Source organism: Nicotiana tabacum, chromosome 19, assembly GCF_000715075.1.
Source record: "Nicotiana tabacum cultivar K326 chromosome 19, ASM71507v2, whole genome shotgun sequence".
Lineage (NCBI taxonomy): Eukaryota > Viridiplantae > Streptophyta > Magnoliopsida > Solanales > Solanaceae > Nicotiana > Nicotiana tabacum.
Window position 1 is genome coordinate 76039673 of NC_134098.1, and position 144179 is coordinate 76183851.

General features: G+C 37.7%; 4 protein-coding genes across 5 annotated transcripts in view; all 4 read left to right on the forward strand.

Moving 5' to 3' along the window:
* Positions 1 to 51189: 51189 nt before the first annotated feature.
* On the forward strand, positions 51190 to 51690 carry LOC107832444 (uncharacterized). Its single transcript, XM_016660294.2, has one exon. It carries the CDS (start codon positions 51190 to 51192, stop codon positions 51688 to 51690), a length of 501 nt encoding a protein of 166 aa, XP_016515780.2.
* A 52-nt stretch (positions 51691 to 51742) lies between these two features.
* Positions 51743 to 119363, forward strand: LOC107797344 (uncharacterized). Its single transcript, XM_075239164.1, has 4 exons — positions 51743 to 51913; positions 52004 to 52082; positions 118572 to 119033; positions 119118 to 119363. Exons 1-4 carry the CDS (start codon positions 51743 to 51745, stop codon positions 119201 to 119203), a joined length of 798 nt encoding a protein of 265 aa, XP_075095265.1. The 3' UTR covers positions 119204 to 119363.
* Positions 119364 to 126508: 7145 nt separating this feature from the next.
* LOC107797348 (cold-regulated protein 27) lies at positions 126509 to 134769 on the forward strand. Its single transcript, XM_016620230.2, has 5 exons — positions 126509 to 126797; positions 130694 to 130855; positions 132169 to 132439; positions 133864 to 133961; positions 134052 to 134769. The coding sequence occupies exons 1-5, from the start codon at positions 126648 to 126650 to the stop codon at positions 134118 to 134120; spliced, it is 750 nt and encodes a 249-aa protein (XP_016475716.1). The 5' UTR covers positions 126509 to 126647; the 3' UTR covers positions 134121 to 134769.
* A 625-nt stretch (positions 134770 to 135394) lies between these two features.
* LOC107797347 (putative fucosyltransferase-like protein) overlaps positions 135395 to 144179 on the forward strand; it is a 9517-nt gene continuing 732 nt past the window's right edge. Inside the window, exons 1-7 of one of the 2 annotated variants that reach the window (XM_016620229.2) lie at positions 135395 to 135917; positions 136714 to 136874; positions 138610 to 138851; positions 139434 to 139538; positions 140047 to 140203; positions 140638 to 140865; positions 144070 to 144179. The exon at positions 144070 to 144179 is cut by the window's right edge and continues 732 nt beyond it. In XM_016620229.2, coding sequence (XP_016475715.1) covers positions 135564 to 135917; positions 136714 to 136874; positions 138610 to 138851; positions 139434 to 139538; positions 140047 to 140203; positions 140638 to 140865; positions 144070 to 144179 — 1357 coding nt within the window. In that variant the 5' untranslated portion in view covers positions 135395 to 135563. Of the gene's footprint in view, positions 135918 to 136713; positions 136875 to 138609; positions 138852 to 139433; positions 139539 to 140046; positions 140204 to 140637; positions 140866 to 143581; positions 143814 to 144069 lie in introns of those variants that run through there. The other variant, XM_075238021.1, reaches the window with a different exon arrangement.

Here is a 144179-nt window from a genome sequence, read left to right on the forward strand (position 1 = left end):
ATAAATCAGGTAACTCATTTATAATAATTGAAGCCAACTCAGCGGTCATAATCTATTAATTTTTTACCCAATTCTGTTTCAGCGTGCAACCCGCTCTCACAATATATTCACATTCAATTCTGTTGCAGCGTGCAACCCGCTCTCCCAATATATTCCTTTTAATCAAGTTTGTCATATATTTATTTCAATCAAGTATATATATAGACTTTTAAATAAGTCTGTTGCGGCGTGCAATCCGATCCCCCAATATTGACTTTTAAATAAGTCTATTGCGGCGTGCAATCCGATCCCCCAATATTAACTTTTAAATAAGTCTATTGCGGCGTGCAATCCGATCCCCCAATATTGACTTTTAAATAAGTCTATTGTGGCGTGCAATCCGATCCCCCAATATTGACTTTTAAATAAGTCTATTGCGGCGTGCAATCCAATCCCCCAATATAGATATATTTACTTTCATTTCCGTTGCGGCGTGCAACCCGTTCCCCCAATATATATAACTTTAAACAACTCATAATATAAATAAAAATTACTCCAATAAATACCACGTCCAATGAGAAACTATTAAGCATCAAGGCAAACAATAATTATAATTTATTTATGAACAAACAATGGCAATAACAATTTATTTTGGAAATCAGGGAGAAAATAGACAGTTTATTATTTAATATGCTAAATGTCAAGTAGCAATTAGTTCACATAATTCAAATAAGCATGTAGCAATTATTACAGGAATTTAAGAATTAATATTTGGCAAAGAATAAGAGAGAAACAATTATTATAATAATTACTTCATGATATAAAATAATTTATGATTTTTCAAGTAAGCAGACAAACAATTAATTTGATGACGTATAGACACTCGTCACCTCGCCTATACATCGTTCACATGCAATTCACATAACAATTAATTTAAGGGTTCTATTCCCTCAAGTCAAGGTTAACCACGACACTTACCTCGCTTTGCAAATTCCAATCAATTACTCGACCACAGCTTTTCCTTTTAAATTTGTCTCCAAAAGCTTCAAATCTATTCATAAATAATTCAATATACTCAATACGAATCATAGGAATTAATTCCATATGAATTTACTAATTTTTCGGATAAAATCCAAAATTCATTAAAATATTCGGCAGTGGGACCCACATCTCAAATCTCGGAAAAACTTACGAAATCCGAACACCCATTCCGAGACGAGTCCAACCATACAAAAATTATCCAACTCCGATGTCAAATGACCTTCAAATCTTAAATTTTTGTTTTTGGAAGAATTTATAAATATCTGATTTTTCTTCCATAAATTCACGGATTCATGATATAAATGAGTATGAAATCATGAAATATAATCAATATAGGATAAGGAACACTAACCCCAATGTTTTCCAGTAAAAATCGCCCAAAAATCGCCTTACCCGAGCTCAAAAATGGAAAAGAGTTCGACCCATTTTCAGAACTTAAGTTCTGTTTCTCGGATTTTTACTCATCGCGATCGCAGAAATTCGTTCGCGATCGCTTAGAACAACTTTTGCCCAGGTTCATTTTACTCTTCGCGATCGCGAAGCACATTTTGGCTGCCCACACTTTTAACTCTACGCAATCGCGTAAATGCTCATGCGATCGCGGAGTACATTTTTCCAGTCTTACGCGATCGCGTACTTACTTGTGTGATCGCGTAGCATAATTGGCGTGCCTAGCTTCTGCTTTTCCTTCCTTCTATGCGATTGCGGGTGGTCCCTTGCGTTCGCAGTGCACTGGGAGTTTACCTTCCGCGATCGCGAGCCTATCTTTGTGAATGCGAAGGGTAAAACTCACTACTTACAATTTCCTCTTCGCGATTGTAGGAATGGCTTCGCGATCGCGAAGCACAATGCACCAGATGACAGCAGAAGCTCAAAAATCAGATTTTCTAAGTTCAAAATCATCTCGTAGCCTATCCGAAACTCACCCGAGCCCTCAGGGCTCCAAACCAAACATGCACACAAGTCCTAAAACATCATACGAACTTGCTCGCGCGATCAAATGGCCAAAATAACACCTAGAACTACGAATCGGACACCAAATCAAAGGAAACTTTTCAAGAAAACTTTAAAACTTATATTTTTACAACCGGACGTTCGAATCACGTCAAATCAACTCCGATTCTCACAAAATTCAGCAGACAAGTCATAAATATTATAGTGGACCTATACCGGGCTCCAGAACCAAAATATGGACCCGAGGTCAATAAATCCAACATCAGTAATTTCTTAAAAATTATTAAGCTTTCAAACTTTTAATTTTTCATCAAAATTCCATATCTCGGGCTAGGACCTCAGAATTTGATTCCGGGCATACGCCCAAGTCCCAAATCATGATACTGACCTACCGGAATTGTCAAAATACTGATCCGGGTCTGTCTACTTAAAATGTTGACCAAAGTCAACCTAGTTGAGTTTTAAAGCTCTATTTCACATTTTAATCCAGTTTTCACATAAAAACTTTCTGAAAAATTGTACGGACTGTGCACGCAAGTCGAGGAATGATAAATGGTGCTTTTCGAGGTCTTAGAACACAGAATTAATTATTAAATTTAAAGATGACATTTTGGGTCATCACATTCTCCACCTCTAAAACAAACGTTCGTCCTCGAACGGAGTTAGAAAAAGTACCTGAGCTGGTGAATAAGTGTGAATCATCAAAATGCTCGGTCTCCCACGTCGCCTCCTCGACCGGATGACCCCTCCACTGAACCTTCACGGAAGGATAACTCTTAGACCTCAACTGTCGTACCAGCCGGGCTAGAATAGCCACCGGCTCCTCCTCGTAAGTCAAATCTTTGTCCAATTGGATTGAGCTGAAATCTAACACATGGGACGGATCACCATGATATTTCCGGAGCATAGACACATGGAACACCGGATGAACCGCTGATAAACTAGGTGGCAATGCAAGCCTGTAGGCTACTTCAACCACCCTTTCAAGAATTTCAAAGGGTCTGATATACCTAGGGCTTAACTTGACCTTCTTTCCAAACCTCATTACACCTTTCATAGGTGAAACTCGGAGCAATATTCTTTCTCCAACCATGAATGCAATATCACGAACTTTATGGCCGGCATAACTCTTTTGCCTAGACTGAGCTGTGCGAAGTCGATCCTGAATAATCTTGTCACGACCCAAAATTCATAAAGGTCGTGATGGCGCCGGACACTACTGTCAGACAAGCCAATTAAATACTAAATAAATTCTCATTTTAATATTTTTGAAGTCATAGTTGTTCCCCTCAATTAAATAGCAGAAGATAAAGTTTATAAAATATGTAATAATATATTTAAAAATTTCCAATACAGTGCAACCCATAATCATCCCAAAACCCGGTGTCACAAGTGCATGAGCATTTACTAGGGAATTAAAAATAAAATACAGCATCTGTCCAGAATACAAATTAGACAGGAAAATATAATATTTCTGAAGAAGACTCTGTTGGCTGTGGATCGTAATACAGGATGCAGCTCACTTATGTCCCCACAATTATTAACCATACCTTTGCGCCCACAAGGCCGCTAGACAAATATATACCTGCACAATAAAATGCGCAGCAAGTGCAGCATGAGTACGAAAACAACGTGTACCCAGTAAGTATCAAGCCTAATCTCAAAGAGGTAGAGACGAGATGGCCGACTTTGACACTCACTATGGGTTAATAATATTAAATAATCATGAAAATAGAAATATTTATATCAATGTGATTCATAAAGTTAACAATAATTGTAGTGAACCAGCAAAAGTAATTAAATTCCTTCAATTCCAATAAATTTCCAGTTTATTAATTAGCCTCATTTATAGGAATAACAATAATTCCTTAACAAGCAGAGATAATTAAATTCTTTAAATTCCAATAATTTCCAAATTTCAATTAGCTTCACAAGCTGAAATAAAGTATCAAAGTATCGTGTAATTATTATTATTAAGTACGATTTCTGCCGAGGTAGTTCGGCCCGATCCAGAGTGTCGTGTACACTGCCGATGGACGTGCGGCACGATCCATAAATGCATCTATCCTGCCGAGGCATTCGGACCGCTCCACAAGAAAGGAGGACATTTTCTTATATACCTCCGGAATAAGAGTATGTTTATTATAAGATAAATTCGTGAGGATGAATAATTTCTTTAAACAATTAATTAATTTAAACAGAAATAAGCATATGAGATTTCCATCTTTTACTATCTCTCACTAAAAATTTATGATATATATCAAATAATGTAATTAAATAACGGATATAATTTACACAAGTAATTCATGCTTTGAGTTCTAAACTACCCGAAATTTAGCATTAATAGTTGCTACGCACGGACTCTCATCACCTCCTGCGTACGTAGCCCCCACAATTAACAATAATTATTAATTTAATTACCTATGTGGTAATTTGCCCCTCACAAGATTAGACAAGAGACTTACCTTGTCTTAATGCCCACTTCCGATCACGATGTCGTGTAAAAATCCCAATTCGGTGCCGAAAATCCGAAACTATCCAAAAGTTATATGAAATAATTAATACATGTTAAATAATTCGAAATTTATCTATTAAATAAATTACCCTATCCAAAATGGTAAAATTTCTAGAATTCACCTCGGGCCTACGTGCCCGGATTTCAGAAATTTTCGGAGGAAATCATTACTCATAATCTCAAGAACTCAAATATACCATTTCCATCCAATCTCATAGTAATTTTCGTGGTTAAAATATAAAAATACAAATTTCTAGGTTTTTCTTTAAAACCCCAAATTTCTACTAATTTCCATGAATTTTCACACCTAAATTCATATATAAACCAAGTATTTAACTTGCAATAGGTAGGAATCACTTACCTTGCCATAAATAATGAAAATGGAGCTCCAAAATCGCTCCTAGGTCGGCTACCATGGAGGAAATGAGATGAAATGATCCAAACCCATTTTTTCAAACTTATACAACCTTCATCGCTTTCGCGAGACCCCCATCGCGTTCGCGATGAAAAATATTCTCAGAAGCCATTTTCAAACTCTTCTCAAACAGTCTCTAGTATAATGGTCATAACTCTTTGTAAAAAACTACAAATCATAAATGGTTTGACTTTCTGGAAACTAGACATCAAGTACTATAACTTTCATATGTTGATTATCTCCCAATTCCTTAAAGATTTTGAGATATAAGCCGTCAAAGTCATCCCTTTGAAATATAAATTTCTTTATCTTCCCGGAAAACCTGTGGTGTACCAGCCATAACCTTTTGTACACAACTCCAAATGATAAATTGTTTACCTTTCTGAAAACTAGACACAAATAACTACAACTTTCATTTTTAAATCATCTTCAAATTCCTTATAGATTGTGAGATATGAGCCTCCGAAGTCAGACCTGCGGAACAGAGATTTTCTTCTTCGCGAACGTGAGAATCTCTTCGCGAACGCGAAGAACAAAATCCCAGAAGCCAAATCTTTCTTCGCGAACGCGAGAGGATCCTCGCGAACGTGAAGAACAACACCAGACACCAGCATCAGCTATCGCAAAATAGCCCGAAATGATCCGGAACCACCCCGAAACACATCCGAGGCCCCCGGGACCCCGTCCAATCATACCAACCAGTCCCATAACATAACACAAAATTGCTCGAGGCCTCAAATCACATCAAACAATATCGAAATCACGAATCACACCCCAATTCAAGCTTAATGAACTTTAGAACTTCAAACTTCTATATTCGATTTTGGAACCTACAAAATCACGTCCGATTGACCTCAAATTTTGCACACAAGTCACATTCGACATTACGGACCTACTCCAACTTCCGGAATCGGAATCCGACCTCGATATCAAAAAGTTCACTCCCGGTCAAACTTCTCAAAAACTTTCAAATTTCTAGCTTTAGCCAAATGACTCCAAAATGACCTACAGACCTCCGAATCCACTTTCGGATGCGCTCCCAATTCCAGAATCACCATACGGAGCTATTCCCATTCTCGAAATCCCAAACGGACATCGATAACCTTGAAAGGCACTTCAACCCAAATTTATGGAACATCCGAAATTCTCTGCTAGGCATGATCCCATCATACGAACATCGTTTCAATCACTACACGACGCACCGATACATGATTGCATACCTTTGCTGACTATGCACTGCATAACTCACATGACCATAATAACATCATCTGATAACAACTGCTGAAATTCCATGAATCTGATGCTCACAATGCACCTCGTGACATATATAAGTCTTGTTCCAACTCTTGTAATACCGCCACGATGGAAGAGATATGTAGAAATTCATAACCACCTGAAGAATCAATCAAATCATGGGGTCGCCCCTCCTGACAAGGACCATTACCTCCTTCTGAACTGAATAACGATATTTGTTCCTTATTATACCTTATATAAATTTGATTGTACTTATTTCTGGTCCAATAGTCTCGTCTCACCCGGTATAAGCTGTTCGGGCAATAAGCCACCGCAAACGCTGCCAAAAGTCTCATATGGTGCCACAATGTGCCAATAAGCTACAAAACCGAACATGATACCTAAGGAAAAATGAACTCTGGAAAGGATTACTCAACCCACGTAGCTAATTAGACAACCAAAAAGGTGTCATGAACCTTTCTCAGAAAATGGGACACAAAACACACAAAATAAAATATAGGGGAATGTACTCAACATCACACTATTGCGGCGTGCAAACCGATCCACACATGATACCGTTGCGGCGTGCAACCCGATCCAAATAACATACCTGTGGAGGCGTGCCACCCGATCCGCACAAAAAGAATCTATAAGAAAATACTTACCGAGCTAGAATGCTCATTACTACAAAATATTCCGAATATCAGACACAAGCACGCTCAGTGCATAATATCATCCCTAGAAGGACCGATAGCGCCATACACTACAAAATTCAAGCACGACTAAGGTGCGATATATGATCTTAATCCCGAGAGACATCCGGCTCACATGGCACCATCGCTATGCGAAACCTTAACACATAAGAAATTTATCAAGCCGTTTCGCAACTCACACGGCACAATATTGTATTACATGAAATAACCGATGACGAAACGACATCCAACGTCCGAATACTCCTGCATAGGGAGCGTTTATGCTGAAATGAACACATCCGGCATGATATAGAGCCCACATTCATATTCATATCCATCCATAGGCCTCAAGCCAATTCTGATCGCATCATACTAGGCTAATAACCTTTCAAGGATCCATAATAACCCTTTTTCCCATAACACACAAGAACAGTCATCATAACCGGAACTTCCACAGTCTACAACAAATGAACCGAGCGCCCTCCAGTCATAAATTATCGAATCAACGATATTACCACAATCTTCATACTTGGTTTCAATCTTCACTCAATCAAGTGACTACATGTCACTCTTACACAATCTTTCCGTGAGACACGCTCCCACGAAATTCCGCACCAGGTAACAAGTCTGCACATACATGCTACCGGTTACACTAATACTGCAAAGCTTATCAAGAATCCACAAATCAATACACAAGGTCTCTTACACCCGACATCGATCTTAGGTGATGCCGAAAACAATAGCATCTTGCTTTAAACATCTAAATCCGTTTTCCTGCTCATCTGAGCTCATGACATCCTTGTCAACACTGAACCGAAATCTTGAATCCTCAACTTTCGAATCCCATGCTACTTAATGCACTTAATTACGCCAATGCACAGGAGTACAAGAATTCCATCATAAATCCCGAACCACTAATAAGGTAAATACTTCATCATATAGAAACTTTCTACTTAACTTATTTCAGGACCATTGCAATATGCGACTGGATCCTCATATCCGCAGAAAAATACCGGCCTCAAGTAGTGGTCTAAACCACCATAACTCTTCTGGGATCCCTCTACACATAACATGCCCTAATACTTGAATTCCTCCAAATAAAATCAATTACGGCAGCCGTCAAGCCTCGCACGTACCGCCACAAATCACATGCATAATTCAATGCGCTAAAGGAACTAATCATAGTCACCATCATGCCAATTCAACCATTGTTAGCCGACCCGTCTTTTCTCGATTTATTCTCAACTTGCCTTAGAAATAATAATAGCTCCATTCATTACATCACGAACTCAAATCTGCACTCATCCCAAGTGACTTTATTTCACGAGACCTCATTGTTTCAATATCCACAAATCATCGCATACCCCTCCTTGTGCGCACTTTTTCATCTTCAATTGGTACACCCATTCTAATACTTCTTTTATGAATTTGAAGTTATTTTCTTCCGTTTCTCAAATGCTACACCACAACCTGAAGATAACGCAGAGTACTCCAAGCCTCATTTTATAATCTGCTGCAAAAGCTCGATACTCAACCATACTACGGACTCGAGATCCTTAGACACCACACTTTAAATTTTTGAACCCGCTAAGACCGTTATTGAGAGTCACTTGTTCTGACTTGTTCCCAAACATGATCAACTCCAAGGCCCTGCTAGCACATGGACACTTTCTCAAGGAAACACCCGACTGTCTCACTTTCCATGTGCATTACATCTACACGAAGCATAAACTTTGAGTCTTCCAAAAACCTGAATATGAATCGATAAGGCCAAATATGGCACACATTCACCAAATCCTTTGCTCAGATTACCACTGATGTTTTCCTTCCTTAGTTGCAATGACCCATCAATACACCGATAACCAGGAACCTCACAAATAGACAACCATGCAATCCAATTGTAGATGGTGCGGCTCTCCCACTTAGCTTGAAGCTATAATTAGATAACTCTGGAACCCACTGAGATTCTTTCTTCATCGTCGACATGATCCTGCACACGCAACTTGCCAAATTTCTCGAAATCCTTCTATTAACCTTTAATAAACACTCCGAACCACTAGCCATATTTACATATTAAATCTCTTACCGGGTAGCCAGTAGAATTCTTCGCAGAAGCTTCGTCAATACCATGCAACCGCTAACCTGCTCACAGGAGATAACCCACCCGTGGAAATTACATGCCGACATATTCCAATGCCGCTGCACTGGGTGCAAATACTATGAAATCAGTAGATCATCCTGAGTCTGAGCTCATTCATCAGATGCACTAGTCCGTTCACTCCTCATGAACGTCAACTAAAGGTGCGACAATACATTCCAATCCAAAGTCATGTTGTATCCTTCTTCATATCAAGCAACTCCCTCCTGTTGTATCCAATCTTCCTCAATATAGCAGCTAATATTACAACGTAAGTCCGTAGACCTAGTCACTGTCCATCCTAAATCCCAAATCACTCCAAACTTTCCTCAAGTCGTGTAGTTATCCTACCACGTAACTCATATGCTACCTTTCCACTCTTCTTTAAGCAACTACTCGACTTCTGTTTCTCACACTTGGCCTCCTAGGAACTTAACCACCACAAGACACCTTTCACATGTCCTTCTTCATCCTTCACTGCCCAGTTGTTGCCTCAACTAAAAATCCATCTCTGTAGCACTTGTACCAATAGCTCGTTACCAGCTTTAAACCTTTCTGACGATCATCCTTCTCGAGACATCAATACTAGGAACACTGCTTCGATCCTGAATCACTGCACACCGCGATCTCTAACGACTGCTTCCCCTATACCAATTCCTAACACCCCGTCGTGAAGGCAAGTTGAATAAAACCATAACACCGGTGAACCTTAACGTATTTTACAAGGCAATGATACCACATCAAAATTGAGAACTCTACCACACTCGAAATTATCAAGCTTCATTACTCAATCAACCCCAAACCTGAACATTCATAGTCCGATTGACTTTTCTCCGCTAGAATTAAAACATGGAACCTCTGAATCATGTACTGAGAAAACCTCCTTTCAAGTCGTTTACTGCCATGACACATAGACGGGCACATTACCATTTCATAAACACTGTGCGATAACACACACGAATCGTCATAACAATCAATTCCAAATCTCAAAACCTAAGGTAGTACTCATACTTAATTTGAAATGACAGAGCGGCCTTTCGCAAGGCGACGACAATAGCCCAATTAATTACACATGGAGAAGCATCATGTACTACATCTATAGTACCATTAAAGATTTCCTCGATCCCCAATTTATAACAAGTGTTTCACGTCGCATAAGATTGAGTAGGAAGAAAATGAAGGCATAAGCCTCAAAGGAATCAAATCACACGATGAGGAAACAAAAGGGAAATATTTCCTAACAGTTCCATAGCCTATCGAAGATAAGTACAGACGTCTCCATACCGATCCGCAAGACTCTACTAGACTTGCTCATGACTCATGAGACCTAAGTGAACCTAGTGCTCTGATACCATGTTGTCACGACCCAAACTCCATAAAGGTCGTGATGGCGCCGGACACCACTATCAGACAAGCCAACAATAAATACTAAATAAATTCTCATTTTAATATTTTTGAAGTCATAGTTGTTCCCCTCAATTAAATAGCAGAAGATGAAGTTTATAAAATATGTAATAATATATTTAAAAATTTCCAATAAAGTGTAACTCATAATCATCCCAAAACCCGGTGTAACAAGTGCATGAGCATTTACTAGGGAATTAAAAATAAAATACAGAATCTGTCTAGAATACAAATTAGACAGGAAAATATAATATTTCTAAAGGAGACTCTGTTGGCTGCAAATCGTAATACAGAATGCAACTCACATATGTCCCCACAATTATTAACCACACCTCTGCGCACACAAGGCCGCTAGACAAATATGTACATGCACAATAATATTACGAAAATAACGTGTACCCAGTAAGTATCAAGCCTAATCTCGAAGAGGAAGGGACGAGATGGCCGACTTTGACACTCACTATGGGTCAATAATATTAAATAATCATGAAAATAGAAATATTTATATCAACGTCATTCATAGAGTTAACAATAATTTTAGTGAACCAGCAGAAGTAATTAAATTCCTTCAATTCTAATAAATTTCCAGTTTATCAATTAGCCTCATTTACAGGAATAACAATAATTCCTTAACAAGCAGAGATAATTAAATTCTTTAAATTCCAATAATTTCCAAATTTTAATTAGTTTCACAAGCTGAAATAAACTATCAAAGTATCGTGTAATTATTATTATTAAGCACGATTTCTGTCGAGGTCGTTCGGCCCGATCCAGAGTGTCGTGTACACTGTCGAGGGACGTGCGGCACGATCCATAGATGCATCTATCCTGCCGAGGCGTTCGGCGAGCTCCACAAGAAATGAGGACATTTTCTTATATACCTCCGGAATGAGAGTATGTTTATTATAAGATAAATTCGAGAGGATGAACAATTCTTTTAACAACCAATTAATTTAAACAGAAATAAGCATATAAGATTTCCATCTTTTACTATCCCTCACTAAAATTTACGAAATATATCAAATAATGTAATTAAATAACGGATATAATTTACACAAGTAATTCATGCTTTGAGATTTTCCCCTCACAAGATTAGACAAGAGACTTACCCTGTCTCAATGCCCACTTCCAATCACGATGTCGTGTAAAAATCCCAATTCGGTGCCGAAAATCCGAAACTATCCAAAAGTTATATGAAATAATTAATGCATGTTAAATAATTCGAAATTTATCTATTAAATAAATTACTGTCACGCCCCGAACCTAGGAGCGAGACAAGCACCCAGTGCCTCACCTAACCTGGCGTACCAAATTGCGACTAAGGGACTCTGAACATATAATGTCATACTTTGGCCATGGGGCCACCTTGCAAGACAATTTGCAAAGCAAAATATAAAACTGAATGGAAACTAGCGCTAACTAAACATCAATATAAAGCTAGGCCGACAAGGCCGTCATAGCTACTACAGCTGACAAACCATCAAATATACATACCAGGCCTACAAACCCAACATACTGCACTAACCAACAGGATATGTCTACAAGCCTCTACTGATAGATGTACTATGATCGGAACAGGGCCCCGACCTACCCATAACATATATACAGATATACATAAGATGTACACAACACTCTAGACCTGGTAACTCCGAAAGACATGGAGCTTACCGATCAGGCTGAACTCGGGAAACACCTACTGAGGAGATCTACTCGTCCGTCTATCTGAACCTGCATGCATGAAATGCAGCGTCCCCGGAAAAGGGACGTCAGTACGAAATAATGTACCGAGTATGTAAGGCAATAACATAACTGAAAATCGAAACTGAACTGATAATATAATAACTGGAAGTAACTGGGAGTCAAAGATGATCTGGAGATATACTTACCTGCCGATACTGACTCAACTCCTTCAATATAGTAAGTAAAATAATTGTACGGCCTTATAAGGCTCGGTATATATATAACTGCTCTGCCATAGTAGGCTCACTCATAGGCGCTCGGCCATACTAGGCTATGTATCTCGGCCATGCTGGGCTCGCTCATAGGCGCTCGGCCACAGTAGGCTCGGTATATAACTTTCCATCTGATCAGAGGTTGCCCAATAGGGGCCTGCCCATCGATTATAGCTCGATGGTAATGAAAATACTGTAATACTGTATATATAGGCTTGCTGCTCTCTTGACTGGAAGAAGACAATACTAAAATTGAATATAGAGTCTCGATAAGGAATAATATTGTAACTTATGAGACTAGAATAGTGTGAATAAATTCATGAATATGAACTTCTCTTTTTGTCTCATTACTAACACATGTAGCTACGAGATCATGCCAAAATGAAGGAAGGCTTAGCCTTAACATACCTTATCACAATCTTTCCAATCACCAAGTTGAACTCACCTCTTCGCACCTTAATCTACAAGAATGATAATAATACTATCGTTAAGTTACGAAAGGTACAACTATCGCACAACGAACGACAAACTTATTTTGTATTAAAATGGGCAGCATCTCCCCTATAATCCTTACTTCCTCCAAATTCAAGATAACACCAACAATACAAGAACAGAACAATAACAACATATATACATCATTTTCCATCCCTATATACACCATCAAATACTACAAAACAGCCCAACACACCCCAATCTCTTCGTACACAAAACGACCACCGTAGTAGTGTCAAACGACCCGAAAATGTTATGACGAACGACCAGCCAACCACCCTACATTTATATGGTGTTTATAAACCCCCTTCCTCGTCCAAAACTCCACAAAATAGTAGTAAAACACGCAGCCCAACAGCAACACAAAACAGTCCACAAAACAGTCCGCTACAAGTGAATAACTCGAACTCACGGCTTCCGATCACCGTCCCGTGAGTTCTTACAAGTATAGAAAGACTTACCATGAATTTACAGAATAAAAACTGGATGAAAGAGAGCAGTAAACTCACCTTATTTGTTGGATAACTCAGCTCCTATCTTGGTTCTTCAAACTCTAGGTTTTACCTCCAATTAGAACTTGAAAGGGAGAGAAAATCAATTAGGGTTTGTAGGAAATTTTTGGGAGGATTCTTTGCAGAGCTTATGTCTGGTTATTATGCTCTATTTTAAGTCTAATATATGAAGAAAATAGGCCCTTAAAAGGCCTCTTTGGACGACCCGAAATGGCCCATTTTTGGGCTTTCATTTAAGCAAGTAGGTGACACACCTACTTGTCACCTAGCAGCTTGCGCAGTATCGCAAAAATGCCCATATCTCATTACTCCGATGTCATATTGACAAACGGTTTAATGCATTGGAAAAATAGACTCATAGATATTTAATTTGATGGGTGGAACACCCCATAACTCTAAGTATATTGGGAGAAAATCGCAGTTACATTTGACCCAAAGTTTCAGTAAAACTTATGAATGTAACTTGTGATGACTTTCATCGACTTTTGTTCCACAACTCTCTTGACTTCAAAACATAACACACGGATGTCATACGACTAATATAAATCATAACATAATCTCCTTATCATGTTAAGCACCCTAGTCTCACCCCAAAGGTATATGTTATAACATTCCCAACTTGTCGACTTTCGACGAAACATTATTTTCTTCAATTGCTTTAGCTTCTAAACTGTCCAACCCTCTTTGTACTTGTTGTTCATGATCTTCAATATTTGTAACCTCAGAGGTAACATGATTAACTTACTTTATATACTTTTAAATATTATCTCTTTTTTGGTCCTACATTAGTTTGCTTACGACGCATTTTTACGTACGAAAATATAGGGTGTAACATCACTCCCCCCTTGGGAACATTCGTCCTCGAATGTTTACTCTTAGAGACTTTGGAAAATTTTGCCAAAGTATCCTTCGTACACTAGGTTAAAACCAACCTGCACGTAGCCAGAAATATACTATGCATGCCACATATGGCCAATCTTTATAAATAGCAGCAATTTGCCTCACCGACCGTAAATCATAAATATTGAAAGTGAAAAATAAAAGCTTACCTGATGACCTGCTAGCCTACATAGAGCTATGTTGTAGCGTCCCATCTTGAACCATATCTTCAGTTTGAAATAGGTGGGGGTATTTAGACTTCATTTCTTCCTCCGATTCCCACGTCATCTCTTCTACATTCTTGCTCGTCCATAAAACCTTTACGGAAGCTACCTCCTTATTTCGTAGATTGCGGATTTGTCGGTCTAGGATGGCAACTGGAATTTCCTCGTATGACAAGTCCTCTGTAATCTGTACATCATCCGTGGGCACCACTCGGGTAGGATCGCCAATGCACTTCCGTAGCATAGATACGTGAAAAACTGGATGGACAGACTCCAATTCTGAGGGCAACTCTAACTCATAAGCTACTTGGCCCACTCTCCGAATGATCCTATAAGGCCCAATATACCGTGGGCTAAGCTTGCCTTTCTTGCCAAACCTCATCACGCCCTTCATAGGTGATACCTTTAAGAATACCCAGTCATTAATCCTGAACTCTAAGTCTCGTCGCCGCACGTCAGAATATGACTTCTGATGACTCTGAGCTGTCAACAGTCGCTCCCGGATGAGCTTTACTTTCTCTATGGCCTGTTGAACCAGGTCTGGCCCATATAACCCAGATTCCCCAACATCAAACCACCCTATAGGAGATCTGCACTTACGCCCATACAAAGCCTCGTACGGAGCCATCTGAATACTGGAGTGGTAACTGTTATTATATGCAAACTCGACAAGAGGTAGATGTTCATCCCAACTTCTTTTAAAATCCAACACACATACTCGTAACATATCCTCAAGCGTCTGAATTGTGCGCTCGGCTTGTCCATCAGTCTGTGGATGAAAAGCTGTGCTGAGATTCACCTGAGTCCCTAGACCTCTCTGAAATGACCTCCAAAAATGTGCTGTAAACTGAGCCCCACGGTCAGATATAAAAGAAACTGGTACTCCGTGTAGCCGCACTATCTCCTTAATATATAACTTGGCATAATCTTCTGCTGTATATGTAGATCTAACCGGTAGGAAGTGAGCTGATTTCGTGAGCCTATCGACTATCACCCATATGGAATCGAACTTACGATTAGAACGAGGTAAACCCGTGATAAAGTCCATGTTTATCGCCTCCCATTTCCATGTCGGGATCTCTATAGTCTGCATTAGCCCTCCAGGCTTCTGGTGCTCTATCTTCACTTGCTGGCAACTAGTACATTGGGCGACAAACTCAGCAATGTTCTTCTTTATATCATTCCACCAATACACATCCTTAATGTCATGATACATCTTCGTCGACCCAGGATGGATGGAATACCATGAATAATGTGCCTCTGACATAATCCTGTCTCGTAGCCCTGCTACATCTGGAACACACAAGCGACCCCTATATCTGAGAACCCCATCTCCCTTTAGCTCTAACAGTGGCTTCTTCTGCTGCGGAACTCGCTCTCTCAGCTCGACCAACTCTGGGTCCTCGTACTGCCTTTCCTTGACTTCCGCTATGAGGGATGATTTTGTAGTGTTTTGGAGTACAACTCCACCATCCTCAGAATCTACTAACCGAACCCCCAACGAAGACAATTGATGAATCTCTCTAGCTAATTGTCTTTTCTTGGGCTCTACATGTGCTAAGCTACCCATAGATCGGCGACTTAAGGCATCTGCTACAACATTAGCTTTCCCTGGATGGTAGAGAATGTTAACATCGTAATCTTTCAATAACTCAAGCCATCGCCTCTGTCGCAAATTCAACTCTTTCTGCTTGAAGATATATTGTAGGCTTTTATGATCAGTAAATACATCAACATGAACACCATATAAATAATGCCGCCATATCTTAGGTGCATGGACAACCGCAGCTAACTCGAGGTCGTGGGTCGGATAATTCCTCTCGTGCTTCCTCAACTGCCTTGAAGCATACGCAATTACCTTCCCATGTTGCATCAGGACACATCCTAACCCGACACCTGATGCATCACAATACACGGCATAACCCTCTAGACCCTCTGGAAGTGTTAGAACTGGAGCTGAGGTCAACATGTTCTTAAGCTCTTGGAAACTCCGCTCACAAGCCTCTGTCCATTGAAACTTAGTTTCTTTCTGTGTCAACTTCGTCAATGGTGCCGAAAGGGAAGAAAAACCCTCTACGAACCTCCGATAGTATCCTGCTAAGCCTAGAAAGCTACGAACCTCTGTCGGAGTGGTAGGTCTAGGCCAAGATTTCACAGCCTTAATCTTCTGAGTGTCCACCTTTATCCCTTCATCTGATACAATATGCCCCAAGAATGCTACAGACTTCAACCAGAACTCACATTTAGAAAACTTAGCATACAACTTACAATCACGGAGGGTTTGGAGTACCGCTCGCAGGTGGTCCGCATGCTCATCCTCTGAATGGAGAATAAACCAGAATATCATCAATAAATACTATCACGAACAGATCTAAAAATGGTCGGAATAGGCTATTCATCAAGTCCATAAATACAGCGGGTGCATTAGTCAACCCGAAGGACATGACAAGGAACTCGAAGTGGCCATATCGGGTCCTGAAGGCTGTCTTCGGAATATCTTTTTCCCGAACTCTGACTTGGTGGTACCCCGACCTCAAATCTATCTTTGAAAAGCATCTAGCCCCCTGCAACTGATCAAACAAGTCATCGATCCTTGGAAGTGGATACTTATTCTTAATAGTTACCTTGTTCAGCTGCCTATAATCGATACACATCCTCAACGAGCCGTCTTTCTTCCGCACAAATAGTACTGGTGCACCCCAAGGTGAGGTACTGGGCCTGATGTAACCTTTCTCCAACAAATCTTTTAACTGCTCCTTCAACTCCTTCAATTCACCAGGTGCCATTCTATATGGAGGGACGGATATTGGTTGAGTTCCTGGAAGCAAATCGATGCTAAAATCAATCTCTCGCTCTGGAGGAATACCTGGAAGCTCATCTGGAAACACATATGCATACTCTTTGACTACGGGAATAGACTGAAGTGTAGGTATCTCAGCATCTGCATCTCTAACTCGCACAATATGATAAATGCATCCTTTTGCGATCATTTTCCTCGCCTTCAGATAGGAAATAAACCTACCTCTGGGTGTTGGTGTATTACCTACCCATTCAAGGACTGGCTCACCCGGAAAATGAAATCTAGCTGCCTTTGCTCGGCAATCAACTGTGGCATAGCAAGTTGCCAACCAGTCCATGCCCATGATAGCATCAAAATCCATCATCTCTAGCTCAACTAGGTCAGCTGAGGTCTGACGACTACAAATTGTCACCGTACAACCTCGGTAAACCCGTCTAGCAATAATCGATTCTCCGACCGGTGTAGATACCGCAAAAGGATCACTTAGTATTTCAGGCACTATACCAAACTTCCTCGCGACAAATGGGGTAATATAAGATAAAGTAGATCCTGGGTCTATCAAAGCATAAGCATCGTGAGAGCAAATGGTTAATATACCTGTCACAACGTCTGGTGAAGACTCCTGGTCCTGCCGACCCGCTAAAGCATAGATACGGTTCTGATTACCACTTGAACTGGAACCTCTACCTCTGCCCCGACCTCTACCAGCCGAAGACTGAGACTCGCACCCTGAAGGATGCACGGACATAGATGATCCTGTTGCTGAACTTGCTGGTTGTGCCATTCCCCCCGAATCTCTATTTGGGCAATCCCGCATCATATGCCCTGGACGCCCACATGTATAACAAGCATCAGAACCTGCTCGGCATTGGCCCAAGTGTCCTCTACCACAGATGTCACACCGTGGAGGAAATGACCATGTCTGCGCAGATCCTCGCTGTCGCTGCAAACCCGATGCCCGTGAGCTCTCACCTGGTCCTGACTGAGTATAGCGGTCATACCTGTAACCCTGTAACCGAGGTGGCGGAGGCCTAGGTGGCCGTCCGAAGTACTGGGTCCTATAACTACCCTGAGATTGCTCCTGAGACCTAGGAAATCTCATCCTCTTACGTTGCCCTTGCTCAGCCCTCTCTGTACCCTGCTGCCGACGCCTACCCCTTTCTATATTCTGGGCGAATGCCTGAATCCGAGAGATATCCATACTATCCTGCAATGCAGCGGTGGCACATGCCTCGGTTAACTCTAGGGCTAACCCTGCTATAAACCTGTGAATCCTGTCCCGCATAGTAGCAACTATGGATGGTGCATATCTGGCCAATGAGTCAAAACGGAGACTATACTCTCGAACACTCATATTACCCTGCTTGAGGGCTAGAAACTGATCGACTAGAGCCTGTCGGATCTCCCGTGGTAAGTACTGGTCAAGGAAGGCATCTGAAAAATTCTCCCAAATAGCTGGAGGTGCATCACGTCCCCTGGACCTCTCACATCCCTCGTACCAAAGGATGGCTATATCTCGGAGTCGAAAAGCTGCTAGCTCAACTGCCTCTTTCTCCGTGGCATGCATAACATGAAAGATCCTGTGAAGTTGATCTATGAAATCTTGTGGGTCCTCCCTCTGATCTGTCCCCGTGAACTCTAGGGGACTCAAAGCAATAAACTCTCGGACCCTTGAACTCCCAGACCCCTCAGAAGTTCCTGCACTAGCTGATGCCCTAGCCTGTTGCTGGGTAGCTACCAACTGTGTCAACAAATGCACCGCACTCCTCAAGTCCTGATCTGATGGAAGTGGAGGGGGAACTGGATGTGCGGTTTCCCTAGGAATCTCCGTAGTTGGTGGAGGAGCCGGTAATGGCTGAGTAGGGGTCTCGCCTTGAGCCTCAGACTGGGCCCCATCTACTGGGGGTACCCTGCTGGTCCCCTCACCTGCTGCTGTATCTCTCCTCTGGCTAGCCGTAGTCTTCCTAGTCACCGTCATCTGTGCATGCAAACACCAACACATAAGTTTAATTCAAATTTCCTATAACTCAGTTCTATAGCACGATTTAGATTTCAAAGAAGGGTAACTAACTCCTAAATGCCCTGTAGTGCCCTGCTTATATAATGTGGTGCACAACACATCTATAAACAAGACTCTACTAGACACAGCTTGTAGACTCCCTAGGATAGAACTGCTCTGATACCAAGTTTGTCACGCCCCGAACCTAGGAGCGAGACAAGCACCCGGTGCCTCACCTAACCTGGCGTACCAAATTGCGACTAAGGGACTCTGAACATATAATGTCATACTTTGGCCATGGGGCCACCTTGCAAGACAATTTGCAAAGCAAAATATAAAACTGAATGGAAACTAGCGCTAACTAAACATCAATATAAAGCTAGGCTGAAAAGGCCGTCATAGCTACTACAGCTGACAAACCACCAAATTATACATACCAGGCCTACAAACCCAACATACTGCACTAACCAACAGGATATGTCTACAAGCCTCTACTGATAGATGTACTATGATCGGAACAGGGCCCCAACCTACCCATAACATATATACAGATATACATAAGATGTACACAACACTCTAGACCTGGTAACTCCGAAAGACATGGAGCTTACCGATCAGGCTGAACTCGGGAAACACCTACTGAGGAGATCTACTCGTCCGTCTATCTGAACCTGCATGCATGAAATGCAGCGTCCCCGGAAAAGGGACATCAGTACGAAATAATGTACCGAGTATGTAAGGCAATAACATAACTGAAAATCGAAACTGAACTGATAATATAATAACTGGAAGTAACTGGGAGTCAAAGATGATCTGGAGATATACTTACCTGCCGATACTGACTCAACTCCTTCAATATAGTAAGTAAAATAATTGTACGGCCTTATAAGGCTCGGTATATATATAACTGCTCTGCCATAGTAGGCTCACTCATAGGCGCTCGGCCATACTAGGCTATGTATCTCGGCCATGCTGGGCTCGCTCATAGGCGCTCGGCCACAGTAGGCTCGGTATATAACTTTCTATCTGATCAGAGGTTGCCCAATAGGGGCCTGCCCATCGATTATAGCTCGATGGTAATGAAAATACTGTAATACTGTATATATAGGCTTGCTGCTCTCTTGACTGGAAGAAGACAGTACTAAAATTGAATATAGAGTCTCGATAAGGAATAATATTGTAACTTATGAGACTAGAATAGTGTGAATAAATTCATGAATATGAACTTCTCTTTTTGTCTCATTACTAACACATGTAGCTACGAGATCATGCCAAAATGAAGGAAGGCTTAGCCTTAACATACCTTATCACAATCTTTCCAATCACCAAGTTGAACTCACCTCTTCGCACCTTAATCTACAAGAATGATAATAATACTATCGTTAAGTTACGAAATGTACAACTATCGCACAACGAACGACAAACCTATTTTGTATTAAAACGGGCAGCATCTCCCCTATAATCCTTACTTCCTCCAAATTCAAGATAACACCAACAATACAAGAACAGAACAATAACAACATATATACATCATTTTCCAGCCCTATATACACCATCAAATACTACAAAATAGCCCAACACACCCCAATCTCTTCGTACACAAAACGACCACCGTAGTAGTGTCAAACGACCCAAAAATGTTATGACGAATGACCAGCCAACCACCCTACATTTATATGGTGTTTATAAACCCCCTTCCTCGTCCAAAACTCCACAAAATAGTAGTAAAACACGCAGCCCAACAGCAACACAAAACAGTCCACAAAACAGTCCGCTACAAGTGAATAACTCGAACTCACGGCTTCCGATCACCGTCCCGTGAGTTCTTACAAGTATAGAACGACTTACCATGAATTTACAGAAGAAAAACTGGATGAAAGAGAGCAGTAAACTCACCTTATTTGTTGGATAACTCAGCTCCTATCTTGGTTCTTCAAACTCTAGGTTTTACCTCCAATTAGAACTTGAAAGGGAGAGAAAATCAATTAGGGTTTGTGGGAAATATTTGGGAGGATTCTTTGCAGAGCTTATGTCTGGTTATTATGCTCTATTTTAAGTCTAATATATGAAGAAAATAGGCCCTTAAAAGGCCTCTTTGGACGATCCGAAATGGCCCATTTTTGGGCTTTCATTTAAGCAAGTAGGTGACACACCTACTTGTCACCTAGCAGCTTGCGCAGTATCGCAAAAATGCCCATATCTCATTACTCCGATGTCATATTGACAAACGGTTTAATGCATTGGAAAATAGACTCATAGATCTTTAATTTGATGGGTGGAACACCCCATAACTCTAAGTATATTGGGAGAAAATCGCAGTTACATTTGACCCAAAGTTTCAGTAAAACTTATGAATGTAACTTGTGATGACTTTCATCGACTTTTGTTCCACAACTCTCTTGACTTCAAAACATAACACACGGATGTCATACGACTAATATAAATCATAACATAATCTCCTTATCATGTTAAGCACCCTAGTCTCACCCCAAAGGTATATGTTATAACATTCCCAACTTGTCGACTTTCGACGAAACATTATTTTCTTCAATTGCTTTAGCTTCTGAACTGTCCAACCCTCTTTGTACTTGTTGTTCATGATCTTCAATATTTGTAACCTCAGAGGTAACATGATTAACTTACTTTATATACTTTTAAATATTATCTCTTTTTTGGTCCTACATTAGTTTGCTTACGACGCATTTTTACGTACGAAAATATAGGGTGTAACAATTACCCTATCCAAAATGGTAAAATTCCTAAAATTCACCCCGGGCCCACGTGCTCGGATTTCGGAAATTTTCGAAAGGAATCATTTTTCATAATCTCAAGAACTCAAATATACCATTTCCATCCAATCTCATAGTAATTTTCATGGTTAAAATCCAAAAATACAAATTTCTAGGTTTTTCTTCAAGACCCCAAATTTCTACTAATTTCCATGAATTTTCACGCCTAAATTCGTATATAAACCAAGTATTTAACTTGCAATAGGTAGGAATCACTTACCTTGATATAAATGATGAAAATGGAGTTCCAAAATCGCTCCTAGGTCGGCTCCCATGGAGGAAATGAGATGAAATGATCCAAACCCATTTTTTCAAACTTATACACTGCCCAGGCGACCCTTCATCGCATTCGCGAGACACCAATCGCGTTCGCGATGAAAAATATTCTCAGAAGCCATTTTCAAACTCTTCTCAAACAGCCTCTAGTATAATGGTCATAACTCTTTGTACAAAACTCCAAATCATAAATGGTTTGACTTTCTGGAAACTAGACATCAAGTACTATAACTTTTATATGTTGATCATCTCCCAAATTCTTAAAGATTTTGAGATATAAGCTGTCAAAGTCAGCCCTGTGAAATATAAATTTCTTCATCTTCCCGGATAGCCTGTAGTTTACCGGCCATAATTTTTTGTACAAAACTCCAAATGCTAAACAATTTATCTTTCTAAAAGCTAGACACAAAGAGCTACAATTTTCATTTTTGGATCATCTCCAAATTCCTTATAGATTGTGAGATATGAGCCTCCGAAATCAGACCTGCAGAACCGAGATTTTCTTCTTCGCGAATGCGAGAATCTCTTCGCGAACGCGAAGAACAAAATCCCAGAATGCAAATCCTTCTTCGCGAACGCGAGAGGATCCTCGCGAACGCAAAGAACAACACCAGACACGAGCATCAGCTATTGCAAAATAGCCCGAAATGATCTGGAACCACCTCGAAAAACATCCGAGGCCCCCGGGACCCTGTCCAATTATACCAACCAGTCCCATAACATAACACAAACTTGCTCGAGGCCTCAAATCACATCAAACAACATCAAAATCATGAATCGCACCCTAATTCAAGCTTAATGAACTTTAGAACTTCAAACTTCTATATTCGATTCCGGAACCTATCAAATCACGTCCGATTGACCTCAAATTTTGCACACAAGTCACATTCGAGATTACGGACCTACTCCAACTTCTGGAATCGGAATCCGACCCCGATATCAAAAAGTTCAATTCCGGTCAAACTTCTCAAAAACCTTCAAATTTCTAACTTTATCCAAATGACTCCAAAATGACCTATGGATCTCCGAATCCACTTCCAGATGCGCTCCCAATTCCAGAATCACCATACGGAGCTATTCCCATACTGAGAATCCCAAACGGACATCGATAACCTTGAAATGCATTTCAACCCAAATTTATGGAATTCTTCCAAAATGCTAACTTCCACAATAGGTGCCAAAACACTCACGGGTTATCCAAAACCCGATACGGACATACGCCCAAGTTCAAAATCATCATACAAACCTGTTAGAACCTTCAAGTCCCGATTTCGATATCGTTTACTCAAAAATCCAAATTTAGTCATTTCTTCCAACTTAAAGCTTCTGAAATGAGAATTTGCTTTCCAAATCAACTCTGAACTTTCAAAATTTCAATTCCGACCACGTGTGCAAGTCATAATACCTGAAGTGAAGCTACTTGTGGCCTCAAACTGCTGAACGATGCGCTAGGGATCAAAACAACCGGTCGGGTCGTTACAAATCTTGACCTTATCAAAGGCATCTTGTACCAATTCGGTACCCAATAATCGAGCCTCTCCCGGTTCAAACCAGCCAACTGGCGAACGACATCACCTTCCATGTAATGCCTCATATGGAGCCATCTGAATGCTCGACTGGTAGCTATTATTATAAGCAAACTCCGCAAGTGGCAAGAAATGATCCCAAGACCTCCAAAATCTATAACACAAGCGCGGAGCATATCTTCCAATATCTGTATAGCGCGCTTTAACTGTCCGTCTGTCTGTGGATGAAATGTTGTACTCAACTCCACCCACGTGCCTAACTCACACTGTACAACCCTCCAGAAATGTGAGGTAAACTACGTACCTCGATCTGAAATAATAGACACGGGCACACCGTGAAGGCGGACAATCTCACAAATGTAAATTTCAGCTAACCTCTCTGAAGAATAGGTAACTGCCACTGGAATGAAATGTGGTGACTTGGTCAACCTGTCCACAATGTCCCAAACTGCGTCAAATTTTCTCTGAGTCCGTGGGAGCCCAACAACAAAATCCATAGTGATACGCTCCCACTTTCACTCAGAAATTTCTAACTTTTGAAGCAAACCACCAGATCTCTAATGCTCGTACTTAACTTGTTGACAATTCAAACACCGAGCTACATATGCAACTATATCCTTTTTCATTCTCCTCCACCAATAATGTTGCAGCAAATCTTGATACATTTTGGCAGTACTTGGATGAATAGAATACCTGGAACTGTGTGCTTCTTCAAGAATTAATTCACGAAGCCCATCCACATTAGGCACACAAATACGACCCTGCCGTACTGTGTCCTTAAGGACAAGTAAATGAGGATCATTATACTGCCTTTCTCTGATGCGCTCATATAAAGAAGACGGAGCGACAGTGCAAGCTTGAACCCTACTGGGTTCTAAAATATCTAACCTCACGAACTGATTAGCCAAAGTATGAACATCTGCAGCTAATGGCCTCTCACCAACCGGAATATACGCAAGACTGCCCATACTCACAACCTTTCTACTCAAAGCATCAGCCACCACATTGGCCTTTCCGGGGTGATACAAAATGGTGATATCATAGTCTTTCAACAACTCCAACCATCTTCTCTGCCTCAAATTAAGATCCTTTTATTTGAACAGATACTGAAGGCTACGATGATAAGTAAATACCTCACACGAGACACCGTAGAGGTAATGCCTCCAAATATTCAGCGCATGAACAATGGCTGCCAATTCTAAGTCATGAACAGGATAATTCTTCTCGTGAAATTTCAAGTGCCGCGACGCATATGCAATTACCTTACCATCTTGCATTAATACTGCACCGAGCCCAATGTGAGATGTGTTACAATATACCGTATACGATCCTAAACTTGTGGGTAATACCAACACTGGCACCATAGTCAAAACAGTCTTGAGCTTCTGAAAGCTCAACTCAAACTCGTCTGACCATCTGAATGGGACACCTTTCTGGGTCAATCTGGTCAATGGGCTTGCTATAAATGAAAACCCTTCCACAAACCGACGATAATAACCTGCTAAACCCAGGAAACTCCGGATTTCTGTAACTAAAGTAGGTCTAGGCTAATTTTGAACAGCCTCAATCTTCTTAGGATCCACCTTTATGCCTTATGTCGATACAACATGCCCCAAAAAGGCAACTGAGTCTAACCAAAACTCATATTTTGAAAACTTGGCATATAACTGATTATTCTTCAAGGTGTGAAGCAAACTTCGAAGATGTTGCTCATGTTCCTCTTGACTACTGGAGTAAATCAAGATATCATCAATGAATACAACCACAAAAGAATCCAAATAAGGCTTGAACACCCGATTCATCAAATCTATAAATGTTGTTGGGGCATTTGTCAACCCAAATGCCATCACTAGGAATTCGCAATGCCCATACCGAGTTCGAAAAGGATTTTTAGGGACATCAGATGCCCTAATCTTAAACTGATGATAACCAGACCTCAAATCAATCTTCGAAAATACCTTGGCACCCTGAAGCTGATCAAATAAGTCATCAATTCTTGGCAGCGGATATTTATTTTTTATAGTGGCCTTGTTCAACTGCCGATAGTCTATACACATCCGCATAGAGCCATCTTTATTCTTTACAAATAATACTGGTGCACCCAGGGCAAGACACTGGGTCTAATGAATCCCTGATCAAGCAAGTCTTGTAACTACTCTTTTAATTCTTTCAACTCTGGTGGGGCCATACGGTATGGTGGAATAGAAATGGGCTGAGTGCCCGGAGCCAAATCAATACAGAAGTAAATATCTTTGTCGGGTGGCATCCCCAGCAAATCTACAAGAAATACTTCTGGAAATTCACGAACAACTGGTACTGAGTCCATAGAAGGAACATTCGCACTGGGATCGCGAATATAAGCCAAATAGGCTAGACACCCTTTCTCTACCATACGCCGAGCTTTCATACAAGAAATAACCCTGCTGGAAGAATGACCAGGAGTTCCTTTCCACTCTAACCGAGGTAACCCCGGCATAGCTAGGGTCATTGTCTTGGCATGACAATCCAATATAGCATGATAAGGGGACAACCAATCCATACCCAAGATGATATCAAAATCTACCATATCAAGAAGTAGAAGATCCACTCTAGTCTCAAGATTACCAATAGTAACCACACACGAACGATAGACATGATCTACTACAATAGAGTCTCCCACCGATGTAGATACACACACAGAAGCACTCAGAGAATCACAAAGCATAACCAAATATGAAGCAAAGTAAGAGGACATATAGGAATAAGTACATCCTGGATCAAATAGAACTGAAGCATCTCTATGGCAAACTAGAATAATACATGTGATCACAGCATTAGATGACTCGGCCTCAGGCCTAGCTGGAAAAGCATAAAATCGGGGCTGGGCCTCACCACTCTGAACTGCGTCCCTAGGACGGACTCTAACTGGCTGGCCTCCATATCTAATGACCTGGCCTCCACCTCTAATAGCCTGACCTCTACCTCTAGCTGCCTGACCCCTACCTCTAGCTGGCTGAGCAGGAGGTGAAGCTACCGGTGCCGGTATGATGGCACGAGAATCTTGCCGAAATCTGTTACTCACCAATCTAGGGCAATACCTCCTGATGTGACCAATGTTTCCACACTCATAACACCCATCCTGATGCCGTGGCTGCTGAAGCTGACCCAAATGGGCCGGATAACCACTGTAGTAACTCTGGAGTGGTGGTGCACTGATAGGAGCTGAATGTGCACTAAATGCTGGCTGCCCAGAGTAATGCATAATAGGACCGTGACTCCCTAAAGCACCCGGAGATGCATGAAGTGCTGAATAAAACGGTCTGGGAGGATGACCCCTACCAAAATTACCTCTGCCTCCAGACGAGCCACCACTGAAACCACCGAACTGACGAGGCCTCTTAACGGACCTCTACCCTCTCTCATGTGCAAGAACCATCTCGATTCTCCTTGCGACATTAGCAACCGCCTGAAAAGAAATATCACTTCCGGTCTCCTTGGCCATCTAAAGTCTGATAGGGTGAGTGAGTCCCTCAATAAACCTCCTCACTCTCTCTCCCTCCGTAGGTAGTAAAAGGAGAGTATGACGGGCCAAATCCACAAAACGGGACTCATACTGAGTAACAGTCATACTGCCCTGCTGTAGACGCTCAAATTGCTTGCGAAATTCCTCTCTCAGTATAATAGGGAGGAACTTCTCCAGAAATAGCTGAGAGAACTGCTCCTAAGTAATTGCAGGCGATCTGACTGGTCGGGTCAATGTATAATCTCTCCACCACCTCTTGGCGGAACCCGTCATCTGAAATACAGCAAAATCAACCCCATTGGTCTCAACTATAACCATGTTCCGCAGCACCTCATGGTAGCGTTCAAGATAATCTTGTGAGTCCTCAGAAGGTGTACCACTGAAGTAAACTGGAAAGAGCTTGGTAAAATTATCCATTCACAATAAGGCCTCAAAAGACATGGCGGGCCTATCACCGATCTGTGCCGCAACAACTGGCTGAACTACCCCAACTGGCAGGGCTGCTAGAGCCTGATTCTGGGGAGCCATCTGCTCCGGAGCGGGAGTAGTGGGAGTTTGTGCTCCTCCCCCAGCCTGTGAGACGGCTGGTGCCACTGAAAATGTACCATTCTGGGCCACGCCCTCCATAGAACTTACCAAACGGAATAGAGCGTCCTGAAGTACTGGAGTGGCTATGAATCCTTCCGGGACCTGAACTGGTCCAACTGGTACATTCTGAACTGGAACCTCCTCCTGAAGGTCCACCTGAGGTTCTACAACAGTTGCAGTTGCTCGAGCTCTGGACTGAGCTCTACCTCGGCCTCTAGCACAACCTCGGCCTCGACCTTTACCCCTGGCCATAGTTGCCACTGGGGGTTCTGGTCCCTGACCATCGGTAGAGGTATTATGTGTTCTCACCATCTGCGAGAGAATAAGAGTAGAATGGTTCAATCATCGATGATAGAATAAAAACACACGACAGAATAAGAAAGAAGTGATATTGTTCCTAAACTTCATAGCCTCTGAGAGATAAGTACAGACGTCTCCGTACCGATCCTTCAGACTCTACTAAGCTTGCTCGTGACTCGTGAGACCTATGTAACCTAGTGCTCTAATACCAACTGTCACAACCCGAAATTCCATCCTTTGGACTGTGATGGCGCCTAACATTTCATTTGCTAGTCAAGCTAACGTTAGAATAATATTAACCAATTTTTAAATAATTTTTGAATTATAAATAATCAAGGAAATAAAAGCGGAAGCAAAGTTTAAAATATAGTGAAATAATCAATAAAAATAATGGTGTCTAAATACCATCCCAGAATTGGTGTCACAACTGCACGAGCTTCTAGAATAAATACAAATAAAGGTCTGAATAAAATAGAACTATCTGGAAATAAACACACAGCTAAAGTAAAATAGACGGGGACTTCAGAACTGCGGACGCTATGCAGTTAGACCTCAAGTCTCCTCTGGTAGCTGAAATCCGAGCAAGTCTATGGAACGCCGCTGGGACCAACTCCGAAATCAGCACAAGAATTGTAGAGTGTAGTATCAGTACAACCGACCCTATGTACTGGTAAGTGCTGAGCCTAACCCCGACGAAGTAGTGACGAGGCTAAGGCGGTTCACTTAAATTAACCTGTACGCAATATCAATAACAACAACAAATAATACAAATAAATCAGGTAATTCATTTATAATAATTGAAACCAACTTAGCGGTCATAATCCATTATTATTTCACCCAATTCTGCTGCAGCGTGCAACCCGCTCTCACAATATATTCACATTCAATTCGGTTGGAACGTGCAACCCGCTCTCCCAATATATTTCTTTTAATCAAGTCTGTCATATATTTATTTCAATCAAGTATATATATAGATTTTAAATAAGTCTGTTGCGGCGTGCAATCCGATCCCCCAATATTGACTTTTAAATAAGTCTATTGTGGCGTGCAATCTGATCCCCCAATATTGACTTTTAAATAAGTCTATTTCAGCGTGCAATCCGATCCCCCAATATTGACTGGTAAATAAGTCTATTGCGGCGTGCAATCCGATCCCCCAATACTGACTTTTAAATATGTCTATTACGGCATGCAATCCGATACCTCAATATTGACTTTTAAATAAGTCTATTGCAGCGTGCAATTCGATCCCCCAATATAGATATATTTATGTTCATTTCCGTTGCGGCGTGCAACCCGTTCCCCCAATATATATAACTTTAAACAACTCATAATGTAAATAATAATTACTCCAATAAATACCACGTCTAATGAGAAACTATTAAGCATCAAGACACACAATAATTATAATTTATTTATGAACAAACAGTGGCAATAACAATTTATTTTGGAAATCAGGGAGAAAATAGACAGTTTATTATTTAATATGCTAAATGTCAAGTAGCAATTAGTGCACATAATTCAAATAAGCATGTAACAATTATTACAGGAATTTAAGAATTAATATTTGGCAAAGAATAGGAGAGAAACAATTATTATAATAATTAATTCATGATTTAAAATAATTTATGATTTTTCAAGTAAGCAGGCAAATAATTAATTTGATGACGTATTGACACTCGTCACCTCGTCTATACGTCGTTCACATGCAATTCACATAACAATTAATTTAAGGGTTCTATTCCCTCAAGTCAAGGGTAACCACGACACTTTCCTCGCTTTGCAAATTCCAATCAATTACTCGACCATAACCTTTTCTTTTAAATTTGTCTCCAAAAGCTTCAAATCTATTTATAAACAATTCAATATACTCAATACGAATCATAGGAATTAATTCCATATGAATTTACTAATTTTTCGGATAAAATCCAAAATTCATTAAAATATTCGGCAATGGGACCCACGTCTCAAATCTCGGAAAAGCTTACGAAATCCGAACATTCATTCCGAGACGAGTCCAACCATATAAAAATTATCCAATTCCGATGTCAAATGGACCTTCAAATCTTAAATTTTTGTTTTTGGAAGAATTTATAAAAATCTGATTTTTCTTCAATATATTAACGGATTCATGATATAAATGAGTATGAAATCATGAAATATAATCAATATAGGATAAGGAACACTTACCCCAATGTTTTTCAATGAAAATCGCCCAAAAATCGCCTTACCCGAGCTCAAAAATAAAAAAGAGTTGAAAATGGGTCGAAACCCCATTTCCAGAACTTAATTTCTGTTTATGGGATTTTTACTCATCTCAATCGCGAAAATTCGTTCGCGATCGCGTAGAACAACTTTTGCCCAGGTTTATTTTACTCTTCGCGATCACAGGAATGGCTTCGCGATCGCGAAGCACATTTTGGCTCCCCACACTTTTAACTCTACGCGATCGCATAAATGCTCATGCGATCGCGGAGTATATTTTTCCAGCCTTACGCGATCGCGTACTTACATTTGCGATCGCGTAGCACAATTGACGTGCCTAGCTTCTGCCTTCCTTCCTTCTACGTGATTGCAGCTGGTCCCTTGCATTCGCAGTGCATTGGGAGTTTACCTTCCGCGATCTCATGCCTATCTTCGTGAACGCGAAGGGTAAAACTCACTACTTACAATTTTCTCTTCGCGATCGCGAAGTACAATACACCAGATGACAACAGAAGCTCAAAAACCAGATTTTCTAATTTCAAAATCATCCCGTAGCCTATCCGAAACTCACTCGAGCCCTCGGGGCTCCAAACTAAACATGCACACAAATTATAAAACATCATACAAACTTGCTCGCGCGATCAAATCACCAAAATAACACCTAGAACAACGAATCGGACACCAAATAAAGAAAATTTTCAAGAAAACTTTAAAACTTATATTTTTACAACCGGACGTCCGAATCACGTTAAATCAACTCCGATTCTTACCAAATTCGGCAGACAAGTCATAAATATTATACTGGACCTATACCGGACTTCGGAACCAAAATACGGACCCGAGGTCAATAAATCCAACATCAGTAATTTCTTAAAAATCATTAAGCTTTCAAACTTTTAATTTTTCATCAAAATTCCATATCTCGGGCTAGGGACCTCGGAATTCGATTCCGGACATACGCCCAAGTCCCAAATCACGATACGGACCTGTCGGAATTGTCAAAATACTGATCTGAGTCCGTCTGCTCAAAATGTTGACCAAAGTCAACCCAGTTGAGTTTTAAAGCTCTATTTCACATTTTAATCCATTTTTCACATTAAAACTTTTTAAAAATTGTACGGACGCGCACGCAAGTCGAGGAATGATAAATGATACTTTTTGAGGTCTTAGAACACAGAATTACTTATTAAATTTAAAGACGACATTTTGGGTCATCACAATTAATATGGTGAAAAAACTAGAGCATCTTTATGAGTTATGTTTTAAAATTCAAGTTTATGTTACATTCAATTAGATAATATGTATGATTGTTTTTATTTGGTTGAATATTTAAATGATTGGTTCATAGGTAAAATATTAGCACTTCGGTCCAAACTAGAATATATTGAACTTTCTTATAAGTCTATTCATTCATTTACTAACATATATTTTACAAATTGAAACTGGATAAAAAAGGAAAATCAGATTTATATAATGATACACCCAAACAAAAAGCACGATTAAGTTGGATTTAAAATAAAACACAACAAAAATTATATAGTGTTGGATTTAGTCTCAAATTCTTTTGAATCGCAATACTTTGAAAGTTACGGATACCAATCTCAAGCTACTCTAAGAAATAAAAAAAAACTAATGCAAACACACACATCTTGTTCGGAAATTTATTTAATATTTCAACTAAATCTTGCACATTAGATCCTTTCCTTATTTTAATTATGTGATATAATAATTTCATAAAAGAAAAGTAACACCAAAAATGAAAATTTTCACAGAGAATAAGTAAAAACATAACTATTACTTGCTATATGTTTGAATTATTTGTTGTATAAAATCATAATCAATAAGTTTTATATAATTTAATTATCTTTAAATAAAAAATGAAAGTGAAAAAAACTAATTAGTAGGAAGCCATAACTAAATTAGATAGTGTCGATCTTCTCTCCTTCGATTTTCTTATTCTTAATTACATAAATATAATCGGTCATAAAATTAAAACCAATTGGTTTATATAATTTAATTATCTTAGTAAAAATGAAAAATAGAGAAAAGAATTTGTAAAAATTTATGTTTAGTTGTCCGGGTATAAAATAGTATGTCATTAACCTTTAATCAAAGATTCATACTATAAAATTTATGTACCAGAATATAAAATATTATAATAAATTCTATAATTAGATATAAACTATTTTAATATTTACAATTATTATACTCTTTAGTCAATATCCAATTCTAAAAATACTTTTTAAATAATGACACTTAACAATTGCACGTTAGATATACAAAATTTAATAATATTTATATAATATTTTTAAAGCTCTAAACTTCTTAATATGTGGTACACGCGCAATGAGCGTAGGAATGAATTCTTTTAGTCTTTTAGATTGTTTTTAATGTGCCATGTATTTCAAAGTTATTGTAAATTTTTTATTGGCATGATGACATAATCCTATTAATTTATGATCCACGCTTTAATTATTGATTTAAACTCCATGTTGCTTAGTATTTTTTATGTTCACCTATAACTTTATTCATATATTTGATATTTTTTTATATTGTTCTCATGCCAATTTTGGTTGTATAAACTTTTTTGAGATGTGAATAAGCAGACGAATCAAATAAGGGAATAAAATAGGATTGAAATGGTGAGAATAACCCTAAATCTTTTTAGATGACTTGATTCATTTTTGTTATTCCAAAACTTTAATTTTCCATATTCTTTTCTAAATATTTTGTCACGACCTGAAATTCTCACCTTCGGACCGTGATGGCGCCTAACATTTCACTTGCTAGGCAAGCGAATGTTAGAATAATATTATTTATTTTAAAATAATTTTTAAATTTATTAATAATAAAGAAACAAATGCGGAAGTAAAATCTGAAATATAGTGAATAATTCATAAAAATAACGGTGTCTAAATACCATTCCGGAATTGGTGTCACAAGTGCACGGGCTTCTAGAATAATACAAATAAAGGTCTGAATAAAATAAAGCTGTCTGGAAACAAACACACAGCTAAAGTAAAGTAGACGGGGACTTCAGAACTGCGGACGTCGTGCAATTATACCTCAAGTCTCCTCTGGTAGCTGAAATCCGAGCAAGTCTATGGTACGCCGCTGGGACCAACTCTGAAATCTGCACAAGAAGTGCAGAGTGTAGTATCAGTACAACCGACCCTATGTACTGGTAAGTGCTGAACCTAACCTCGACGAAGTAGTGACGAGGCTAAGGCGGTTCACTTACTTTAACTTGTACGCAATATTAATAACAACAACAAATAATAGAACTAAATCAGGTAACTCATTTATAATAATTGGAGCTAACTCAGCAGTCATAATCTATTATTATTTCAATCAATTTCCGTTGCAGCGTGCAAACCGCTCCCACAATATATTCATATTTAATCCTCCAATATATTTATTTTAGTCAAGTATATATATACATTTTTAAATAAGTCTGTTGCAGCGTGTAATCTGATCCCCCAATATAGACTTTTATAGACTTTTAACAAGTCTATTGCGGCGTGCAACCCGATTCTCCAACGTGGACTTTTTAATAAGCATGTTGCGGCGTGCAACTCGATCCCCAAATATATTCATTTCAATCAATTTTGTTGCGGCGTGCAACCCGCTCCTCCAATATATTCATTTATCAATTCTTATAGAAGAAATTTTCCCAATAAATGCAACAATTAATAAAATAATTTAAGGCAACAAGCATAGAATAATTATGATTAAATTATGAAACAAACAATGACAAATAGCAATTTATTATAAAAATCAGGGAGAAAATAGGTAGTTTAATCTTTAATATGCTAAATGTCAAGTAGCAATTAATACACATAATTCAAATAAGCATGTAGTAATTATTACAGGAATTCAAGAATTAATATTTGACAAACAATGGGAGAGAAACAATTATTATAACAATTCATTCATGATTTAAAATGATTTATGATTTTCAAATAATTATGCAAATAATTAATTTGACGACGTATAGATACTCCTCACCTCGCCTAAACGTTGTTCACATGCATTTCACATAACAAATAGTTTAAGGGTTCTATTCCCTCAAGTCAAACTTAACCACGACACTTACCTCGCTTTGTAAATTTTAATGAATTACTCGACCAAAGCTTTTCCTTTTAAATTTTTCTCCAAAAGCTTCAAATCTATTCACAAATAATTCGATATACTCAATACGAATCATAGGAATTAATTCCATATGAATTTAATAATTTTTCGGATAAAATCTAAAATTTATTTAAATATTCGACAGTGGGACCCACATCTCAAATCTCAGAATTACTCGCGAAATATGAACACCCGTTCCGCTACGAGTTCAACCATACAAAAATTATCCAATTCCGATGTCAAATGGACCTTCAAATCTTAAATTTTCGTTTTTGGAAGATTTTAAAAAAAATTGATTTTTCTCCCATAAATTCACGGATTCATGATGTAAATGAGTATGGAATAATGAATATAATCAATATAGGATAAGGAACACTTACCCCAATATTTTTCTGTGAAAACCGTCCAAGAATCGCCTTACCCGAGCTCAAAAATGGAAAATGGGACGAATCCTATTTTCCAGAACTTAAGTTCTGTTTGCCCAAATTTTACCTTACGCGATCGCGTATAATGCTTCGCGATCGCGAAGCACATTTTTGGCTGCCTAGTTTTTCTTAATTGCGATCGCATGAATAGCCTCGCAATCGCGAAGCTCTACTTTGCTGCCCCAGAAATTTACTCTACGCGAACGCGTAAAATGCCACGTGAACGCGATGCTTTGACTCACAGACTTATTACGCGATCGCGAACGACCTCACGCGATTGTGATGAGTAAGGACGATAGAAGAGGTAAAATCTTTGGTTAAGTCGAATAAAGGTCAAATAGACAGTAAGAGTGAATCCTGAAGCAATTATCTCTAATCAAAGCATGTAGAGGTGAAACAAGCAAATATGAATTCAAACGTATCAAAAACAACATCATACACGGTGAATATAAGGACATAAGAACCTTAAAAGGTCAACTTTCCACAAATAAGTCCGAGCACGCACTCGTCACCTCGCGTACACAGACTACAATCAACATAGATGACTCAAATCCTAAGGGGTAGTTCCCCCATACAAGGTTAGGCAAGATACTTACCTCGAGTCAAGCTCAATCAATCCATAAGAATTCCCTTTCTATGAATATCCGACTCTGAATGGCCCAAATCTAGCCAAAAGCAATTACATATCATAATTACAATCATAATAGACTCATCTAATTAATTAAATCAATATTTTAACAAATATTCCAAAATTCTCCCTAAAAAGTCAACATAGGCCCACGTCTCGGAATCGAGTAAAAGTCACAAAATCGGAAAGCCTATTCACTCACGAGTCTAACCATATCAAATTTACTAAAATCCGACACCAAATGGTCCACCAAATTCACAATCCAACTCCCCAAATCCCTATCCTCGAACTTTCAATTTTCACCTTAAATACACACTAACTAGGTGGAAAAATACATGGGGAAGCATTATTATTGATAAAAAATAAGCACAAGGGACTTACTTCAAGAAATCTCTCAAAATTGCTATCAAAATCTCCCTAAACCGAGTTGCAAAGTCCAAAAAATGACAAAACTCGCGAAGCCCTTCGGTTTTAACCACTGCCCAGGTATTTCCGCACCTGCGGAGCCTGGGTTCGCACCTGCGGGTGCGCTTGTGCGGCCAAAAAGTGCGCATCTGCGCAAATCACTTACCTCATCTTCCTTCACATTTGCGATAAAAGGGCCGCACCTGCGCGTGCGCGCCTGCGGAAATCCCTTCCGCTTCTGCGAACCTTGCGCACATGCGATAACCCTAACGCATCTACGGGCATCGTAGATGCGGAATTCACCTCGCACCTGCGACCCCTGGAATTCCTCCATGTTTCTGCTTCTGCGCTTGCCTCCCCGCATGTGCGATCATACACCTGCGGTCTCTCCACCGCAGGTGCGAAAATGACAGTTGCCTGAAGACTTCAGCAGCAACTCAAATCCAACTTTTGATCTGTTAAGCACTCGAAACTCACCCGAGACCCCCGGGACCTCAACCAAACATACCAACCAATCCTAAAATACCATACGAACTTAGTCGAGCCCTCAAATCACATCAACTAGCTCTAAAATCATGAATCACCCTCCAATTCAAACTTAAAGAACTTGAAACTTCAAATTTCTACAACCGATGTCGAAACCTATCAAACCACGTTCGAATGATCTCAAATATTTCACACAAGTCATATTCAATATTTCGGACCTACTCCAACTTCCGAAATCTCATTCCCGATATCAAAAAGGTCTACTACCGGTCAAAATCTCCAAAAATTCGACTTCCACCATTTCAAGCCTAAATGAGCTATAGACCTCCAAAACACAATCCGGACATGCCCCTAAGTCCAAAATTACCCAACGGAGCTAACAGAACCGACGAAATTCTATTCCGGAGTCGTCTTCATATAGTTCCGACTACAGTCAAAATCCTAAGACTTAAGCTTCCGTTTTAGGGACTAAGTATCCCAAATCACTTCGAATCGCCCGATAATTGAATTCAACTATGCACGCAAGTCAAGGCACATAATATGAAGCTTCTCAAGGCCTTATATCGCCGGACAAAATTTAAATTCTCAAAATGACCGGCCGGGTCGTTACATCCACTTAGCCCGTTTAGCCCGTGGGCCGAGACTGTTTAGCCCGGGACCAAACGGACCCGGTCTCGGGCCAGTCCCTACAAAAAGACCACTTAGCTCGGGACCGTTTTGCCCGTTTAATTTGAGACCGGCCCGGGACTGGGACCGTTTGGACCGGCCCACTTAGCCTGTTTAGGCCCCGGATCGGCCCACTTGCCACCCTTAGCTCGGAATCAAATTTCGAGTTTCCTAGCTCGAGATATGGAATTTTGATAAAAAATTAAAAGTTTGAAAGCTTAATAATTTTTAAGAATTTACTGATGTTGGATTTATTGACATCGGGTCCGTATTTTGGATTCGGAGCCCGCTATAGGTCCAATATAATATTTATGACTTGTCTGTCGAATTTGGTGAGAATCGAAGTTGATTTGACGTGATCCGGACGTCCGGTTGTGAAAATATAAGTTTTAAAGTTTTCTTGAAAATTTCATTCGATTTGGGGTTCAATTCGTAGTTCTAGATGTTATTTTGGTGATTTGATTGCGCGAGCAAGTTCGTATGATATTTTAGGACTTGTGGGCATGTTTGGTTTGGAGCTCCGAGGGCTCGGGTGAGTTTCAGATGCTCAACTGGCCATTTTGGACTTAAGGAAGATGGTTGATTTCTGGTGTTTTGTTGCAGAATTTTTACTCATCGCAATCGCGTGAAGTCATTCACGATTGCGTAAGGAAAACTGAGAGGCCAGCCAAATTGCTCTTCGCATTCAAAAATTTGAGGATGTGATCGCGTAGGGGTGTGAAGTGGTTCTTCGCAAACGTGTGGACAAGGTCGCGTTCACGTAGAGTTAGATTGAGTGCTCTGAGAGTGTGAGTACATGAGTACAATCTCTGAGATACATTGCCTTGACATACACACAGGACATATATGCATAGAGATGTGTTTTCCTCATGCTGTACGGTATCATATTATTCATGATTTCTCACACATGTTGATAGATGGGCATAGTGATGCATTTGTTTTACAATGGTTATCTGAAAAGAAAAGGAGATATTTTATTTATTATTGAAAGGATTTTGGAAAACTTTCTGTTTTCAAACTTATTCACATTTTTGGTAACTTTGGTAAAAGATTTCGGTTTTCACTTATGTACTTGAAAGGAAGAACAACGACACCAACTCTTTTAATGGGTAAAATACAATACCCGAGCGGAGCAATATAACCACTATAATATTACAACTTAGTAGTGTCAAGAGACTACTACAATTTTGAAAGAAATAACACTCTTTATTTAAAATACCTCACTACAATATTACTCACACTTACTATTTATCTCACAAACTACAATCTGGATTACTCTCTCTAACTTGTATTGCTTCTCTCTTATTTTGGTGTAATTGAAATGAAGAATGGAGGCCTCTATTTATAGTAAGAGATGTCATCCAACTACTACAAAGAAGATGGCTTGTTGTTGATTTAGTCCTATAATTTTTCAACAAAGTTAGGCACCTATCCCATTTTTTCTTCAATAAAGTTGTCAACAAAGTTAGGCACCTCCCATCCCATTTTTCTTCTTCTTTTTTTTTTCAATATGATCCCCACAAATCTCTCCCTTAATTTTGATTTTTCTTTTTCATTCTAACACTTGATCTCAATCTCTTAAAATCCTCAAACTTAAGAGGCTTTGTAAAGATATCTGCAGCCTGATCATGAGACTTCACATATTTGAACTTGACTTCCTTCTTGGCAATGCACTCTCTGATGAAGTGATATCTTGTATCTATATGCTTGCTTCGAGCATGATACAACAAATTCTTAGCGAGTGCCTGTGCAGATTTGTTATCAATACAAATCTCTGTAGCTTCAATTTATGGCAAATTGAGCTCCTTCAATAATCTCCTCAGCCAAATAGCATGACAGGTGCAAGATGTTGCTGCTATATATTCAGCTTCACAAATCGAGAGAGTAACAATTGATTGTTTCTTTGAACTCCAAGAAATAACATAATCATCCAAGAAAAATACAAAACCAGTTGTACTTTTTCTATCATCAATATCTCCCGCATAATCACTATCGCAAAATCCCTTAAGATTGAAATCATTAGAAGAAGAATAAAATAACCCAAAGTCAATCGTACCTTTTAGGTAACGAAGAATTCTTCTAGAGATCTTCAAGTGAATGGAGCTAGGAGATTCCATGAATCGGCTTACTACTCCAACCGCAAAGAGTATATCAAGCCTGGTACAAGTCAAGTACCTCAAACTTCCCACAAGACTTTTGAAAAATATGGGATCCACTTTTTCTCCTTCATCAAACTTGGATAATTTTGTCCCACTCTCCATCGGTGTGTTCAAGGGGTTGCAATCGAACATGTTGAACTTCTTCAATATATCTTTTGTTTAGATTTCTTGAGAGATAAAAATTCCATCCTCCATCTGCTTCACTTCTAAGCCCAAGTAGTATGACATGAGCCATACATTTGTCATCTCGAACTCACGAGATATATCTTTCTTAAAAGCTTCAAACAAACTTGGGTTATTACCTGTGAAAATAAGATCATCAACATAAAGAAAAACAAGTAAGATATCTCCATTAGTATAAACTTTAAGGTAAAAAGCATATTCATGGAGACAACGAGTAAACCCATTATCTTGAAAATACTTGTCGATGCAACTATTCCATACTCGTGGGGATTGCTTTAATCCATATAAAGCTTTATTCAACCGCAATACTTTATTTTCATGGTTTTTGACCACAAAGCCCAATGGTTGTTAAATATAGACTTCTTCTTCAAGATAGTCATTCCAAAAAGCTAACTTGACATCTAGTTGATGGATCTTCCACTTCATTTATGCCGCCAAAGAGATGAGCAAACGAATCATCTCCATGCGGGCAACAAGTGCATAGACTTCTTCATAGTCAATGCCTTGTCTTTTCTTGTAGCCTTTAGCCACAAGTCGTGCCTTGTATCTCTCCACATCTACATCAACATTCTTCTTTTTCTTGTATATCCATTTAACTCCAATTGCTCGATGACCATTGGGAAGTGTTGTTCTTCTCTATTGACTTGATAAATCCTCCTCCATGGCTTGTCTCCACCTTTTGTCTGTAACAGCTTCATCAAAGTTCATTGGTTCACTGTTAATAAAGAGACAATATAAAGAATCAAAATTAGTAACTTCTTCTGTATCTTCATAGAGCTCTTGAATACTCCTTGTCCTTTGCGGCTGTTCATTTGAAATTTCTTGAGAAGAGGGAGATGCAACATTGGTTGGAGAAGGAGGTAGAGTTGTATCCTGCACAGGTTCCACGGTCTCTGGTTCTTCTTCATCACCAAAGTATGGAAGAAAATAATATGAAGTTTCTTCCTGAGCTTCCCAGTTCCATGCCAATTCTTCATCAAATTCAACATTGCGACTTTCCACCATCTTGCCTCTACTTGGGTTGTATAGCTTGTAGCCTTTTGAACTCATATCATAGCCAACAAACACATGCTTGACACTTCGATCGTCAAGATTCGATCTCCCTTGATGTCGCACATAAGCATAGGCTATGCTCCCAAAGATTCTCAGGTGCTTGACACTTGGCTTTCTTCCACTCCATGCTTCTTGAGGGGTTTGATCTCTAATATTCTTTGTTGGAGACTTGTTGTTCAAATAAACTGCACAAGATACAGCTTCTGCCTAAAATTCCTTGGGAATATTTTTAGCCTTTAACATACATCTAGCCATATCAAGAATCGTTCGATTCTTTCTCTCTGCAACTCCATTTTGTTGGGGTGAATAAGGTATCGTTAGAGGGCGACAAATTTTATGAGATTGATAAAAGTCATTAAATTCTTTTGAAGTGAATTCGCCTCCTCTATCGGACCTTAAAATATTTATTTCATAGCCACTTTCTTTTTCTACAAGTACTTTAAAATTTTTAAAAGCAACAAAAGCTTCAGATTTTTAGTTCAAGAAATAAACTCAAGTCTTTCTACTAAAGTCATCAATGAAGAGTAGAAAGTATTTACTTTTACCAAAGGAAGGTGGATTGATTGACCCACACACATCAGTATGAACAAGCTGGAGCGGTTTGGTTGCTCTTGACATGGCCTCCTTTGGAAAACCCCTCTTTACATGTTTTCCAAGAAGACAAGCTTCACCATGTTCTTTTCTCCCATTGATTTGAGCGCTTTAAAATTTAAGTGCCAAAATCGCATGTGCCAACACCATGATTCATCTTGCACATTAGCCTTCAAACACTTTGTATCAATTATCTTAAGATTCAGAGAGAATAATCTATTCTTAGCCATATTCACTTTAGCAATTAGAATTCCACTTGAATCTCTAAGCCAAAGATGCATATTTTTCTTGTGGATGTCATATTCCTTTTCAAAAAGTTGGCCCAAACTCAAAATATTACTTTTTAATTTTGGGACATAATAAACATTTTGAATTAACTTATGGTCACCATTTTTACAGGAGATCAAAATTGTACATATCCCTTTGATTTGAATCTTTGAGCTATCTCTAAAGGACACATTACTTCTTACCGTTTAATTGATCTCCACAAATTTCTTTTTACATCCACATATATGATTGCTTGCTCCATTGTCCAAATACCACGAGTTGCAATCATCCTTGTCTTCTTCCTTGAGTGCCATCAACAACGTTGACTCAACTTCTTCTTTCTTGTCGTCAACAAGGTTAGCTTTTTCTTCAACATTGTTACGACATTCCCAAGAGTAATGATCAAATTTATGACAATTATAACACTCAATTTTTGATTTGTCATACCTTTGTCCATTATTTTCTTGGTAGTAGCTACGTCCTCTTCCTCCACTTTATTCACGGCCACGACTTCTGAATGTTTGGTGGATTTTAACTTCATTGTTGAAGTTGTTACTGTTACTTCTTCCTCTTCCATGCCTGCCACGGCCTCGTCCCCATCCATTCCCTCGATAGCTCTTTTCACCTCCATAATCTTTGAAGGATGCCTGAGTTTTAAGAAGTTGCTCCAATGGCACTTCTTGTCTCCTCAATAGCACACATCACAAAATCAAATTTTGGTGTTAACATGTGAAGGATCTTTTCTACCACACGGACATCCTCTATGTCCTCACCGTATCTTCTTAGTTGATTTACAACAGCCTTCACTTTTGAAACAATAATCCGAAATAGATTCGGATTCTTTCATTTTTAAAACTTCAAAATCAGCCCTTAGAGTTTGAAGTTTTACCTTCCTCACCTTGTCTATTCCTCGAAAAGAATTTTGTAAAATCCCCCAAGCTTCCTTTGAGGTGGTAGCATCTGCCAACTTTCTCAAACATGGCATCATCCAAATATTGGTGGATGAGCGTGAGGGCTTGTTGATCCTTCTTCCTTGTCTTTGCCAAGACATCTTTTTCATTTTGAGGCAGAACTTCCTCATTATCGGATTTTGTATACCCTCTATCTACGATTTTTCACACATCCTGAGAGCCAATAATGGCTTTCATACGTAGACACCATTTCTTATAATTATCTTTTGTGAGATGGGGTACTGAAAAGGCAGCGTACCTTTATTTGCCATGGCTCTGATACCACGTTATTGAAAAAAATAATAATCCCGCTCAGGAATAATATCCACGGCAAATAATAATAACACAAGAGAGTAACAATGACACCAACTCTTTTAATGGGTAAAATACAATACCCGAGTAGAGCAATATAACCACTATAATATTACAAGTTAGTAGTGTCAAGAGACTACTACAATTTTGAAAGAAATAACACTCTTTATTTAAAACACCTCACTACAATATTAATCACACTCACTATTTATCTCACAGACTACAATCTGTGGATTACTCTCTCTAACTTCTATTGCTTCTCTCTTATTTTGGTGTAATTGGAATGAAGAATGGAGGCCTCTATTTATAGTAAGAGATGCCATCCAACTGCTACAAAGAAGATGGTTTGTTGTTGATTTAGTCCTATAATTTTTTAACAAAGTTAGACACCTCCCATTTTTTTTCTTCAACAAAGTTAGGCACGTATCCCATTTTTTCTTCAACAAAGTTTAGGCACCTCCCATCCCATTTTTCTCCATTTCTTTTTTGATTTTCTTCGATATGAGCCCCACAGAATAGATAATGAGTCACTCATGTAACCTGTTTAGTCCAAATTGTTTGTTTTAATTTGAGCCATTCATAGATACTCTTGTTTATCCTCAGCCAGAAGGGCTAACTAAACAACTCAAATTGTCCAAATCTTTACTTTGGGACAAAGAACGAAAAAATCAAAGCTCTAAAAATTTTCAGGCTACACATTAAATATTGTAGTCTTATTTTCATTTTATTTAAGTTCAGTTAAAGTCAAAATTATAAATCTTCAAACAATATCACCATAGAAAAAGATCCAACACGATAGATCAGTAAACTAACTTTTTGAACTATGCAATTACCTTGAAAGAGCAAAATCAGAGCAGCGAAGAACATCATCAATGCCCAGGAAGATGAACAAACTATTCTGATCTTCCTGCTCTATACTTTAGAAGTTTCCTATATGGTTATTTGAATCAAGAGCAATAGCAGAAAAGGACTACACCAGTAATTCCAAATGCCCGTTACAAGTTAAAAAAGCTCAAAGAATGATTAAAAAATAAAAGTGAGACATTTTTGTAGTGACCAAACATTAGAATTTAGTTATAAGATATTCTGTGAACAGTTTCAGATCTTTATATGAGCTTTTATAGTCAAGGTCTTTAATTAACGCTTAGGATCTATACTTACATCTCATCATAATCAGTTAATATCGAAGACAAAAAATGAATAATATTGCACATTAAACTCTTTGAAACGTAATCATCGAAAAAAGGAAAAATATGTAGTGACCTATAGTGATATGCAGAAATTTTCTTATCTAAAATAGCTTTGACTACAAGTCAATAAGACAGCTGATCTCAACTATAAGGGTTTCATCACACAGTGATACATCCCCATCTGTAACATTAACAAAAACCACTTCTAGGCAACTCTTTTGTGGATTTCTAGCACAAAAGAGTTAATTCCATTCGCTTTATTGTTAATTGTTGGGAAAAAGGATCACAGATTATACACAGGAAAACACTAAAAACAAAGCGAAACGAAGTAAGAGGGAATAACGTGCAGGAACTGAGGTTACCAAGCTGCAATCCAGAAGCGCAAAGTGACCCAAACGAAGCAGTCGTAGCAATTTCTGCTACAAAATAGAGAATTCTTCCGCTTGCTCTCCAGTAAGACTATGGTGATGGAATCCAAGAGAGCATGTTGTGAGGTGTAGAGCTTGGGCAGTTGGTAAAACTTTTCTAGTTTTCTGATAGCAAATGTACATTAATCAACATGTGTTTGGAGCTAAGGCCATAGCTTTATCAAATGTGTCAGCAAATAAGCATATTTCCAAATGAGAAGTAAAATAACGAATCGAGCAGCAAAAGAGAAGCTGCAAGTGCTTTAGCTGTATAGCAGAAAAGTTTAAACAAAGTTCATATGAAAAACAACCAAAGTATTTATGTAAATGTGTTATATACAAATGCACAGAGAGAGAGAGATCTACAAGTATTGCTAGTTCATTAAGTTCGCTGTCAAGGATATAAAAAAGTGTTGGGAATAAACCCTACAAAAATAATATTCACGAAAATAAAAACGGAATAATAACATAGCACCGAAATACGATAATTAACAAGAATAAAAGAGTGACAACGACACCAATATTTTTATGTGGAAAACCCTTTTGAATAAGGGAAAAAGCCACGGCCCGAGAGATAAACAATTGATATCACTATAGCAAGGAATTTTATACTTTGTTGGTCCGAGTAAAATACTCCAAAAACCATTACAACACTCAAAAGAAATAATCCTCTTTTGATATTCTCACCTCACTACAATATCGCTCACTCTCTATTTTCCTCACAAACTATTTTCTTATACCCTGTCTGTGAAACCTCACTCTTTCTTTCTAGCTCTCGGATATACTTTTCCTCTCCCTTATTAATAAGAAGAAAGTAAAGTAAAGTAATATACGATAGATTTTCCGGATGAAACATCTTTCATATAAAAATAATTTAAGTCGATAAAATAATTATAATCTATAGCTTGTTTGGCCAAGTTTCTTGAATGTTAACAGTTACTTCTAAAAAAAATAGAATTATTTTTTTGGTAATATGCTATGAACTATGAAGTGCATGAGGAAATTTAGAGCCTCTCCAGAAGAGAGTCAAGTATTATAGGCCTGTGAACTTGGGCAATTCGTTCCTTGTTTGATACAGTAACACAAGGTTTATAATAGGAGTAATATTTATGCAAGGATTAGGTTAGCAGTATCTGGAAAATAAGGAGCATCATGTCACACAATTAGTTTTGCAAGACCTAGATTATTATCATCAGGATCATCACATTATCCATCATCCATTATCTAAATTTAAGTTCACTTTTACAAGTTTCACTGGTCATATCATTTTGTATCGTTAAAACATGTCAAACACTAGTCAAGACTGGGGTAACATTTGAATGTAGTACAACATTTTAAAGCCATACGTCAAGGACTAACAAACTATAAGATTCTAAACAAAAATATACTTTGATTCCAATACGGCCTGACACTTGTTGCAAAGTTCACTTAAATTAGTCACTCATTATTCTTGATGAATTCTCAACTACAGTATACCTGTTCAACCAAAGGGAAAACAGAAACCAAACTAGAGCTGTCCTAGCCAACTAAAATCTGGCAGATGAATTGAAATTTCAGGCAAATAACGGTCTTATTATGACCTTAATTTCAAATGAAAAGATTCAACAGCATTGTTAAACCTCGATAATGACTGCTAAAAGTTATTCGAGGTAAACTAACAATGCAGACCTCTTTCTTCCAAGAAAGAAGCCAAAAAGGAATAAAGCAAGGTAGGAAAACACTACAGTTCATAAGGCTAATTATCAAAATAATAGCCCGTTTGGATTGCTTAAAATAGTGATTTTTTAAGTAGAAATAACTTTTAAGCCAAAAAAATAATAAGTTGGGGTTGCTTAGCTTATTGCTTTTGGCTTGTTTTAATCAGTATTTAACTTATTTTAAGTACTTTTTAACTTTATCAAACACTGAAAAAAATTAAAAAGAACTTAAAAGCTGATTTGACCAGCTTAAAAGTCATTCCAAACACCTTCTAAATCTGGCTTGTAGATCAGATCACCTAAATAGGTCCAGGAAAATAAGAGGTGCAAAGAAATCACAATGCACATGTACAACATCTAAAATGCACAAAGAAAAAGCACCACGAGAAACAAATTAAAGCTACCACGACATGTCATATTTTATATTTGTATGCGAGAAGGGTAAGTTCAAAGGAAATACTAATTAGTTACATAGAGAATTTCAGTATAATTGATGGCATGAGTAGTTTATCAAAAACTTAAGATACAACGACATTTCTCGTATCCAGTCTGGAAACTACTTGCAGTCTAGTCATAGAAACTTCACACCTTGATGTTAATCGGACAATTGGTGAAGGATGCCGGGCAATCTAACAATCTCTTAACTAATCGAAGTGAAAATTGGGAAGCACAACTCGTTGAACATCTCTCACATTCTCTTCTCTTTGATATGATATCAAACTTCTCCAAAACTATTGCGCTCTTCAGAAGAAATTCTGAAAGTTTGAGAAGATTCTCAAACTCAAAGCCCCATTCGGAATGATTCTTTAAACACCTATCAGAGGAAATGACAATCTTAACATTCTTGAGGTTGAGAAACAAAAACTTGAAAACCGACCCTGCAATGACATATTATCTCCTGCGTCCGAATATTCAAACTCAAAGTTGTAGAGGAAATCTTCAAGCTGGAGACAGAATATAATCAGGACCAAATGCAGGTTAGCCTAATGGAGATTGCACAAAGGTGACAAATATGATTCCACAGTAGAAGTGTTTGATACAGAAAAAATTCAAAGCCGACGACTCTTAATGGTATTTGAAAAATGATTATGATGGCTGTTGCTATCATAAAGATTTATGGCGTAAGTAACCCAAGCAAATAGTGTTGCGGAAAGATCCTTTTCGTTTCAGAGCTCATTTGCCACAATGAAAGCAACAACAATACCACTTTAAAATGAAGCTTTACAGTGACATAAGCAAAACTTCTTACTGATAATAGTTACTAATTAATATATAAATGTTCTCCTTCAGAAACAACTTAACAAGACAAGGTGTATAAAATGACTATGTTAATATATTAGTATTCTCCTTCAGAAACAACTTAACAAGACAGGGTGTATAAAATGACTATGTAAAAAGAAAAGAAAAAGTTCTAGATAGGTTACTTTTGTGGTCGCCATGTCTATGTTGAGTGTCTGCAAGTGAGGCGAGGCTTGCAAAAGTCCATCTACTCCATACAAATCAAACTTTTCCATATGCAATTGCAGCGTTAGATATTTGCATCTCAATTCTGGAATCAGCACCCCTTCGAGCTGTAACATACACAGGACCTAGTCAAGTGCAGTAATCCCAATGAAACCAGCTAAGAATGGAGAAAGCAATAACAACAAAAAGAAAGTATTACGCAGCAGAGAGATAGTGTTGTGAGAACTCTAACCATCTAAACACTTTAAGCAACATCGATGTACAAAAATCCCCGTTTCTGGATATATCTTTTGCGGCACGAAAAAAGAAATTTCGGACTTCGAAAAGTTGGCAAAAGGATAGCAAAAGGTGTTGGAGAATATTAGAGATGGAAACACTTAGAAGAGCATTTAACTAACAAATAAGACAGAAATAGTTAACTATAAAAGAAGAAATAGAGTTTTGGATATGGAAAAAACGGTTCGAGGCACGCTATGGAATCTTGTAATTTGCACTCAAATAGAAGTTCCGGAGAACTCTTAAATCTCTCAACTGCTTTTGTACCAACTTAGAGTGAATAAGGAAAGGATACTTTTGAAGAGAGTGAAAAGATGAAGATTTTCAAATCTTGATTATCTACAAAAGCGATCAGCATTTATAAAGATTCAACTGGTAACCAACATACCTTTTCAAGAATAGATGTAGATTGAATAACACCTTTCACAAAGAATAGGTGTATCCTTTAAAGAATGGGTAACACCTTTTCACAAAACAATATGTCTTGTCCAAAGGTACATTTTAATCATGAATCACCTTTAGATAAATACCAACAATAGGCACAAAAGGTGTTCCTCAAGTCTCTGTAGTTAATCCAGTCGTACTTGTGAAATTTGTGCAAGGTTCTCGATTGTATAATGCTTACATTATGGAACTGTATGCTAAACATCAATCAGTGAAAATAAGGACTTTTAAGCTAAAAACAAACCTCGGCAAACCAAGTTCCGATTGTTAGCTCGGTTGTATAACTCAACTTTTGAAGATTATGTGCGACGAGGGTCTTAAAAACTTGATGATAATCATGACAACTGTTTTCCTCATCATCAACAATGCCCTCCTCCATAGCCTAGATGTAGGGATGGCAAGCGATGCCGGCGGGGCGGTTTCTCTCTTAACCCGCAAAATTTCAATCCGCCCCGCACCACCCCGCCCCGCAACTTGAAAAAGTATAATTTTATAAAGAAAATAATCTATACAATAGCAATAGATAAAGCATGTAGTAAAGCAAAAAAGCCAATATTTACAGATCATTGAGTACATTCAAAATTTTAAGCTAAAAGTTCGCCACTGGGATGCGATACATCCCAATCTGAAATTCAAGAACCGACACTTAAATACCAATTCTATGAACTTTCAAAACCGGTGCACAAGGAATATATTAACAACAAATTACAAAAACTATTTACTAAAAGGTCAACTTGTCAGAAAAAAATAAAGCATTTTGTTCATAGCAGTAAAGTTCTTATTAATTCATCCATAACAGATGAAGAAAAAGTGAGAACAAATACCATAACAACCACCACAAGAACTTGAAAAGTTGTTATTTCGTAAAAAATTTAAACTCACACTCGCACTCGCACCGCACCCCAAAAAAATATTTTTATTTTATTTTAACCTGCCCCGCCCTGCACTCGCATATATATAAACCCGCACCGCCCCGCATATATCTAAACCCGCACTCGCACCGCCCATTGCCATCCCTACCTGGATGTCCTTGTAACATGTAATGTAGAAAGTAAGCTTAACATTAACCAAGGAAGACACATCTACAAGCCTACACTTCAAATCATAATGATTTCCTGAAATCTCCAAATGCTGAAGATAAGGGGATAATTTCCAAGGGACCATTTTGACCACAAGAAACCCAATTCAACTTCAGTTTTTTTTTAATTTTAAAGAATTAATTTCCAGGCGCTCGAAACCGTCAAACAAATACAATTCCATAGCTTCCAATTCCGGACACCCTTTGAGTAAGTTGACAATATTGTCATCCTCGAACGTCACATCCACCAATTTTATGCTCTTTAGAGACTTCCATGTAAGATTTTCTTAGGTATGGGTGGCCCAATAGATTTAAAGCTTATTAATGAGCAAATCTCATCCGTCCAATTGGTTACTTGATGGACTTCTATTTAAATCTTCATATATTGGTCATCTCTTCACTATTAGGGTTACCACTTTTTATTATATACAATTCCATCACTGATGGTTGTGGTAACGTAAGGCTACGGCTAGGAGGTAGAAACTAATTTACCAATTAATGTACAATTATTTATAAAATTATCATGTTCAAGATCATGATATGCGTTAAAGTTTATGTTTACATATGATATTAGAGCCTGGGATTTGAATTGATAATCTTCGATAAAGAATGTAATGTTAAATATATGATTATGCGCCTTACGGATTACACAGTTATGAAAAGAACCTTAAGTGCAGGGCCTCTATTCTGTGTATAGTTCGGACTTCACGTTCTTTGCTTTATGCAATTAATTATTCAACCCATTAGTTGTAGCTATTTAGTATTTATTTTAAAGAATAAAATTAATGGCTTCGGTTTGGTGCTCAAACTGTTCAGATATGTATTCTAATTTTCATCTTTTAACTTTCTCAAACATGATGTAGTCTTGAATATTATTAGATTATTTTGTTTGGAAAAAGCTTATAATTATAACTGTTTTTAGCAATTAGAGGTCATGATATCTATCCTTAAACAAATATATAAGCTAAAAGGAGTTTTGGTGTTGAGCAATGAAGACAACGACTTGAACAATGTAATATTGACGGTACGGTCTCCTTTAGGGTTGTCTTTTGTTTTTTTAAAAAGAATGATAGCTAAAGTGTGTCAGAATATGATGAATAATATTCGGATTGCCTTAACGTAGTAAATTGGTCTAAGCCCATACAATTTTTCATTGATTTTGCTGACAGTTGTTTGATGTGAGGTTTGACTCATTATTAGTTACTGTTTATTTATTGAGCCATAACGTTAATTTTGATATATTTAAGTTATTTGGCACATTAAGTAATTAAGTTATTGATAAATTCATTACTGTTAGTTTTATGTATGTACTTAAAGTTATACAGTTTGTTAGTTACCAAAGTGATCAGACTAGAATGCTTAAAATATACACATACATAATATTTAAATTTTATGCATGTACTAATATTTATATAGTTTGTTCCTCCCCAAAGTGATCGAACTAGACTGTTTAAGGTATTCACATGCATAAAATCTTATGATATTTATTTTATGTGTGCATTTATGTTTATAGTTTGTTAGTCACCAAAGTGGTCAAACTAGTATGTTCATGAAAAATATGCATACATAAAATTATAGTTTATCCATAAAATTAATGAAATGCCTATCATTTACCCAAAGGTGGATTAATTATTCTATGAATAGTAAATATGGTGAGGCAAATTAATATTTTTTAGTCAAAATATATATTGTCTGTCCAAAGATGTCATATATGTTTGGTTAAAAATATTTAATTACCTATTAAAGACTAAATGACATTTAAATTATGATAGTGTGTCGTAATATTTACCCAAAGGAGAATTGTGATATACTTTAATTGTTTTAATGAATCCATATTGATTTGTGAGCATGTATTATCTATTTTGCAGCTATTCCTCTTCATTTGCATGCTTCGTCTGTTACTGTGTTCAATAGATTGAACTTCTCTGGATGGCATGAACAAGTCCAGTTCCACTTAGGTGTAATGGATCTTGACTTAGCTTTGCTGAATGATAAGCCCACTGCCATTACTGATACGAGCAGTACGGATGAGAAGTCTTTCCATAAAGCATGGGAACGTTCTAACAGGCTGAACCTTATGTTTATGCGAATGACTATTGCCAACAACATTAAGAGTACTATACCACAAACAGAAAGTACCAGGGAATACCTGAAGTTTGTGGAAGAACGTTTTCGTCCTGCAGATAAGTCTCTCGCTGGTACACTAATGGCTGAACTCACGACCATGAAGTTTGATGAGTCGCGTAGTATGCAAAATCATAGCATCGAGATGACTAACATTGCAGGAAAACTTCAGACCTTGGGGATGAAAGTGGATGACTCCTTCTTGGTTCAGTTTATTCTGAACTCGTTACCTCCTGAATATGGACCTTTTCAAATTAACTATAACACTATTAAGGATAAGTGGAATGTTAGTGAACCGTCCAGTATGCTTACTCAAGATGAGTCAAGACTTAAGAAATAAGGGAGTTATTCAATTAACCTCATGGGTCAAGGAGCTGGGTAAAGGACTTAAAATGAAGGCCAACAAGTTCAAGAAGAAGAAAGCACATGCTAAAGCTTCACAGGATGCTAAGAAGGAACATAAGGCAGATACGTGTCGTTTCTGTAACAAGGAAGGACACTATCAGAAAGATTGCCTGAAACATAAAGCTTGTTTCGAAAAGAAAGGTACACTTAGTGCTTTTGTATGTTTCGAATCAAATTTAGTAGAAGTTCCTAATAATACTTGGTGGCTTGATTCTGGTACAACTGCTCATGTATCTACTACATTGCAGGGATTCCTTACGATCCAAACTACAAATCCAAATAAGCATTTCTTGTTCATGGGAAATCGTATGAAGGATCCAGTTGAAGGCATAGGGACTTATCGTTTGATCATGGAGACTGGACGTCACCTTGATCTATTACAGACTCTTTATGTACCTTCAGTTTCTAGGAATTTGATTTCTCTTTCAAGACTTGATGTTTCTGGATTTGATTTAAAGTTTGGAAATGGATGTTTCATTTTATATAAGAATATTATTTTTTATGGTTCTGGTATTCTAAGTGATGATTTATATAAATTGAAACTCGATATTGGTTTTTCTAAATCCCTTCTTAGTGTTCAACATAATGTTAAAATTAAACGTAATTCACTAAATGAAAGTTCTACTTACTTGTGGCACAGACTTTTGGGTCATATATCCAAAGAAAGGTTAGAAAGATTAGTAAAGAATGAGATTCCTTCGAGTCTAAAGTTTACTGATCTTAATATATGTTTGGATTGCATTAAGGGAAAGCAAACCAAGCATAGTAAGAAAGGTGCCACAAGAAGCACTCATCTTCTTGATATTATACACACCGATATTTGTGGACCCTTTGATATTCCATCTTTTGGTGGAGAAAAATATTTTATCACTTTATGATTTTTCACGTTATGGATACATCTATTTGCTGAAAGAAAAATCTCAAACAGCAAATGCTCTCAAAGTGTTTGTTAATGAGGTTGAAAGGCAATTAAATAAAAATGTGAAAATTATTTGGTCAGATAGCGGTGGTGAATATTATGAAAAATATAATGAATCAGGACAATGTTGTAACGACCCGGCCTGTTGTTTTGAGTATTATAACCCCATTCCCCCATTTACTGCTCAATTTATGCCTTACAATTGATTTATGACTTATCGGGTTAGTTGGTTCGAGTCCGGAAGGATTTCAGAGTGAAATGAGACACTTAGTCTCATAATTGAAAACTTAAGTTAAAATAGTGACCGGATGTCGATTTATGTGTAAACAACCCTGTAATGGAGTTTTGATGATTCCAATAGCTCCGTATAGTAATTTTGGACTTAGGAGCGTGTCCGGAAAATTATTTGGAGATCCGTAGTGGAATTAGGCTTGAAATACCGAAAGTTGAATTTTTGGAAAGTTTGACCGGGGGGTTGAATAGCTTCATTAGGTCATTTATGACTTGTGTGCAAAATTTGAGGTCAATCGGACTTGATTCGATAGGTTTCGGCATCAAATGTAGAAGTTGGAAATTTCATAAGACTTAAGTTTCAAGTGAGTTCGCACAAGACCTAACTTCAAATGAGTATAACTCTGATGATATGAAGTGTTATATGGTGTTTTAGCTACCAAATGAAATATCTTTGAGTCTAGTTTCTAACGCTTCAAACCGTTTGTCATTTGGACATTCCTATAAAAGGTTATGACCAAATTACCAAAGGCTGGAAAAATGCAATTCTGCGACCAATTATGCGATCGCAAAATAGTTATACGATCTCAAAACTGCTTCTACGACCGCAAAACTGGTTGCAGAATGGACCAGAAGACCCCAGTTTTGGGCACCGATTTTGCGATCAGTTTTGAGGCCCGCATACCCATTCTGCGGTCCATTATGCGACCGCAGACCTACTTTCGGAGGGTTAATTTTTATATTTTCATAACCCGATCCCATTTTGATAAATAGGCTTTGAGGCTTATTTTGGGACAATTATCTGATAATTTTAGAGAGAAGTGAGAGTGTTATAGAGAGAGGAAGTAGATGAAGTGTCTTGTTCATCAAATTCTTGTCCAAGCTCTGAAATCCAACATGAAATCCCTCAAGTTCTTCATCAAAGAGGTAAGGTTCTAACCCCTAATCTTCAATTTTAAGTTTGGGTAATGATGGGTGATTAAGAGTATGATTCTTGGGTGTAATAGTATTATTTATACGTATCAATAAGGTTTATGGAAAGAGTGTTAAGTTCAAATGGGTAAGATTGGGTTGAAAATGGTATAAATCTTCAAAGACTTCAATTAAAGATTTGAGGGTCGAGTTGATATCGGAATTTGGTAAAATTTATATGGTTAGACTCGTGGTTGGATGGGCGTTAATATTTTTTAACTTTTGTCGGGTTCCGAGACGTAGGTCCCACGGGCGATTTTGAGTGTAATTTCGGATTTCTTTGGAGAAAATTAGTATTTCCTTATGGAATTAATTACAATAATTGGTATTGACTGAATTGAACTAATTGTGGCTAGATTCAAGGTGTTTGGAGGCCAATTCATGAGGTAAAGGCATAGCGGAGTAAAGAATTACACGGTTTGAGGTAAGTAACTCTTCTAATCTTGGAGTTGAGGGTATGAACCCTGAATATATGTCTTTCGTCAATTGTTGGGAGGTGACGCACATGCTAGGTGACGGGCGTGTGGGCGGGAACTATAGAAATTGTGACATAATTGTTTCTATAGAATTTTGTAGCTAAATAATCTTGGCATTTTCCATGCGGTTTTATGAGTTAAAGAAATTGAGCTGAAAAGCATATTAAAAATCATGTTGAGGCTATGTGCCAGTATTATTGGGACCCACAGAGGTCATATTGCTGTGAATTATCTCATGACATTGTGTGCCCATGAGAGAGAGACTGGAGAGATTGATGACTGAGGAAGGCCGAGGGCCTGATTGTGAGGATATTTTTGGGATCGGGTTGCACGCCGCAGCAGGCCATGTTGACTTTATATATATTATTACTATTATATGGATCGGGGCTGCCCGCCTGCAGGAGGCCTTATTGGCTTATTATGGCACGTTAGTTGTCCGTGCAGCATGTGAGTTATCCGTGCTTATAGCGCTTGGGCTGTAGTAGCCCCTCATGAGTCTGTACACACCCCCAGTGAGCGCAGTCGACTATAAACAGGGATCGGGCTACACGCCGCAGCAGGTATTGTTTAGCGCTAAGTGATTGAGTGTGCTGAGCACAGTGAAAGAGAATACGAGACAGTGAGATTGAGTACTCTGAGAGTGTGAGTACATGAGTACAATCTCTGAGATACATTGCCTTGACATGCACACATGACATATATGCATAGAGATGTATTTTCCTCGTGCTGTACGGTATCACATTATTCATGATTTCTTACACATGTTGACAGATGGGCATAGTGATGCATTTGTTTTACAATGGTTATCTGAAAAGAAAAGGAGATATTTTATTTATTATTGAAAGGATTTTGGAAAAATTTCTGTTTTCAAACTTATTCACATTTTTGGTAACTTTGGCAAAAGATTTGGTTTTTCACTGATGTACTTGAAAGGAAGAACTATTATTGCTGAAATCATGAGGTGACTGAGCATTTTATCTCTGAGTTACTTCTGGCATTACTTGTCTAATATTGTTATTAACTGTAGTGGATTAGTGGATTTGGACCTTACCTTGGTAGAAACTCGTCACTACTTTCAACCTAAGGCTAGGTTTGTTACTTACTCAGTACATGGGGTCGGTTGTACTGATACTACACTTCTGCACATTGCGTGCAGATGTTGACTGCTGATGTTGATGTGCTCGATGGTTGCGAGATTTGAAGATGTACCTGCGTTCCTGTTGTGGCTGCCTCTTGTTCATGGTAGCCTTAAATTTATAAAAGCTCTGTTTATGTACTATTCAAATAGACTATGTATTTATTTCATTTCCGCTTTCTTAGAAGCTCGTGATTTGTACTACCAGTTCTTGGGGGATGTTTAAGATTAAGATCTTTATTCACTTAAATTGGTTTAATAATTGTTATTGGAATTGGATTATTGAAAGTTGGCTTACCTAGCGGGTTGGGTTAGGTTAGGTGTCATCACGACTAGTTGGATTTTGGATCGTGACAAATGTCCAGGTCCATTTACAAAGTTCCTCGAGGAACATGGCATATGTGCACAATATACTATGCCAGGAACACCTCACTAAAATGCTGTTGCAGAAAGGCGTAATCGAACACTTATGGATATGGTTAGGAGCATGATGAGTAATTCCTCATTACCCAAATCTTTGTGGATGTATGCTCTTACAACTGTTGTATATTTATTAAACAGGGTTCCTAGTAAGGCAGTTCCAAAGACTCATTTTGAACTGTGGACAGGAAGGAAACCTATTTTAAGGCACCTGCATATTTGGGGTTGCCCAAGGGAAGCTAGAGTTTATAATCCACAAAAAAAGAAATTAAATTCTCGAACAGTAAGTCGTTACTTTATTTGTAACGACCAGACCGGTCATTTTGCTTTCTAGATCCATGTTACCCTAAATAAAACCTCATGTATGTTATTTTATTGTTTCATGACTTGTGGGAATGGTTAGTTCGGGTTTGGAAGGGTTCGGGTTGAAATCGGAATACTTAGTTCCTTGCTATTGGCTTAAAAGGGGTTAAGTTTGACATGGATCAATATTTGTATTAAATGACCCCGAAATCGAGATTTGACAGTCCCAATAGGTTCGTATAATGATTTTGAACTTGGGCGTGTGTTCGGATCGGGTTTTGGATGACCCGGGAGCATTTCGGCGCCTGAAGTTGAAAGTTGGCTTATTGAAGGTTTTAAAGCTCTTTAAATTTGGTTTGAAGTAGGTTTTAGTGTTATCGAGGTCCGTTTGAAATTTGAGCCTAAGAATATCTCCGTAGGGTGATTTAATATATGCTCGCAAAATTTGGTATCATTCCGAATAGTTTAAGTATGATTCGGCACGTTCGGAGCAAGTTGAAAGAACTTAAAGTTCATAAGTTGATTCGATTTGGTTTGGAATGTGATTCTTAATTTTGATGTTGTTTTACATGTACCAAGGGTTCGAGCGAGTCCGTCTTATGTTTACGAACTTGTTGGTATATTTGGTCAAGGCCCCGAGTGGCTCGGGCGAGTTTCGTCGAAGAAGCGGTCACACAGAAGCGAGGTGAATCTCGCAGAAGCGGCTAGGGCAACCTGAGCGGGAAGTCACAGAAGCGAAGAAACGAGCGCACCTACAAAAGTGCATGTGCGAGTCAGACGACCGCAGAAGCGGTCAAGGTCGCAGGAGCGGCACGGACGCCGTAGAAGAGGACTCACAAAAGCGAGCCTTTTGTCCGCGGAAGCTGAAGTAGGCCAGCTAGGGGAGGGCCGCATCTGCGATGCCTTTTCTGCAGATGCGGAGCCGTAGAAGTGGTCAATTCCTCGCAGAAGCGGAAACCGCTGGGAGGTAGGGAGGTCAATTTATTACGAGACTTAGGCCATTTTGGTTCATTCATTACATTTCTTGGGTGATTTTTGGAGCTTCTTAGAGAGGGATTTCCACCTAGCTACTAAAGCTTCGGATTGTTCGGCACCAAGTTGGGTCTTTAGAGTGAATTTGTTGCCGGAAAGTGAGCGTTGAGATGAGGTAAGTCTCTTGCATAACCGTGTAAGAGAGAATTTACTCCATAGGTGATTTAAATTGCTATTTGATTCTAATTGTGGGGGCTACGTACGCATGAGGTGACAAGAGTCCTTGCGTAGCTACTACTTATGCTTAAGTCCAGGTAGTTTAGCACCCAAATCATGAAATACTTATGATGTTTGCACCATACTTGTTAATTAAAGTGCCTAAATTATATTGAAACTTGTTAAGGAATTGTAAAGACCGAATTTCACTTATTTGAGTTTTGGCAGGTTACTTGACCATTAATAGAGATTGTGCTTCTTTGTGTATTAGCCTTATAATATCTTTTAAAGCGGATGTTTATAAAAAAAATCTCTCTTCTTGTGGAGCGGGTCGAACGCCTCAGCAGTATAATAGATGCATTTATGGTTCGTGTTGCTCGACCCTCGGCAGTATACACATTATTCTGGATCGGGCCGTACGACCTCGGCATAAATCGTGCGTGTTAATGTTTGAAGCCTAAACATACTTGATATTATTTTCCTGAAGTGGGAAATTATAGTTTATTTATTTATTTGGAACTTACTTGTAATTAGTATGTGCCAATAGAAGACTCTTGAAATTTACTATTTGTTGAGGAATCATTTAATCACTGTTGTTATATCAATATTATTGTTCACATACTATATGTCTATTTCGCATTCCTGTACTTTATTGTTAGCCCATAGTAAGTGCCGATGTCGACCCCTCGTCACTACTTCTTCGATGTTAGACTGGATACTTATTGGGTACATGTTGTTTATGTACTCACGCTATACTTTTGCACTAATCGTGCAGGATCTGAGGCAGATGCATCTGGCAGTCATACCGGCGCGCACCCCCGATACCCCGAGGCTTAGTAGTGAGCTGCTCTTCTGAGTCCGTTCAGCAACACCCGGAGTCTCTCTTTTGCATTACTTTCTGTCTACTCTATCTCAGACAGTAGTTTAGTATTTTTTTGTATATTTTACTAGTAGCTCATACACTAGTGACACTAGGTCTTGGAATTTTACTAATAGACATTTGAAGGTTTTTGAGTATTTATTTCACCACTCTTGTTCTCATATTTGTTTACACTTTATTATATTAATTTTTTTATCTTTTGCTTACTTAATAAATAAAAATAAACTATTTAAAAATTATTAAAAGAATAAATACATGGCTAGTTCACCGTTAGCTTGCCTAGCGGCGAAGTTGGGCACCATCACGGCCTATATGTGAAATTGGGTCGTGACATTATTGGTTACCTAGAGAAATCTAAACGGTATGTGTTTTACTGTCCAACCCATAGTTGGAGAATTGTTGAAACCGGTAATGCAAGATTCATTGAGAATGGTGAAGTTGGTGGGAATGTAGCTGTTGAAGAATGCTTTGGTAAGATTGAGCAACACTTCATGAAGAAACTAACTTGCAAATATCTGACACAAATGAACCACAACAAATGACATTAAGAAAATCTCAAAAAGTAAGAAAATCGGCTATTTCAGATGATTACGTGGTTTATTTGCAAGAGTCAAATTTTGACATTGATCTTAATAAGGATCAGGTTTCATATTCTCAAGCCATAGAAAGTAATAAGTCTGACAAATATGATTGATACCATGAAGGAAGAGTTAAAATCCATGGAATACAATAAAGTATGGGATCTCGTTGTGTTGCTAGAAAGTTCTAAGAGAATCGGGTGTAGATGGGCCTTTAAAACCAAACGCGATTCAAATGGAAATGTTGAACGATATAAAGCCAGACTTGTTGTTAAGGGTTATACTCAGAAAGGAGGCCATGATTATAAAGAGACCTTTTCACCGGTCTTAAAGAAAGACTCATTATGAATTATTATGGTTTTAGTGGCTCATTATGATTTAGAATTACATCAAATGGACGTGAAAACTTCCCTTCTTAATGGAGACCTCAAGGAGGAAGTTTATATGGACCAACCAGAGGGTTTTGAAACTAAAGAAAAAAGTCAAATGGTGTGTAAACTGAAGAAGTCAATATATGGACTCAAACAAGCCTCACGACAATGGTATATAAAGTTTAATGATACTTTAACGTCCTTTGGATTTGTAGAAAATACCGTTGATCGGGGTATATATCAAAAGATCAGTGGGAGCAAGTTTATATTTTTAGTCATATATGTTGACGACATTCTACTTGCTACTAATAATTTAGGCATATTGCGTGAGACTAAAGATTTTCTCTCTAAGAATTTTGAAATGAAAGATATGGGTGAGGCATTCTATGTGATAGGAATAGAAATATTTTGTGATAAATCACAAGGATTATTTAGATTGTCTCAGAAATGCTATATGGAAGAGTTCTAGAGAGAATTAACATGGACAATTGTTCGACAGGAATTGTTCCAATTCAAAAAGGGGACAAATTTAGTCTCATGCAATGCCCTAAGAATGATGTAGAACGAAAAGAAATGGAATCAATTCCTTACTCTTGTATTGTTGGTAGTCTGATGTATGCTCAAACTTGCACAAGACCGGATATTAATTTTGTGGTCGGAATGCTGGGAAGATATCAGAGTAACCCCCAGGAATTGATCACTAGAAAGCTGCAAACAAAGTTTTGAGGTACCTGAAAGGAACGAAGAATTAAATGCTCATGTATAGGAGATCCAAGCATTTGGAAGTTATGTTGGATACTCGGATTCAGATTTCGCTGTATGTATTTGTTGATACCCAATTTTGCCCTCATATTTTTTCAAATAGTATATATATTTTCAACATGTCATTTTGCATCATTATTTAGTTTATAAGAATTATACATGTATTTTTCATAATTATTTAGCAATTTTTAGAGCTTTAAAGCTAATTCTCTTACACCTAAATTACTTGAATATTTACTAATTATTCCTCTAAATTATTTTGTGATGACCTAATCATCTAAAATTATTATTTGCCACCATATACATGTTTCAAATATTTTTTACTTCAGTTCATATAATTATTATCACGGCTCAAAATCCATAAAGGTCGTGATGGCGCCGGATACCACTGTCAGGCAAGCCAACAATAATTACTTAATTGGGTTCTCATTTTATTATTTTTGAAATCATATTTTTCCTTCAATTTAAATAGTAAAGAATAGGGATTTACAGAGTAAATAATAATAATTTTAACAAATTCAATACAGAACAACCCATAATCATCCCAAAACTCGGTGTCACAAGTGCATGACCATCAACTAGGAATGTAAAATAAAATACAGCATATGTCCGGAATACAAATTTGGACAGGAGAAATATAAATACTCTGAAGGAGACTCTGTCGGCAGCGGTCATAATGTGGAATACAGCTCACGTAAGTCCCCGTATGCATACATGCCTCTGCTCTTTCAAGGCCACTAGTCACATATGTACCTGCACAAAAATGTGCAGCAAGTATAGCATGAGTACGTAAGCAACGTGTACCCAGTAAGTATCTAGCCTTAACCCCAGAGAAGTAGTGATGGGGGGTCGACATCGATGCTTACTACTGGTCCAATAAGGCCAATACACTAAGAAGAAAAACAGATATGGGGCAGAATAAATACGCGAATTAAACAAATATAAATATATGGTACAATCTCCCTCTCAACAATAAACTCAACTCTCGATTAGCAGTCACCTCCTCCCCCGGATGGGTCGCCATAATTCAAATCAGGAAAACTACCAGATACACTGGCCCTTTGTACAATTAATACGCACGATTCCCTAGAAGGATATTTACAAAAATGTCGAGGCGTACGGCCCGATCCAATCATAATCTGGTATATAACCATAGATATATCTATTATATATATTTCTGAGGCGAACGGCCCACTCCCATGAGAGTGTGGTACATAATCATGTCGAGGCGAACGGCCCGATCCCATAAAGTGTGCGCACTGCCAAGGGTCGAACGACACGAACCATAGATGTATCTATCTTGCCGAGGCGAACGGCCCGCTCCCATTATAATAATAAATCTTTGACGTGTCCTTGACCCCACTCACGAAGGGACAGGTGAGTTTTAGGAAAGCTTTAGGGAAAGCCCTTCGATGAGAACGCGTAATGCGGGGAAAATTCGTAAGAGGAGTACAATTATTCCGTGTCAAGTCATAAAGTTCATCCGATCTCTACATTAACGAGTCTACTGCTCTACACAAGTCTAGTCTCAAATTTTAACATGTAATAAAGAACCTAATAGGCAAGATATATCTCAAATAGTACAGTTGTAGCATGGCATGAACCTGAATCTACCGGGACAATAACATGAATATAGCTACGTACAGACTCTCGTCACCTCGTGCGTACGTAGCCCCCGCAACAAGTAGCAAATATCAATTACAATGCCTAGGGGGGTAGTTCCCCCTCACAGAGTTAGACAGAAGACTTACCTCGCTCTGAAGTTCCATAACTGGCTCCAACGCCGCTCTAACACCTCAAACCGATGACCGCCGATCCAAAACTAGTCAAATAAGATGCAACCCAATCAAAATATACTCTAATACTCATAATTAATCAATTTATAATAAATTTTCAACTCCGTTCGAAAAATCGATAAAGCAGTCCTCGGGCCCATGTGCCCCGATTCCAAATATTTTCGAAGATAAACACTACCCATAGCAATACGAACTCTAATATATAATTTATTCTCAATTTCATGACGAAATTCGTGATCAAATTCCAAGAATACCAATTTCTAGATTTTTCTTCAAAATCCCAAATTTCTACAAATTTTCATGCTTGAATCCATGTAAAAACCATGTATTTAACTCACAATGTGAAAAGATCACTTACCCCATTATAGTTGATGAAGACGGCACTCCAAAAGCGCTCCAAAATCGGCTCTCATGGACAAAATGAAGTGAAAATAAGCCAAAACCTCGTTTTATAAAACTTCACTACCCAGCGATCCTCGCACCTACGGTGCAATAGCCGCTTCTGCGGCTCCGCACCTGCGGAAATTCCATCGCAGGTGCGGTTCAAGCTCAGCCCAACGCTCCCGCATCTGCGCTCCATGTAGCGCATCTGCGCATCTGTCACGACCCAAAATCCCACCACAAGGGTCGTAATGGCACCTAGTCTCTAAGACTAGGTAAGCTGATTTCAATTACATTTAAAAGCCTTTTATTTTAATTAAATAAATAATCAAAACTAACAACGGAACAAATATGAACATACAATCTCCCAAGACTGGTAGTACTGAGTCACGAACTCTAACTGAATACATGGAATGGTCACGAGGACCGAATATACAATACTGTTGGATTACAAATTAATAGTACAATGAAATGAAAAAGACTCCAAGGGACTGCGACGACCAAGCAGCTCTACCTTGAATCCTTACGATTCCGCTTTAACTTTGTTCAAGTCCGATATCTCCAATACTTGGCTCTGCACAAAAATGTACAGAAGTATAGTATGATTACACCACAGTTGGTACCCACTAAGTATCAAGACTAACCTCAGTGGAATAAAGACGAGGTACAGTCAAGACACTCACTAGTCTAATAACTTGTGCAATATAATTTACAAAATAATAGGAAACAGATAACAATAAGGGCAGGATAAAACAACCAGTGATATGCACAGCAAGACAACAAGAATACCATAAATATTACTCAACAATTAATAAATACATGTACGCCCAATTAATTCAAGTTTTTTAAATAAATATCCTTCACATATAATTCTTCCAAATAACTCTCTTTCAAATATAGTTTTTCTCAAATAATTATCTTTCAAATATAATTCTTTCATATAATACTTTATAAATAAAAATCCCTCCTAATAAATATTTTGAATATACTTCTTTCAAATTAAAAAATCACCATGTGACACCTCATTTCAAAATCATAAATTATACGGGTCTCATCCCAATTTTATATTTTTCGTAAACACGGGTCTCAACCCATTTTTTATATTTCCACGGCACTTTGTGCCCATCATTAAATCATATTATTTCCTGGCACCTCGTGTCCTCATTTCATATCACAACTGCACGGACAATTCACGTGCCAATATCCTTATTATTTACTCACAGCACCTCGTGCCCACATTTCATTTTATAATCCGTCTGGCAATAGCCACAGGCTCCCAATTTCAACATAAATCAGATTATTATCAATTTACCAACGACAAGACAATTTGCACAAGGTATAAAAATAAACACAAGAAAATCACAAAATCACATGAAAATCACCAACACCACAACTCACATCATCACATATTGTCCCTCACAATAGCCACCTTTATCACTCCTATTGCCAGCCTTATCGCTGCTATAGCTGCCCTTATCGCTCCGCCCAGACAATATTCCAACAAATACAGCAACAGTAAAATTTCACCCTTATCTCCTCAAAATAATAGCTCATACAATACAATAATTTACACGGTAAATTATCACACAACATAACAAAATCAATTCACATTACAGTTTGTCCAATGGCTACAACAAATTCCAAGGATATAACAAAATCAATTAATTTCACAACCAATAGCCCAAGGCCCACACAATGTATATATAAAACCTCAAAAACAATCAACACAGATAGAAAAACAATCAACATAGGTCACGCCTTCATTAATTTAGATTTAGATAATTATATTAACACCTCTTCTTAAGTTCATTTAATTAATCATTTGCATAGGGAAAATTCATATTGAAATTAATTTCCAAGAAATATTAAACCAACAATTCTCACTAAATTTCATAAATATTTTAAGTAACAATCACATCAAATTGCCATATAAAAACAAATTCAACAACAAGGATTTAGGCATGGCAAACAAAATATTTAATAATTATCCACAGTTACCCAATTTACTCCACAATAATGCCTAAGAATTTAATCCAATAAAATTTGCACATATAAGCCCGAGTACGTACTCGTCACCTCGCATACACGGCTTTTCACATTTTACAAATGGCACATAAGACTCGATGCCTAAGGCGTAATTCCCCCACTCGAGGTTAAGCAAGACACTTACCTTTTTGAAGTTATGCCGATATTCTAAAATCGCCTTCTTGCTTTAATTGACATCCGGACAGCTCAAATCTATCTAAATTAATTCCATAACTTCATTAAAATTTAGCGAAAACAATTCCGGATAATAATACTGCGACTTAACAATTTATTCCAAAAGGTCAACAAAAGTCAATACGGGACTCGCCCCTCGAAACCTGACATAATTTTCATGAAATCCGAACACCCATTCCGATACGAATTCAACCATACCAATTTTATCGAATTCCAATAACAACTAGATCTCCAAATCTTAAATTTTCATTTTTGGAAAATTTTACAAAAATCTTGATTTTTCTCCATAAAAATCCGAATTAAATGATGGATTCAAAGGCACAATCATGGAAATTAATCAAAACTGGATAAGAATCACTTACCCCAAACACCCACGTAAGAATCTCTCCATAAATCGCCTTCTACCGAGCTCCCAATTTGATTTTGTGTTATGAACTCAAACCCCCATTTTTTGACTTTTAATTCTGCCCACATAGGCCTTCTTCGCGTTCGTGACATCTGTCTCGCGTTCGCGAAGGCCAAAAACCCAGCTGCCTCAAATTCTTCTTCGCATTCGCAAAGGCCTAACATGCATAGCATCGCGTTTGCGTTCAAGCTCTCGCGTTCGCGATGCCCTCAAGTCCTACTGCTTCGCGTTCGCGATTGAAGCTTCGCGTTCGCGAAGGCTAATGACTCCAGGCCCAGTCCCCTCCTTCCTTCTACGCATTCGCGACTGGCCCCTCGCGTTCGCTTAAGTTCTTCAGACATACCTTTACGTTCGCGAAGGCCAAATCCCAGCAGCCTCAAAACTCCTCTTTGCGTTCGCGTGGCTCTCTTCGCGTTCGCGAAGAAGGAAGTAAAATACTAGATACATCAGTTCTGAAATAGCCTGAAATGATCCGAAACCACCCCGAAACACACCCGAGGCCCCCGGGACCCCGTCCAATCATACCAACCAGTCCCATAACATGGCACAAACTTGCTCGAGACCTCAAATCCCATTGAACAACATCAAAATCATGAATCGCACCCCAATTTAAAACCTTTGAACTTTGAACTTTCAAATTCTCTGTCTTGTGCCGAAACACATCAAATCAATCTGGAATAACTTCAATTTTTGCACACAAGTCCTAATTAACATAACGAAGCTATTAAAATTTGCAGAATCGGATTCCGACCTTGTTATCAAAAATTCATTCTTCGGTAGGATTTTCCAATTTTTTTTATTTTTTAACTTTCGCCAAAATGCGTTGAATTGTCCTACAGATTTCCAAATCCGAATCCGGACATACGTCAAAGTCCGAAATCACCATACAAAGCTATTGTCATCATCAAAATTCTATTCCGAGGTCGTTTGCTCAAAAGTCAACTCTCCGGTCAACTCTTTTCATTTTAAGCTTCTAAATAAGAATTGTTCTTTTAATTAAATTTTGAATCTTCTAAAAATCAAACTCGACCACCCCCGCGGGTCATAATACATATTGCGAAGATGCTCGAGGCCTTAAGCCACTGAACGTGGCGCTAATTCTCAAAATGATAAGTCAGGTCGTTACATTCTCCACCTCTTAAACAAACGTTCGTCCTCGATCGTTCTAAGAATTATTCTGAGGTTACCAATTTGATGATTTTACTTTTACACATATACTCACGGTTGATCCCATGTTATCGCATTTGAGATAAACCCGACAACACTGTCTCATTTGAGATTATTTCTTTTATCCATATTTGCAATCTTTAAGACTAATTTATTACACTCTATCCCTTTTCAAAAGGACTGATTTTTACAACAACGTACGATATTAGTCTCAACTGGCTATAGCAACTCGTGCCTATTCACACATCAACTTTCTCCCTCAAACACATAACATAATTTGTCTCTTCCTTTGCAAATCTCAATCCTCTAAATTTTACTAACTCCCAAATTTTTCAGAAATTTCGGCAGAGTCTCCCCTGTAATTGGGCCTATCCACCTGCTAGAGTAACACCAAAACAAATCCTAACAACACATCCACAACCCAACAAAATACCACAAGGTATATATCAATAACACTAATCTCAGCATTACAAGCACTGCATTATAATAATGACATTAGGACATGAAACACAACATATGTATGCTCATCATCACATCTCTGGTCTTAAAAGTTGTTCATAATTAATTCCAGCATCGTCAATTAATCTCATATTAACCACCACCTCATTTCAAATTTTCACAACACTGACAATAGAATGTGAGGCATGAATACCTCATGATTACTTACTCGGATTAATGAGTCACATCTAATGCCACCTGGGCACTCATCTTATAGGTTAAAACTCAATGTTTACAGCACGAAAATGGTTGAATATGCACAGAAAATATACAAGAATTATCAGATAAGCCTAACAGGCATGACTCCCTATTAATAATATTGTACAAATTAAATTTCACAAAGGGAGAATTTTAAACTCATAAATATTTTACCACAAAGACCTCGTCGTTATATAACTTCCACCGTGGCTTGTAGCCCGGTTTAAATATTTCATCTTACATAAAAATGCGAGGATCACGTCCTCAACTCCGAATCACAAGTATTTTGTATATTGTGCCAACTGATATTTCAATTTCCTTTCTTTCTCCTTTTCAATATATTTCATAAACAGTTTTCATAACACATAATAAACCCTCATACCGGTAGGGCATATAATTCATAAAAATTGGAATCAATTATTCCAAAATACATTAAACCCACTGTAATGAATAATAAAAATTACTTTTGGACTTATAGCCCTCAATGGTGTACAAAAATAAATGACAGACACGAGCTCACATCTTCAAATCTCCCGACAGGGATAAACATATAAGTGGGTCACAAAAATTACGAAGCTCACCCATAAGCGGAGCATAATAGGAGGACTCACCTCAATATTCAAAATCAAATCAAATTAAAGAAAAAATATCCTTTTATAACAAAATCAGGATCGTACCTGTAACGTGACCATCTGGTGTATTGGCCTCAGCCAAATCATAGCGATTATATCAATGGGTCGGGTCTCCACCTCTTAGGCGCCCAGTACCCGTCTTTCCTCCACCTCTAAGTGACTGTGCAAGTGGAGTATCAACTGGAATAAAGCTTGTAGTTGGAGTGTTCTGATGAAATCCACCCCTCCTAAGTCTGGGACAATCTCTCATGATGTGCCTAGTATCGCCACACTCATAACAACCCCTCTGAGGTCGCGCCTGCTCGTATTGAGTCTATGCCGGATAACTGGAATAATCATTGTAAGAATCTCGTGTCAAGGGTGCACTATAAACTGGAGCACCCCGAGTAATCTGATGTGCGGACTGAGCTGACCGACTGCTCGAGCCACCGCTATAATGGGTCCTAGATGAAGAGTAAAATCCACTGAACCCTCCAGATCTTCGAGACCTTTTGGCCTCCTTACACTCCATTTCCTTATCTAAAACACCCTCAATCTTCCTTGCAATCTCCACTACTTGTTGAAATGGAGTATCAATTTGCAACTCTCGAGCCATGCATATTTTAATATCATAATCGAGCCCCTCAATGAATCTACGGACCTGTTCTCTGATTGTAGGAACTAAGATAGGTGCATGACGGGCTAACTCACTGAACCTGATAGCATATTTTGACACTGTCGTAGTGCCCTGACGCAACCGTTCAAACTCTGTGCGCCACGCATCTCTGAGAGACTGGGGAACAAACTCTTTCAAGAACATTTCCGAAAATTGAGCCCAAGTTGGTGGTGTGGCATCGGCTGGTCTACCTTCTTCATAGATTTTCCACCACTGATACGTTGCGCCTGACAGTTGAAATGTAGTTTAAGGCAACTCCTCTCAGCTCCACAATACCCATGGTACGGAGAATACGGTGACAAATTTCTAGAAATCCTTGGGCTTCATCTGTAGTTGTGCCACTAAAAGTAGGTAGACTATACCTCTTAAACCTTTCAAGTCTCTTTTGTTCTTCTTCTGATGCCTCGGGCCTTACCTCAGGCGGAACCGGAATAATAGGTTGTACCGGTACTACACCCGGAACTTGACCAAATTGAACCTGCTGCTCTGGAGTTGTGATAAGAGTCTGACATACTCCCCCAATCTGCGGAATGTTTGGTGCAACATAGATCAATCCTGCCTGAGTTAATGTACAAAACATACTCAGGAACTGTGCTAAAGTCTCCTGAAGTTCGGGGGTAACAACAGGTGCTTTTAGTACCTGTACCCCAACTGGAGCTACTGGCGGCTCCTAAATTGTTGCTCTGATAAGTACTCCAGTCGCGGCACTTGCCCTTCCTCGACCTCTACCACGGCCTCTACCTCGGCCCCGGCCTCTTACAACCCTAGCAGTATGTGCGGATGCCTGCTCAGCTAACCCGGTAGCACATATCCTCACCATCTAGGAGAGTATGGAGATACAAAGGCTCAAATCCCAAATTCAACAAATTCCGCATGACAAGAATGAAAGAAGTGGAAATTTCCTAACAGTTTTGTAGCCTCTCGAAGATAAGTACAGACGTCTCCGTACCAATCCGCAAGACTCTACTAGACTCGTTCGTGACTCGTAGAATCAATGAACCTAAAGCTCTGATACTAACTTGTCAGGACCCAAAATCTCACCACAGGCGTCGTGATGGCACCTAGTCTCTAAGACTAGGTAAGCCGATTTTAATTACATTTAAAAGCCTTTTTTTAATTAAATAAGTAATCAAAACTAACAACAGAACAAATATGAACATACAATCTCCCAAGACTGGTAGTACTGAGTCACGAACTCTAACTGAATACATGGAATGGTCACGAGGACCGAATATACAATACTGTTGGATTACAAATTAGCAATACAATAAAATGAAAAAGACTCCAAGGGACTGCAACGACCAAGCAGCTCTACCTTGAATCCTTACGACCCCGCTTTAACTCTATTCAAGTCCGATATCTCCAATATCGGGCTCTGCACAAAAATGTGCAGAAGTGTAGTATGATTACACCACAGTTGGTACCCAGTAAGTATCAAGACTAACCTCAGTGGAGTAGAGACGAGGTACAGTCAAGACACTCACTAGTCTAATAACATGTGCAATATAATATACAAAATAATAGGAAACAGATAACAATAAGGGCAGGATAAAACAACCAGTGATATGCACAGCAAGACAACAAGAATACCATAAATATTACTCAACAATTAATAAATACATGTACGCTCAATTAATTCAAGTTTTTCAAATAAATATCCTTCACATATAATTCTTCCAAATAACTCTCTTTCAAATATAGTTTTTCTCAAATAATTATCTTTCAAATATAATTCTTTCATATAATACTTTATAAATAAAAATCACTCCAAATAAATATTTTGAATATAATTCTTTCAAATTAAAAATTCACAATGTCACACCTCATTTCAAAATCATAAATTATACGGGTCTCAGCCCAATTTCATATTTTTCGTAAACACAGGTCTCAGCCCATTTTCATATTTTCACGGCACTTCGTGCCCATCATTAAATCATATTATTTCCCCGGCACCTCGTGCCCTCATTTCGTATCACAACTGCATGGATAATTCATGTGCCAATATCTTTATTATTTACTCACAGCACCCCGTGCCCATATTTCATTTTATAATCCACCTGACAATAGCCACATGCTCCCAATTTTAACATAAATCAAATTATTATCAATTTACCAACAACAAGACAATTTGCGCAAGGTATAAAAATAAACACAAGAAAATCACAATATCACATGAAAATCACCAACACCACAACTCCACATCATCACATATCGTCCCTGACAATAGTCACCCTTATCACTCCTATTGCCACCCTTATCGCTCCTATAGCCACCCTTATCGCTCCTATAGCCCAGACAATATCAATAGCCACCCTTATCGCTCCTATTGACACCCTTATCACTCTTATAGCCACCCTTATCGCTCCGCCCAGAAAATATTCCAATAAACACAACAACAGTGAAATGCCACCCTTATCTCCCCAAAATAATAAATCACACAACACAAAAATTTACACGGCAAATTATCACGGCAACATAACAAAATCAATTCACATTACAGTTTGTCCAATGGCCACAACAAATTCCAAGGATATAACAAAATCAATTAATTTCACAACCAATAGCCCAAGACCCACACAATGTATATATAAAACCTCACAAACAATCAACAGAGATAGAAAAATAATCAACATAGATCACGCTTTCATTAATTCAGATTTAGATAATTATATTAACACCTCTTATTAAGTTAATTTAATTAATCATTTGCATAGAGAAAATTTATATTGAAATTAATTTCCAAAAAATATTAAACCAACAATTCTCATGAAATTTCATAAATATTTAAAGTAACAATCACATCAAATTGTCATATAAAAACAAATTCAACAACAAGGATTTAGGCATGGCAAACAGATGATTTAATAATTATCCACAATTACCTAATTTACTATACAATAATGCCTTAATCCAATAAAATTTGCACATATAAGCCCGAGTACGTACTCGTCACCTCGCGTACACGGTTTTTCACATTTCATAAATGGCACATAAGACACGATACCTAAGGGGTAATTCCCCCACTCGAGGTTAAGCAACACACTTACCTTTTTGAAGTTATGTCGATATTTCAAAATCGCCTTCTTGCTTGAATTGACCTCCGGATAGCTCAAATCTATCCAAATAAATTCCATAACTTCATTAAAATTCAGCGGAAACAATTCCGGATAATAATATATCGACTTAACAATTTATTCCAAAAAGTCAACAAAAGTCTATGCGGGGCTCGCCCCTTAGAACCCGACATAATATTCATGAAATCCGAATACCCATTCCGATACGAGTTCAACCATACCAATTTTATCGAATTCCAATAGAAACTCGACCTCCAAATCTTAAATTTTCATTTTTGGAAGATTTTACAAAAATCTTGATTTTCCTCCATAAAAATCCGAATTAAATGATGGATTCAAAAGCATAATCATGGAAATTAATCAAAACTGGATACGAATCACTTACCCCAAACACCCACGCAAGAATCTCTCCAAAAATCGCCTTCTTCCGAGCTCCCAATTTGATTTTATGTTATGAACTCAAACCCCCGTTTTTGGGACTTTTAATTCTGCCCAGATAGACCTTCTTTGCATTCGCGACATCTGTCTCGCGTTCGCGAAGGCCAACAACCTAGCTGCCTCAAATTCTTCTTCGCGTTCACGTGACCAGCGTCGCATTCGCGAAGGCCTGACATGCATAGCATCGCATTCTCGTTCAAGCTCTCGTGTTCGCGATGCCCTCAAGTCCTACTGCTTCGCGTTCGCGAAGGCTAATGACTCCAGGCCCAGTCCCCTCCTTCCTTCTACGTGTTCGTGACTGGCCCCTCGCGTTCGTGTAAGTTCTTCAGACATACCTTCACGTTTGCGACCCCTCCTTCGCATTCGCGAAGGCCAAATCCCAGCAGCCTCAAAACGCTTCTTCGCGTTCGCGAAGAAGGAAGTCAGATACCAGATACAGCAGTTCCGAAACAACACGAAATGATCCCAAAACCACCCCAAAACACACCTGAGGCCCCCGGTACCCTGTCCAATCATGCCAACCAATCCCATAACATAACACAAACTTGCTCGAGACCTCAAATCCCATCGAACAACATCAAAATCATGAATTGCACCCCAATTCAAAATCTATGAACTTTGAACTTTCAAATTCTATGTCTTGTGCCGAAACACATCAAATCAATCCGGAATAACTTCGAATTTTGCACACAAGTCCTAATTGACGTAACGAAGCTATTCAAATTTCCAGAATCGTATTCGACCTCGTTATCAAAAATTCATCCTTCGGTAGGATTTTCCAAAATCTTATATTTTTCAACTTTCGCCAAAATGCGTCGAATTGACCTACAGGCTTCCAAATCCAAATCCGGACATACGTCGAAGTCCGAAATCACCATACGAAACTATTGTCATCATCAAAATTCTATTTCGAGGTCATTTGTTCAAAAGTCAACTCTTCGGTCAACTCTCCGATCAACTTAAATAAGAATTGTTATTTAAATTAAATTCTGAATCTTCCAAAAATCAAACTCAACCACACTCGCGGGTCATAATACATATTGCGAAGCTGCCCGAGACCTTAAGCCACGGAACGGGGTGCTAATTCTTAAAACGACAAGTCGGGTAGTGACAGCGTCTGCTTCTACGGTCCATGTGTCGTACCTGCGCCCATCGCCCGCTCCTGCGTTGCCCACTTCACACCTGCGCCTTCGCAGGTGCGCCCAAATGATCTGCACCTGCGGGTGTTGACCAGCCTCCTCTCTTTCGCATCTGCGACTCGTGGCTCACATCTGTGAGCTCGCACCTGCGACCTTTTTCACGCAGGTGCGATTGCACCAGGTACCAGCTGCATCAGCATTTCATCCAAGTCCAAACTCGATCTGTTAAGCAACCGGAATCCACCTGATGCCCTCGGGACCTCAACCAAATAAACCAACATGTCCCAAAACACATCACGAACCTAATCGAGCCTTTAAATCACATCAAACAACGCTAAAAACATGAATCACCCTCCAATTCAAACATAGTGAATTTTGAAACTTTAACTTCTACAATCGATGCCGAAACCTATCAAATCACATCCGATTGACCTCAAATTTTGTACACAAGTCACATTTGACATTACGGACCTACTCCAATTTCCAGAATCGGAATCCGACCTGATATCAAAAAGACCACTCCCGGTCAAACTTCTTAAAATTATCTAAATTTCTAGCTTTCGCCCAAATGGCCCAAAAATGACCTACGGACCTCCAAATCCACTTCCGGACGCGCTCCTAAGACCAGAATCAGTATACGGAGCTATTCCCAGACTTAGAATCCCAAACGGACATCGATATCATTGAAATGCACTTCAACTCAAATCATCATACGAACCTGTTGGAACCTTAAAATCCCAATTCCGAGGTCGTTTACTCAAAAATCACGCTTTAGTCAATTCCTCCAACTTAAGGTTTCGAAATTAGAATTTTCTTTCCAAATCAACTCCGAACTTCCCGAAATTAAATTCCGACCACGCGTACAAGTCATAATACTTGAAGTGAAGCTGCTCAGGGCCTTAGCCCGTTGAACGACACACTAGAGCTCAAAACGATCAGTCGGGTCATTACATTCTCTCTCATTTAAACAAACATTCGTCCTCGAACGTCCTAAGAACTGTTCTGAAGTTGTCTGAAATCACTGTTTAACACTTCGTGCACCTACTCGTGCTACCACAACTCAGTTGAGCACATTAGCTTGAGTAAATCTGAAGATTTTCCCCTTTATTTAGGCAAATAAGTCTTAGAGCCAAATTCCAACATCCGGAATCCTCTACGAGGCCTGCTTCCAACATACGAACATTGTTCCAATCACTACACGATGTACCAATATATGATTGTATACTCTCACTGAATTCACGACATACACCGCATAATTCACATGACCATAATAACATCCTCAGATAACAATAGTCGAAATTCCACGAATCTGATGCTCACAGCACACCTCATGACACATATAAGTCTTGTTCCAATTCTCAAAATTCCATGATAGAGAAGATGTGTAGAACTTATAGCCACATGCCGAATTACAATTTATGGAGTCTTTCCTCCCGACAAGAGCAATTACCTTATTCTGGACTGAATAACAATATCTACTCTTTAATATGCTTCATATAAATCTGATCGCACTGATCCCAGATCCAATAATCTTGTCTCACCTAGTACAAGTTGATTAGGCAATAAACTACCTCAGACACTGCCAAAACAAATCTCGTATGATGCCACAACGTTCCAACAAGCTACAGACTCGAAGGGGATACATAAGGAAAAATAAACTCTCGAAAGAACTACTCAACCCACGTAACTAATTAAACAACCAAAAGGATGTTATGAACCTTCCTCGGGAAATGAGAAGAAAAACATGCAATAATAGATATGGGAAACTGTACTCAATAACACACTGTTGCGGCGTGTAACCCGATCCAACCATGATACCCGTGGCGGCGTGCCACCCCATCCAATCAACATATCCATGGCAGTGTGCCACCCGATCCAACCATATACTTGTGGCGGCATGCCACACAATCCACACATAATAATCTAAAGAAAACACACATTGAGCTGTAACGCTCATACACACAAAATGCCCGAATATCAACCATAAGGACGCCAAGTGCATAATACAAATCCTGAAGAGACGGGTAGCGTCACGCGCTACAAAACTCAAGCACCACTAAGGTGCGATATATGACTTGCGTCTCGAGAGCCATCCTACTCACATAATGCCACAAACCATATGGGATCTCAATACGAGTGCGAATAATCAAACCACCTCACAACCCACTTGGTATAATATAGATTATACGGAATAGCTGACGACAGAGATAACATCCAAGGCCCGAAGACCCTTCCGAAAATAACGCTATGCTGAGATGAGCACATCCGGCCTGATATAGAGCCCACATTCACATTTAGATCCATCCACGGACCTCAACTGATTTCGATCGTACCATGCTTGGCTAAATAGCCTCTCAAGGACCCACAATGACATATTCATGACACATAATAACAGCCGTCAAATTAGGAACAAACTTCCACATTCCACAACCAAATAAACCGAGCGCCCTTCAGGCATAAATTCTCACATTAGCGATAGTACCACAATCTCCATACTTGGTTTTAAATCTTTAATCAATCAAGTGACTACATGTCACACTTATACAATCTTTCCATGGGATACACTCCCACGACCCTCCGCATCAGGTAACAAGCCTACACATCCATACTACCGGTCACACTAATATTGTAAAGCAAATCAAGAAGCCGCAAATCAGTACACAAAGCCTCTTACATAGGACACCAATCTCAGATGACGCTAAAGACAATACCAGCTTACTCTAAACATTCGAATTATTCCCTGATCATCCGAGCTCGTGACATTCTTGTCAATACCGAACCGCAACCTTGATCCTCAGCTTCCAATTTCCCATGCCGCTCACTGCACCTAACATGCCAATATGTGAGAGTACCAGAATTCCATTATAACCCCTGATCCACTAATAGGATAAATACTTCATCATATAGAAACCTTTTACTTAGATCATTTCGGAAGAACCAATGCAACACGCAACCTAATTCCCAAATCGCAGAAAATACAACCTCTTGTCGTAATCTAAACTGCCATAACTCTTCCGGAAATCCCTTTACATAACAAAGCCATACGAATCGAATACCTCCCAAATCAACCAAGTTGTGGTGGCACTCAAGCCTAAGTGTACAACCACAAACTATATGTATAACTTCACGTTGGAGAAACTGGCCACTGTCATAACCGTGCTGATTCAACCATTACCAACCGAGCCACTTCTTCTAATTTACTCGGGACTTGCCCTAGAAATAATGATAGCTCCATTCAAAATATCATGAACCCAAATCTGCACTCATCCTGAGAGACCTTATTTCACGAGACCACATTGTCTCCAAAACCCACGAACCATCTTATACCCTCCTTATGCACATATTTGCATCTTCAATTGATACATCCATTCTAAAAAACCCTCTATGAATCTGAAGTTATTTTCTCCCATTCCTCAAATGCCACACCGCACACCGACGATAATGTAGAACACTCCAAGCCACCTTTCATAATCCACTGCAAAAGCTCAAATACTTAACCATACTACTGGCTCAAAATCCTTAAGCACCGCACTTTTAATAAAGGTGCGAGTCACCCACTCTGGCTTGTTCCCAATTATGATCAAACTCCAAGGCCCTGCTAGCACATGAACACTTTCTTAAGAAGCAACTAATTGAATTCCTTTCCTTATACATCGCATCCACATGAAGCATAGACTCTAAGTCTACCCAAGACCTGAACATGAACCGATAAGGCCAAAAATAGCACACATTCCTCAAATCCTTTGTTCAAGTTATTATTGATGTCTTCTTTCCTTAGTCGCAATAACCCATCAATACACCGATAACCAGAAACTGCACAAGTTGACAACTACGCAATCCAATCGTAGGAGGTGGAGCTCTCCCACTTAGCTTGAAACTACAATTACATAACCCTGGGACCCGCCAAGGTTCCTCCTTCCCCATTGACATCAGCTAAAAGTCCAACAATGCATTCCAAACTCGAAGCCATGTTGCATCCAAATAAAATCCATGGTCCTGGTCACTGCCCATCACGATTCCCAAATTTCTCTAAGCTTCCCTCAAGGCTTGTGGCTATCCTACCACGGAACCCATATGCTACTCTGCCACTCTCCCTCTTTGGTCAAACTCTTCTTCTTTAAGCAATACTCGACTTCTGTACACTTGGCCTCCTAGAGGTCTAACCACCGCAAGATACCTCCTACGTGTCCTTCCTCATCCTTCGCTGCCCAGTTGTTGCCTTAAATAAAAATCTACCTCAGTAACGCTTGAGCTAATAAATTTCCACCGACCCCAAGCCTCCTAGAAGATCATCCTTCTCGAGCCATCAACATTAGAAATACCCCTTCGATTCTGAAACCTATATACTCCGTTATCTCTGACAACCACATCCCATGCGCCATTTCACAACACTCTACCCCGAAGGCAATTTGAAGAAGACCATAACGCCGGCGAGCTTAACATGTTCAACACGGACAACGATACCACATCACATATGAAAATTCCACCACGCTAGAAAATACCAAGTCTCGTCACTCCACCAACCCAAACCTGAACATTCTCAGTCTGATTGCCTTTCCCCTGCTGGAAATAAAATATTGAATCTCTGAATCACGCATTGAGAAAAACCTCCTTTCAATTCATTCATTGACTCGACGCATAGACATGCATCCTACCATTACACAAACACGGTACGATAACAATACACGAATCGTCATGACAATTAGTGCCAAGTCTATAAACCATAGGAAGTACTGATGTTGAGCTGAAACGACAGGACGGCCTTCCGCAAGGCGATGGTAATAGCCCAATCAAACACGCAGGCAGAGACATCCTGCACCACCTCCATAGTACCATGACAATTTCTCGATTCCCAATCTATAACAAGCGCTTCACGTAGCATAAGATTGAATAGGAAAGAAATAAAGGTACAAGCCTCAAAAGAATCAATTCGCATGATGAGGAATCAAGAAGGAAAGTGCTCCTAACAGCCTTGTAGCCTCTCGAAGATAAGTACAGACGTCTTCGTACCGATCCGTAAGACTCTACTAGACTCGCTCATGACTCGTGAGACCTAAGTAAACCTAGCGCTCTGATACCAAGCTGTCATGACCCAAAATCCATAAAGGTCATGATGGCGCCGGACACCACTGTCAGACAAGCCAACAATAATTACTTAATCGGTTTCTCATTTTATTATTTTTGAAATCATATTTTTCATTCAATTCAAATAGTAAAGAATGGAGATTTACAGAGTAAATAATAATACTTCTAACTAATTCAATACAGAACAACCCAAAATCATCCTAAAACCCGGTGTCACAAGTGCATAAGCATCAACTAGGAATGTCAGCATATGTCCGGAATACAAATTTGGATAGGAGAAATATAAATACTCTGAAGGAGACTCTGCCGGTTGTGGTCGTAATGTGGAATGCAGCTCACATAAGTCCCTGTATGCATACACGCCTCTGCTCTCTCAAGGCCACTAGTCACATATGTACCTGCACAAAAATGTGCAGCAAGTGTAGCATGAGTACGTAAGCAACGTGTACCCAGTAAGTATCAATCCTAACCCCAGATAAGTAGTGACGAGGGGTTGACATCGACTCTTACTAGTGGTCTAATAAGGCCAATACAGTAAGAAGTAAAACAGATATGGGAAAGAATAAATACGCGAATTAAACAAATATAAATATGTGGTACAATCTTCCTCTCAACAATAAACTCAACTCTCGATTAGCAGTCACCTCCTCCCCCGGAGTACATATATATATATAATGGACCTCACCAGATGGGTCGCCATAATTCAAATCAGGAAAACTCCCAGATACACTGGCCCTTTGTACAATTAATACGCATGATTCCCTAGCACGATTCCGTAGGAGGATTTTTATAGAAATGGCGAGGCGTACGGCCCGATCCCATCATAATCTGGTATATAACCATAGATACATCTATTATATATATTGCCGAGGCAAACGACCCGCTCCCGTGAAAATGTGGTACATAATCCTGCCGAGGCGAACAACTCGATCCCATAAAGTGTGTGCACTGCCGAGGGTCGAACAGCACAAACCATAGATGTATATATCCTGCCGAGGCGAACGGCACGCTACCATTAGAATAAGAAAGCTTTTATGGGTCCTTGACCCCACTCAAGAAGGGACAGGTGAGTTTTAGGAAAGCTTTGGGGAAAGCCCTTCGATGAGAACGCGTAATGCAGGGGAAATTCATAAGAGGAGTACAATTATTCCATGGCAAGTCATAAAGTTCATCCGATCTCTACAATAACGAGTCTACCGCTCTACACAAGTCTAGTCTCATGGACGAAATGAAGTGAAAATGAGCCAAAACCCCATTTTATAAAACCTCACTACCCAGCGATCCTCGCACCTGCGGTGCAATAGCCGCTTCTGCGGCTCCGCACCTGCAGAAATTCCATCGCAGGTGCGGTTCAAGCTCATCCCAATGTTCCCACATCTGTGCTCCATGTAGCGCATCTGCGCATCCTCTTCTGTGGTCCATGCGCCGCACCTGCGCCCATCGCCCGCTCCTGCGTTGCCCACTTCGCACCTGCACCTTCGTAGGTGCGCCCAAATATTCTGCACCTGCTGCCATGACCCAAAATTCCAACATGTCGTGATGACGCCTATATGGATACTAGGCAAGCCGATAATCTCAATAAAACACAATTTCTCTTAAGTTTGAAAATATAATATTAAAATACGATACAAAATCCCACAAATACTAATACGAACACTCCCCAAAACTTGGTGTCACAGAGTACATGAGCATCTAATATGGATACAAGTAAACAAAAATGGTCTATAATAGTCTAAGACCAAATATAGTAAACAAGGAGATAGGGAAGGAGAGACAACGTCTACGAAACAAGGCAGCTACCTCTGAATCTCCGGAAAATCAACTGTGCGAGAAATTCAATACCCGCTATGTCCAGAAGCACCTGGATCTGCACATGAAGTGCAGGATGTAGTATGAGTATAACCAACTCACCAAGTAACAATAATAAATAAGGAATTGAAGATAGTGACGAGCTACACAGTTATAATTCATTTCTAGTAATTCCAACAGAGAATAGATATGCTTTCAAATCCAGCAATTTAAGTCAAATCAATTTATATAGTTCAAGTTCATGTAATCCAGATATAAAACCTTTCAGAGAATTCCACAACAATGACAAATATCAACTAATTGCAACAACAAATGAAAAGCAAGAATAGCCTCTCAGGGCAACAGTCACTCCACTCGTCACAACAACTCAACCACTCGGCTCTCAGCCCTCAGCACTCACACTCAATGAGTACCCGCACTCACTGGGGGTGTACAGACTCCAGAGGGGCTCCTACAACCCAAGCGCCATAATCCGCACGAAAAACTCATATGCTATAAAATCCTGCACGAACAACTCACGTGCCATAATATCCTTACCTAATCGATAATCCCTCGGCCTTACTCAGTCCTCAACCTCTCTAGTCTCTCGGGCTCTCGGAAATCACAGAGATTAGCCCAAACAAAGATAACATAGTGTATCAACAAATATCAAGAAAGACTGAGGTATGATACTCAAGAAAAATCATGACTGAGTACAAGACATCAATTAGCAAATAATTCAATAAGTATGCGACCTCTGTGGGTCCCAACAGTACTATCACATAGCCTAAGTATGATTTCTAACATGAATTATAGTCAAATTTCTTCAACACATAGAGAGCATATAGCTAACAATAAATAAATCAACTATACAGTTTCCACGGGACAGACCAAGTCACAATCCCCTAGGGTGAAAGCCCACACGCCCGTCACCTGGCATGTGCGTCACCTCCAAAATAATCACATGACACAAAATTTCTAGGGTTTCATACCCTCAGGACCAGATTTAAAACTATTACTTACCTCAAGCCGTAAAATTCTTATTCTGCAATGTCCTTTCCTAGTGAATTGGCCTCCAAACGCCTCGAATCTAGCCATAAATAATTCGTTTCAGTCAATAAAGTTCATTGGAATTAATTCTATAAGAAAATGCTAATTTTCCATAAAAATCCGAAATTTAGCTCAAACATTACCCGTGGGGCCCACGTCTCGGAACTTGATAAAAGTTACAAAATCTGGAAGCCCATTCAACCATGAGTCTAACCATACCAACTTTACCAAAATCCGACCCCAACTCGACCCACAAATCTTCAATTTAAACCAAGAGGGTTTTTAAACTTTTTCCATCTTAATTCACCAATTAAATGATAAAAACAACCATGGATTCGGGTAATTTAACCAACATTTAGTTAAGAACACTTACCTCGTTGTTTTCCTTGAAAAACTCCCGAAAATTTCCTCTTCCCGAGCTCCAATCCGTCAAAAACTGAAAATGGGACAAAGTCCCATTTTCAGAACTTAAACTCTCTTCCCAGACGTTTGCTCTACGTGATCGCAAGCATTCCCACGCGATCGCGAAGAACAATTTTCCATCGCCCAGATTTAACTCTACGCGATCGCGGACTTTCCCACACGATTGCGATGCACAACATCACAGACCTACACGATCGCGGATCTAACCGCACGATCGCGAAGCACAAATGCGTGATTTCCATTTCTTCCCCATTTCCTCTACGCGAACGCGACCTTCTTCACGCGTTCGCGAATAACAAACTCACATAGCTACGCGATCGCGTCCCGCTTCACGCGATCATAAAGCACAAAATATCACTGCCTCAAATTAACCCTACGCGATCGCAGATATCCCCATGCGATCGCGTAAAACAAAAACCTCCACTGACCAACTAAGCCTACACGATCGCAGACACATACACGCCATCGCGTAGAAGGAAAACAACATCAGATATCAGAACATTCCAGTAGTTGTTCAAGTCCAATTTTTTGATCCGTTAACTATCCAAAACTCACCCGAGCCCCTCGGGACCTAAACCAAATATACCAACAAGTCCTAAAACATCATATGAACTTAGTCGAACCCTCAAATCACCTCAAACAATGCTAAAACCATGAATTACACCGCCAATTCAAGCCTAATGAACTTTGAAATTTCTAATTTCTACAAATGACTCTGAAACCTATCAAATGACGTTCGATTGACCTCAAATTTTTCACACAAGTCATAAATGACATAACGGAGGTATTCCAATTTGCAGAATTGGATTCCGACCTCGATATCAAAAGTCAACCCCCCGGTCAAACTTCCCAAAAATTTAACTTTCGGCATTTCAAGCCTAATTCCACTATGGACCTCCAAATAATTTTTGGGACACGCTCCTAAGTTCAAAATTACCATACGGAGCTGTGAGAATTATCAGAATTTAAATCTGAGGTTTTTACATATAGGTCCACATCCAGTCAACTTTTCTAACTTAAATTTTTAATTATGAGACTACGTGTCTCATTTTATTCTGAATTCCTTCCTGATCCGAACCAACTAACCCAGTAAGTCATAAAACAACTATAAAGCATAAATTGAGTGGTAAATGGGGAACTGGGGTTATAATATTCAATGTAACGATCGGCCGGATCGTTACATTCTCCCCCTCTTAAACAAACTTTCGTCCTCGAACGGGTTTAGAATCATACCTGGAGTCTAACTCGAAGGAGAAAAAAAAAGTCATGTAAAAAAATAGTCTCACTACAACATTGTATGCATGCTATAAAACAAGTGGCACCTATCGTGGCTAACAAACGGGAAGTAAAGTCAAAAGTAATATTCGCGATCATATGAGTTGCACAAAAATTCTGGCATGCGCGGGAACTAAGATAAGGCAAAAGGAGAATATCCAAAGCACTCTACCCATACTCAGAAGAGCACGCTTCGAAGATTAGACAACCATTTCTTTCAAAGCGGAGGAATTCTGTATAGAAGAACTCCTGACTTTGGATTATTACGGTGTGTCGATGCCAAGGAAGCTTCCAGATTGCTCGAGGAAATACATGTCGGAACCTGCGGACCATACATGAATGGTTTTACCTTAGCCAAAAAGATACTAAGAGCGGGGTATTTCTAGATGACTGTGGAAACAGACTGCATCAAGTATGTTCAGAAGTGCCACCAATGCCAGATACATTCTGACATGATACGGGTACCACCCAATGAACTCAATGCAACAAGTTCACCTTGGCCTTTCTCAGCTTAGGGTATGGATGTCATAGACCCGATCGAGCCCGCCGCTTCGAATGGGCATAGATTCACAAAATGGGTTGAAGGGGGATCTTACAAAGCCGTAACTAAGAAGGTTATAGTAGATTTTGTTCGGGGCCGCATTGTTTGTCGGTTCGGAGCACCAGAGTCAATCATCACCGATAACACATCCAATCTTAACAGCGATCTGATGAAGGCCATGTGTGAAACCTTCAAGATCAAGTTTAAGAACTCCACAACATACAGGCCGCAAATGAACGGAGTCGTAGAAGCCGCCAACAAGAACATCATGAAGATATTAAGGAAAATTATAGATAATTACAAACAATGGCACGAGAAGTTGCCATTTTCTATGCTCGGGTATCGTACCACTGTTCGCACATCAACTGGGGCAACTCCTTACTTATTGGTTTATGGTACTGAAGTGGTCATTCCTGCCAAAGTAGAGATCCCTTCTTTAAGAATTATACAAGAAGCTGAGCTCAGCGATGCAGAATAGGTACAGAGCCGATACAAGCAACTAGATCTCATTGATGGAAAGAGAATGAATGCGGCATGTCACAGTCAACACTACCAGAACAGAATGGCAAGAGCTTTCAACAAAAAGTTCAGACCAAGGCAATTCGCACCGGGGCAATTGGTGCTAAAGCGAATCTTCCCACATTAGGATAAAGTCAAGGGGAAGTTCTCACCCAACTGGAAAGGTCCTTACATGGTTCATCGAGTACTAACAAGAGGAGCACTTATACTTGCAGAAATGGACGGAGAGATTTGGCCAAAACCTATCAACTCAAACGCAGTCAAGAGACACTATGTTTAGGATTATTTACATCTCTGTATTTGATGTAAATGAACTATGCTTGACCTGATTCTCGTTTAAGAGGGGATACGTAGGCAGCCCTGTGGGTTCGGTCACATCTTAATAAAATCTTCATTTTTCCATGATCAGAAACTGGGGAAAGATCGCAAGTTCAGCTAACTTCGTCATATGTGGAACAACCAAAAAGCATTGTCAGAAGTATGCATTTAAACTGGTGCATAATTTTGAGGAGGACCCTCAAAATTCTAAAAACAAGGAGGTTGCAATATCTCTAAATGTGTCACAGTCACCGTTTCATCTAAATTATTTGATCTCACATTCTACAATACATTTCAAGCAACTATATTTTTGCAAATAATTTGTCAAATGCATACATATTTTTCGAAAACTTTGTTTCCATTACAGCCAGATACTACCCAGGGTAACTCAAACAGGACTGCAAGACAAGAGTGAAGGCAAAGCAAGGAGTCAAGAGCACGAACTGACCTCCCCCCCGCAAAGCTCACGATATTTCTTTGAATGCATGCACGATAAAACAACAATATTCACAAATACATACGCACATCAAATCACTACCTTCATGACGACAAATTACCAAATGTAAACACATCTAGCTAAGAGATACTTCACTCTCTCACTGTCACGCATTGCTTTTCTTGCATAAGGCTAAGCATTGCCTTTCCTTTGCATGAGACTAAGAATTGTCTCCCTTTCTTGCATAAGGCTAAGCATTGCTTCTGTAATTGCATAAGGCTAAGCATTGCCTTTCCCTACATGAGACTAAGCATAGTCTCCATTTCTTGCATGAGGCTAAGCTTGCCTCTGTAATTCATAAGGCTAAGCGCTGCCTTTCCTTTGCATAAGACTAAGCCTTGTCTCCCTTCCTTTGCATGAGACTAAGCATTGTCCCCCTTCCTTTGCATGAGACTAAGCACTGTCTCCACTTCTTGTGTGAGGCTAAGCATTGCCTCCGTAATTTCATAAGGCTAAGCATTGCCTTTCCTTGCATGAGACTAAGCATTGTCTCCATTCCCTGCATGAGTCTAAGCATTGCCTCTGTAATTGCATAAGTCTAAGCATTGGCTGCATAAGACTAAGAATTGTCTCCTCTTCTCGCATGAGGCTAAGCGTTGCCTCCATAATTGCATAAGGCTAAGCAATGCCTGCATGAGACTAAGCATTATCTCCTTTCCTTGTATGAGGCTAAGCATTGCCTCCGAAATTGCATAAGGCTAAGCGTTGTCTTTTCCTGCATGAGACTAAGCATTGTCTCCATCTCTGGCATGAGGCTAAGCATTGCCTCCGTAATTGCATAAGGCTAAGCACTGCCGTTTCTTTGCATAAGACTAAAATACTATCTCCACTACACTACCTAAGACCAAGCACTATCCCCTTTATTCATCTAGGGCTAAGCACTGCCCTCATCTCACACAAGATTAAGCCTTGTCTTGTCTCGTCCTCGCACATGACTAAGCATCCTATCTTTGCATTTCATAGGCTGAAATATCGGCATTTTGTCCGAAGGCGTCATAGTCCGAAGGCATCATCCTCATAGCCGAGAGACATCATTACATGGCCTGAGGATCTCTCAAAACTGCACATTATTATTCAAATGCGTCATAGTCCAGAGGCACCGTCCTCATGGCCCGAGGACATCATTTTATGGCCTGTGAATCCCTTGTCATGCACTTCATGGCCCAGGACATCATGGTCTAAGGGCATCATCCTCACCGTCCAAAGACAACCTTCATGGTCCAAAGGGAATTTGCATCACGTTTAAATTGTCGCAATAACCAATATATATTCGCATGCGCCATGTTTTAAGTTTGCAGGTAATCCAGGAGGTAACCGTTCTACAAACGGGAGCAATCTTCGCTCCGGTTTTCATTCACATCCTTCGATTGCTTCAAACATAACCGACTACCATTAATTGCCAATCGTTTACTCTATGACCGTTCAGATATTTACCTTGTGGCACATCCGTAATATTTCAAATTCACATTCATGACTCCACATAAATTCATCCGATACTATCCTACCCAAAAGAACCCTTTCCGAAACCATTCCTATAACAAACTCCATCGGTTTCGTTCACCGATGGATCCAGAACTACACACGGTCTGATTCTTGTAATACCAGGGATATGTAGGAAACTCAGGAACCAGGGTTCGGCCTCCATATTTTTAAATTACATCATTCCCTACTCAATTCGGTCAAAATTGGTCATCATTTTCTTTACCCGACAACTCTTTCATCATTCTCGGGTAAAGAGGGGCAGCTGTTGATACCTAATTTTGCCCTCATATTTTTCCAAATAGTATATATATTTTCAACTTGTCATTTTTCATCATTATTTAGTTTATAAGAATTATACATGTATTTTTCATAATTTTTTAGAAATATTTAGAGCTTTAAAGCTAATTCTCTTACACCTAAATTACTTGAATATTTACTAATTATTCCTCTAAATTATTTTTTGATGACCTAATCATCTAAAATTATTATTTGCCTCCATATACATGTTTCAAATATTTTTTACTTCATTTCATATAATTATATTAGTATTTTTAGGCTATTTGCACAATCTTGCAATAATGGCCTACATTTCGCAATTTGTTGCATTTGTCAGTTTATTCAAAGTCAAAATAAGTTTCTACATTTTTATAATCTTCTACTATCATTTTAAAGTATTAAGTTGCATAGATAGCATTTTTTAAACTATTTTTTTAAAATTATTTCCCCATAATCTCTTATTTAAAAACTGGCCCAATTTTAGGCTAATTTTCGGACCAATTTTGGACCAAACACTTAACCCACTCACTCTCCTCTTCAGCAGCCCAATCCAAACGACCTCTTAGCCTCAACCCAGGCGGAACCCATTTCGAAAAACCCGCCTCGTCTCCCTTGCGATCCTGGCCATTGATCTCAAATGATCAACGGCCCATAACACACCTACCCGTTACTTTATATTCCCCCTTACCCAAAACCCTAGCCCATTTATTACCAACCCGCCGCCCTGAAATCCCTAGAATCCCCCCTCTTCTCTGAAGAACACTAAACGCCGCCTTTTCCAAACCCTATCCTAATCCCATTAATAATGGGATTCACCCATTATTTGCTTACCATATTGGTGTTCCTTCGCTACTGGTTGTTTCTTTATGGTATTACATAGTATTTGCACTATTTTGGCAAGTATAAATCTTCGAATCAAAGGAAATCCGTCTTCAATCTGCAGGATCTAGACGGTATTCTGTCTGTATACGTTCATGACAAGGTGATATGAAGCTGATTCACCAAACTCTTTGGTCGATTCTCCGATTTCTGTCGAATTAGGGATCGAAATTTTATACTTTTCCTTTTACCTGTTCCATTACTAATTGTATGTGATATTTTCTTTCCATATTTATGTTTGATTGATTATTTTCCTTGTTCATTTGTTCGATTCCTACCATTATATAAACCCCTCCCCAATTCCCCTCTAGGGAAAAAAGTTATCACTGCTATTACACTCAATACCTCTCTCACCCGTTCATCTTCTCTGAAATACTTGACTTTTTGGCCGGCCGAAAGCCAAGGCCATAATATTATCTACCTCCTCCAGTGCAAGCACTGCTCGGGGCCCTTACGAGGCTCTTGTAAACTCTGAAGCATCGGAGACTTGGGGTTCTTACTATCAGTATTCTAAGCTCCTTATTATTCAGTTGCCTATCTAATTTTGCTACTGGTTAATGCTTTTAACCTTTGCAATGTTAAATATTTTTCTTCTTCATACCTATATGTGTTTGAATCCTGTGAGCATGATTTAGTTGCGAATCCCTGATATTGCACTGCTATGATATCATTCAATACTCCCATATTATTCTATATTTTGATAGTTGAATGCATTTTAGTACCTATAATAGTTTCTTGTTTGTTCTTAGTTTGTGTTAGGCTAATATGTGTTCTTCACTACGGCCTGCACTTTTATGTTGGTTTTCCTTGTTCTCTTCTGGAATCAGTTCTGTACCTCTGTATTTTTTGTAGCATCTGAACATGTTTTAGTTTTGAGTTTCAATGTATGCCTATCTTATGTGTTCTTTTAAATCTGACTGTCATGACTATCTGTTGTTAGTTATAGAATCCCCTTCATACCTTGCTTTGGATACTACTAAAACTCTATGAAAACCTCCCTCTACTTTGAATGAATCATTTAGTGCTGAGTCTTGTGTTTAATCGACTGTTCTTTGTATACTAGCCACAACTATATGGGTTTCATGTTGTAATAATGCTTCCTTACTATTTGTAATACTGATCTTCAGCACCACCTAAGATTTTAGATAAACATCATATTTTCCCTCTTATGTATGTTAATGAGTAGCTAATCTACCCCTTTTTATGCCATAAGTTTCTGTACTATGATCTATTCCCCATCATGTTAAGTTTTTCATGATATTGGCCAAGATGTACCATGAGTATGTTGATATGCTATCTGGGACTTTATTAGAACTGTCATGCCAGAACTTTCATTGTACTAGACTGACATTTGAAATCCTTTAGGTTAATGCTCTATTCTGAATTTGTGTGGCATTATGCACCCTTATATGTTGATCTTATAATCTCAGAAAACCTGATTCCCCTAGCTCTCAATATGTTTTCCTGCCAATGTGTTATCTCTTGCTAAGTGTTTGAACCTATAATACCAACATGTCCTCTAAGTCTTGTTGATTCTCTTAACTGGCATGTTCTGTGTTTAATCAACTCTGCTATGTCTGCTTCTAAAGCACAAGAGCACCTCTTCAATTTCTATCACTTAATCATTGTTCTCTCACTCTCATCTATTATCTATATTATTCTGAATCTATCGCTCTTGGTCGGCTGAAAGCTAAGGCTACCAACACTATTTCTATTGACCTCCCTAGTGTGAGCACTGCTCGGGGTCCATTTGAGACTCCTGTGAAGTGTAAACTCTAACACACTAGGATTTGGGGTCCTTTGGCCACCCTCTTTGCTGGTGGAACTTAAGTTGTCTCTGACACTTAGCTTGCCTCTTTTATTGTGTTTGTTGAATCTGTAAACGGGGTTGCTTAATTGATTTTTGTGTGATTCGATAATTTATTTGGGTCATGTGGTCAATTTATGACCGTTTGGCCTAGCATGAGTTCCTTTGTGACTTTGGGTTGTGCCGATGGACATAATCTCCTTTTTGAGAGATGTTTGGACCTGGGCATGCTATTTGTGGAAATTGAGCTTGTTGAAGGCCCAGGCAACGCTGGGTTATCTTTATTTTTAGGCCTGCTCTTGGGCATGTAGCCTTATTCACGTGTAATATTTATATTTATATTCTTTGGGCTTGTAATAATTTGTAATAATAAACAATTGGGGTGTTAGTGAAATTGGGGAAACGGGTATATTCTAATGTTTGCATAAAAGGGTAGAAAAATATGCCTATAGAATTTACATGACTTACTTGTTATTTTATTCAACCTGCCATAAACGCTATGTAGTTTCCATGTACACTAGTAGAAATCATGCCTATAGGGAATCACATACTCAACCTGTTTTACTACGCCTACTACTTTGCATTATTAGACAGCATGTCTATAGGAAATCAGAGTCAACAATTATTCGCTAAATTTGCATAACTGCAGCATATTCATTAGATACCACATCTATAGGATTATTATTAACTTATGTCCTACTGATCCTCATCTAGATATCATGTCTATAGGATCTTAATTGATTAATTAGCTATTGTTATTGCCATTTCTATCATATTGATCGCCTAGAAAACATGCATATTGGGACAAAGTATTATAGAATCAGTTTCAATTGCCAACTCTTAGAAATCCTGCCTATAGGATGTTGTTATTCTCCTAGAAAGTATGCTAATAAAATCAAACGCGGGTAATTATTTCAAGCTTTCAAACGACTTTATTGCCTCATTTAGAGATTATGCCTATAGGATGTTCTGCTGGTCTGCCAAGAACATATGACTGCCACCATCTACGGGCTCTGCCCTCTAGCTGAAAAGTAGCAAAGTCTACCCCGTGAGTCTCCAATATCCTCATGTTGTACAGTCTATCCTTGCACCGATCAATGAAATCCTGGGGATCCTCATGTCGTTCACCCCCAAAAATAGGAGGATGTAGTCTAGTCCATCTGTCCAATAGTTTCTGCGGATCACCGGCTACAGCTGGCCTGGGCTCAGGTGTAGCTGCTGCCACTGGCTGGGCTCCACCCATGGGTAGTGCACCCTGGGTCTGATATACAGCAGCTGCCTGTCCATGAGCCTGTGCGGTAGGGGTCTGTGCTCCCCCGCCCGCCTGAGATGTGGTTGGGTCTGCCAGAAATAAATCGGCCTGAGTCATATTGTCCATGAACCGCAGCATACGACCCATGACATCCTGAAATCCAGAACGCTTTAGGTAAACAACTTTAACATAGTAATCGGGTAGTAGGAGATGATAATCTGTGCCCGCTAAATAATATGAGCAATTCTTATCTAAAAGGAGTTGTGAAGTATTATTTATGTTGCACGGGGTGATCCTTTAGGCTAAAAAAATATAGGACCCCCCTTTCCTTTATTCACTTAGTCATCTAATATAGACTGTTATAGTTGTATCCTTGTAGTCCTTAAGATTTGTACCAATTCTCAATGTGTTATAATGAAACTCTTTTACCTTTTATTCTCTTTGTTTATCTGATCGTATCGCCTAATTATAATACACATAGTCTTAAGTTCGGTCGGGACCCACAGTTGTGGACCTCAAAGAGCGCCTAACACCTTCTCTTAGAGGTAATTTGAGCTCTTACTCGATCTTTGGTGGCGTTGACTAGTCAAATAGAGTAATCTGCATAATAGGTGCCCTAACGCACCTTAAAATCGTTAGGTGGCGACTCTTCTTCTTTTAACACTCTATCTCTCATCCAAAAGAGTTGTCACACGTCGAAACCCGCTTTCGCGAGAAAAAGGGGCGCGACGGTATTGACACTAGAAAGTCCATGTTTGCTATTTGTTCCAAGTAGCTGAAGGAGCAATATCATGGAAGAGTGCCAAACAGTTTGTCATTGCAACATCCACGATGAAAGCATAATTTATGGCATATTTTGAAGCCACAATTCATGCATTATGGCTGCGAAACTTTATTTCAAGACTTGGCGTTGTCGACACCATTACTAAGCCACTAAAAATTTACGGTGATAATTTTGCAACAGTATTCTTCTCCAAGAACGATAAGTACTCCAAAGGTGACAAACATATGGAATTAAAGTACTTTACCGTCAAGAAGGAAGTTCAGAAATAAAGAGTGTCACTTTAGCATATTAGAACTAATCTCATGATTGCAGATCCATTAACGAAAGGTTTACAGCCAAAGATATTTAAAGAACATGTACATAGAATGGGTCTTGGCTGTATTTATGATTGATGTATTTATGATATTTACTCTGAGCTCATTTATGTGTTTCTGGTATTAATAATTTCCTATTTCTCATAATGGTGTACACATTATTGTTTTGAGATATTATAGGATAAGTCTCAATGAGACATTATTATGGACCATAATATTTTATAGCTTATGGACCTGGTACGATGAGTAGCTAATGTTGTAGTATATGGAAGTGAGTATGTAGACAAAATTATATGTATACCCACCATAACTCACATTTAACAGTTTGTCGTATTATGGTATGTATGATGGACATTATAGAAGAAATTTGTTTATGCACAACTAATGTTTATAATATTAAATATTAATATTATGTGATTATTGGGCCAAGTGGGAGAATGTAAGATTTTTCTACGTATGGGTGACCCAATAGATTTAAGGCCCGTAATTAATATTTAATTAATGAGAAAATTTCATCCATCCGATTGGTTACTTGATGGACTGATGGTAGGCTATAATTTCATGTTTTAGTCGATTATTACATTCCAATTTACTGCACTTTAGTTGAGTTTGAGCTTTAATCGCTAGTGTTTTGCACTAATTGTATGTTTTATGCCTTGTAGGAGTGATTCCGAGCTATGTAGATGTTATGGAATGAATTCAAGTGATTTGGAGCTTTTAAGTCTGAGTAAAAGTCCAAGAAATTAAGTCGGGATCGTGTTCGGGGATCAACAGATGATAGTTAAGAACGAACGAAGAATCGAGCAGGCATATTGTGCAGTGTCTAGTAAAATGCACATAACTTTTTTCACGGAACTCCGTTTAGGCTTCAAAATATATTGTTGGAAATATAATTCAAAGGGCTACAACTTTTATGTTTTGCATTTTTTCAAATTCCTAACAGAACAGGGTGAGAAGTGAGCGGAAAAAGTGCGTCCGCGCACTGACCGCGCATATCTGGCAGAACAGTATAAAAAGTGTGCGGCCAAGTGTGCGGGCACGCTTCCAGGTGCGCGGCCGCGCACGTCCAACTCCGTAAAAGTGTCCTTTTTCGCGTAGGAGAAGGTGTATTTATTTGGGCCCGACCCTAGTTGGTATATATACATAGAAAAACGGTATTTTGAGGACTTTTGACATAATTTAGACCTAAGGAAGCTAAGGAGAAGAGGGAGAAGCAAGAGCACAAGGATTTCACCATTCATCCTCACTCAAGACAAGGGTTTGGATGTTTTATGTTTTCCTTTGACTTAAACTTAATTGTGATGAATTTTTCCATATCCATGGAGTAATTCTTCCTCAGGGATTGATGGATTTGGTGTTTTGAGAATTGTTTGTGGATATTAACTCTAGTTTTATGTATTGAATCGTTTTGGGTGTTTTTATTGTTGCATATATATTCACTTGTTTATATAATCGAAAGAGGCTAGTTGAATTAATGTTTAGACCTAGTTAGGAGGATAATCGAAAGAGGTTCTCTTAAGGATCAATCCACTACGAATTCTTGCATATATTCACCAAGCTTAACTTAGTTCATATCGTGAGGTTGAGACTTAATCGAGAGAGGAGTTTCTACTGAATGTTTGAACATAATAGAGTGAATTCGAGAGACTCACTTGAACCATAGAAGTGAAGTAACTAGAGTTAATTCTCAAACAAGTATCTTACACCTATCCAATCAACCCATATTTTTTTCCTTTGATATCTTCTTGCTTACTCTTGTTGCGATTGTCATTAGCCAATAGTTTAGACTTTTAGTTAATTTTAGTTTTAATTCACACAAATCTAAATTGTTGATCATCTTGGATAGCAATTAAACTAGAAGCTATGAAAATACTGTTTAAATCCAATCCTTGTGGATACGATAATTTTCTATACTATATTCGACTAGTGAGCATAATTTTGTGTTGTATTTTTAGCTCGTCATGGACGTACCGGATTATATCTAAATCTCTATAAATTGGTCATCCCTCCATCCATTAGGGTTACCACTTTTTCCTATATACAATTTCATAACTGACGGTTGTGGTAGCGTAAGGCTAGGGCTGGGAGGTAGAAACCAATTTACCTATTAACGCTTCCGCTTCACGATAATAGCTTTGCTTCAGGTATGTTTTCTGTAATGATTATTTATAAGATTATCATGTTCAAGATCCTAGTATACGTTAAAGTTTATGTTTACATTCCACCCTATGACAATGCTAGAATCCAATGGGTCAATATGTTTAATATGTAATGTTATCAACGACAAACTGGTCCAGAAGATTCAGGCAATTCTGTTTCGTATATATTTAGCTAGCGTTTGGCCATACATTCTCAAATTTGTTCTGAAAAATCTGATTTGGGTGAAGTTTGGTTTGAAGATGAAAATGTGTTTGGACATCAGTTTTCAAAACATATTTTTCAATTTTATTTTGGAAAAATATGAAACATGACTTATACCCACAAGTTTTAAAAATTATCACAAATACCCAACAGTGTCATTATCAATAACATTCATTATATTATCGCAAACCATAGTCCTGAACATAAATAAATTTGATACAAAATTATCATTTTTATAATGAACTACATGATACACTATCAGGTGATCGAGAAGACGAAGCAACATTGTTACAAAATAATAAATTGTGTGCTCTTTTATAAAATACAAAAGTTTGGGGCAATTTTTTTAAAATGTAATAGTGATATTTTGGCCTTGAGCTGATTTTGGGATTTGGGATTTTGCCAAAATTTAGGCAAAATCTATGATCAAACATGTGTTTGCCAAATAAAACTCAAATTTATTTTAGCAAAATCTATGGTCAAACGGGTCCTTATATTGAATACAATATCTTCCACTTTTTTTTCCAGCAAGAATACTAAACCACCGGCTCATTTGTGACGTGTATCCAGAACAACACGAGTCTCTAAACACGCAAGCAAAGTTGGTTTTGAACTTTTTTATTTTGGCACAAACAGAATGAGTTAATACATAGTCATTAGTCAATAAAAGATACCGTGTTTGATGTTTCTGTTCTCCAGATCTTTGTACCAGTGAAGTTGAAGTTATCAACTTTAGTCCAGAGATACTGCCACCTCTTTGATAGAATAGAGGTTCTGAAAGCATCCTTTGTCCGCAGAAGGGAGAGAATTCGAACAAGTACCTCCTCCGGCAATGGACTGATAAGGTCTAGGGTTTCTTCAACTTCGGTGACTGTCATTCTGACCGCGGGTTCCTTTAATTTCAACATCCCCAAATTGATATAGGCGTATAGCCTAATTCGAGATTGAACTAAAAATGAAAATCTTCGGACTACCGGGATTCCAGAGAGAATTGAGTTCCCCGATCAAGGCTGTGTTAAATCAAAGAATTGAACTCTGTTTCTGGCTGTAAACCAATAGAGTCGAACCAAATCTAAAAAGCAAAAGTGCTTTCGCACTGATAAGAAAAGAAATGAGAAATTGCAGTCTTTTGAGAGGGGTAAGAAAGGAGAAGGAGTAGGCGTTTTTTTATTTTTTTTGTGGGGGGAAAGAAAAGCACACTTTCACGATCCAAAATTCTGTCACAGGCGTTGTGATGTCAATTAATCTATAAGACTAGGTAAACCGATTATAATAACAATTTAAGTTATTTTTTTATATATATATATAAATCAACATCGGAAATAATTACAAATATAACAACCTCCCAATACTGGTAATAATGAGTCACGAACTCTAACTGAATACATGAAATTATCTTGAGGATCGAATACTCAATATTGTTTGATTAATAATTAATAGTACAATAAAATGAAAAGACTTCAAGGAACTGCGACGACCAAGCAGTTCTACCTTGAATCCTTGCGATCACACTTTAACTATGTCCAAGTCCGATAGCTCCAATATGTGGCTCTGCACAAAAATATGCAGAAGTGTAGTATAAGTACACCACGGTCGGTACCCAGTAAGTATCAAGACTAACCTCAGTGGAGTAGTGACGAGGTACAGTCGAGACACTACTAGTCTAATAACATGTGCAATATAGTATACAAAAATAATAGGAAATAAATAATAATGATGGCAACAATAATCAACCAGTGATATACACAGCAGGGCGATAAGAACACCATAAATATTGCGCAACAAATAATAAATACAAGTACAACCAATTAATGAACTCCTTTCAACATAAATCTTTCGCATATATCTTTTTCAAATAGAAATCTTGAGGATATAATACTTTCAAATAAATCTCTTTCAAATAAATCTCTTTCAAATCTCTTTTCTTCAAATAAATATCTTTCAAATAAATCTCTTTCGAATAAAAGTCACCCTATGACACAGCATTTCAAAATCATAAAATACGGGTCTCAACCCACTTTCATATTTTCACGGCACCTCGTACCAATTTCTCTATCGCAACCGCACGGACAACTCACGTGCCAAATATCATCATCATTTAACCACGGCACCTCGTGCCCACATTTCATATCACAACTGCACGGACAATTCACGTGCAAATATCATCATTATTTACTCACGATACTTCATGCCCACATTTCATATCACAACTGCACGGACAGTTCACGTGCCAATATCATCATTATTTACTCATGGCACCTCGCGCCCATATTTCATTTCATAATCCGCCTGGCAATAACTACAAGCTCCCAATTTCAACATAGATCAGACTATTATCAATTTACCAATAACAAGATAAATTGCACAAGGTATAAAAATAAACACAAGAAAAATCACAACATCACATAAAAATTACCAACGCAATAACCCCACATCATCACATATCATCTCTGACAATAACCACTCATATCACTCCTATAATAGCCTTCATTATCCCTCCACCCTGACAATATCAATGGCCACCTTTATCGCTCCTATAGCTACCCTTATCTCTTCTATAACCACCCTTATCGCTCTGCCCAGACAATATCCCAACACACATAACAACGGTGAAATGCCACCCTTATACCCACAAAATATCAATAGTGAAATGCCACCCTTATATCATCAAAATAATAACTCAAATAACACAACAATTTACATAGAATATTATCACGGCAACATAACAAAATTAATTCATATCACAATTTGCCCAATGGCCACAACCAATTCCAAAGATATAACAAAATCAATTAATTTTACAATAAATAGCCCAAGGCTCCACACAATGTGTATAAAATCTCAAAACAATAACAGAGATGAAAAATTCGAAGTATACGGTAACTCCTTCATTAATCCAAATTCTTGATAATTATATAACTCCTCGGTTTAAACTTATTTCATTAATTATTTGCAGATGAAAAATCCATAATATAATTATTTTCAGGAAATATTAAATCACCAAACTCACGGAATTCACATAAATATACAAGCAATAACCATATCAAATTGTCATATAAAAACAAATTCAACAAACGCGAATTGAGGCATGGCAAATAAATAATTTAATAAATGCCAATAATCATTCAATTTAATACACAATATGCCTAAGACTTTAACCCAATCAATTTTGCATATATAAGCTCGAGTACGTACTCGTCACCTCGCGTACACGACTTTTTACATTTTACAAATGGCACATAAGACTCGATGCTTAAGGGGTAATTCCCCCACTCAAGGTTAGGCAAGATACTTACCTTTTTGAAGGGGTAATTCTCCCACTCAATTTATGAAATATAATCAGTTTTGGATATAGGACACTTACCCAAGTCGAAGTCGTGAAGAAATCCTCAAAATCGCCCAAGAACCGTGCTCCAAAAATCCAAAATGAAATGAAGGAAATGACCATTTTTTGGTCCTTAAGTTTCTGCCTATCCGTCACTAAATACTCATTTTCCGTCACTAAAAATTCATTTTTCGTCACTAAAAGTCCACACCAGAACTTGCTTGCACCAGCAGTTATTTTCTTCACTAAAAAGGCTCTAACTCCATCATACGAACTCGAAATTCTACGATTCTTGTTCCTATGAGTCACAAATAATAATACGAACCTAGTTGTTCAATCGAAACTCAATTCGAAGCTCATTTTCTCAATGTGATACCAATTTTTCTCGTTAAATAATTAACTCATGTTTTGCGCTAAAAAACCAATCGCGACTTGATGAAATTAGACCAAACTTTTCAAATCACTCCTATAATTCATTATAAAAATCCCGGAAGTCTCGAAATTGAATTTTGATCTCTAGAACTAAAAATAGACCTTTAGATCATTACATGCTTATGCTGAAAATATCGAACTCTTCCAAAACTCTTCCCCGACAGCCTATAGTGTATCAACCATAACTTCTTGTACTCAACTTCAACTGCCAAACAGTTTAAAATTTTGCAAACTAGATATAAAGGGCTACAACTTTTATATGTTTTTCATCACCCAACCCCTTATAGATTGTGAGATATAAGTTCCCAAAGTCAGCCATGTGCAGTAGAAATTTCTAGCGATGCACACTGCTGTAGCCAAAATCTGCAGTACCAGTTTCAGTCAATCAATTATAACCTTTTGTACAAATGTCCGAATGAAGAATGGTTTATTATTCTGGAAATTAGAATCAAAGGGCTACAACTTTCATGTTTTGATAATTTCCAGATTCCTTATAGATTTCGAGATATAAGGTTCCAAAGTCAGCTCTACGCATCAGAAATTTCGCACATTGCTATAAATAAAACAGCAGTTAAAAATGATCCAAAACTACTCCGAAACGCACCCGAGGCCCTCAGAACCTCAACCCAATACACCAACAAGTCCTAAAATATCATACGAACTTAGTTGAAACCTCAAATTACATAAAATAATGCTAAAACTATGAATCATACCCAAATTCAAGCTTAAGGAACTTAAGAATTTCCAACTTCTACATTCGATGCCGAAACCTACCAAATCAATTCCAATTGACCTCAAATTTTGCACACAAGTCATAAATGATATAACGGATCTATAAAAATTTTCAGAATTGGATTCCGACTCCGATATCAAAAAGTCAACTCCCCGGTCAAACTTTCCAAAAATTCAACTTCGCCATTTCAAGCAAAATTTCACTACGGACTTCCAAATAATGTTTCGGATACGCTTCTAAGTCCAAAATCACCATACGGAGCTATTGGAATTATCAAAACTCCATTTCGGGGTCGTTTACAGATAATTCACTATCCGATCAATTATTTCAACTTAAACTTCCAAAACAAGAATTGTTCTTTCAATTAAATCCCAAATCATTCAAAAACCAAACTTGACCACCCTCGCAAGTCATAATACACATTTCAAAGCTGCTCGAGACCTTAAGCCACCGAACGGAATGTAAATTCTTAAAACGACAAGTCCGGTCGTTACACATATAGAGACCGAGAGGGGGAGGAAAGCAATGGCTATTTATTATTTTACTATAATTTTTTATAAGAAAATATCATTTAAATACAATACACACAAAAAAGTATGTAAATTATATTATTTTATAAATATATAATGCATTGAATATTCATACATTCAATTATATCCAATTTTTATTATTTTTTATTAAATTATAATTTTATTATTTAAGTACTTGAAGAAATTGAAAAAAATAGGATAAAGTTTGTAAATATTTAAAAATATTTATTATCTTTTTGTTTTCTTCATGAAATAATAGATAATATTATTAGATAAACACATCAATTGATAATGTTGGTGCAACAATATGAAAACATATCAGTAACAATATAATTAATAGGTTGAAAAGCTGCCTGTTTTGGTATATATGTATCTATTGGAGTTTGGCCGACCAAGAAACCTTGCTATAGTGCACAATTCTATGTGTATATTGTTCGTATCGACTGTCACCGTTTGTGAGAATGCTGAAATTTGCTGGCATAGTTCGAATTATATAGAAATTATGAGAACAATAGGGTTTTAATTAATAAGATGTTGGTGATGGAGTCACGGGCATTAGTGTTTTTTAAGACATGGGTTTTGGGGTTAGGTGTTTTCTAGGGATAATGTTAATTACTTATCTTTTGAAATTAGACATTAAAATAATTTTTTAGGCATTTTGCTGCTTGGAATATTTTGTAGATTTTTGTGTTGATATTTACAAATTTACATCCAACTTCTACATAACTTAGCACCAAAAATCTTTTTTAAAAAAAAAAAAAAAAAAACACATCTAATGTAATTAAAATTGCCGCACTTCACAACCATAGCAAAATTAAACATACTAATTTTAAACTAACTAATTTTATTATACTTTTTATTTATCTTATCCTAATATTTTACATTGCCTTGAGGAATGCCAAGTGATTTATTATTAGGCTGTCACTTGGCTTAATATGGATACTAGAAAGAAGAAATCGCATAAATAATTATCTGCTCAGACGAACGTGAATAAAAATTAATTATGGAGGTAGGTAAGAATTATTGTTCCAAGCCCACATTTGGAAATACATTAGTTGTAGGGTTGAATCTTCGAGTGGTTTGTTTTTTTTCTCCCTTTTCTTGTTTCTGTTTTAAAAAAAAAGTAAGTATATAAATAAATTATAAACTACAATACAAAAAAATATAATTAAGTATATAAATAAATTACAAATTGCATCATAAACAAATGGGATAAATATTAATTTCTTTTTGCATTGGAAGATCTAATAAATAAATCAAAAACAATTTCAAACAAATGTGGGAGGAAATATATTTTTTTTCTTAAACGTGGGAGGAAGTATTAATTTTTTAAAATTGACAGATTTAATTTTTTTATATTAATTTTCTATCTTCTGTTTTAAAATAATTTTGAAACTTTGTTGGAGCTTTGTCCTAAAAATTTAAACTACATGTTATAGTGATGACACTTAGACAAGAGCGGGTTGCTCTAGTGGTAAGCACCCTCCACTTCCAACCAAGAGTTTGTGAGTTCGAGTCACCCCAAGAGTAAGGTGGAGAGTTCTTGGAGGGATGGAGCCGAGGGTCTATCGGAAACAGCCTCTCTACCCCAGAGTAGGGGTAAGGTCTGCGTACACACTATCCTCCCTAGACCCCACTAGTGGAATTATACTGGGTTGTTGTTGTTGTTGTTATAGTGATGACACTTGGCACATAATTCATTGAAATAGGATCAAATCTTAGTTTACTATTTAAAACTCTTCAATTGTTTAAATATATTAATAAATATTTTAATTGATATTTATTTAAATTATTTTTCAATTAATTTAAATTATAAATATCCTAACATTATATTTATTTTTTCTTTTCGTATATGTTTTCTACTACTATATTTGATTTGTTTTCCCATTTAGTATTTTACTTAAAAATGAAATACCCTTAATTTTTATTAAATTATAATTTTAAATTTATTAAAAATATAAAGAGAGAAGTATTTTATTAATTTTCAAAAGTCTAACGAGAGAAGGCTTCTATTATTCACATTCTTATCTCTAAATTTATAAATAATACTTCTGCATATTATTTTCTAACTTTATAATTTTATCTTGATTTTTTTATTTAATTTTTTTATGAATATTATAAAATTTATCTAGTGGATTTTGACACTTGGCTTACTCTTATGAATAAAATCATAAGGGTTACTAAGAATAAATAAAATAAACTGAAAATAAGAGAAAAAACCTTAAGGGATAGGTTTAAGATAAAGTTGAAAAACTATAACCGCTTTGAATTCAAAAGTATAATTAAAATTTATTTTTAAATTTTTAAAAATTAATGTCAACAATCTACAACTTTTTGGCTATAAAGAAGGAGTGGTTCAGATATGATAGTTTAATTAAATATATATATATAGAGAGACACACACTTGGTTTAAATAGTTAATATAAAAAATTTGACAACTTCTAAAAAACACTGCTTTTGGATTTGAATTTATAAATAACTCCCAATAACTAAAAAGTATAGCATGTCTTAATCTAACTGGGGTTCGCCTTGGTGGAGGAACTGGATCGGAATAGAAAGATTCCAACCTCCCAAGTAAAGAACTGTTACAAATAATTATTAACTAACCTAACTAATGTACAAAAGAATACTCCCTTTTAAACCGAAATTTTTCCCAAATCAACACACTGCCCTAACCAATCAGTTATACCGAACGACACGGTATATCACACTCTTTATTACTCCTTCTGATCCACTTTAATTGATTTTTTGATTTTTTTGTGGTCCATAATATTTGATTTTTTCAAATATCAAGAAAGAATTAACTTCTTTTTTTCCAAAATTGCCATTGGAGTAAAGAGCATAGGAATATTTGTTGTATTTTTAATGAACAAATTAAGATTAATATGATCAATTACATTGTTAATAAATACTAAAAGATGAATTCTTTAATATGTCTGAAAACAACCGAACAAATTACTTAAATTACTTAAAGTGGAGCGGATGAAGTAACGAACATTCACTCAATAGAACGATGCAGTATGAGCGTTCATTTTTTCACCAACTGACCCCTCAATTTCCTTTTAACTTAATAAATCTTCAGCTTTCAACCCTCTTGGATGCTCTATTTAGTTTTCTTTTTTCAGTCGAAAAGAAAAGAGATGACAAGTGCTTAATAAACCAATTAATTGATTAACAAGCATGAATGTGTTACAATGATTCTATAACACTATTATTGAATTATATGTAAAATAGACCAAATAATGTAATATTCGAGTTGGACACAATCCGAGTTAAAAGTGATATTGTTATCAGAATAATTCAAAGAAGACAGGTTAGATATAGTACTACCATAATACTACTAATTTACCCTAAATAATTTGTATTGTACGTAGAATCATTTACCTGTATATCCCATATATTGCAAACCCTAATACTTAAACTTCTTGTATTATAAAATGTTACATCAATAATAATACCATTAATATTCTATTTGTTTATCTTATCACAAGTAAAAATTTAGTTAATAATAATATTAAGAAAAAATATTTTCGCTGATGATTTACCTCTTTCTTTTACCTTTTGTATTATATACTTTTATAAGTTTCCTAGTTAAGTTTTCTAGTTGTTGAGTGCTAATTGAGAAAATTAATATCGGCGAATAAATAATTTAAAAATCATTCTATTGGTTAAAAGAACACACATGTGAGAAGCTATTACCTTGTCCAAAAATATCATACAATAAGGAATACGCAAGACTATAATTAAAACAACGATGCAGTGACATGAGAACGATGGTTCATTCCTTATATTTCAAAAATAATGACTCCAATGTATATATTTTGAGCAACCAGCTACTGTACAATATATTTGGAATGAAGAAAGTCATGATCTAAAGCCAAGTAAACAACTTTCCAATAATATGATGTTAACTTGTTATATTATCATTAGAAATTAACCCAACTACTTTATTCTTAATCATGTATAAATGTTATACGGTTCTTTAATCATGCGCTTATAATTATACACATGTCATACCATGTTTAATAAGCTTTTGATAATGGCAAAAGTTTTTATTTTCTTATTTTCTTATATTTTATGTTCAGTCAAACATCATAAAAAGACGGATGAAATAATACTATTACTTTTATCTCATTCTATCAACGAAAACGCAAAGCATATGTACAACAACAATAACAATAATAACAAAAACAACAACAAATTCAGTATAATTTTATATGTGAGGTTTGGGGATGGTAGTGTGTACGCAGACCTTACCCCTACCTGAAAAGGTAGAGAGGTTGTTTCCGATAGACCCTCGGCTCAAAAAAAGGTGTCAAGGAATATAAAGGAAGAAGAAGAAGAAAGAGGGGGAAAGAGGGAGACAAAAGACAATAAGAAAAAAGGGGAGAAAAAGTAGCATCAAATAATAACAATCAGGAAGCAACAATTTTTATTTTAATAGGAGAAAATGTAGCGTCAAATAGTAACAGTTAGGGAGCAACAATTTCCAGTAGCAGTTTAAAAAAACAACAACAACAATGGACGTGCAATTATGGTAGCTAAGTACCCGATACACTAACAATCTAAAAGAAAGTATCTCTCAACCATCAACAAGGATACTACTGGTAAACCTAGGAGGAAGTCACAACTACATGTCAACCCACTACCTTAATCCTCGACCTCCATACCTTTCTATCGTTAGACATGTCCTCGGTTAGGTGAAGCACCGACATGTCTTGCCTAATCACCCCTTCCCAATATTTCTGTAACGACCCGACTTATCATTTTAAGAATTAACGCCCCGTTCTGTGACTTAATTTCTCGGGCAACTTCGTAATATGTATTATGACCCGCGGGTGTGGTCGAGTTTGATTTTCGGAAGATTTGGAAATAAATTAAAAGAACAATTCTTATCTAGAAGCTTAAATGGAAAGAGTTGACCAGAGAGTTGACTTTTGAACAAACGACCCCGTAATGGAATTTTGATGATATCAATAACTTTGTATGGTAATTTCGGACTTAGGCGTATGTCAGGATTTGGATTTGAAAGTCCGTAGGACAATTTGACGCATTTTGGCGAAAGTTGGAAAATAGACGATTTTCGGAAAATTCGATCGAAGGTTGAATTTTTGATAACGAGGTCGGAATCCGATTCTGAAAATTAAAATAGGTCTGTTATGTCATTTATGACTTGTGTGCAAAATTTGAGGTTAATCGGATTTGATTCGTTAGGTTTCGGCATCGAATGTAGAAGTTAGAAATTTCATAATAGACTAAAGTTTCAAGTGAGTTCGCACAAGACCTAACTTCAAATGAGTATAACTCTCATGATACGAAGTGTTATATGGTTTATTACCTATCAAATGAAAGATCTTTGAGTTTAATTTCTAACTCTTCAAACCGTTCGTCATTTGGACATTCCTACAAGAAGTTATGACCACATTACCAAAGGCTGGAAAAATACGATTATGCGACCAATTCTGCAATCGCAGAATAGTTATGTGATCGCGAAACTGCTTCTACGACCGCAAACTGGTCGCAGAATGGACCAGAAGTCCAGAACAGCCCAGTTCTGGGCACCGAATTTTGCGACCATTGTGCGGCCCGCATACCCATTATGCAGTCCATTATGCGACCGCATACCTGCTTTCGGAGGATTAATTTTTATATTTTCATAGCCTGACCCTATTTTAATAAATAGCCTTTGGGGTATTTTCCTGAGGGTTTTAGAGAGAGGTAAGAGCATTTTAAAGAGAGAAGGAGGGAACCTAACATTCTAATCATCCAATCTTCAAGAATCAAGGAAGCTAATCACAAGATCTTCATCTAAGAGGTAAGCTTCAACCTCTAGTCTTAAAATTTCGAGTTTGGGGTAAAAGATTGGTGATTGGAAGTATGATTCTTGGGTGTAAGAGTATTATGTATATATTCTTGTACCAATAAGTTTTGTGGGAAGATTGTTGAGATCAAATAAGTAAAGATTGAGTTGTGGAATGAAGGAAATCTTGTAGAAGAACCTTGTAACCAAATTTACAAACCTAGTGTTTGATAAAATGCTCAAATGAGCTGAAACCATGAAAATCTTCCTAATTATGGTTCACTTTTGTTATGTTTCTAAATATATTGAAGTTTCTAGGATTTTCGGAACCTCGTAGTAATGTAAGGAAGGCTCATGAAAGATTGGAGCCGTCCGGAGGTCAATTCACGTGAGAAAGCTATTTTGGAATATCGGCCTAAATTCAAAAAGCTAACTATCTTACCTAACCTTGAGTGGGGGAATTACCCCTTAGGCATCGAGTCTTATGTGCCATTTGTAAAGGTGAAAAGCCGTGTACGCGAGGTGACGAGTATGCACTCGGGCTTATATGTGAAATATTTACTAAGTTAAAGTCTTGGGCATATTGTGTAGTAAATTGAATAATTGATGGCATTTATTTAATCATCTATTTGCCATACCTCAATTCGCATTTATTGAATTTATTTTTATATGACGATTTGATGTGAATGTTAGTTTTATATTTATGTGAATTTTGTGAGTTTGATGGTTTGATATTTCTTGAAATTTAATTTCATTATGGATTTTTTCTATGCAAATAATAAATTAAATGAGCTTAAGAAGAGGTGTTTATATAATTATTGAGAATTTAAATTAATGAAGATGTTGCCCTATGCTGAGTAATTTCTATCTCTGCTGATTATTTTTGAGGTCTTATACACATTGTGTGGAGTCTTCGGCTATTTGTTGTGAAATTAATTAATTTGTTATATCTTTGGAATTAGTTGTGTCCATTGGGCAAATTGTGTTATGAATTAATTTTTGTTATGCTGTCGTGATAATATTCTGTGTAAATTGTTGAGTTATTATTTTGAGGATATAAGGGTGTCATTTCACTGTTGATATTATGTGGGTATAAGGGTGGCATTTCACTATTATTATGTGTGTTAGGATATTGTCTACGCAGAGCGATAAGGATGGCTATAGGAGAGATAAGGGTGGCTATAGGAGAGCTAAGGGTGATTATAGGAGAGATAAGGGTGGTTATATGTAATGACCCAACCGCTCATTTTAATTTTTAGAACCCCGTTCCCTAAAATAAAACTTTTTGTAGGTGCTTTTAATGATTTATGACTTGCGGGGATGGTTGGTTCGGGATTTGGAAGTGTTTGAGGTGAAACCGGAACACTTGGTTCCTTAAGTTGGCCTTAAAGTGCTAAGTTTGACTTCGGTCAACATTTTGGAGAAAACGACCCCGGAATAAAATTTTGTTGATTTCAACATCTCCGTATGGTGATTTTGGACTTAGGATCGTGATCGAAATTTTATTTGAAAGTCCGTAGTGAAATTAGGCTTGAAATGGCTAAAATAGGAATTTAAAGTTTGAAAGTTTGACCGGGGAGTTGACTTTTTGATACCGGAGTCGGAATCTAATTCCGAAAATTTTTATAGCTCCATTATGTAATTTATGACTTGTGTGTAAAATTTGAGGTCAATCGGAGTTGATTTGATAGGTTCCGACATCGAATGTAGAAGTTGAAAATTCTAAGTTTCATTAAGCTTGAATTGGAGCATGATTCGTGATTTTAGCATTGTTTGATGTGATTTGAGGTTTCAAATAAGTTTGTATGATATTTTAGGACTTGTTGGTGTTTTGGGTTGAGGTCCCGAGGGCTTCGGGTGAGTTTCGGATGGTTAATGGATCAAAAGTAGGACTTAGCTGCTGCAAAAGCTGCTACAATTTTTCTGCTGAAAATGCTGTCAAAATCGGGCTGCTTGTCAAAATCGAGCTGCCTGACAAAAATCGAACCCCTGACAAAAATCGAGGTCCCTGACAAAATCGAGGACCCTGACAACTCGAACCCCCTGACAAAATCGAGGTCCCTGACAAAAATCGAGCTCCCGAGATCGAGCTCCCAAGAACGAGCTCCTGAGATCGAGCTCCCAAGATCGAACTGGACAGATCGAGCTCCCAAGATCGAAATGGACAGATCGAGCTCCCAAGATCGAATTGGGCAGATCTGTAAATTATAAAAACAGAGGCATTCAACCCATTTGCCATTTTTGACAAACTTGAGCTTGAACAGAGGCGACTTTTGACAGATTTTCAAGGAAATACATTTGGGGTAAGTGATTCTAACTCAGATTTGATCAATATACACGAATATATCATTGTTTTCACAATTTAATTAGTGTTTTGAGATTGAAATTTGGAAAAAGTTTAGAAATCTCATAGAAACGAAATTTTGAGATTTTGGTGTCGATTCGGAGTCGGATTTCAGTGAAACTGGTATGGTTGGACTCGTAATTGAATGGATTATCGGATTTCATAACTTTCGCCGGATTTCGAGGTGTGAGTCCCGCGGGCAAATTTTTAATTAATTTCGGATCTTTTCTTTAAAATGTAGTATTTTCTTATAGAATTGATTCCTATAATATTTAGTGATCGTATCGAATTATTTTGGCTAGATTCGAGCCAGACGAAGTTGGATAATCGTGGAAAAGGCCTTATATTGGATTAAATTGGAGCAAGACGAGGTAAGTCTCTTGTCTAATCTTGTGAGGGGGAAATTACCTCATAGGTAATTAAGATTAAATAATTATTGCTAATTGTGGGGGCTACGTACGCATGAGGTGACGAGAGTCCGTGCGTAGCTACTATTAATGCTAAAGTCCGGGTAGTTTAGGACTCAAAGCATGTATTACTTGTGTAAATTATATTCTTTGATTAATTAATATTAATTGATATATATATGAATATATTGTGAATTATTTGATATGATATATATGAATATATATTGTGAATTGTTTGATAAAGATATTAAAGGATGGAAATCTCATAGGCTTGATTTTCTATTTAAATCAATTAATTGTTAAAAGAAATTGTTCTCCTCCCAAATTTATCTTATAATAAACATACTGTCCTTCCGGAGGCACATAAGAAAATGTCCTCCTTTCTTGTGGAGCGGGCCGAACGCCTCGGCAGGATAGATGCATCTATGGATCGCGCCGCACGTCCCTCGGTAGTGTACACGACACTCTGGATCGGGCCGTACGTCCTCGGCACAAATCGTGCTTAATAATAATAATTACACGATACTTTAATAATTTATTTCAGCTTGGGAAGCTAATTAATAAATTAGAAAATCCTTAGAATTTAATAAATTATTATTCTTGCTTGTTTATGGAATTAATTGTTACTCCTGTAAATGAGATTTAAATTGATAAATTGGAATTTTTCTGAATTGAAGGAATTTAATTAATATATTGAGAATTGTTACATTTAAAGGAATTTGATTATCTCTGCTGATTAAATAAATTATTGTAAATTCTGTAAATCATGCTGATTTAAATATTCTAGTTATATTTCAGTTATTATTATTGACCCATAGTGAGTGTCAAAGTCGGACATCTTGTCTCTACCACTTCGAGATTAGGCTTGATACTTACTGGGTACACGTTGTTTACGTACTCATACTACACTTGCTGCACTTTTTGTGCAGGATCTGAGACAGGTACTAGTGGAGGACCTATCATCACATACCCACGTCATCCCGAGGCATAGTGGTGAGCTGCCTTTCTGAGCCGTTCTGCAGCTACCAGTGTCTCTTCTTATATGTATATTCTGTCTATTTCATTTCAGACAGTATTTGGAGTTTTGTATAATCTACTAGATGCTCATGCACTTGTGACACCGGGTCTTGGCACACACACATTGGTAGAAGTTGGTATTTTATTATTTTTTTGGAATAAAAGTTTAACCAATGTACGTATGACTTATTAGTTGGCTTGCCTAACTGTAGTGTTGGGCGCCATCACGACCTATAGGTAAAATTGGGTCGTGACAATATGGTATCAGAGCACTAGGTTTACGTAGGTCTCACAAGTTATGAGCAGACCTAATAGAGTCTTGCGGATCAGTACGGAGACGCCTGTACTTATCTTCGAGAGGCTATATAGTGTTAGGAAACTACCTTTCTTCATATTCTATCGTGCAATTGATGTAGTACTAAATATCCTTCTCTTATTCTCTCACAGATGGTGAGAACACGCTCTAATGAGATTCCAGACCAGGGAAGAGCTACTCCCCAGTTGCTAGAGGCCGAGGCAGAGGCCGAGGGAGGGCTCCAGCCTGTGGTAGAGGGCGAGGACGTCCCAGGACTATTCCGATTATGCCGCCAGTGGATCCAGCAGAGAATCCCATTATTGAGGAACAGGGTGAGGTGCCTGTGGCAGAGCCAGCTCCGGTGGACTTCACATCTGCACCGGAATTTCAGGATGTCATGGGTCGTATGCTGCGATTCATGGATAATATGACTCAGGTCGGTTTATTTCCGGCAGACCCAACCACATCTCAGGCGGGCGGGGGAGCACAGACCCCTACCGCACAGGCTCATGGACAAGCAGCTGCTGTATATCAGACCCAAGGTGCACTACCCGTGGGTGGAGTCCAGCCAGTGGCAGCAGCTACACCTGAGCCTAGGCCAGCTGTAGCCGCTGATCCTCAGAAACTATTGGACAGATGGACTAGACTACATCCTCCTATCTTCGGGGGTGAGCGACATGAGGATCCACAGGATTTCATTGATCGTTGCAAGGATAGACTGTACAACATGAGGATATTGGAATCCCATGGGGTTGATTTCGCTACTTTTCAGCTAGAGGATAGAGCCCGTAGATGGTGGCAGTCTTATGCTCTTGGCAGACCAGCAGATTCTCCTCCCATGACTTGGGACAGGTTCACCCGTATCTTCTTGGACAGGTATATTCCACCCTCCAAGAGGGAAGAGTTGCGGTTTTAGTTTAAGCAGCTCCAGCAGGGTCAGATGTCAGTGACTGATTATAAGGTGAGGTTTTCTGAATTATCTCGCCATGCACTAATGATACTCCTTACTGAGGTGGAGAGAGTGCGAAGGTTTGTAGCCGGTTTACATACTGGTATTCAGGACACTATGGCTCGAGAGGTTGAGATGGGTACTTCTTATGAGCGAGTTGTGGATATAGCCCGGAGGATTGAAGGTGTACGTCAGCGTAGCCGAGAGCAGATTATGAGAGATAAGCGGTTCAGGTACTCTGGAGAGTTCAGAGGTGCTCCGTCCGGGGGCAGAGGTCAGTTCGTGAGGGGACAGTCCAGCAGACCCCCATATCCAGTACCACCACCTCCTCGAGGTGCTCCAGTGCGACCTTATCTCAGTGCTATCCCAGAGAGTTCTTACCGCCCACCAGCTATTCAGGGTCCTCCCAGTGGGTATTCAGGTCCCCAAGGCCAGACACTTAGTCAGCAGCCCATCGCACCGAAGAGTTGTTACGAGTGCGGGGATCCCAGTCACATGCGGAGGTTTTGCCCCAGGCTTCGAGGTAGACCAGTACAGCAGGGTCAGCAGCCTATGCTTACCGGACCAGTTTCTCCACTAGTAGTCCGACCACCCAGAGGTGGAGGACAGGTGGGTAGGGGTCGTCCTAGAGGTGGAGGTCATCCAAGCGGAGGCCAGACAGTTGGCGCTCCAGCTCGGTTCTATGCTTTTCCGGCTAAACCAGATGCAGAGGCCTCAGATGTTGTGATTACAGGTATTATTTCTGTTTGTGGCAAAGATGCCTCAGTATTATTTGATCCAGGATCTACGTATTCATATGTGTCATCTCTATTTGCTCCATTCCTGGGTGTTTCTCGTGAGTCCTTGAGTACTCCTGTATATGTGTCCACTCCTGTGGGCGATTCTGTTGTTGTGAACCAGATCTACCGGTCCTGTATTATTACATTCTGTGGTTATGAAACTAGAGCAGATCTCCTATTGCTTGAGACGACCGATTTTGAAATTATTCTGGGCATGGACTGGTTATCTCCATATCATGCTATTCTAGATTGTCATGCCAAGACTGTTACATTGGCTATTCCAGCATTACCTAAGCTGGAGTGGAAAGGTTCACATATTAGTTCATTTAATCGAGTTATTTCTTTTATAAAGGCTCAACACATGGTTGAGAAGGGTTGTTTGGCTTATCTAGCCTATGTTCGGGATACTACTGCAGAGACTCTGGCTATTGATTCAGTGTCTGTAGTTTGGGAGTTCCCCGATGTATTCTCGTCAGATCTTCCAGGTATGCCACCTGATCGTGATATTGATTTCTGTATTGACTTGGCTTCAGATACCCAGCCTATATCTATCCCACCGTATAGCATGGCTCCGAAAGAATTGAAAGAATTGAAAGAACAGCTTGAAGAGTTACTAGCCAAAGGGTTTGTCAGACCGAGTGTATCGCGTTGGGGTGCACAGTATTATTTGTGAAAAAGAAGGATGGAACAATGCGGATGTGTATTGATTATCGCCAATTGAACAAAGTCACTATTAAGAACAAGTACCCGTTGTCGCGTATTGATGATCTATTTGACCAGTTGCAGGGTGCTAGGGTATTCTCTAAAATCGACTTGAGGTCGGGGTACCATCAGTTGAAGATTCGGGATTCGGATGTTCTGAAGACTGCTTTCCGTACTAGATATGGTCATTATGAGTTTCTGGTAATGTCTTTTGGTTTAACTAATTCCCTGGCAGCATTTATGGATCTGATGAACAGGGTATTCATGCTATATATTGATTTGTTTGTCATTGTCTTCATTGATGACATATTAATCTATTCGCGTAGTAAGGAGGAACATGAGCAGCATATGAGATTAGTGCTTCAGACATTGCGAGAACAAAAACTATATGCTAAGTTCTCTAAATGTGAGTTCTGGCTTGAGTCTGTAGCATTTTTGGGACATATTGTATCGGGCGAAGGTATTAAAGTTGATCCCAAAAAGATTGAGGCAGTTCAGAATTGGCATCGTCCCACTTCGGCGACTGATATCAGGAGTTTTCTGGGTTTGGCAGGTTATTATCGTCGGTTCGTGGAAGGTTTTTCATCTATTGCAGCACCTTTGACCAAATTAACCCAGAAGGGTGCCCCATTCCGATGGTCCGATGATTGTGAGGTGAGCTTTCAGAAGCTCAAGACATCATTGACTACAGCACCAGTGTTAGTGTTGCCTTCCAGTTCGGGGATGTATACAGTGTATTGCGACGCTTTGCGCGTTGGCTTGGGTTGTGTATTGATGCAGGAAGGGCAAGTTATTGCATATGCTTCACGTCAGCTGAAGCCCCACGAAAAGAATTATCCGGTACATGATTTGGAGTTAGCTGCGATTGTTCACGCTCTTAAGATTTGGAGGCATTATATTTATGGGGTGTCTTGTGAAGTTTACACTGATCATCGCAGTTTGCAGCATTTGTTCAAGTAGAGGGACCTAAATTTGAGATAACGTAGATGGCTGGAGTTACTAAAAGATTATAATATTACTATCTTGTATCATCCGGGCAAAGCAAATGTGGTTGCAGATGCCTTGAGCAGAAAGGCGGAGAGTATGGGTAGTTTGGCTTTCATTTCAGCAGAGGAAAGGCCATTAGCCTCAGATATTTAGTCCTTGGCTAACAGACTTGTGAGGCTGGACATTTCAGAGCCCAGCCGAGTTCTTGCATGTGTTGTGGCCCAATCTTCACTATTGGAGCAGATCAAGGCTTGCCAGTATGATGACCCACACCTGGTGGTTCTTCATGAAACGGTACTTCGAGGTGATACCAAGGAAGTTACTATTAGAGCGGATGGTGTTCTGCGACTCCAGTATCGTCTATGTGTTCCTAATGTGGATGGGCTGGGAAAAAGATCCTGGAAGAGGCACACAGTTCTCGGTATTCTATTCATCCAGGTGCTACTAAGATGTATCGTGACTTGAGGCAACTTTATTGGTGGCGACGAATGAAAAAGGACATAGTTGAGTATGAAGCTCGGTGTCTAAATTGCCAGCAAGTTAAATATGAGCACCAGAGGCCGGGTGGCCTACTCCAGCAGATGACCATACCAGAGTGGAAATGGGAACGAATTACTATGGATTTTGTAGTTGGGTTGCCGCGGACCTTGAGGAAGTTTGATGCAGTTTGGGTGATTGTTGACAGGTTGACCAAGTCGGCACATTTTATTCCTGTTGTGACTACGTATACTTCAGAGAGGTTGGCCCAGATTTATATTCAGGAGATAGTTCGGTTGCACGGTGTGCCAATTTCCATCATATCAGATAGAGGCCCTCAGTTTACTTCACATTTCTGGAGAGCAGTACAGAGTGAGTTGGGGACCCGTGTAGAGCTCAGCACAGCCTTTCATTCGCAGACCGATGGACAGTCAGAGAGGACAATTCAAATTTTGGAGGATATGCTCAGGGCATGTGTGATTGACTTTGGAGGTCAGTGGGATCGTTTCCTGCCTTTGGCCGAGTTTGCTTATAATAACAGTTACCAATCCAGCATCGAGATGGCTCCATTTGAGGCTTTATATGGTCGGCGATATCGTTCACCTATCGGATGGTTTGAGCCAGGTGAGGCTAAGTTATATGGTACTGATTTGGTAAGGGATGCCTTAGAAAAGGTAAAGTTGATTCAGGAGCGACTTCGTACAGCACAGTCCAGACAAAAGAGTTACGCGGATCAGAAAGCACGTGATATATCATTTATGGTAGGTGATAAAGTTCTCTTGAAGGTTTCGCCGATGAAGGGAATTATGAGATTCGGGAAGAAAGGCAAGTTGAGCCCAAGGTTTATAGGTCCATTTGAGGTGTTGAAACGAGTTGGGGAGGTTGCTTATGAGCTTGCCTTGCCTCCCAGCCTATCGGGAGTTCATCCAGTTTTTCACGTATCTATTCTCCGGAAGTATCATGCCGACCTATCACATGTGTTAGACTTCAGCACAGTTCAGCTAGATAATAGCTTGGGTTATGAAGAGGAGCCAATTGCCATTGTTGATAAACAAGTTCGCCAGTTGAAATCCAAGAGGATTTCTGCAGTAAAAGTCCAGTGGAGGGGCCAACCAGTCGAGGAAGCGACTTGGGAGACCGAGGAAAACATGTGGAGCAGATATCCAGACTTATTCAGTACTTCAGGTATAATTCTAAACCCGTTCGAGGACGAACGTTTATTTAAGAGGTGGAGAATGTAATGACCCAACCGGTCATTTTAACTTTTAGAACCCCGTTCCCTAAAATAAAACTTTCCGTAGGTGCTTGTAATGATTTATGACTTGCGGGGATGGTTGGTTCGGGATTTGGAAGTGTTTGAGGTGAAACCGGAACACTTGGTTCCTTAAGTTGGCCTTAAAGTGCTAAGTTTGACTTCGGTCAATATTTTGAGAAAACGACCCCGGAATAGAATTTTGTTGATTTCAACAGCTCCGTATGGTGAATTTGGACTTAGGAGTATGATCGAAATTTTATTTGGAAGTCCGTAGTGAAATTAGGCTTGAAATGACTAAAATAGGAATTTAAAGTTTGAAAGTTTGACCGGGGAGTTGACTTTTTGATATCGGAGTCAGAATCCAGTTCCGAAAATTTTCATAACTCCATTATGTAATTTATGACTTGTGTGTAAAATTTGAGGTCAATGAAGTTGATTTGATAGGTTCCGACATCGAATGTAGAAGTTAAATATTCTAAGTTTCATTAAGCTTGAACTGGAGCATGATTCGTGATTTTAGCGTTGTTTGATGTAATTTGAGGTTTCAAATAAGTTTGTATGATGTTTTAGGACTTGTTGGTGTTTTGGGTTGAGGTCCCGACGGCCTCGGGTGAGTTTCAGATGGTTAATGGTTCAAAAGTAGGACTTAGCTGCTGCAATTTTTCTGCTGGAAATGCTGTCAAAATCGGGCTGCCTGTCAAAATCGAGCTGCCTGACAAAAATCGAACCCCTGACAAAAATCGAGGTCCCTGACAAAATCGAGGACCCTGACAACTCGAACCCCCTGACAAAATCGAGGACCCTGACAACTCGAACCCCCGGACAAAAATCAAGCTCCCGAGATCGAGCTCCCAAGAACGAGCTCCCGAGATCGAGCTCCCAAGATCGAACTGGACAGATCGAGCTCCCAAGATCGAACTGGACAGATCGAGCTCCCAAGATCGAACTGGGCAGATCTGTAAGTTATAAAAATAGAGGCATCCAACCCATTTGCCATTTTTGACAAACTTGAGCTTGAACAGAGGCGACCTTTGACAGATTTTCAAGGAAAGACATTTGGGGTAAGTGATTCTAACTCGTATTTGATCAATATACACGAATATATCATTGTTTTCACAATTTAATTAGTGTTTTGATATTGAAATTTAGAAAAAGTTTAGACATCTCATAGAAACAAATTTTTGAGATTTCGGTATCGATTCAGAGTCGGATTTGAGTGAAACTGGTATGGTTGGACTCGTAATTGAATGGGTTGTCGGATTTCATAACTTTCGCCGGATTCCGAGATGTGGGCCCCACGGGCAAATTTTTAATTAATTTCGGATCTTTTCTTTAAAATGTAGTATTTTCTTATAGAATTGATTCCTATAATATTTAGTGATTGTATCGAATTATTTTGGCTAGATTCGAGCCAGACAGAGTTGGATAATCGTGGAAAAGGCCTTATAGTGGATTAAATTGGAGCAAGACGAGGTAAGTCTCTTGTCTAATCTTGTGAGAGGGAGAAATTACCTCATAGGTGATTAAGATTAAATAATTATTGCTAATTGTGGGGGCTACGTACGCACGAGGTGACGAGAGTCCGTGCGTAGCTACTATTAATGCTAAAGTCCGGGTAGTTTAGGACTCAAAGCATGTATTACTTGTGTAAATTATATTCTTTGATTAATTAATATTAATTGATATATATGAATATATTGTGAATTGTTTGATATATATGAATATATTGTGAATTGTTTGATAAAGATATTAAAGGATGGAAATCTCATAGGCTTGATTTTCTATTTAAATCAATTAATTGTTAAAAGAAATTGTTCTCCTCCCAAATTTATCTTATAATAAACATACTGTCCTTCCGGAGGCACATAAGAAAATGTCCTCCTTTCTTGTGGAGCGGGCCGAACGCCTCGGCAGGATAGATGCATCTATGGATCGCGCCGCACGTCCCTCGGTAGTGTACACGACACTCTGGATCGGGCCGTACGTCCTCGGCACAAATCGTGCTTAATAATAATAATTACACGATACTTTAATAATTTATTTCAGCTTGGGAAGCTAATTAATAAATTAAAAAATCCTTGAAATTTAATGAATTATTATTCTTGCTTGTTTATGGAATTAATTGTTACTCCTGTAAATGAGATATAAATTGATAAATTAGAATTTTTCTGAATTGAAGGAATTTAATTAATATATTGAGAATTGTTACATTTAAAGGAATTTGATTATCTCTGCTGATTAAATAAATTATTGTAAATTCTGTAAATCATGCTGATTTAAATATTCTAGTTATATTTTAGTTATTATTATTGACCCATAGTGAGTGTCAAAGTCGGCCATCTCGTCTCTACCACTTCGAGATTAGGCTTGATACTTACTGGGTACACGTTGTTTACGTACTCATACTACACTTGCTGCACTTTTTGTACAGGATCTGAGATAGGTACTAGTGGAGGACCTATCATCACATACCCACGTCATCCCGATGCATAGTGGTGAGCTGCCTTTCTGAGCCATTCTGTAGCTACTAGTGTCTCTTCTTATATTTATATTATGTCTATTTCATTTCAGACAGTATTTGGAGTTTTGCATAATCTACTAGATGCTCATGCACTTGTGACACCGGGTCTTAGCACACACACATTGGTAGAAGTTGGTATTTTATTATTTTCTTGGAATAAAAGTTTAACCAATGTACGTATGACTTATTAGTTGGCTTGCCTAGCTGTAGTGTTGGGCGCCATCACGACCTATAGGTGAAATTGGGTCGTGACATTATATGAGCGATAAGGGTGGCTATTGGTATTGTCAGGGCGGAGGGATAAGGGAGGCTATTATATGAGTGATAAGGGTGGCTATAAGAGAGATAAGGGTGGCTATTGTCACGGATGATATGTGATGTTATGTTGTGATTTTTCTTGTGTTTATTTTTATACCTTGTGCAATTTATCTTGTTGTTGGTAAATTGGTAGTAGTCTGATTTATATTGAAATTGAGAGTCTGTGGCTATTATCAGACGGATTATGAAAAGAAATATGGGCACGGGGTGCCGTGAGTAAATAATGATGATATTGGCACGTGAATTGTCCGTGCAGTTGAGATATGAAACGTGGGCACGAAGTACCAGGAAAAATATGATGGTTTTATTATTGGCACGTGAACTGTCCGTGCATATGTGATATGAAAAATGAGTACGAGGTACCATGAAAATATGAAAGTGGGTTGAGACCCATGTTTACGAAAAATATAAAAAGGGCTGAGACCCGTATTTTTATGATTATGAAATGAGGTGTCACATGGTGACTTTTAATTGAAAGAATTATATTCAAAATATTTATTTGGAAGGATTTTTATTCAAAAAGTAGTATTTGAAGGAATTGTATGTGAAAGATATTTATTTGAGGAAATTACATTTGAAAAAGAGTTATTGAAAGAATTATATTTGAAAGATATTTATTTGAGAAAATTATGTTTGAAAGAATTATATGTGAAAGATATTTATTTAAAGAACTTGATTTAATTGGGTGTACTTGTATTTATTATTTGTTGAGCAATATTAATAGTATTTTTGTTGCCATGCCGGGCATATTACTGGTTGATTTGTGTTACCCTTATTGTTATTTGTTTCCTATTATTTTGTATACTATATTGCACAGGTTATTAGACTAGTGAGTATCTTGACTGTACCTCGTCTCTACTCCAATGAGCTTAGTCTTGATACTTACGGGGTACCGACTGTGGTGTACTCATACTACACTTCTGTACATTTTTGTACAGAGCCAGGTATTGGAGATATCAGACTTAAACAGAGTTAGAGTGGGATCGTAAGGATTCAAGGTAGAGCTGCTTAGTCGTCGCAATTCCTTGGAGTCTTTCCATTTTATTGTACTGTTATTTATTATTCAAACAATATTGAGTATTCGATCCTTGAGATCATTTCATGTATTCAGTTAGAGTTCGTGACTTAATATTACCAGTCTTGGGAGGTTGTTATATTTGTAATTATTTCCGTTGTTGGTAAAAAAAATGGCTTAAATTGTTATAAAATCGGCTTACCTAGTCTTAGAGACTAAGTGCCATCACGACGCCTGTGGCAAGATTTTGGGCTGTGACAATTTCTTTGGCCTACCCTCACTTTTCCTCAAGCCCGCCATATTCAACCTCTCACACCTCCTGACCAAGGCATCTATGTCTCTCCTCCTCGCATGCCCAAACCATCGCAGCCTCGATTCCCGCAACTTGCCTTCCACGGATGCCACTCTCACCTTGTCCCTAATAACTTCATTTCTAATCTTGTCTTTTGTGGTATGTCCACACATCCATCTCAACATCCTCATTTCAGCTACGCTCATCTTCTGGACATGTGACTACTTGACGGGCTAACACTCAACCCCATACAACATAGCGGGTCTAACCACTACCCTGTAGAACTTGCCCTTAAGTCTAGGCGGCACATTCTTGTAAAACCCCCGAAACTAGCCTCCATCTCATCCAACCCGCTCCAATACGGTGAGTAACATCCTCGTCAACCTCCACGTCGCCTTAGATTATAGACCCAAGATACTTGAAACTATCTCTTTTGGGAATGACTTGAATATCAATCTTTACTTTCACTTCTTGTTCATGCCTCTCGTCGCTGAACTTGCACTCCAAGTATTCAGATTTTGACCTTACTCAAACTTGTAACTTTTTAATATCCATCTTTAAGAGTACATTGACGTGTTAAGGGGTAAAGATAAGTGGCCTTTGTGTTGTGTGCAATTTTTTGAAGATGTTTTTTCAAAAAAAAAGTTTCAAAACTATTTTTAGAGGGAAAAGAAATTGTTCAGTGAAGAATAAGTATGAGACAGTTTTTTTTTTAATCTAAAAAGTTGTTCTTTCACTCATGGAACACTCACACATATTGATGCAGTTTATAACTATCCAACACGTCCAATCTTTTCTTTCAAAATCTTTTTTCTTTCATACAACTCTTTCTACAGTTCTGCAATCATGGGTGGAGGTGAAAGCCCGGCTATGGATTCTGTTTCTGTCCTAGTAAATTTTGTTCAACAATATAATTATATTAAAAAAATAATTAAATTTAAATATATCTTAAATTTACAAATTTAAAAATAAATATTTAAAATTATTGTTTAAATATTTAAAATTCATTAAAGTTGACCCCTGATGACGTGGACCCACATAAGAATCGAATATACTGAATTCCTAGTAAGATTATGAGAGACCCTGGTCAGGCCAGCCCACCCCCCCCCATATATATATTCAAGCAATCAACTCCTTTTCTTTACTCAGTCTCCCTCTTCAGACACAAAAAAACGGCGGCTCCAGTTGAGAGTGGTGCTGTGGGCCCAATGTCAGAACCACCCAAAAAAGCTCTATTCAAACACAAATCATGGTCTCCTGACATTCAACGTGAAGAAGTTTGGCTCAAACGTAAGAGAACTAACCGTATGCGCCTCGCCGCCATCCGCCGTTCCATGAGCCTCCCCACCGCTGCTGCCGCTGCTGACGACCGTCGTTCAACGAGCGTCACCAACGAGGACCTCGAAGAACTCCGTGCTTGTTTTGAGTTAGGATTCGGGTTTGACCCGTCGGATGATTTGGATCCGAAGCTTACGAAAGCTTTTCCCGCTTTGGAGCTTTATCAAGCTGTGAATAAGTTATCCAGATCTTCTTCTTCTGTTTCGACGGTAACTTCCGATTCATGTGAAACTCCGTCCTCAGGCGAAAGCTCCGTCTCCATTGTTGAACCAGGTAAAAAAAATTACAAAATTCACACAGAATTTAACTCACGTGATTGTAGCTGTTCATGTTTTTTACTATTTTTTTTTTATGAAGGTGATGATGCGGAGACAGCGAAGAAGAGATTGAAACAGTGGGCACAAGTGGTGGCTCTTTCAGTGCGAAGATCACCTTCGTTTTAGTTCTTCCTTTTATGGATACTTCGGGAGGAAGAAATTAATTTAAGTTAAACTCAAAACTCTGTTGTAAGAGTAGGTGCAAATTAAACAAGATGTATAACTCTATATATCTGTTTGAAAATTGATCAATTATATATAAATGGAACTGAATGCTTATTTACTACATCTGTCTATAGCTAGCTACTCCTATTAGAAGTTCTTTTCCTTGTTCTATATCTTAATTAATCATCAAATTATGGATTTAGATTTTCTTTTTAAAAAATTTATTAGACGAGAGAAGGGAAACGGGACGAAACTACGAAACCAGTGAAACTTAATGCATACTAATATCACTAAACTACAAGGCCTTAGTGATAAAGTTATAATAAGTGAATCCAAATTGGGCAACTTGCGTAGACATTTTTCCAAGTTAATAAGGATCTTGTTGATAAATAGTCTCCTTAGTTCTCTTATTTTAGAATTGAAATACATGTTTTCTACCCTAAACTAAAATATTGTATATACCTCAACTTTTGAGCTTGATTTGTTAATATAATTAAATTCTGTGAGTATTTGGTTATTAATCTAATTACAGATTCTTGTTGAGAGAAGTGGTTGATACACAATCCTGAAAAGTGTAATATGCTGTACTGGAATATTTTTTTATACCAATAATTACCTGTCAGATTATAGTAATATAATTACAATTTACAATGCAAAATTCTCGTGATCTTTTATATGGATTCTTGAATGTTCTAGCGTTTTTCATGAAAAAGTCACCAATCATTCGCATCATGTAAAATGACCTTGAAACTTCAGTCTAATGATTTCTTGAACGTGAATTGATGTAAAAAGATATATTGTACCGCTACAATGACATGCCTGGGCTATAATGTTCTGAACATCTTATTTATAAAGATTACATGCATGTATGCACATTATTATAATACTCTCTGGAGTATATAATAATGTCCATATTATATAGAGTGCAGTTACCATTTCAAAATTACTGACAGTGTAAATCACTCTTGATTAGGATAATGCTGACACTGAGATTAAGAAGTCAATAGCGAACTGATTTTCTTAAAATTGCAAGATAACAACAACAAGCCAGTGAAATCTCACAAGTGGAGTCTGAGGACGGTACCTTACCCTTACTCCGGAGGAGTTGAGAGGATTTTTTCTGATTCACATACAAAAGACTAATGAGTAATTTAGTGGCTAAATCTGCTACTCCCTCCGTCTCATTTTAGGTGTCTTTTTAGCTCAAAGAATTGTTGCAGATAATTGTCACTTTAGTCTCACAACTAAATTTGTTAAATATTTCTAACTATACCCCTGCTATTAAAGAAATAGTAGTTCTCTTTTATATCATTATGATTACAAAAAGGGCTAAGCATTTATTCACTATAACAATATATTCGTAAAACTCATTTTGATATTTAATTAGTTGAACTTTATCCACCATAAATAACGATAAAGTTATTAAACTTTATTCACTGTGTATATATAAATATAGGAAAGAGAGAGAGAGAGTTAGCTTCTACTTCCATTAGAACTCTTCAAGTTTTATGGCAGACTTTATCAGTGGCTTAGTAGAAAAGTAAATGTGGGTTCAATGTGGCTTCGGACGAAGCCAGCCAGTAACTTTTGCTTGGATTTATATATTTGTATTAGAAAGTTCACAAAATATGTATAAATATTTAATTGAGAACCCAATAACTAAAACTAATTATGAATTTAGTGATAAGTTCAAAACTTATAAACTTTAAATTCTGACTTTATACGATGTGATCTGCTTCCTTAATCTATCTCTCTGGCATGCATGTGCCAACAATTACCAAGTAGTACTTCTTTCTTTTTGTTTTGTGACTGTCGTTGTGCACAAAAAAGGTTAGAAATAAAAAGAGCTATATAATCAAAATTTATGTGAACTGAAGAATTAACAACTGGTACAGTTCGGTCATTCTTCCATTACAATTACTTATGGTTTTTTATAAAGAACCTGCTTGAGAGTTAGAGCTTCTTTAGAATTATTACAAGAATGCGCAACAAAAAGTAGTTCACGTTGTGATTTATCCTTTACTTGACCCACGTATTCACTATAATAATAAATATAAATTAAAAAGAACTAAATATCTGACAAGGAACTGTAGTATAAGATATTTTGCTAACTACACATTATTTGGACATGTAATCATGATAAGTACCTCTATGACTGAGTTTTGTGATTGCGTAAAACCCGAGTGTACGTACGCAATTCATGGTCCTACGAGAAAAAACGTAAATAAATGTCGCCAAGAAAGGCATGTCTGTCCTTTAGCAGTAAATTAGAGTTATTTGATTGCTAACAAAGTAATGGTGAATATATGATTAATTAATTTTTATGCCAGCTTAATTAATGCAAAATCCTCTTCCCTTTCAACTAGTTTTGGTTGTCATTGTCATCCTTTAATTTTACGAAGAAAGAAAGAATAAAGAGAAGCGAACGCCTCCGAATAAAAATCAGGCTAGACGAGTTGTTTTTCTGATTGATGTTCACTTTAAATAATTTAGTCATTACGTCAAGTTTTGCATTTTCTAATACTGAATCAATAAAATATCTGATTGGGAACCCGAAAGTCCTTTTTTCCGTTTTCCTTCTACATAGAGTCGGAGCTAGTATCTTGCAGTAAGTGATAACCAATTAAGCACGTGAAATGTTCACAAACTGTAATTTAATCATTTTTGTTCCTCTAACGTAGATGGAAGACATCGGCTTTATTTATGGTCATTGACCTATATACAAGGCGGAGCTAGAGTTTTAGTAACAGGTTCGGTCGAATCAAATAGTTTTACTTCAAATCTTATATTTGTCTTAGGAAATTCATTGAATAAGTACATATTTTTACTTTGAAACTCAATAACATAAAAATGCTAGAATCACGGACCCAGTAACTTCAAATCTTAATTGGCTTTAACTCTGCCTATATATAGTATATGATAATCAATGTGTTTTGTGTGCACTAAACATTAAAGGTTTTCAAGCCAAGTTAATTAACTAATAACATGTAACTTTTGTAGCAAGCTTGATATGATATCTGTAAAAAAGAATAATAACCTGATGTTTATTGACCTAGAGAAAGCGTATGACAAGGTTCCTAGAGAAATTCTTTGGAGATGCCTGGAGGCAAAAGGTGTGTCGGTTCCCTACATTATGGTGATTAAGGACATGTATGATGGGGCTAAGACTCGGGTTAGGACAGTAGGAGGCGACTCTGAGCATTTTCCGGTTGTAATGGGGTTACACCAAGGTTCTGCGCTCAGTCCGTTCTTATTCGCCCTGGTGATGGACGCGTTAACACACCATATTCAAGGGGATGTGCCATGGTGCATGCTATTCGCCGATGACATAGTTCTGATTGATGAGTCGCGAGCCGGTGTTAACGAGAGGTTGGAGGTTTGGAGACAGGCTCTTGAGTCTAAGGGTTTTAAGCTGAATAGGACGAAGACGGAATACCTGGAGTGTAAGTTCAGCGTTGAGCCGGAAAAGTGGGTGTGGATGTGAGGCTTGAATCACAGGTCATCCCGAGTAGAGGCAGCTTTAAGTACCTTGGTTCGGTTATCCAGGGAGAGGGGAGATCGACGAGGATGTCACACACCGTATTGGGGTAGGATGGATGAAGTGGAGGTTAGCATCTGGAGTCCTGTGTGACAAGAGAGTGCCAGCAATACTCAAAGGTAAGTTCTATAAAGCGGTGGTTAGACCGGCCATGATGTATGGGGCTGAGTGTTGGCCCGTTAAGAACTCACATATCCAAAAGATGAAAGTAGCAGAAATGAGGATGTTGGGTTGGATGTGCGGGCACACTAGGATAGATAAGATTAGGAATGATGTTATTCAGGAGAAGGTGCACGTAGCTCCCATTGATGACAAGATGCGGGAAGCGAGACTTAGATGGTTCATACATGTTCAAAGGAGAAGCCCAGATGCTCCGGTACGGAGGTGTGAACGGCTGGTTGTGGAGGGCACGGGAAGAGGTAGAAGGCGGCCTAAGAAGTATTGGGAAGAGGTGATCAGATAGGATATGGCGAGGCTCCAAATTTCCGAGGACATGACACTTGATAGGAAGATATAGAGGTCGAGTATTAGAGTTGTAGGTTAGAATGTAATTGAGTCTTGCCTTACTTCGTACTATTGTGGGACTAGCCAGGTAGGGTTTTTGTCTAAGATAGCTAGTGACAATGTTGTGTTTTACTACTTCGCTTTTCAGTGCATGTCCTATTTACTAGCTATCGCTTTTGCTTTGCATCTTTCTTCTGCATTTCATGGTGTTCCTATTTTTCATATGATTGTTGTGGTGATACTAATATTGTCTCCTTTTGTCCTTTTGTCTTTTTATTTTTTTGAGCCGATGGTCTTTCAGAAACAGTCTCTCTACTCCTTTGGGGTAGGGATAAGATTTGCGTACACACTACTCTCCCCAAACCCTATTAGTATGATTTTAATGGGTTATTGTTGGGTTATTGTTGTTGTTGTAATGAATTATTCTCGACGATTGCTCGGAGCCGTCAACGGTTTCTTTATCCGCCGCCGCAAATTTAATCCAATTCCTTACTAACAAAAAGAAATAGTATCAAATACTATAAATGATGACGCAACCATTATGTTGGCCCACCCCATTCTTTATGTTAAAGAAAAAAAATCGTGTAGCGCTGCAGGCAGTATTGTGATTAATTTGCTCACCTAATTGCACTTTAGTTGCATTATAGAGGAATTAAAATATCTGAATGGTGCTGTAGCATAAGATATTTTCGAGCTACAATTTGCTGATCACTACTGATTTCATTTTGATGTGTAACCATAATTTTTCAAACATCTGTATGACTCATGAGTCTATGATTGTGTATAACCTAATTAAGGTGCGTGTACGTAATTAATGGTTAAAATAGGAAAGGAAAAACAAAAAAGCAAGGTAACCAAGAAAACTAGACCTGTCTTATATATCTTTCTAGAACTAGAATGAAGTAAATATGCTGTTGGAGGGAGCTACAGTCTATCAAATTGAAGGGAGTCTTATTACATTTGAATGTTATTGAATTGTTTGGATTCAAAAATCATTTTATATTAAAAGCCCAAAAAAATATTTTAATCACCATTTGCCTTTTTATTTCCACACCAACTCCAATAGCAATACATCAAGTACTAAATTGATGTAAGAGAACATAATCCTTTTTGCCATTGCGATCGGCTTCGGCTAATTAATAGATAAGGAAAGTGACTAAATTTAATTTGTTCAAATAGATTTGAACGAAAACAACCTAAACTATCTGACTAGATATTTATCTCTCCTATCCTACTCTAACATTCATCACTTTGTCTATAACAAAATATATGTAAAATAATCATATTATACTGTTCGTTACTCCACAACTCACTATCAATTGTTTTAATTATATTCCCCTACAATTATTTAAATACTAGTGGCCAGTAATTTATATTAGAGTTATCTATTATTTAATATATAGCACAGATATGTAGTGATGCTGATTTCAGTTAATAAATATCATGTGGCTTATAGTAGTTTAATTTAAATATATATCCAGAATGAGTAATGATTATAATAAATAAACTATAAATATATGCAGATGCAGATCTAGGATTTGAAGGTGGCGGGTGACATAATTTCTTTTAATGTATACCTTGTAATGACTAATATAAAATTTGTTAGGAATTTTTTTTCAGACCGTCTGTAATGGCTCGTCCCTAGTGCCTTTGAACGAACTGAAAGGCCTCTCTTCAACTCCCTCTGAGGTTTGAACTGCCAACCAACTCTTTCGACTGCGAGTCATATAAAGACAATTCCTATTTGATATAGCTTGTGATTGTTCCAGAAGAAATGAAACAAAAGATATGGTAGAGCTAGGACAGTTATTGTATGAGGTCGGTTTTCTTGAGTTTATTCGGGTCAACTTAATAGGTATTTTAAATTTGCAAATACAAAAATTACATCTCAGATATTAAAAAATAGACGTAATTAGCATTTTAAATAAGGAATCATATCTTTATTATAACAACACAAGTAAAATCAACATTTTTACTAGGAAATTACATTTTTTTTGTGTGTATATTAAAAATAAATTTACACAAGTAAGATAACATCTTCAATAAGGGAATTACATCAATCAGAATAAGAAATTTTTTAAAAATATCTTCAATAGATAAATTATACCCCACAAGTATAGAATTAAATAAACTACAAGTTCTCAAAAATCAAAATCATAAATCTCATATTTTTTAAGCAATGCTTACGAAATTTTCGTCATAATTTAATAATAAAGTGATTTAAATTATACTTAATAACCATAGAATAAATCTTCTCTTCCTCTGTCTACCCCAACCTCGGTTCGGTCGGTCATGGGCTTCCCTATGCCAAGAATTGTAACACAATTTTTATGATATAATAAAAAAAGATAGAAAAAAATTTGATCTCAATCGAAAATTTCCATTAAGACTAAAATTTTTCGGATATAAAAGAAAGAAAACTCATAAATTTGAGATTAAGAGGAATGCTTATTTTATAGAATTTTATAATTTTGGAGTCTCTTTTTTGAATGTTCTTGCTAGAGATCACATATAAATAATAGAATAAAGAAAATAAAAATACAAAAAATAATGAAACGATAAATAAAAAATTAGGAGGTTGCAGAAAAGAAAAATGACCGGGACAAAAAGAAATAAAAAGCACACGAAAAGGAAAAGTCAGACAAGGTTCAAGATAATTTTCAATTTGAATTTTACACACGAGAAAAACTTTCAAAATAATCTACCAGCCATGACACATTTATCTAATTTATGGCTGCGGGTGGTAAGATCATATATTTAACTTAATTTAAGAAAATTTCAAACATAAGTATATAAATTTTTTTATCAACTTAGCGGGCGGCACATGGTAAAGGGTGGATCCGCCCCTAATTATATACGTGGAAATTTACTAGTAACAAGGAGAGGTAAAAATCTGGAGGTGAATAAAGAACACAAATTGAAAAAGAAATAAAGTGGTAAATGGAAAAGTGCAAGTGGACCCTACGCTTATCTGGTACTTGACCTGTGCTGTCAGTCACGTGGCGCGTGATAAGCACCTTCCGGTTACGACATGCCACGGTTACAAAAGTACCTTACTTTACCCCCACACTATTTTCGTTCTCTTCTTAGAAAATATCTGGTTGACATTTGCTGAAGAAATTATCGCCCACTGCTGACATGGCAAAACGCCATTGTCCGACACGTGTAAAAGCGTCGCCATGTGGAGCTTGGCCCCCACCGAAACAATCACCACTACCCCCTCCGCTTCATAAAAACCGCCTCCTCTGAGACCCTAGCCCCCCACTCTCCCCCGAAAGCCTACCCCCTCTTATACCCCAAAATTCACGCTTATTCACCTAGAGATTTTTTTATTTTCAAATCTGCATTATCGGAGATTTTAAAATGGAAGACAGCTACGCGCCGGAGACACCGTCAAACAAAGCTTCTTCGGGAAGTTGCACTAATGAGTTGACCCGGTTGAATTCTGGCGCATCATCTTTAACTGTTGCCAATTTCAACGATACTATGCTACCGAGTGGAAATACTACCACGGTAATAGTTCCTTTTTTCCGATTCTGCCGCCGTGTATATTTATGTATTTGTTTAGAAATTTTGTGATGCAGCTGAAAATCTGCTTATAGTTTACCTGAAGCACCGTAACTTATAATATATACGTCAGTATTTGACTGCTATTTATTTGTTTCAATTTTTCGATGTGATCTTTATAGCCAGATGAAAGTCTATGTAGCTACAATTATTTTGTTGCTGGAGAAGGATTGGAGGAAGAAATTAACCCAAAAAAAACGTATTTAGATCAGCTTGAGGATTTTATGCGTGATATGCTTGTTAACTCTGTTTTATTTTATCTGGTTAAGGGAATACCTAGCATGAGCTAAGTGCGTTTTTAGAGTTGGAAAAAGTGGAGTGGTGCTTATTTTGGGTGGATACGGAAAAATGAATAGTTTTTGTGGCAAGGGTTTCGTATATCCTGCAGACTACGGTTTGTGCAATTCTTTCTCTGCTGAGACTTAATATTTCTCCGGTCTGATCCACCTCTTCTATCGTGCTGAGAAAGAGGGAGGGTTGTCATTCATTGAAGGCACAAGCGAATGTTGCTTAAAGCTTTTTTTACAGGATTTGCTATAAAATGAGCATCCTGAAGATAAACATTAGAGGTTGTAGATGTCTAGATGATCAATAATGAATATTTAGCTTGTCATTCTAAAATACCTATTTTCATGTTTTACTTAAAAAAGAATTTTACCCTCTTGAGCATTAATTGACACTCTATTGTCATGGTCTTTATTGGACACTTCCACCTTTAGATTCAACTACTCTATTAAGGCTTGCCTAAAAGTTTTTGTGATGTCATTAGGGTAAACTTGGCGTATCTGGCTGAAACTGTCTTGTGCTAGTTGTTTTTGGGAATATCAGATTCTGTATGCATTTTCAGTAATGGACCTAATGGTTAATCAGCTGTTACTAGTAAAAAGAATTGCAGTTAGTAAGTTCTGGTACCTGATGGTAGGTAGAAACTACCCAGTGGAATAGTCGAGGTACAAGCAAGTTGGCTCGGACACCTAAAAAAGAAGAGGTTACTACATTGTCACTTTTAGAACCCAGATTTCTTTAAATCCCTTACCAAAAATGTAGCTATTGAATGCTCAAAACTTTTGTCACACTTCTTGGTTACCTATGCATTAATCCTGCACATGCAGTTAATATCAATGATCTGAAAATTGATTGAATTTTTTTGTTGAAACTGCATGTGTGTATTGTTTTATAAATGATTATACTCTAAATTTGGAGAACGAAATTTCTTCTTCTAAAAGGTGCTCCTGTGGGACTACCTTTCTTCTCAGAGATTTTAGACCCCCTACGTCTCTAGGCTTTCATTTAACTGTTTATCTGATAGTGCTTGCAAGATTTACACATTGTTTGCATATAGTGAATCCACAACAGTGATCTAATGAGCACTCCTTAGCAGTTACTTGGTTGGTTCCAGCTGATGTGATAAAGTTTGACATCAAGCATGCAAAAGGGTAACTGCAAAGTAGGGGAACAACTGAGTTATGAAGTGTTCAGTTCAAGCTTGGAATTGACTATCTATAATTAAGTGTATTTCTGTTTAAGTGTGTTTCTATAGGATGATTGAAGTTCAACATATTTCTTAAAGCTAGCTTTATTAGATTTTAAATGAGATGCTTTCAGATTTCCTGATAGAGATATCCTTATTGTAATCTTGTACGTGGCGGATTAAATTATTACATGCAATAATTATTAAATCAAAGTTCTTGGAGACAGATTTCGGATTTGTGTCCTATTTTATTGGCGTTGAAATTTCTCAGATTTTGGAATTTTTGTTTCTAAGAACACATTTCTCGGCTATAGTTGAGAAGGTTTGATGTAAAACTTATGACTCGTTTTGAAGAAAAGTAGGATCTACAAAAGATGCTGCTAGTAAATTATTCATGATACATTCTAGGACAGCTCATATTTTTCTTAAAAATCATCTACGGGAAGAAACTTCTTGTATAGAAATAATCAGATTCATATTGGAAGAAATTGCATGTGAAGAAACTTCAGTTGGTGTAGAAAGGAAACAAAGAAAGAGTGCAAGCATAGCAGTGAATTCCTATCGATGGAGCCAATCCGAAACTCGAGACCAGGTTTTAGCATGCCAGAATAAGGAGACAACTAAAATACTTTTCTTCAGCATGGTTCATAAAACTGTCTACACAAGTACTGTTCGTGTGAAACTAAGCAGCTTTTTGTATCATCGTCATCCTTTTAGGTCTGGACTTTAGTCACTGGTTATTTATTCTGATCAATTCCCATTTTATGATTTCTGGTTGTTTAGAACTTGTATGTCATTTTATCCTTTTTGGTACTTGATTGATCAACAGCAACTAAGTGTCTTACTTATTTAGGAAAAAAAGAAGGAAAAAAAAAATATTGTTCAGGATTAGGTTTCTTGGAGACCTCTTGTTATAAATGGAACTAAGCAATCATTCAACCTTTATTTACTGACATGCCTTTTTGGTTTTCATGTTCTTTTTTTTTTAGAACGATTAAGAGTTGCTGAATTGGTTCTAACTGAGGCATGGTTTCATCTAATAAACTAGAATTTGACATAAATCGAAGTAAAATCCTTTCCTTCTATGCTGACATCCATCAGAACAATCATGAAGTCAATAGGGCTCGACAATTTCAATTCTATAAAAGTGTTTCGGTGATAATGATTTTCATTGAATTGAACATACCTATTAAGAGCTTCTTCTAGATTCTGAATGTGTTTCCTACCCCACCCACAAAAGAAGAGAAAACGTTTCCTTTTCCTGATAAAAATGTCATGCTTCTTGTTCCTTACCATGATATTTATATAGCTTTCTTTTAAAAGTAGACTTTTTGCCATCATACCTACTTGGTGTGTCACGAATCTTTTTGATAATCATATTTAACTGTCCCAGTGCATGAGTGTGTAATTCATGTGTTAAAATGAAACTCACGTATATGTGCAAATGCGCTGTGCGTAATTGAATACTTTATGCGTAAACTCCTCGGGCATCATATTGGAGTGCTAATAAAGGTTAATATATACCCATTCAATCAAATAAGGGAAATCTCATTAGTGATATTGTTACACTCTTGTTTTTGGGTTCATCCTTTCAGGTCATGTGGCATGTAAGGGGGGGGGGGGGGGTGTTCATATTATGATGTAGGTTTGGTGGGGTCAGCTAGTGAATTAAAGAATGAACAATTGTGGAGCTTTAAATTTTACTAGGGCTGGTTTGGAGTTTGCCTTGTGGTGAGCAAGGTACGTTTGTCTTTATGTAGGTCCAATTATGTCGACTGGAAGTATTTCCTGATTTGCATTGCTACTTAAGTGAGGTTTCACAAAATTCGTTAGATTCTTCCTGAGATAAGACGTGGGAGACTGTTGGCCTCCACGACATCCTTAATGCACATAAAATTCATCAGATCTTCCTACTGAAATTTGCATTTGTAGTTCGTTTATATGGGCTCCTGCATGTGATCAGTTCTTTCATGTCCGGTTATCTGAAGTAGCACCTCAAAGTTCTGCTTTTTCTACTTCCGTTCTACATATTATATAATAGAATGTTGGATCCATTATTTATACCTTCATGTTGGTCCTTGAAATGATCATCTGTATAAGCTGTATGGCATGCATATTTCTTGATATATTTTCTAATTTTTCCTTAGTGGGCATTCTCTGTTTAGCTGATTTCTGATTAATGGATCATGGAGGTTTAATTCTACACATTCTTCAATATCCTTTAGCCTCCTGCAGCAATTTTATTCCTAAGTTGCGTGGAACTCGCAGACCAATACACGAAAGCTCAAAATTGAGATTGACATATCTCTTTTCCACTAACCTGCCAAAATTTAGGATAATAACACTTGCATATTTCACGTTTTGAATTCAGGACAAGAACACAGGATGGACAAATGAGAAGCACAATACATTTCTAGACTGTCTTGAAGCATCATTTGTAAAGCAGTTACACAGCTCCATGGCATCGCGTGACGAGAGCTGCAGCGATTTGTCTGAAAAGCTATCTGCACATGTCAACAAAGCTTCGGAGCAGGTCAGGAGCCTAATTTTAGTTCATTTCTCTATTTTTAGAGCTAAAACACGACCTGTTTTTTGGCTTCACTTTCACAATGACCGGGTCACAGGCAGCCGTATATTTTGGGAAAGCAGTATTTTCTCATACCAAACACTTGTCATACTGACACCAATCTAACCACCACAACCACAACAAACCCAGTAGTTTCCCACAAGTGGGGTCTGGAGAGTAAGATGTACGCAACCTTACCCCTACTCCTACCCCTAGAAGGGCAGAGAGGCTGTTTCCGATAGACTCGAGGCTAGAGAACGACTGAAAAAGAACATGTAATTGCAACAAGTAGGAATAACAGCAAGGTGAAATTGATTTAAGAGCTTACTAATAAAGAAATGCAACGGTCTCTTTTTCCTTTCCACTTCTATTTTAACGATGGAGAAGGAAGGAAGATTTGAATGGGGATCGAAGCGTTCATACCTAGAACACCACATGGGTTGGAACACAACCTTCATATTCTAACAATAATTGTAAATCATGCAACATCAAGAAGAAAAAAGAATTCAAGAATACAGGGCTCATATTCTGAATTATTTTCCTTCCTTTTTGGTGCATGTCTAAGCCCATTTACACATGTCTTTCTACAATTCATAAGTGAAAATTTATGCTGTGAGAGAAATAGGTTAAACATTGTTTTAATGCGATCATTTCCAACCAAAAGAAATTATGATCATTAGTTATTTATATGAATAGCATGTCTGACCAAAAGAACATAAGAAATTATGATCATGAAAAATACATACCAAGATTTGATATTCATTTTTTGGCTTTTAGTGTCTTCTAAAGTTCAAAAGAACAAACTTTTGTTTCTTGCTTTATTGATTTGAGATGCCAAAATTCAAGAAATAGGTGCGAAAAGTTAACATCAGATATTGCCATTAATCGGAGTGTCTGTTGTATTTCCTTTTAGTTGGGGAAGGGACGCTTAACTATTAAATTCCTATACTTTAAAGGATATCCTTTCTCGTTTAGGAAGATATTCTGCTTCCTTTAAAAATTGAAAACTTGTTAGTAGGTTTCATGCTTTATATTGGAATCCTGGTAGAATATAAACTGTATTGTTTCCCATTCACCCAAAATAAAAATAAAAAACTGTATTGTTGCCCTTCTTTTTTGGTTTCACCTTTGAAGTGTTTGGGAGGGATCTGCACAAAATTGTCCCCCTTTTGCTCCACTCGTTCTCTGTACATGACAATGAAAACAACACCATGCCCTTCTTAAAAAGAAAGAAAACCTTTCGGTGGATCTTGCTTGATAGTATTTTTCCTCTCTTCCAGTTTCCTGCTCTGCATGATTTCCGTTGGAAGAAGATGATTACTCAGAGGAAGCCACCTATTGTGGATAGTGCAGCTGATTCTCATGATTGCCCAAAAAATCTACACAGTGATGGACAGCATCACATTCTGGATATCCAATTTTGTTGTAAACAACATAGCAAGGGGAAACGAAGAAAAGATAAGAGGTCTTCATCTTGTGGAGACGGAACAAGATCACATTTAATCCTATCCGAATCTGCAGGACTTAGGAAAAAAATTTGTAGACTTACTGGTAAGCACTTTGATAAGTTGTGATTTATTTTTTTTCATAATTTAGGTGTTGAAGGATCTAGTTAATCAGTATATCATTTTCTGTTATGTTTTACTCCTAGAGTCCTCGTAAAGTTGGGTCCGGCCTAATATGCTAAATTTGCATAGGTGCAGAACTGTGATAGGGACGCTAACTGATATTGAGCATAATACTAGCCTTGTGGAAATAAAAGTGGTTATAGGGTTGTGAGGATAAAAGGTATTTTTATGTAAAAATCATGCAAAGAAAACACAAACCACCCTTTTCCTGTTATGCCGTTGACATTTTCTTGCTGGTTGAAGATGTGCCTGCTCCTTTCTTGTGCCAGCTGAGATAATTATTTGCTCCTGTTGCAACCCCATTTCCTCTCTTTCACTCTTGTTTCTCCATGTTACATGGATCCCAGTATGGGTGTGAGTAATTTGGGATGGGTACATTCAAAACTTAGAAACAGAGAAACTGTTTCAAAGATCCGCTTAGAGTACCATACTAATGGTAAAACCCGTCCCAGACTAGTAGTCAAGGTAACTCATGAGGCGATGTAACATTCTCTCTCTCTCTCCCTCTCTCTCTCTCTCTCTCTCTCTCTCTCTCTCTCTCTCTCGGTTTTTCTTGTGTCGTATCATGGGTATTTTTCTAGAATTGGTGCATGAACAAGCTCTTAAGTAAGCATTCAGTGCCTTTCTATTAACTGGTATGGATAGAGACTTGGGAAAATGGAGACATTGGTATCATTACTTTTGAAGGGCTGTTAACTGAGAGTTGTCTCCTCTTACACTATTCAAGTGCTCTAGTCTTTGATTTCCAGTTTTAGTTTTGGCTAATTATCCAGTTTTGCATATATATGTTATTTGCAGTTTTCCAATTTTATTTTTCTCGTACCTAGTTTACTGCTATTCAGAAAGCATGTTAGAGAAATTGACGTGGAAATTATCAGTTAGCCAATATTTATTTCCTTAGCATGGATTTGTTTTTGGCTTTCTTTTGTTTTATTTTGTAAGTACGTATCAGTTGAAGTGGTTGAGAAATGCTAGACTAGAGGTATGGAAACATACTTGAGGCTGAAATGCAACAGCAGGAAAATTGAGTCAAAACTATTATCCTGTTTTCCCTTTAATATGATCTTTGCAGCTCCTTTTTTTTTTTTTTTTTGGTCTTTCTTCTTCTTCCCTTTTTTTGTTGGGTGTGTGTGGGGATTGGGGGTGGGGGGGGGTGGGGGGATGGATGTTGAGTGCTACAGACAGTAGTTCATTGATGAGGACTAAAATGTTGGAGCTTTTAGTTTACATGCTTGGATTCCTGGGATGCTAAAAAACCAAGGAAACATATGTAGTTACATTCTAGCTTGTTTTAATTCTACATTTGTTAGTGTTTCTTTTTTTTTGAATATGTTAAAATTTTTACAGAAGGTTCTGGTCAAAATTTTGTGGATGAAGATTTTGAAGAAAACTCGAGCTGCAAAAAGATGAAGATAGCTTTGGTGGACACTACAGACCAAGAGCAAGTAATGTGCATCAACTTCTTCCCATTACATTGAAAAAATGATCTAATGGTTCTGAGAACCCCATTTCTAATTGTTAGATGTGTACTTCAGATCGTTCCAACAAGGTATCTGGGAGTCCAGGAGTTGCTAGTTCCATGTCCCAGAGAAATAACCAATTGAATCTTGGAAGTTCATCAGAAAACAACCATAGGAGCTAATTCCATGTTCCAGAGAAATGATCAAGTAAAATCCGAAAGTTCATCAGGAGACTGATGGATTTGAGTGTCCTCAGACGTGCTATGAGCCGTTATTGAAATGCAGGGGTGGGTAAAGCTGGAGAACACTGAGTCACAAAGACAAGCAGTTGGTATTTGCTGGTGGCTTCTCTAAAAGATAACTTTAGCGAATTTGAGAAGGTGATGTTGGATAAGATTAGATTTGTTACATGAAAGTTAGTAGTGTTGGCGTATCAAATTTGGTTAGTAATATAGAGTAGGAAAAAGTGTGGCGTACATTTGCAGAGGTTTGCAGTATTGCACTACAAATGTAAATGATAGTAGTAGTAGATAATTATCTATACAAGCACAAGTATTTTGCAAGAAAGAGAAGGGAAAAAGCTAGGAAATCATTAATTTTGTTAATTCTGAGATCTCTGTGATCTGTCTATATATAGAGTAATTGTCTGTATGAACTTTAGCCGGAGAACCGATAATGAGTTAGGAGTTCTGGTATCTAATTCGTTTGTTTTCATTCTTTTTTCCCCTTGCGTTGTGATCTTGAACCCCATACAGATTCATGTATACGTAATCAAAAGGAACTCTTTCGATTATTTGTACAGTGTATTCGAAACTCTTTTCTTCTTTTATTCGACGCTGTTTGCTCGCTTTGGTCTTTGTTTGCAGAATGAGTTGCTTTGTTACAAAATGGAGATGGAACAAACTAGTAGGAGTAATCAATTCAGCATGATTTCTGACTTGATATACAAAAGGAATAGAGAACTTAAATAGTTTGACAGGTTGTATATTAGGAACTCGTGGAGATTTCACTTGAAATTCCCACATCTGACTAATCCTATATCAATTGGATACCTTCCTTGAATTTTTCATAATTTTGCTTTTGACCCAATAGTTTAATGCTGTCACTTCAGGTTCAATCCAAGGATTAAACTTGGACTAGTTAGGTGGATCGCTAAAAATGGAATTACTTTGCTACTTCTAGACTCTACTTGTGCAATATTAAGTGCTATTTTTAAGCTTTTGAGCATCATTTTGTTCAAATGGGTAAAAATAATCTCAACATGAACGAAATTATTAGGAACCTGAAATTAAACCACTATCATTAAAAAAGAACATAGAAGATGTCGCAACTCACAAGGAACATTTTTCGTTTTCCCTAAAGGAAAAATAATTAACTCTGATGGAAATAAATTTAAAATATAGAAACTACATTGGAAAAGGTAACAATTTATACAAGTCTTTAGTTGACCTGTATTCGCTAAAACCCCTTTCCCGTAATAATAATGTTAGGAATCCACTTCTCTATTTTTCTCTCTAATTTCTTTACTTCCTTATCAAAATTTAGCAAATTAAAGCCAATAGCTATTCCAATTCAAAGGTTTCCTCAATGAGATCTTCGTCAAATTCAAACGCACCCAATAAACAATGGCGCAATTGGTTGCCTCTGTTCTTTGCCCTAGTGGTTATAGCAGAGATTTCTTTTCTGGTTCGACTCGACGTGGCTGAAAAAGCCAACTCTTGGGCCGACTCGTTTTATCAGTTCACCACAGCCTCTTGGTCCACCTCTAAACTGGCTGTTGACCACGGCGACGTTGAGGAGGTCCAGTTGGGTATTTTGAGTGGTGAGTTTGATCAGGGCTTCGTACCCGGGAGTTGCGAGGAGTGGTTGGAAAGGGAAGATTCTGTGGCTTATTCGAGGGATTTTGATAATGAACCAATTTTTGTTCATGGGCCTGGACAGGTTATAACCACTTCTATTTATGACTGAATATTGAATATTGATATAATTGGACTTATTAGTTCGGGATTGAGCCATAGTCGTATTTCTTTTTCTTTTTCTTTTCTTTTTCTTTTTTCGTCCGTTGTTTGTGGCATGCCTAAATCTCTTTTAATGTGTTTATTTATTTTTGTGGATTTTATCGTAATTCCTAGTGTTAGATAATCCTTAAATACAGGGTATTGAAATATTATGGACCCGAATAGAGCAATTATGATATTGAGGATTCATACAGCCGACTCCAGCTAGTTTGGGATAGAGGCGTGGTAGTAGTAGTAGTTGTTGTTGTTGTTGCAAAAAAATGTATTGGCATCTCAGTATGCGTAAGGTGCATGGTTGATTTCAGACTTTTGACTATTATTGTAGCTGGGTCATAGCAAGAGAGGTTTGCTTAGTTGATGGATTTTAGTTTTTTAGCTTCGTTTGCTTGGAGCTTTTCATAAGGACTAGAGTTTCTAATACTTTTATTTAAAAAGGGGAAAGAGCAGAGAAGCATTGTGAATTTTCATATTGATTGCCTTTTGAAGCATATAGTCGTTCAGTATTCCTTTACTTATTTCATAAAAATAACATGCTAATGGAATGATCAGAAATCAATTTATCATAATGCGAATACCACTTCTTATTGTTCTTGGTCTCTCATGCTATTCGCTTGTGAGTTTGAATGTTTAACTGTTAGGCATTACTTATCTCTGGCTTTATGAATGTCCTGCCCTATACGAAATTCTGATGTCTATTCAATGATTCAATCACTATATAGGAATTGAAAACCTGTTCCGTAGGATGTAAGTTTGGAACAGATTCCGATAAGAAGCCTGATGCAGCATTTCGGCTACCACAACAAGCTGGTACAGCTAGTGTGCTACGGTCAATGGAGTCAGCTCAATACTATGCAGAGAACAACATTACTTTGGCACGACGGTGGGTAAGCACATTGTGAAAGAAGTCTTATTTCATTCCCTGCCTTTATTGGCAATTTTCTTTTTAATATTTGTTGTCATTCTCTTTCATTTTTATCACATTCTTATTTAAGTTATGTATTGCTATTAGTTTTCCCTTCCAGGGGTGGGGGTAAGGCTGCGTACATCTTACGGTCTTACCCTCTCCAGACCTACTGGGTTTGTTGTTGTTGTTGTTGTTGTTGTTGTTGTTGTTGTATTGCTATTAGTTTTAGTTAAGAACTTTTGCATTATAAGTATATTGGCAGCTATAGGTCCTTGACCAAACTTTTGCCATAGACAAGATATTTAAAAACTGATGACATGAATTCTTTCCCTTTAGGCACTAAATATATTTCCTGTAGAAAATAGTTAAGATTCACCTTGACTGAATCATCGCTGACACTGCTTTTTGTTGTTTTAATCTGGCTGGGTTCCTTTCTCTTTTTCTTCATTCCGTTAGGGCAAAAAAATAGGAACTCTGCTTTTCAATTGGGGAGTTTTTGGGATGGAGTGGATCACCAACCATACTTATTGAAGCTAATTTAGAGCTAAAGATGCTAAAGTACGTTTTTGATAAGTCATAATGTGAATGTACTAGCTTTGGTTATTTAACCGCACAAGTCAAACTAGAACTTAGTTTTGACATGGTATAAGTCAAATTCTTCCTATTTTACTTATATAGAAGTTCTTCTCCTTTTGTTTACTTTATAAAGGGTATAAGATGATAAATATATTGTCTACTCTTGGGGGTCTTTGGGTATGCTAAATGAGCTAAGAGGTGTTTAGAACTCTAGCAAGGATTTTCATGACGTATTAAGGACATGATCAGAACCCATGTTCAGTGTTTGCACAGGGTTATCACCAACTAATGGTCAATGAGCACATCTAATCTAGTTTAATGTTTGAGTTATTGGATTGACTTTTCAATATCAATAAACCATTGGCCAAATTTCATGATATTTTACTGAGCCATCTGTAATATGATGTCCAACCATGCCTATTCAATAAAATGAAAATTTTAAAACTTACAGAATTAGTTGAGCGCCACCAGATACTTAAAGCTATGCCAACTGCGTCTAACAGAAGTTGAAAGACGAAGTTGAGTGAGAGCACTGTTTTTGATGTGTGGATTAGGTGCATGTCACAAGTTCGAACCCTGTAGCAGACAAAATCCTGGTATTTACGTGGAGAAGGATAGAGAGCTGGGCGTATTATCCATTGAGTTTCGAACCGTGCGTCACTAGCCCTTAGGGATTTCGGTCAACAACAACAACAACAACAACAACAACAACAACAACATACCTAGTAATTTCCCATAAGTGGGGTCTGGCGAGGGTAGAATGTACGCAGCCTTACCCCTACCCTGGAAGGGCAGAGAGGCTGTTTCCGATTTCGGTTATCATAAAATAAAAAAAAAAGGTTGAAACACAAAGCTAATTTTTCTATCACAAAAATCTTTGAATTTCATTGTAGTTGAGATTTTGGCATCACCTTGCTTAAAAAATTAGCTTAGCATATAGACATAGATATTTAAAGCTATGCCAGTTGCCATGATAGAGTTTAAAATTATCTTGGTTAGTTGGTTAGTGCTCTTCGTTACATTGAGTCACACGATTAATTTATGAAGCCAAAGTTCTTAAGGACCATGGCGTGGTTGAGATTTAAACTTTGCATAAGCTTGCTAACCAATTTTATTTTTTTCACTCACATACCAGAAGGGGATATGATGTTGTAATGACAACAAGCTTCTCTTCAGATGTTCCTGTTGGATACTTCTCTTGGGCTGAGTATGATATCATGGCTCCAGTACAACCTAAAACAGAGAATGTCTTAGCAGCCGCTTTCATTTCTAATTGTGGTGCTCGCAATTTCCGCTTGCAAGCTTTAGAAGCCCTTGAAAGGGCAAATATCAGAATTGATTCTTATGGCAGTTGTCATCATAACAGGGATGGAAGAGGTTAGTATATTTCAATTATCCAAACTTACTGAAGGATTAGAGGATAGAATACGGATGGTGCAATTTTAAGCAGTGTCACTAGGGAGCTAATTCTTGTCCATAGAGTAGTATTATGGGTTTGATTGACTCTTCCTCGGGTATCACACCTTCCTCCAGAAGACAGGATTTTACTACCAGTGCAAACCTTTTTTTTCTCTCCTGGCTAATGTGAGCACGCATGTCGTCGTTTTTTTAGTGATTTGAATTTATGCTAGTCCAATGATTGCTTGTCAATGGATTATTTTGCTCTTTTTCTTGTTTAAAATTTGAGTTTCAATTTTGCCACCTGATAAGAATAAAGTTGGAATACAACATTCATTTAAATAGTTCGATTTCATTCTGAGGAAGTTAGGCTGAGATTTGTTGGAAAGAGACGTATAGCGAGAAAAAATGTTGTGGACAAATCATCTTTCTGGATGCCGTGTATTTTATACATGCATTTGGTTTAGGGTTGCACTAATATCCAACTGAATTGCGTTATTTGTCAATAAAAAATTTCCAATGAAATCTAACTTCTGGTCTCTGTTCTCAATCTGATGGCAGTTGACAAAGTGGAAGCACTGAAGCGGTACAAGTTTAGCTTGGCTTTTGAGAATTCTAATGAGGAGGACTATGTAACTGAAAAATTCTTTCAGTCTCTGGTAGCTGGTAATTACATTTGTTTTTTCTTATTGGGTTTGTAGACTTGGATTTTCAGAGTTGAGAGCATCTATTATTTTAGCTCAGTCCCTCCCTTAACATGATAGATACATTTGTTCCTAGTTGTATTTGATGTGGTTTTGGTTAGATCTTCTGCGTTTACTAGCAGACCTTGGAATTGTAGTATCTAAAGCGTACAATTATTTATAGAAGTTTCAGGAAGGACAAACTTCTGAGTTCTGATAAATTCTTGATACATTCAACAATGGTTTGGATCTAGACTTGCATTTCTGTAGAATGCACAATGTGCTCTACACTGAGATGGCTCAAATATTTTTGGAATTTTGTTGAGATGATTTTAGGGGTATGTCTTAGTTGAGCATTTTCTTTATGCTCTAAGACTAAATTCTCTTTTTCGAGGTCTATCCCATGTTTAAGATTTTGACAATTTTATTAGTTCAGAATTGAGATTTAAGGTTTCAACTTGCTGATAAAAGTAAGTCTATAAAACTTGTAGGATCAATCCCTGTGGTGGTTGGTGCTCCAAACATCCAAGACTTTGCTCCTTCTCCTAATTCAGTTTTACACATTAAAGAGATAAAAGATGCTGAATCAATCGCCAATACCATGAAGTACCTTGCTCAAAACCCTATTGCATACAATGAGTCATTAAGGTATGCGTCAATAAGAATTGTTGTTGTTGTTTGTTTGTGTTTTTTTTTTTGTTTTTTTGTTTTTGTTACTCCAGTTGTTTACTTGATAATGGGATGGTACTCTTCTTAATTGTTCGATTTCCTGTTTTTTGCAATTACACACTGTCCAAATCTCTCTCTTTTTTAAGCCATTTGGTACCTTTTGAAAATAGTATTACGAAGAAAATATTACAGACCCATTTCACTAAAATGTTTTCACTACTGTATTTCCAGTTTTGACCAATTTATATATAGATATTGCCTTTTGATGTTAGGTGGATAACTGAATTGAACGAGAACACAATGGATCTCTCTGTTTTTCTGTAATTACAAGCAACTTCTTCCCTTTCAAGATTTTACTTAATATTTCTTAAATTTACTGGACATCTAACAAATGATTTACTTTAATTGTTCAGATGGAAGTTTGAGGGCCCATCTGATGCCTTCAAAGCCCTGGTTGATATGGCAGCAGTTCATTCATCTTGTCGTTTGTGCATCTTCTTGGCAAGTAGGATCCGGGAAAGAGAAGAGCAGAGTCCAAAATTTATGAAGCGTCCCTGCAAATGTACTAGAGGGGCTGAAACTGTCTATCATGTATATGTACGTGAAAGAGGGAGGTTTGAGATGGATTCCATTTTCTTAAGGTATTTTCATTCTCCAGTTACTGAATTCTGACCATGAATGTCTAAGCAAATTTTCTCTGACTCGTTAAAAAGAATATCAAAGCATATTTTCTGAATATGTTCGAGGCAGATATCTATCTACTATTTCCTATCAGTTCAACTGCTTTTATATTACTAGTTTCTATGAACGTACGTTGCACGTTAACAATGACACCTGTTGGTTTAGTCAATTATTTATACGAAGAAATACCAAATTTAATTATTAAGAGAAATATAAATAATACAACAATTATATATATTACGTGAATTCAAACTGATTGGACATCATCATCCGAACCTGCAAAATTATTAATATAGTTATGTTATGCAAATCACGTCTGTAAAAAGTATTAAGAGAAAACACACGTAAGATTAACTATTAAAGGAAGTGAAATACTTTACATACATTAAACTGAAAGTATCCATGTATTATCAAAAGATATCAAGAAAGAAATTACTAAATAATATTCTAATGAAGTAGTGAATTTTTTGTCTCTTTAAAGTTAGAAAATTATTTGAAAATTTTGTGGTTGAAAAGTGGCTGGTGCATTCCCTAACTGTACTATAATTTCCAAAAGATATTTCTAACTCCTTGTGCACAGATTAATAGGTAAAGAACCATTTAGAATTCAATACCTTTTGTTTTGTTGAAATGAATCTTTCCCATCTTCAACATTTTTATTGAAAAGTAATGCATGGATCTTTATCCCCCCTATAAATTAATATAACCATAATTTAAGAAATTAAAAATAATACAAATAAGTAATAAATTATATCAGAATAAATGTACAAAAGAAGCTTACCTCTTCGTCAATAAATATTAAATGCCAACGAAACCCGCTCCTTTGCCGTTCTTATATTTTATTATTGATCATGTTCGAATATCCAATACCTTAATTACCCATTAAACATCTTAAGGTTTAAGTTATTTATAGGGACACAATATCCATTACCCTTCGCAAAATACCTGCAATAGATAAGAAAAAGCTACAAAATATTATCTAATATTGATGATTAATATATTTATTATCTACAAGCTAACAGAATGCTCAGTACACAACAACTGCAAAATAATATCTTATTTGATTGAATAATCTATATAGTAGTTATAAGTATCAGAATGCTCAATATAGCAAATAATGTATTGACAAGGAAGATAATTTATTAGATATTATAAAAAATGACTTAATACATACGTTCCTATATTAAGATAATATATGTTCTAACAATAGATGAATAGAAATTCAGTCGGACAAAACCCTTAATAGTAAAAGAGTATATGAAAGCAAATGTAAAACGATTGACATGAAAAATATGAGAGAAATCTTTTAAATGCTGAGAATCAATATTATTACACTAACATAATATTTGAAATTGCACAAATCATTTATCTCTTAATATATAGAATTTAAACTTACATACTACGTCAATATATAAGACTTTGATATCCAAAACTAAAAATTATGACAAAAATAAAAAAGTACGTCATAAGACAATTGCAATAAAAGTTAAGATGTCATTGTTTTATTTTTACTTTTCATAGAATTTCTAAACCATGTTATTTCGCTCGAATTCATATAGATGACCCTAAATCAAAGCATTACTCAATTGCAAAAAGAAAAAACAATAAAGTGAACTAACAATACCTTCAGATAGCTTTGCTTCTGTCTACAGCAATACCATAATTTATGGCCAATACTCCCTAAAAAATTTATAACGGATAATGTGGAACAATGACATCTTTTATAAGAATAACTGACTTATTCTTTTTTTTTTTTTACGTGGATTCATGTAATAAATCTGAATCCCATACAAACCGGAGAAGAATAACAAAATGAATCATATTGTTGTCCAAAAAGAAAAAGGCTACTATACGTACCATATTATGAAATACCATAAGCATATTTTATGGAATATGAAGTTTGGGTCCTCTCTGTCTATATTTTATGGAATACCGTAAGCATATTAACTATTTGTAAACTACAAAAAGGAAAACAGTTAAACATATTTGTGGAAGAATACAATTTCCAAATTAATAAGAAAATAAGTCTAACTATACAATAAAAACGATGGAGACCCAAAAAGGAATTTGACTCAAAGTAGGATCAACTTTGTAGGCTATGTGTAGTTTAAAAGGAAAAGAAATCCAGCCTCAGGTGATTTACAATTATATCCTTAAATTCTATAAATATTTAAGGTTATAAAAAATATTTTGAGGATATTTTAGTCGTTTAACATTTAGCATAAATTATTCGTGATTTTATAATAATATAGATATAGATTATTTGTATTCCTTTCAGCTTCGTTTGCTGTTGTTTTGCACTCAATCACCAAGTGGATGACAATTTTTGAGATATGTTCTCCAGAATTCTACCAGACAGAATAATATTTTAGATTTTTAAATGAGGAAATAATATTTTAGATTTCTATATCGTGAAATCTTCTGTGCTTTTCCTTTAATTCATTGGGGATGGGGTAGACTCTTTCTCTGTCCACATGTCTGTTGTATTCTTGTCCAAGACACTTGAAAAGTTATCATCTACTTTTATCTCTCTTTCCCTCTTACCAAGCTGCGTGATTATTTTCATGTTGAAGAGCTAAAAGTAGAACCCGAGAGTTTGCACCTTCTGCTGGGGCTTCCAGTCTCCACCATCTGTTCAACTGTGAGGTCAAATAATTTTTCTTTTTTATCCTACAGATTCCAACAAGTAAAGCTGAAAGTGGAGCTCTCATTTGCAATGAATGCATGTGAAATACATGATATCTTGGCAAGAGTCGATAGTCTAAGGGGTTGAAAAGTGTTTCAACATGAAAAGAGGAAAAGAGATTTGTGGTTGGATAACACCATAGAGACACTATCAATCTGTGTATAATCATTTCTGATTGATTCGTAGGCTGAAGCAGGAAGATCCTGAAAGTTGTAGTGGGTAGTTGCCTCTGAATTTCTCGGAGTAAGGAAACTAAAGGAAAAGGAAATTGAACCCTTTTCATTTGAATTTTCGAAAATTCTTCCATTTTTTTATGTGGACTTCCTGCACCACCATTATATCTTTTGAATTCTGTCCTGGAATTCTCCTCCTGTTAGATTGCAAAGCATCCTCTCTTTTGTTTAATGTTTTCTCGTCATAGTTTTCCTCATCTTTCTGATATAAACTTTGAATCACCCTAATTTCTGTATCTGTGCAGGTCGAGTAATTTGTCTTTAAAGGCGTTTGAATCTGCTATCCTCTCGAGGTTCAAGTCTGTTAAACATGTTCCTGTTTGGAAGGAGGAAAGACCACAAGTACTACGCGGTG

What these genes read in the sequence shown, in the direction of transcription:
- LOC107832444 (XM_016660294.2), top strand. Translation starts at nt 51,190, where the DNA reads ATGGATCTTGACTTAGCTTTGCTGAATGATAAGCCCACTGCCATTACT.
- LOC107797344 (XM_075239164.1), top strand. Translation starts at nt 51,743, where the DNA reads ATGAAGGCCAACAAGTTCAAGAAGAAGAAAGCACATGCTAAAGCTTCA. An exon ending in AAGGTACACTTAGTGCTTTT is followed by an intron (nt 51,914 to 52,003) that starts GTATGTTTCGAA and finishes ACTACATTGCAG; the next exon opens with GGATTCCTTACGATCCAAAC. An exon ending in TATGAAGGATCCAGTTGAAG is followed by an intron (nt 52,083 to 118,571) that starts GCATAGGGACTT and finishes TTCTTTACTCAG; the next exon opens with TCTCCCTCTTCAGACACAAA.
- LOC107797348 (XM_016620230.2), top strand. Translation starts at nt 126,648, where the DNA reads ATGGAAGACAGCTACGCGCCGGAGACACCGTCAAACAAAGCTTCTTCG. An exon ending in CGAGTGGAAATACTACCACG is followed by an intron (nt 126,798 to 130,693) that starts GTAATAGTTCCT and finishes TTTTGAATTCAG; the next exon opens with GACAAGAACACAGGATGGAC. An exon ending in TCAACAAAGCTTCGGAGCAG is followed by an intron (nt 130,856 to 132,168) that starts GTCAGGAGCCTA and finishes CCTCTCTTCCAG; the next exon opens with TTTCCTGCTCTGCATGATTT.